Source organism: Bufo bufo, chromosome 2, assembly GCF_905171765.1.
Source record: "Bufo bufo chromosome 2, aBufBuf1.1, whole genome shotgun sequence".
Lineage (NCBI taxonomy): Eukaryota > Metazoa > Chordata > Amphibia > Anura > Bufonidae > Bufo > Bufo bufo.
This window is the reverse complement of record NC_053390.1, coordinates 755,590,440-755,734,618: the sequence shown is the minus strand read 5'-3', so window position 1 is coordinate 755,734,618 and position 144,179 is coordinate 755,590,440. Positions and strand designations below refer to the sequence as shown.

At 44.9% G+C, this 144,179-nt stretch overlaps 1 protein-coding gene and 1 non-coding gene across 3 annotated transcripts; both read left to right on the top strand.

The window, feature by feature from the left end:
• Positions 1–39,975: 39,975 nt before the first annotated feature.
• STIM2 (stromal interaction molecule 2) lies at positions 39,976–127,126 on the top strand. 2 transcript variants are annotated; one of them, XM_040419010.1, is made up of 12 exons: positions 39,976–40,287; positions 71,954–72,084; positions 83,523–83,637; positions 101,557–101,668; positions 105,063–105,178; positions 105,263–105,440; positions 107,204–107,381; positions 108,862–109,029; positions 111,097–111,197; positions 116,389–116,627; positions 122,151–122,352; positions 126,184–127,126. In XM_040419010.1, exons 1-12 carry the CDS (start codon positions 40,074–40,076, stop codon positions 126,656–126,658), a joined length of 2,229 nt encoding a protein of 742 aa, XP_040274944.1. In that variant the 5' UTR covers positions 39,976–40,073; the 3' UTR covers positions 126,659–127,126. The 2 variants fall into 2 exon arrangements, with proteins under 2 accessions (XP_040274944.1, XP_040274943.1); XM_040419009.1 differs by having other exon boundaries at positions 122,151–122,388.
• LOC120992646 lies at positions 68,671–68,761 on the top strand. Its single transcript, XR_005777044.1, has one exon. It is a non-coding gene; the product is annotated as a Z30 small nucleolar RNA (small nucleolar RNA).
• Positions 127,127–144,179: the final 17,053 nt, after the last annotated feature.

Sequence of the window (144,179 nt, the reverse complement as noted above, 5' to 3'; positions counted from 1 at the left end):
GCGATCAGAAACAGCAGAAAGCGCAACAAACCGCAGGTCTGAATTGACCTGCGGTTTGTTGCGATCGCGGACATGGGGGGGTCACGGGACCCCCCCGCGCATTTAGCCGAGGTGCCTGCTCAATGATTTGAGCAGGCACCTTGTTCCGATCACAGCCGGCCGGGCGGCAGTGATCGGAACAACACATGACGTACCGGTACGTCATGTGTCCTTAAGGACTCGGGAAACATGCCGTACCCATACGTCATGTGTCCTTAAGGGGTTAAAGGGAAAAGTACAGTACCACTGGCAAGGGAGGCCCTCTGGGCCCCCCTGGCTTAGGGGCCCGGTCACAACCGCGACCGCTGCGACCCCTATAGTTACGCCAGTGCTTTTGGGTTAACCAATGCTCCAGCGGTTTTTCAACACTTTGTCAATGACATCTTTCATCATCTGGTGGGGAGGTTTGTTGTTGTATATCTGGATGACATACTAATTTATTCTCTATACATAGAGACTCATCAGGATCATATGAGACAGGTGTTACAGACCCTAAGGCTACTTTCACACTTGTGTTTTTCTTTTCCGGCATAGAGTTCCATCACAGGGGCGCTATACCGGAAAAGAACTGATCAGTTTTATCCCCATGCATTCTGAATGGAGAGTAATCCGTTCAGTTTGCATCAGGATGTCTTCAGTTCAGTCGTTTTGACTGATCAGGCAAAAGAGAAAACCGCAGCATGCTACAGTTTTCTCTCCGGCGAAAAAAACTGAAGACTTGCCTTCCCATAGGAATGTATTAGCGCCGGATCCGGAATGCCGGATCCGTCCTGCGCATGCGCAGACCGATGAAAATGTGAAAACATGTACAAGACGGATCCGTCTGTCCGCATGACAAGCGGAGAGACGGATTCGTCCTTGCAATGCATTTGTGAGACGGATCCGCATCCGGATCCGTCTCACAAATGCTTTCATTCAGCGGCAGATCGGCGGATCCGGCGGGCAGTTCCGACGACGGAACTGCCCGCCGGATCACACTGCCGCAAGTGTGAAAGTAGCCTAAGGGAGAATAAGTTGTATGATAAGATAGAAAAGTGTGTATTTGCAGTTCAGGAAGAGCAATTCCTGGGTTACCTGCTCTCATACTCAGGTTGTCGTATGGATCCCGAGAAAGTCTGTGCTGTGTTGGACTGGGATCGACCCGATCTGAAAATCTGAAAGATCTTATGCAGTTTTTGAGGTTCACCAACTACTACCGTAAATTCATCTTTAACTATTCAACTGTGGTTAAACCTTTAACAGACATGACTAGGAAAGGTGCAGATATCGCTGTTTGGTCTGATGCGGCATTACAAGCCTTTTCTGCAGTTAAGGAATGTTTTGCTTCAGCCCCTATTCTGGTAGAACCGGACGTGTCACAGCCATTTATTGTAGAGGTTGACGCGTCTAAGGTAGGGGTGGGAGCAGATTTGTCACAGGGTCCTTCACCTACGGTAGTAAATGGCGCCCATGTGCTTTTTTTCCTCCAGAAAACTCTCAACTTCTGAAAGAAATGATGATGTGGGTAATAGAGAATTGCTGGCCATTAAAGAGGACCTTTCACTTGTATAAACTATGTGAACTGAGTATGCTGCCATATAGAGCGGCGCCCGGGGATCTCACTGCACTTACTATTATCCCCAGGCGCCGCTCCGTTCTCCCGTTATAGGCTCCGGTACCTTTGATCCTTAAGTTATAGTAGGCGGGTCTTCCCTTGTCCTGTGGGCGTCTCCTTCTCCTAGGTTGCAGCGCTGGCCAATCGCAGCGCACAGCTCACAGCCTGGGAGAAAAAAACCTCCCAGGCTGTGAGCTGTGCGCTGCGATTGGCCAGCACTGCAGCCTAGGAGAAGGAGACGCCCACAGGACAAGGGAAGACACCGCCTACTATAACTTAAGGAGCAAAGGTACCGGAGGGCATAACGGGAGAACGGAGCGTCACCCGGGGATAATAGTAAGTGCAGTGAGATCCCCGGGCGCCGCTCTATATGGCAGCATACTCAGTTCACATAGTTTATACAAGTGAAAGGTCCTCTTTAAGTTGGCTTTTGAGGAATGGCGTCATTGGTTGGAAGGAGCAATTCATCCTATTACGGTGATTACTGATCACAAGAATCTGGCTTACCTGGAGTCGGCTAAACGACTGAACCCAAGGCAGGCCAGATGGTTGTTGTTTTTCACCAGATTTAACTTCATTGCCATCTACCACCCTGGGGTTAAGAACTTTGTCACGCAGCTTTCCTGGGGGGGTGGGGGTAATTCTAAAGATCCTAGTCCTATTTTGTTTGAAGGGGTAGTCATATCCACCCTATATCCTGATCTTGAGACAAAGGTGTTAGAGGCCCAGGAGGATGCACCGGACTCTTGTCCTCCAGGGAAATTGTTTGTTCCCTCCGAATTACATCACAAGGTGTTCAAGGAACATCACTGTATGGTGCTTGCTGGACACCCTGGGAGCAGATCCACTGTCGATCTCATCTCTCAAAGATTTTGGTGGCCGGGGTTGCGTAAGTGTGTTGAGGACTATGTGTCACCCTGTTGTTCTTGTGCACATGCTAAGGTTGTAACATCCCAGAGTTATGTTACTAAACTCTTTTACCCCGCTACAACCTGTTAAGTGTATCTGCATTGTCATCCTGTGTAATTTAACATCACATCCTCACTAATGTGCATTAAAGCCCTTGTTAAATGTATTTGCTGTAATTTTCATGTTCACCAGCAGGTGTCAGCAATGTGTCAGCAGGGCCTTAGTAACAGTTTAGCATATCTAGACTGGAATAGTTCATTCCAGTCTAGCTCCCCCCTCTTTGAGGAGGTGTGGAATGTTCCCACATCCTGCCTCATGGGGAGGGAAGGAAGTTCAGTTAGTGTGCCAGCCACCCCGGTAGGAGCTCCCAGTTCTAGGGATCCCAGACCAGAATCTTGTCTCGGCTGAGACCAAAGATCATCATTCCCAGTCTGAGCCCTTCAGCCTCAGCTGGTGGAAAGCAAGCAGCCACCTCCAGAACTCCAGAAAGAGCCATACCCTGTGAGCTAACTGAGTACCGTCCAGATACCAGGAGAAGCCAAATTCCTGGTGACCCGTCCTCCTTGCCTCCCGCTCTTGTCATGGTGGACCATAATTTTGAATTTCAGATCAACAGGATTGTGGACTTCCGAGTTCTCCGTAGATCCCTCCAATATCTCGTCCACTGGAAAGATTACAGACCAGAGGAGAGGATGTGGGTTCCAGAGGCCGATGTTAATGCTAATAGTCTTGTGAAGGCCTTTCACAGAGCTCATCCTGATAAGGTCGGTCCTGGGTGCCCGGAGGTCACCCGTAGAAGAAGGCTACTGTCAAGGTCCCTCCTGTGACAGATGTCAGGAGATCAAGGAGACTAGCGGAACGTGGAGGAATCTAACAGCCTCTTTGATTACTCTTGATTGAGTGTTGTTGTTAATGACCACATCCCATGTTTCAGGTGTAGCTTGGTAGTCCTTACTTCTACCCTATTTAGTCTTACCCCACCCTTCTGACTGTGCGGTAAGATAGCTTAATTTGGTTTTGGAAGAGCTGGTGTGTGTGGTCCTCTCTGGAGTTCCTGCTCGTCCATCTCACTACAGAAGTTCAGTGTCGAGTTCGTTTGTGTTTTGTTTTCCCTTCCTTGTTGGTTGTTACGAGGCCTAAGGGAGACGCTTGTTTCTTCATCTGGGAAGGAATGGGTTGTCTCAGCCCTGCCAATATCCATAAGGCTCTTTAGGGTCTCCAGGGTCCCAGGTTCCAGGGTATGGGCATTCCTACCTTCAAGGGGTGCCCACACGGTTAGGAGTCAGGGCCAGGAGTAGGGTTCTCTAGAAGGGGACCTTTTCCTTTCCCTAGTGTTGAAGCCTAGTGGCTTTCCCTTTCCCTCCTGGTTGTCAGTGTGGGGTTTTCTCCTATACCTCATCCGTGGCACAGGCCCAACCTATGATACCACCACCACCATGTTTCACAGATGGAATGAGGTTTTTATGCTGAAATACACAGTTTTCCTTTCTCCAAACATAACTCTTCTCATTTAAGCTAAAAAGTTCTATTTTTGTCTCATCCATCCACAAAACATTGTTCCAATAGCCTTCTGGCTTGCTCAGGTCATCTTTAGCAAACTGCAAATGGGCAGCAATGTTTTTTTTGGAGAGCAGCTTTCTCCTAGGGAGGGTTATAATGGTCTTGATTTTCTCCATTTGTACATAATCTGACTGACTCTGGATTAGTGGTGTCCCAATTATTTAGAGTTGGTTTTGTAACCTTTTCCGACCCGATGAGCATCAACAACTCATCTTTTGAGATCCTCAGAAATCTCATTTGTTCAGACAAACATGTGTTGTGAATATAAGACTTTAACCCTTTAATGACCTCCACCGTACATGTATGGTGGAAGTCCTGTCCCCAAACATAGCGCCCGCTGCACATGCAGAGACCCGCGGCACATGTATGATCAGCCATAAGGCTGATCGCATATATTTTCCCTTTCAGATGCCGTGGTCAAATGTGACCCTGGCATCTGCGCAGTCCGGAAGCGGAAGTCGCGCACCTCCGCTCCGGTAACAGCATTCCCTGGCAGAGATCGGGGAACCTGTTATTTTGCACTAATAGGCTCAAGCCTCAAGCAGGCTTCAGTGCCGATTAGATGACTATACCAATAGAGGCCACTAGGTGGCAGCATTGTATTGGTATAGTGCAAATTAAATGTTCAATGATGTCTATATAGGTGACTAAATAAAAAAGTAAAAAAAGAAAAAAGTAAAAAAAAAGTTTTAAAAATATATAAAAAAAACTAACAAAAAAGTTTCAATCACCCCCCTTTCCTTAAAATAAAAATACTTAAACAATAAAAAAATAAACATCATGGGCATCGCCGCGTGCAAAAATGCCAATACTATTAAAATATAACAATATTAATGGCATACGGCAAATGGCGTAACAGGAAAAAAAATATGGCAATTTTCCATTTTTTGCAACTTCAACTACCCAATCACTTTTTATAAAAAAAAAATATCAAAAAGTCGCACACACTTCAAGTTGGTATCACTGAAAAGAACAGAACGTCCCGCAAAAAATGAGCCCTCACACAGCCCCGTACACATAACTACAAAAAAGTTATAGGGGTCAGAATATGGTTATAAAAATTATATTTTTTTCCTCAAAGGTTTTAATTTTTTTTTTCAGTATTAAAACGCAAGAAAAATTATACAAGTGTGGTATCATTGTAACCATACTGACCTGGAGAATGAAGATAACAGGTCAATTTTAACGCATAGTGTACAGTGTAAAAAAAAATAAAAAATAAAAACCTATATCAGAATTGCGTTTTTCCCAAATTCTACCACCAATTGGAATTTTTAATCCGCTTCCTACTACATGGTATGCAACCGTAAATAGTGCCATTGGAAAGTACAACTTGTCCCGCAAAAAATAAGCCCTCATAAGGCTATGTGAATGGAAAAAGAAAAAAAGTAAGGACTATGGGAAGGCGGGGAGTGAAAAACAAAATCAGAAAAATGGAAAATCCCAGGGTCCTTAAGGGGTTAATAGATTACTGTTCATTGGATAAAACTGGTCACCTGCTCACCCCTGATTGTCATCCCATTGATTGCATACACCTGACTCTAATTTCCCTTCAAATTATCTGCTAATCCTAAAGGTTTGCATTGGTTTGCTACTCACAGACATGTGATATTGGATCATTTTCCTCAATAAATAAATTACTAAGTCTAATATTTTTTAGTCATTTGTTTGATTTGGTTATTTTTATCTACCTATAGGACTTGTTGCTGATTTCTATAAGCACTGGAACTATGAGGAGTTCCTGCGCTGCTGGAAGATGGCCTTGTCATAAATTAGGTATATCTTCCAGCAGACCATGGACCTCTCACCCTCCCCACTGCTCCATGCTGCTGGCCACTCCCGAGCTACTTGAGAAACCTTGGCGCGGTGCTCGGGCTCAGACATGTCCCCCTAGTAGGTCATGTTGGCCAATCTCTCAATTTTATCATCAGTTTGAGGGCTTAGTAAGACCGCAGAGTGCACCTGTCTTTGCTATTATTATATTGTTATATTGATTATCACATCCACATAATTGTTATCTTGTGTAGGATGTCTATTGTGGTACTTGTGGTTCGCTGCGGGCATCCTCCACTGTATGCATTTTTGCTGGGGATCGTCATTAGCAACGGGCCACAAGTGCAGGATTTGCTCCCCTGTATATATATATGTGCACAACTGCATGTGGGTTTCAGCACTTCCTGCCTGTTTAATACCACGCCATTTCTTTCATTTGTTCCACTCACAGCCTTCCCTGCCTGCTCACACACACACTCTTCCTGGCTGCCTGGTGAATATAGGGTGCTTTCTCCTATAGGAAGGTGTCTGAGCTATAGGTTCTTAGTTTGTTTAATCCAGCAAAGATGCCCTATCGTATTGATCTGACCCGGTCCTCACCTGTCATGACCTGTGCCTGTTCTCTATATTGACCCTGTGCCACCTGCTGTGACCTATTGCCTAATTACCATATTGCACAAACTCTCCCTGTCCTGGCCTCAGCTTGCCCACTGACAACGCTCTTGCCTGTCCCCTTGACACCATCCAGGCGCTGAACAGATACTACTCCTAATAGTCCAGATCCCAGTACGGGAGGTGAAAGGGTGAAATCCAGGCGTCCACCTTGACAACACCCTGAGGAATAGCCCCAAGCCAAAATCCGTTCAGTGGCACAGTGGGTCCACACCTGCAGCAACTTATAATTTATGCAAATTAGGGTACATGCACACGAACGTTGTTTGTTTCAGTGTCCGTACCGTTTTTATTTTGCAGATAGGATGCGGATCCATTCATTTCAATGGTTCAGCAAAAAACGCGGACAGCACACCGTGTGCTGTCCGCATCAGTATGTCCGTTCCGTTGCTCCGCAAAAAAAAAATAGTGCATGTCCTATTTTTTTCTAGTTTGCGGACAAGGATAGGCATTATTACAATGGATCTATACGGAGCGTCATCCGTTTTTTTGCGTGGATCCGCAATTTGTGGATCGCAAAACACATGAGGTCGTGTGCGTGTAGCCTTCAGAGATAACTCATGTCTAATACACTATGCCAAGATTTTCTTTTGTATAATGAGTGAGGAAAATGTTGGAATAAATATACTTTACAGAGAACCTTATGACAATCACACATGATAATATTACATTATTAAGTGAATGTATGTTTAGCCCAAAATTTCTGTTATGGTCATACACCAGAAATGCAGATTCTCTTAGCCGCAATCCCTTAGATGCTGGCTAGACTTGGGGTGTGGAGTTAATGGCCCATTCACACAATGCTTTTTTGGTGCTGTTTTTCACATGGATTCCGCGTCTAAAACAGCCTCTAAAAAGCCTCCCATTCATTTCAATGGGAATTAAAGAAAATGGGTCAGCACTGCCGTTTGCACATGGTGCACGCGATCAGGGAAGGCGTCCCACTAGTATATAGCGAAGAAGGACCGGCACTCACTTTCTTGATGATATGAAGAGACGTTTATTCAACCCATAATAGCATCATCAGTGACTAGTTTCGGCTCAAGCGTGGGCCTTTTTCAAACTTGAGCTGAAACTAGTCACTGATGAGGCTATTATGCCTTGAATAAACGTCTCTTCATATCATCAAGAAAGTGAGTGTCCGTCCTTCTTCACTATATCATTTCAATGGGAGGCAGAACTTGCTTTTTTCCCATGCATGCTCTATCTTTGAATGGAATCCGCCCTGATTCTCCCATTGAAATAAACAGGAAGCTGAAAAAACACACCAAGACCGCACAGAAAATCAGGGCACGCTTTTTCAGCGCGTTTTCAAAATCCGTTATGTAAACATTCCCTAAGGGACCCCCTGTTCTTCACACTTAATCCTTACAAAGAGACAGAGACTTCGCTGCAAGATCGGCAGCAGTAGCACTGATACAGAAGTAGGAACTATAGCACAATGGACGAGAGCCAGGCAGTGGCGTGCCTAGGGTGTTTGGCACCAGGGGCGGGTCATTTCTCTGCCCCCCCCCCCCCAATAACTGACCACATACCTCTTACATCAAGGGACCTTCTCTTTCCTCTTCTCCTCAGTTAGACTACCATGACAAATTCTTTCAGCCGCATCTCGTCTCTACTCAATTTTTCCATCAACCTCCCCATCCTGGTGTCCCCACAGTGTCATCCTGCTGCCACCCCCAATACTGTGCCTGTTGTGCCCCCCAATGCCCCTGGTACTATACTGCTGAAAAAATAGTGACCCTAAGACCTCATGCACACGGCCGTTGTTTTGGTCCGCATGCGGACCCATTCATTTTAATGGGGCCTTCAAAAGATGCGGACAGCACTCTGTGTGCTGTCCGTATCCGTTGCTCCGTTCCGTGGCCCCGCAAAAAAAATATAACATGTTCTATTCTTGTCCGCGCTTTGCGGACAAGAATAGGCAGTTGTATTAAAGGCTGTCCGTGCCGTTCCGCAAATTGCGGAATGCACACCGACGCCATCCATGTCTTGCGGATCCGCGATTTGCGGAACGCAAAACAAACAACGGTCATGTGCATGTAGCCTAATAGACATAATTGGGATCATTTATCAAACTGGTGTAAAGTAGAACTGGATTTCCAAAAGAGCTGTCAAAAATGGAAGGTGGAATCTGATTGGCTGCTATGGGCAACTAAGCCAGTTCTAGTTTACACCAGTTTGATAAATTACCCCAAATGTTCCTATAGTGTCTACAGCAGCTATAATGTCCCATAGAGTGCCCCCAGTAATAATAACACTCTATATTGTGCTCCAGGCAATAATCCCTGTATAGTGTCCCCAAAAATAATAGAATTGCCCCTACAGTGCCTCCCCAATAGCAAGGCTCCCATGCTGCCCCCATATAGCAATTTCCCCCACACAGTAATTTTCCCCACACTGCCCCCATACAGTAATATGCCCCACACTGCCCCCATACAGTAATTTCCCCCACACAGTAATTTCCCCCACACAGTAATTTCCCCCACACAGTAATTTCCCCCACACTGCCCCCACACAGTAATTTCCCCCACACTGCCCCCACATAGTAATTTCCCCCACACTGCCCCCACATAGTAATTTCACCCACACTGCCCCCACATAGTAATTTCACCCACACTGCCCCCATACAGTAGTTTCCCCCACACAGTGATTTTCCCCACACAGTAATTTCCCCCACACTGCCCCATATAGTAATTTGCCCCATACAGTAATTTGCCCCACACTGCCCCCATACAGTAATTTCCCCCACACAGTAATATCCCCCACACTGCCCCCACACAGTAATTTTCCCCACACAGTAATTTCCCCTACACTGCCCCCACATAGTAATTTCACCCACACTGCCCCCACATAGTAATTTCACCCACACTGCCCCCACATAGTAATTTCACCCACACTGCCCCCACATAGTAATTTCACCCACACTGCCCCCACATAGTAATTTCACCCACACTGCCCCCACATAGTAATTTCACCCACACTGCCCCCATACAGTAATTTCACCCACACTCCCCACATACAGTAGTTTCCCTCACACTGCCCCCATACAGTAGTTTCCCTCACACTGCCCCCATACAGTAGTTTCCCCCACACTGCCCCCATACAGTAGTTTCCCCCACACTGCCCCCCCACAGTAATTTCCCCCACACTTCCCCCCACACAGTAGTTTCCCCCACACTGCCCCTACACAGTAATTTACCCCACACAGTAGTGTCCCCCACACGTTCCCCACACAGAAATTTTCCACACACTGCCCCCACACAGTAGTCTCCCCCACACTGCCCCCACACAGTAGTTTCCCCCACACAGTAGTTTCCCCTACACTGCCCTCACACAGTAGTGTCCCCCACACTGCCCCGACACAGTAGTGTCCCCCACACTGCCCCGACACAGTAGTGCCCCCCACACAGTAGTGTCCCCCACACAGTAATTTCCCCCACACAGTCCCCATACAGTAGTGTCCCCCACACTGCCCCCACACAGTAGTGCCCCCCACACAGTAGTTTCCCCCACATTGCCCCTACACAGTAGTTTCCCCCACACAGTAGTTTCCCCCACACAGTAGTCTCCCCCACACTGCCCCCCATACAGTATTTTCCCCCACATTGCCCATATAGTAATTTGCCCCACATAGTCATCCCTCCCATAATTATTGCCCCCACATAGTAATCCCTCTCATAATAATTTGCCCCCACACAGTATCCCACCATATTTCCCCCCCACGTGTTCTCCTGTGTGCACCCCCCTCATGTCCCCCAAAGTTGGCACATAAAATAAAAATAAAAAAGCCTAAAAGCTAAATACTCAACTGCGCTGTGCTTCTGAGTACCGCAACAGGCGCGTGCGATGACGTCATTGCGCTCGCCTGCGCAGGGATTTCACTACCGCATAGGCCTCAGACGAGGCAGAGAACTATGTGCTCTGCTCCCGTGCTCCGTTGCAGTATGTGGGTGTCAGCGCTTCAGCAATGAGCGCTTCCATCTGTATTGATGGAAGCGCACATTGCTTCTGGGCCTGGCAGTGGCACCCCCGTGAGAGCCGGCACCTGGGGCAGACCACCCCCTCCTGGGCACGCCACTGGAGCCATGAGAAGGTATAAAACCACCATCAACAGGCAAGGTGTGGCAGGCCAATTCCATTTTGAATAGGTCACCAGGCTCAACATCATCTTTGGGAACTGAAGCTGCTGGAGGGGAGGTACAGTAACTGACTACCAACTGGACATGGACATCAGCAGTGGTTGTGGCTACTTGTCAGAAAACAATGCTTGAACCAATCAAAATGATTAACAATTTCAAAAATAAGTAACAAACAAGAACAGAGTAGGGGTTCTGGGCCAATAACATCCAGAAATACCGAAACTCACTATTTAGTGAAATGTACAAGGATGTTCAGGCCATACACAAGAAGTCTGTCACTAAGTTTGCTAAACTGCTGACATCTCTAGGTAGGAGCTGAGGAGAGCAGGACAAACATACCTTTTGTGAAGCTTTTTTTGCTTTTCTCATCAGGAGTAGATGGAATATTCTGCAAGATTCTGCTCCTGCAAGTGCCTAGGGCGGGGCTTCACTTTGACTGCTTCACAGCCCCTCCCCTTTGCTCTGAGTGACAGCAGTAGTGTTCTCCTGGTTGGATGAGATAGCTGTCACTCACAGCAGAGCGGAGCTCAATGCAGTTTGCACTTGACAATGAAGCCCTTCTCTGGGCACTTGCATGGGCAGAATCTAGCAGAATAACGCTTCATATTCACACTGCTCTTGATGAGAAAAGCTCCACAAAAGGTATGTTTGTTCTGCTTTACCGACCCTGACCTAGTGCTGTCAACAGTTTAGCATGGTCAAAACTGCTAACAGATTCCCTTTTAAAGAGTGACACAGAGCAGTGCTGGAGGTAGGCTAGGTGAGTAAGTGTGCCGGCTTTGTGCTGTGCCATTGTGCGCCACATATCCGAGTGAATTTAAAGTCTTACAAAAAACATACAAGGGTGTCTTGGTTCCTATTGCCAACAAGTTGATCTGAAATTAGTGAATGGTAAATGTCACTACAAAGTTTCACTTTCTACCACATTGAAAGTGTCGGCCTTTATAATTCAACGTTTTTCCATCATAAAACTATGTTTAGTACCATCTGAGGCTATTTGTAAGAATGGAGGAAATGGTATTATTACAGGAGGTGCCATCTGTCTGTGAGAGCATAATATAAAATGCATCCAGTAGCATAGGGCGAAACGGATTCCATTATCAGTGACAGGATGTATACCTTTGTGCTGAGGTGGCCACCCATCTCTACCACCCTTCAATTACCCTTAGATGTCAATATATTCAATGCTCCAGTATTACAAAAATATTTGTACTGGTCTTGGTGATCCCCAATGGAACGATGGAACGTAGATGTGAACACATCCTTACACTAATAATATATCGACAACACAGAAATCTAGCGTGGTGTTGTAGAAATTTGCTTGCGTTAGATGCACATATCCAAGCTGCGCTAAAAGTGCACCAAAGTACGCCAACCACAAATAATTTCTCCGGTGCTTAAAAGCATGTGTATCAAGCTGTTTTGTGTAAGGAAAGGTAACACTCAACCAGAGTCAGACAAGGTGTTTTATCGTAGAGCTTCTGTTGAGCACTCCTCCTCCTCCTGCCCAGTCTCCTCACTTTTATTTTATAGCCACCAAAGGGGCAACAATAGAAAGGGGCAAGCCCGTCACCCGACCACTTCCTTCATGTACAGTAACAAACATACTGGAAGTGATGATATACAGGAAGATGAGAAACCACCATCACTTCTTAAATACAATACAATAACATAGCCAGCTAACAAAACACATGTATACAATAATCTACCATTACCACTGGAGTGAACTTTATCCAGCCTTACTCAGTGATCAATGCCCAATAAAGTTACTATGATCCTCATGCATGTTTATTTACAGGACAACGTAATTATCTCCAGCGGTTGATCACGTGCACTAGAGACAACAAACGCACGTTCCTTTCATATATTGTTCTCTTAACAAATGCATCCACGCCAAGCCAATAAATCCGCGCCTTGCGCGGGGGCCCTAGCCAGCGTCTATACATTCGCCAAGTAAACACTGCTCCGCCGCACATCTGTCTCCCCCGACCCACAGCCCAGTGCGTAGCACATGGACCATCCGCCAACGGAGACCTCTGAGTCTCCACATCCACAGGAAGATATCCACTCCAATGGTTTACCCTGACACAGAGACATGATGACAATATATTATACTGTATATTAAAAACACATCCTAATAAAATTTCCACAACAGCGGCTGTAATAATTAGAACTGTTACAATATACATGTAACGGACCTCCTGATACCCCGACCGGGTACCTCCGTTGATAAATGCTCCCAGTGCCTCCCGAGGACTCCAAGCACTCCACTCGACACCGATACCACCACAGGAACCATGAACAGGAACAGCTCTTACAAGAGCTAGAAGTAATAGCCAGGGGAGTATATTGGGGGACAGGACCGACTGTCTCTGCCCCCTGTAACTCAGCCTGCCACTGGGGTATGGAGACTGGGCTCCCAATTCCCTGCAGGACCGGTGGAGAGACCGCAGTCCCATCTCCACCCGCACCCTGGGGTTCTTCCCAGAAAAACTCCACAATATCTTCCCAGCTGAAGAGGTCTGGCTCTGGGTCTGTCACTCTGCTCTCCTGCTGAGCCTTCTCACTGGAGTGGAACAGCTGCTGGTATCCCTGTTCCAGCTCCATCTCCCGGGTCACCAGGTGGACCAGGTCCTGCTCAATCTCATGTGTTGTCCCAGTCATACCTGCTCTCCCGCCACTCAAAGAGGTCCCTGAACCGGGCTTGTGTAAGGCTCCCAAACTCCAGCTCTGAAAAAGTCTCCCATAACAAGCCAGGACCATCAAACTCCTCTCCCTCTGGCTTGTCATACTCAGCTGTCCTGGGTAGATACTGTGCCCCATACCACCAGAGCGCCTGGTAGGCATCTTCCAGCCACAGCTCCTGCCATGCTAGGTGTTCCAATTTCTCCCAGGAAGGGCATCCGCAGGGCTACTCGCTTCTGCAACCGCTGGTCTTCCGTGGGGAGTCTCTCGTCCCGCATATACTCCACAATACCCAGTGCCTGGTACCAGATGCCTTTGCGGACTGCATCTCAGTCATCCATGACACCCTCATCGTACTCCACTGCTGTTTCCATTCTGGTGCTGTCAGGGTCGCTGTACTAGGATATGCGTTGCCCTCAAATTGTAAAATCCATGGAATGGTGTCTCCTGTAGCTGTCCTTCTGGCTGTGGGAACGATCCCGCCGCTTGCCACCAATGTAGCGGACTTCCTGCCACCCCCGACCGGGTACCTCCGTTGATAAATGCTCCCAGTGCCTGCTGAGGACTCCAAGCACTCCACTCGACACCGATACCACCACAGGAACCAGGAACAGGAACAGCTCTTACAAGAGCTAGGAGTAATAGCCAGGGGAGTATACAGGTATAGCAATCCCCACACACATGAGACGAGGCTCTATGTTGAGTGTAAAACAGGAACACTTTATTGGGGGCTACCCACCCGTATTTATGCAGGTCCCCATCTGATGCTCTATTGGGTTGAGATCTGGTGACTGTGGGGGCCATTTTAGTACAGTGAACTCATTGTCATGTTCAAGAAACCAATTTGAAATGATTCGAGCTTTGTGACATGGTGCATTATCCTGCTGGAAGTAGCCATCAGAGGATGGATACATGTTCTCATTCTGTTTACGCCAAATTCGGACTCTACCATTTGAATGTCTCAACAGAAATCGAGACTCATCAGACCAGGCAACATTTTTCCAGTCTTCAACAGTCCAATTCTGGTGAGCTCGTGCAAATTGTAGCCTCTTTTTCCTATTTGTAGTGGAGATGAGTGGAACCCGGTGGGGTCTTCTGCTGTTGTAGCCCATCCGCCTCAAGGTTGTGCGTGTTGTGGCTTCACAAATGCTTTGCTGCATACCTCGGTTGTAACGAGTGGTTATTTCAGTCAACGTTGCTCTTCTATCAGCTTGAATCAGTCGGCCCATTCTCCTCTGACCTCTAGAATCCACAAGGCATTTTTGCCCACAGGACTGCCGCATACTGGATGTTTTTCCCTTTTCACACCATTCTTTGTAAACCCTAGAAATGGTTGTGCGTGAAAATCCCAGTAACTGAGCAGATTGTGAAATACTCAGACCGGCCCGTCTGGCACCAACAACCATGCCACGCTCAAAATTGCTTAAATCACCTTTCTTTCCCATTCTGACATTCAGTTTGGAGTTCAGGAGATTGTCTTGACCAGGACAACACCCCTAAATGCATTGAAGCAACTGCCATGTGATTGGTTGACTAGATAATTGCATTAATGAGAAATAGAACAGGTGTTCCTAATAATTCTTTAGGTGAGTGTATTTTGGCCTTCATATTACAGCTAATGATTGCTGTTTGCATATCACACGATATATGGGTCAGAATGCTCCTTTGACTTGTACACTGTCATTCAGTGTCATATGTGGGCTGTAGTCCAGACATTATTTGTTGCAGAAAGCTCTGTGCCTCGAAATCACATACACAGCATGAAACATACATAGCTCAATACATATTTGTCATGCTCTATTTCCCAAGCAGTTTTCTCATTTTCTCTTCTATCAAGATTGCAATTATAAAATATATATTTTTATAAATCATTTATCTTTTTATTGGTTCCATCCATGAATATAGATACATCATAAATACAACTAATAATGATTACCATGTCTTAGGCTACTTTCACACTAGCGTTTTAGTTTCCGGTATTGAGATCCGTCATAGGGGCTCAATACCGGAAAAAAACGCTTCAGTTTTGGCCCCATTCATTGTCAATGGGGACAAAACTGAACTGAACAGAACGGAATGCTCTAAAATGCATTCCGTTCCGTTTAGTTGCGTTTCCGTACCGGAGAGCAAACTGAAACATGTTGTAGTTTTCTTTCCGTCCCGGGATGCGGAGCAAGACTGATCGGGCATGACCCCCAATGCAAGCCAATAGGGACAGATCCGTTTTCTCTGCCACAATAGAAAATGCATCCGTCACCCATGGACTTTCAATGGAGTTCATGACGGATCCGTCTTGGCTATGTTAAAGATAATACAACCGTCACAGTTCATAACGGATGCAGACGGTTGTATTATCAGTAACGAGAGCGTTTTTGCTGAACCCTGCCGGATCCAGTAAAAACGCTAGTGTGAAAGTAGCCTAAGGACGCTGGTTGTTCACAAGACTGCAGAAACGGGCTTCACCTATTGCAGTTACCTTTCCCAAGTACTAACAAAGTCTATTGGTACTCAGATACCCCCCAGGACTTAAAGAAGGACAGAAATGCATAACAATCAGATGGTCTCAAGAAGATGAGGAATGAAGAATATGAAGCATGTAATACTGGCAACTAACAGATATAGAAATAAAGACTCACTGGTAGATTACTAGGACCTGAATGATCCTAACAACAGAGGGAAATGGAAGTCTAGCACTGAAGCAGATGGAAGATGGTAATGGTGTTCAGGTAGAGAGCAGTGTATGACTGAGCAGAAATAAAGACAAATTAGAACTGATTTTGCTCGTCATTATATCCAGCAAGACAAATAAAAACCAGAAAACAGAATCCGCAACCAACACAACTACTAGCGGCAATGAAAGACAGTAGAACCAAAGGTCCCAGGATATACTGATACAAAACCAACTAGAATCAGATACAAGAATCTAGAAACAAATGCAGAGTTCACTATACCTGGCAAAGAAGCACAGAAACTCAGAAGATTTAAAGGAAGGCTAACCAATTAAAAACAAGTCAACAAGTTCATAAAACGAACCAGATTCGGGTATAATGCGGTCACATAGGAATTACCTCAAAGAATGTTATTAAAAAGAGAGGATGGGCTAGCATGCTTATAAGGGTTTCTTTAGTTACTGGGTACTGTTCCCATGAACATCCACTATTAACCCCCTCAGACAGTTTTGGTCTTCCTGACTAATTTTCCAATTCTCACGAGTCACTTTATGTGGCAATAACTTTGGAATGCTTTTTTTGTACTTTATATTAATTTTGGTCAATATGTTTTATGTTTATTTATTTTAAAAAACTACATTTTATGAAAATTTGGAAAAATTTGCAATGTTCAAAATGTTTATTTCTCTGCTTATACCACACAACAAAATTAATAATTCCCACTTACTATATGTCTACTTTATGTTGGAATCCTTTTGTGAACATCATTTCATTTTTTAGGATGTTAGAAGGTTGTTATCACGTCTGATATGGCAGGTAATAGACGTGCAGCGCAGAGGGGAGTACCCTTTCACTAGGAAGAGGGATGAGTAGTGACCCCTAACTCACCTAGCACTGGCACCTGGCTGCCCTGACGTCCCTAGACGGGCTGCTAACCCATACGCTGATCATGTGCCTCGTCCCTGGCTTACCCTGAAATAAGCCCTAGGTAGTGAATAGGGCGGTGGGAGCACTAGTCCTCACCACTGACACCTAGGGTAACAACAGGGAAAGGACAAACAACACAAACACCCCAAACAATCCACAAAGGGAGACAACAAACAGGAGACAACATGCAGGAGACAACATGCAGGAGACAACAAACAGGAGACAACAAACAGGAGACAACAAACAGGAGACAACATACAGGAGACAACATACAGGAGACAACATACAGGAGACAACATACAGGAGACAACATACAGGAGACAACATACAGGAGACAACATACAGGAGACAACAAACAGGAGACAACCGGAGATCTAACAGTACCAGTTCCAACGGCTCCACAGCAACTCCAACTCCACCAGAGGTCAAAATAGAAGATCTGGAATGAAGGTCTATATCTGGCAACAAGGGAAGCAGAAAGGGAGAATATATAGTAGCTGGGAGCGGCTTACAGAGAACAGCTGAAAGGAAAAGCTACAGATTCCTGAATGGGACAAAAAGGATCAGGAAAACCTGGACCGTAATCCATTCCCACCACTAGGTCATGGGGCGATCTCTTGAAACCGAGTAAGAAGCCACTGCTGCGACTTTCTGACCCCAGGCACAACATGGTCAGCGATAGATCGTGACACCCTCGAGACAGTTTTGGAACCACTGTATCAAACAAACAGATTTTGCTTGGGGCTACTCCTAAGGCTTCTTTCACACTAGTGTTAGGCTTGTCCGGCAGGCTGTTCCGACAACGCATCATTTCTGCGTTCAGGAAAAATCACAGTATGTTCTATTTTATGCATCCAGATACAATGCTTTTTTCGCTGATGGTTGCTAGCAGAGTTGGCGAAAGGCAGGTTCGGGGTCTAAGTGAATGATGTAATGGTTTCTGTTCTCACGGAATCCATCACGTAATTCAATGCCGCCATGCCGTCATAATACAAGTGTATGGCCAGCACAACAAAACCCTCGGAGCTGGCCATACACTTGTATTATGCTACATGCCGGCATTGAATTACGTGATGGATTCCGTGAGAACAGAATCCATTACATCATTCACTTAGACCCCAAACCTGAACTCGAACCTGCCAAAAGTTGCTAGTTGCTAGGAAATGTAGATTGTTATTCTTCAGTTTTTTTTCACGCACGTGAAAAACACATCAAAAACTGATTGCATCCGCGCAGAAAAAACTGAAACACTGAACGCAATCGCAGACAAGACTGACTGAAATTGCGTGCAAAACTATCTGTTTTTCCCTGAACAGATCCACACACAATCTGTATCATTCATGTGAAAGAGGCCTGATCGTTTTCTGGCTCACTATGTGTACTGTGCAGGACATGTAATACCGCACTGTACTATAGAGAGCCGCTACTAGACTGCCATTCAGTGAGGTAAAGAGCAGTACAGGACATGTAATACCGCACTGTACTATAGAGAGCCGCTACTAGACATCCATTCAGTGAGGTAAAGAGCAGTACAGGCATGTAATACCGCACTGTACTATAGAGAGCCGTTACTAGACTGCCATTCAGTGAGGTAATGAGCAGTACAGGACATGTAATACCGCACTGTACTATAGAGAGCCGCTACTAGACTGCCATTCAGTGAGGTAAAGAGCAGTACAGGACATGTAATACCGCACTGTACTATAGAGAGCCGCTACTAGACATCCATTCAGTGAGGTAAAGAGCAGTACAGGACATGTAATACCGCACTGTACTATAGAGAGCCGCTACTAGACTGCCATTCAGTGAGGTAAAGAGCAGTACAGGACATGTAATACCGCACTGTACTATAGAGAGCCGCTACTAGACATCCATTCAGTGAGGTAAAGAGCAGTACAGGCATGTAATACCGCACTGTACTATAGAGAGCCGTTACTAGACTGCCATTCAGTGAGGTAATGAGCAGTACAGGACATGTAATACCGCACTGTACTATAGAGAGCCGCTACTAGACTGCCATTCAGTGAGGTAAAGAGCAGTACAGGACATGTAATACCGCACTGTACTATAGAGAGCCGCTACTAGACATCCATTCAGTGAGGTAAAGAGCAGTACAGGACATGTAATACCGCACTGTACTATAGAGAGCCGCTACTAGACTGCCATTCAGTGAGGTAAAGAGCAGTACAGGACATGTAATACCGCACTGTACTATAGAGAGCCGCTACTAGACATCCATTCAGTGAGGTAAAGAGCAGTACAGGCATGTAATACCGCACTGTACTATAGAGAGCCGTTACTAGACTGCCATTCAGTGAGGTAATGAGCAGTACAGGACATGTAATACCGCACTGTACTATAGAGAGCCGCTACTAGACTGCCATTCAGTGAGGTAAAGAGCAGTACAGGACATGTAATACCGCACTGTACTATAGAGAGCCGTTACTAGACTGCCATTCAGTGAGGTAAAGAGCAGTACAGGCATGTAATACCGCACTGTACTATAGAGAGCCGTTACTAGACTGCCATTCAGTGAGGTAATGAGCAGTACAGGACATGTAATACCGCACTGTACTATAGAGAGCCGCTACTAGACTGCCATTCAGTGAGGTAAAGAGCAGTACAGGACATGTAATACCGCACTGTACTATAGAGAGCCGCTACTAGACTGCCATTCAGTGAGGTAATGAGCAGTACAGGACATGTAATACCGCACTGTACTATAGAGAGCCGCTACTAGACATCCATTCAGTGAGGTAAAGAGCAGTACAGGACATGTAATACCGCACTGTACTATAGAGAGCCGCTACTAGACATCCATTCAGTGAGGTAATGAGCAGTACAGGACATGTAATACCGCACTGTACTATAGAGAGCCGCTACTAGACTGCCATTCAGTGCCTACACTTCAATGATGCAGGTCATTTACCAGTGTAATGTCCATGTTAATTAGTCATACAAGCCTTCGATCAGCAGTGTCTATGGCACAGTGGCGGATCCAGAGCCTGGTCTCGGGAGGGGCACTTCCAGATTGTTTTGTTGCGGCGGACAGAAAACAATGTGCTGCTTATAGAACTATTTTATTTAACCTATCGTACAGCGCTAACTTTATTTATAACTGAGGAGGGCTATCAGGGTACATTATACAGGGGTAATATAACTTATATCCCCCCTGTATAATATCCATGATAGCCCTCCTCAGTTATATTACCCCCTGTATAATGTACCCTGATACCCCGGGCCCTCAGTTATATAATATAACTATATCAGGGTACATTAGTATCAGGGTACATTATACAGGGGGTAATATAACCGAGGAGGGGTAGCAGCGTACATACTTTATATGCGTTTACTGTTATATATAACTTATACAGAGGGTCTCAGCCAGGGCAGAGCATAGACAGTTCTTGTAGTTAAGGGAGCAGCTGGGCACGAACACTATCCTGCCGCCGCCGGCAGACCTCACCTTACTAGCAGGCGCGCGGGCCGGCACGCAGCAGCTTCAGGCTCTTCTTTCTTCCAACTCTGGGACGGGGACCACTGCCTCTCCTGGCTGCGTGCGCCTGCCTCCGAGTCCGCCCCCCTATGTGAACTTAGCCGCCCAGCAGGTATTGTAATTGAAAGTACAGCCAGCGCTAAAGGGGAATCAGCCAGCGGGAAACTATATTCTCGGATTCTCGGGGGGGGGGGGGGGATTGCCCCGTTGACCGCCCTGGATCCGCCAATGCTGTGGCATTGTATGTTCTATGGTTTCGGGTTACAATGGCCCAGGACAGATCATGCATGCTGAAAATATTGTAGCCAGACTTGTATATGGGTAAATATCCATTACAGGGCTGGTTGAGCGCCTGTGTGTTGGGTCCACTAAGAGTAAAGTGGAAAAAAAAGAATAAAGTTGTCTCTGTTGGCTAACAGCAAAAATAGACGCGCAAAAACCTGTTTGTCCAGAAGATGATACAAAAAGTATTTCCATTCTAGTTCAGAAACAAAAGTTGTTTGTTCTGTGCCGGTAGCTGCCGACTCCATCACTGCGCTTCATAGCATTGACTTATCAGGTTTCAAAGCACGCAGAGACTGATTCTGCTTTCTAATATTAGGATTAGAAGTTCATTCTGTCCATCTACAAACTCCATTGATAAACGCTGCGCATGCGCTTGTTTCCCATATGCAGTGGTGTTCACAATATGGGCTACTGATGGACAGTACCGAAAATAGTCATAAAGTAGCCAACCCTTTAACCCCTTCAGGCCATTTTCACCTTCCTTACAGAGCAAATCTGACATGTGTCACTTTATGGGGTAATAACTTTGGAACGCTTTTACTTATTCAAGCCATCCTAAAATATCTGTAAAGAATAAATCAAGGCAACTGGACGTACTGTAGATTTCTTGAAAACGTTTCACTCGTTCTTCCAACGAGCTTTCTCAATTCTGAGTGACTGTACAAGAATTCTCTGGGAATAAATATGTAACTGAATCAACATCTGGTAATTATACCCAGCATGGGGTCAGAGGTCATTATACCCAGCATGGGGTCAGAGGTCATTATACCCAGCATGGGGTCAGAGGTCATTATACCCATTTTCTGACAACCATACTTTTTATTTTTCTCTCAACAGAGCTTTATCATTGGTTCTATTTTGTACATATGACTTTTTGATAATTTTTTATTTAGCTTTTTGGGAAACAGGATAAAGACAAGGCAGCAACTCCATTGCTTTTTGAGTTATGTTATTGTGGTGCACACCATGTGGTAAACATTATATGTTATCTTTATTCTGCTGGTCAGTAAGATTACAAAGATACAATTTAATGTTTTTTTGTACGTATTGCCATTTTTACATAAAACATTTTTGAAAAAAGAATCCTGTTTTTTGTCACCATTTTCTGAGAGCCAAATTTTTTACATTTTTTCTGCCGATTGTCTTGTGTGGGAACTCATTTTTTGCAAGATGAATTGAAGTTTTCATTGGTACAATTTTGGGATACATAGTACTTTTTGATTGATTGCCATTGCACTTTTTGTAAGGCAAGGTGACAAAAAATGAGAGTTTTGACACCTTTTTTATATGGTGTTCATCTGATGGGTGTGGCAGTGGAGCTGCAAGAGGGCCATATGAGATCCATTAAAATGGCATATCTCACACAGAGGAAGCTGGGTGAGAAGAAGAAAGGCTGGGAAAATAGGGTTTTCCCTTCTGCACCAGCCAGGCTGATAATGAAGGTAATTAGCAGCCAGCTGAGGAGCTCAGGTAAATGTGGGCTGGGTTCCTCAATCAGGGCTCCCCGTTTGGGGAAGAAGCAGGCTGCACCAAGGACTGTGGGAGCCGGGACACTCTGTCCCTGTGTGGGGTAAGCACTAAGTTGGGTTTTGGGGAGCTGGGAGGTAGACGAAGATCCCGATAGAGAGGGAAATCTACTGTGTAGTCAGTCGCCAGAAGGCCGAGGATTTATGTTTATGGGTTATGTTTTGATGCCTGTAAAAGTGACAATAAAGCTGGTCGTGGCCAGTTTGCACCCAAATCTGCAGTGTTGGAGTGGCTTCTTGAGGTGTGCCAACCATCTAAGCTGAGAAGACGGCGATCCTGGAGAGCTGTGACCCCGAGTTGTCACATGGGGTAGATCATATGATATTTTTATACAGCCAGTTGTTACGGATGCAGCAATATATAATATGTCTACTTTTTTTTTTCTTTTCTACAATCTTGCACAATAAAAGCTTTTTTGACAAAAATTCTGTTTTTGTGTTGCCATATTTTTTACATTTTTCTGCCAATCGTCTTGTGTGGGGGCTAATTTTTTGCAGGATCAGTTGATGTTTTCATTGGTACAATTTTGAGATATATAGTACTTTTTGATCACTCTCGCTGTTATGCTTTTTGTAAGGCAAAGTGACAAAAATGGTTTTGACACAGTTTTTTACAGCATTCATCTGACAGGGTATATCCTGTGATATTTACATAGAACATGTGCTATTTTTATAGTGCCAGTCATTACAGATGCGGCAATATCTAATACATGTATTTTTATATTTTTTATTGCATATGGCTTGATGTGGAGAAAGTGTGTTGTTGTTTTTTTTGCTTGAAACTTTTAATTGTTTATTTAAAAAAAAAAAATAATTTTTGTCCCACTGTGGGCTTAAACTTTTGGGGGTCTGATCCCCTCTACAATGCATTACAATACATCATGTATTGTAATGCATTGCCTGTCAGTGTAATACACTGACAGTGTGCCTATGAGATCCAGCCAGAGGGCAGGCGACAGGCTGCCATACAAGCTAACGGGTCCCCGTCACTGCAGCACGGGGACCCTACGGGGTCAGAAAGGAAGCACCCTCCTTCTGCTAACTCTATGCATGCCATGGTCAGCGTTCACTGCAGCATATGAGACGTTAATGTGCTGGCATCTATGTTTTCACCAATGTCAGCGGAAGCAGCAGGGGTTGGGCTGTCATGAACAGCCTAAATCCTGCCGCTAATCGAGTGGGCCCAGTTTGTGCACCTACCCGATCAGTGCGCCTTACATGTACGGCAGCTGACGCATGGTTTCCAAAATTTTTAATAAATAAAAATCTGAAAAGTGTGGCGTGCCTTTGTATTCAGTCTCCTATACTCTAATACACCTAAACAAATCCATTGCAATTGCCTTCAAAAGTCACCTAATTAGTAAATAGAGTCCACATGTGTGTAATTTATTCTTAGTATCACTATATGTGTTCTGTGAAAGCCTCAAAGGTTGGTAGTGAACATTAGTGATCAAACAGCATCATGAAAACCAAGGAACACAGCAGTCAGGTCAGGGATAAAGTTGTGGAGAAGTGTAAAGCAGGGTAAGGTTATAAAAAAATATCCCCAAGCGCTGAACATCTCACAGAGCACTGTTTAATCCATCTTCTGATGGGAGAATCTGTCCACAGGACAACTATTAGTTGTGTACGCCACAAATCTGGCCTTCATGAAAGAGTGGCCAGAAGAAAGCTATTTTTTGAAAGCAAGCCATAAGAAGTTGCAGTTTGCCACAAGCCATGTGGGGGACATAGCAAACATGTGGAAGAAGGTGCTCTGGTCAGATGAGACCAAAGTTTAACTTTTTGGCCTAAATGCAAAATGCTATGCAGTGGAAAAGTAAGACTGCACATTACCCTGAACACGCCATCCCCAACATGAAACCTTCCCCCTCCAGCAGGACAACGACCCTAAACTTACAGCCAGAACTACAATGGAATGGTTTAGATCAAACCATATTCATGTGGTAGAGTGGCCCAGTCAAAGTCCAGACCTAAATCCCATTGTGTGGCAAGACTTGAAAATTGTTGTTCACAGATGCTCTCCATCCAATCTGAATGATTTTGAGCTATTTTGCAAAGAAGAATGGGCAAACATTTCAGCATCTACATGTGCAAAGCTGGTAGAGACATACCCCAACAGACTTGCAGCTTTAATTGCAGTGAAAGGTGGTCCTACAAAGTACTGACTTGGCTGAATACAAATGCACACCACACTTTCCAGATTTCTTTATTTATTAAACATTTTGAAAACCATGTATCATTTTCTTTTCACTTCACACATACTTGCTACTTTGTGTTAGTCTATCACATAAAATCCCTATAAGGCCTCTTTCACACTTGCGTTGTTGGGATCCGGCATGCACTTCCGTTGCCGGAGGTGCCTGCCGGATCCGTAACAACGCAAGTGTACTGAAAGCATTTGAAGACGGAACCGTCTTCCAAATGCTTTCAGTGTTACTATGGCACCCAGGACGCTATTAAAGTCCTGGTTGCCATAGTAGTAGCGGGGAGCGGGGGAGCGGTATACTTACAGTCCGTGCGGCTCCCCGGGCGCTCCAGAATGACGTCAGAGCGCCCCATGCGCATGGATGACGTGATCCATGTGATCACGTGATCCATGCGCTTGGGGCGCCCTGACGTCACTCTGGAGCGCCCGGGGAGCCGCACGGACGGTAAGTATGCTGCTCCCCTGCTCCCCGCTACACTTACCATGGCTGTCAGGACTTTAGCGTCCCGGTAGCCATGGTAACTATTCAGAAAAAGCTAAACGTCGGGTCCGGCAATGCGCCGAAACGACGTTTAGCTTAAGGCCGGATCCGGATCAATGCCTTTCAATGGGCATTGATCCCGGATCCGGCCTTGCGGCAAGTCTTCAGGATTTTTGGCCGGAGCAAAAAGCGCAGCATGCTGCGGTATTTTCTCCGGCCAAAAAACGTTCCGTACCGGAACTGAAGACATCCTGATGCATCCTGAACGGATTACTCTCCATTCAGAATGCATTAGGATAATCCTGATCAGTATTCTTCCGGCATAGAGTCCCGACGACGGAACTCTATGCCGGAAGACAATAACGCAAGTGTGAAAGAGCCCTAACATACATTTATGTTTGTGAGTGTAACGTGAAATGTGGAAAAGTTCAAGCAGTATGAATACTTATTAAATGCACTGTATCAGTCATAAGATACTGGCGTTAATGTGCACATGACAGATTAGGACTTGCCGTGGTACAATGAATATTCTTGCTAAGTACACCTGAATATGAGATATTTGTCTGACTGGTAGGAGTATGACAGCTGGTGCCTCCATTGATCCAGAGAATGGGGTGCCAAGTCCATGTTGCTAGCGGAGAAGTGATTGGGTAGTTACTCTATCAAAAATTTATGGGAGATACTCAACTGTTTAAGTTTCTCTATTAGACTTTAGAGGGGTTTCTGGTACTTTGGCCTGACCTCAGGATCAATTCTATATTTGGGGTCAAAATTAGGGCAAAATTTTAAACTGACAAAAAAAAGTTGTGTGCCATATCATGATTGCCTGGACATCTGAGCAGAATTCAAAAATTTCCTTGATATTCTCTGTAACCAGGAGCACAGGGCAAATCAAGCCGTGTGAACTGAAACTAAGGCTACTTTCACACTAGCGTTCGGGGTTCCGCTTGTGAGCTCCGTTTGAAGGCTCTCACAAGCGGCCCCGAACGGATCCGTACTGCCCCAATGCATTCTGAGTGGATGCGGATCCGCTCAGAATGCATCAGTTTGGCACCGTTTGTCCTCCGCTCCGCTCAGCAGACGGACACCCGAACGCTGCTTGCAGCGTTTTCGTGTCCGCCTGGCCGTGCGGAGCCAAACGGATCCGTCCAGACTTACAATGCAAGTCAATGGGGACGGATCCGTTTGACATTGACACAATATGGTGCAATTTCAAACGGATCCGTCCCCCATTGACTTTCAATGTAAAGTCAGGATTATACCATCAGATCGGAGTTTTCTCCAATCCGATGGTATATTTTAACTTGAAGCGTCCCCATCACCATGGGAACGCCTCTATGTTAGAATATACCATCGGATTTGAGTTACATCGTGAAACTCAAATCCGACAGTATATTCTAACACAGAGGCGTTCCCATGGTGATGGGGACGCTTCAAGTTAGAATATACTGAGAACTGTGCACATGACTGCCCCCTGCTGCCTGGCAGGTGCTGCCAGGCAGCAGGGGGCAGACCCCCCCCCTCCTGTATTTAACTTATTGGTGGCCAGTGCGGCCCCCCTCCCTCTATATTCATCGGTGGCCAGTGGGGATATTAAATATGAGCAGTGCGGTCTCCCCCTCCCTCCCTCCCCAGTATTAAATATGAGCAGTGCGGTCTCCCCCTCCGGAGCCAGTATTAAATATGAGCAGTGCGGCCTCCCCCTCCCTCTATTCATTGGTGGCCAGTGCGGATTCAAAGTATTGTGATCAGTGCGGCCTCCCATCTCCCCCCCCCCCCCCCATCATTGGTGGCAGCGGAGAGTACCGATCGGAGTCCCAGTTTAAATCGCTGGGGCTCCGATCGGTTACCATGGCAGCCAAGACGCTATTGCAGTCTTGGCTGCCATGGTTACTTAGCAACAAATAGCAGCATTATACTTACCTGAAGAGCTGCGATCTATGTGACCGGCCGGGAGCTCCTCCTACTGGTAAGTGACAGGTCTATAGGCAATGCGCCGCACAGACCTGTCACTTTACCAGTAGGAGGAGCTCCCGGCCGGTCACATAGATCGCAGCTCTTCAGGTAAGTATAATGATTCTATTTGTTGCTAAGTAACCATGGCAGCCAAGACTGCAATAGCGTCTTGGCTGCCATGGTAACCGATCGGAGCCCCAGCGATTTAAACTGGGACTCCGATCGGTACTCTCCGCTGCCACCAATGATGGGGGGGGGGGGGGGGTGGGGGGGAGAGGAGAGGCCGCACTGATCACAATACTTTGAATCCGCACTGGCCACCAATGAATAGAGGGAGGGGGAGGCCGCACTGCTCATATTTAATACTGGGGAGGGAGGGAGGGAGGGGGAGACCGCACTGCTCATATTTAATACTGGGGAGGGAGGGGGAGACCGCACTGCTCATATTTAATACTGGGGAGGGAGGGAGGGGGAGACCGCACTGCTCATATTTAATACTGGGGAGGGAGGGAGGGGGAGACCGCACTGCTCAGTCATATTTAATATCCGCACTGGCCACCGATGAATATAGAGGGAGGGGGGCCGCACTGGTTACAATTAATACTGGGGAGGGAGGGGGGGCCGCACTGGCCACCAATAAGTTAAATACAGGAGGGGGGGGGGGGTCTGCCCCCTGCTGCCTGGCAGCACCTGCCAGGCAGCAGGGGGCAGTCATGTGCACAGTTCTCAGTATATTCTAACTTGAAGCGTCCCCATCACCATGGGAACGCTTCTGTGTTTAGAATATACTGTCGGATCTGAGTTTTCCGAAGTGAAAAATCAGATCTGAAATAAACTGTTATGCAAACGGATCCGTTCTGAACGGATGCAAGCGTTTGCATTATAGGAGCGGATCCGTCTGATGAAACATCAGACGGACCCGCTCGAACGCTAGTGTGAAAGTAGCCTAAAGTGCTTCCTGAAGTGCCATCAATTGGTGGGATCCCATCCTCACCTAGTTCAGTCGCCCCAGGGTCACCAGTTCTCGGGCAGGTTTACTCAGCTTATGGCTTTGATCCAGTGGCTTTTGTCACCTACATGGAGAACCTTTAGGCCCTTGGTGTACGTTGTGGTCTGCCATCATGTGTAGATCAATCCTGCACAATGCCCTTTCTATCACTGATGAGAACGTTTTTCACAGTAGCACTCTTAAAGGGAATCTGTCACTAGTTTTTTGCCACCCTAATCGGGTCAGCATAAACTGGTGACTGATGCCCTCAACAAAACACTGGGTTACTTTCTTTATTGATCCAGCCGTTTTGCTAAAATTTTGTATTGAACGTCTCCGGCACTGGAGCAGCTGAATACACAGTCGATGAGTTCAGATCAAGGCCGGCATTTGTGCTGTGACACTGCACAGAACCAAGACGGGGTGCCAGAACAGCTGATCAGCAGCTTTCTTCTGGCCACTCTTTCATGAAGGCCAGATTTGTGGCGTACACAACAAATAGTTGTCCTGTGGACAGATTCTCCCATCAGAAGATGGATTAAACAGTGCTCTGTGAGATGTTCAGAGCTTAGGGATATTTTTTATAACCTTACCCTGCTTTACACTTCTCCACAACTTTATCCCTGACCTGACTGCTGTGTTCCTTGGTTTTCATGATGCTGTTTGATCGGCTAACGGCAGAATGGGAGTGAATGCTGCTGGTTGTTAATGACAGTGAATACCTGCTCTCAGTGCTCCCTTCCCGCTGCTGAGTTGCCTTCTTGCTGCTAACTCGCAAGCTAGCTGTTGCTTGCTCCACTGGGGGGAATGCTGCTTCCACTAGCAGCCAGGCAGCTCCTGCCCTGCTCTTTTTCTGCCATTATACCCACCCCTAGTGACATCACAGATAAGTCACCTGATGACCTTACTGATCCACCAGTGCCATCATTAGCAAGCAAAGTAGTAGCAGGACAGGAGCCGCCAAGGAGCTCTGACAGGGCCCCCAGCAGTGGAACACAGAAGGAGACAGAGGCCCTATTTCAGAGAGGGCTGAAGCATATGGCAGTGGTGAGCAGGGTATAAAAAGGTGCTAATGTTTGTACAGGAGCCTGGGACATTATATATACTGTTGGGGCAGACAAGACATAAGATGGCAGGAATTTAGCGGCAGCCTGGGTACAGAAGCATGTTGTAGGGACTCTGTGGGAGGGTGGGGGATCAACAGGCATCAGGGTTCTGTGAAGGGTGGTTGGGAGGTGCGAAATAAAAGATGGCAGGGGCTTTGTTAGGGTAAGGGGACAAAGAAGATCTCAGGAGTATTATGGGGTGCAAGGGACAAGGGGATAGAAGATGGAGTGGGTTCTGTGGGAGGCGGAGGCTCAGAAGGTGGGGAGGCAGGGCATGGATGACAAAAGGTAGCAAGTATTCTGTTAATGGAGAGAGGTACAGAAGGTGGTAGGGAAGGATACTGTGGGCTGCAGGGGACAGAATGTGGTAGGGGCTATGTGGAGTCATGGAACAAAGAAAGCGAAAGGGGACCAAAGAGGTAGCGGACACATTAGGTAGAAGGGGTTCTTGATGGGGGTAGTGGCATAAAAGGTGGCACGAGCTCTGTAGGGGAGAGAAAATGGAATGGGAGGTGCCATCTAACTTTCTCAGAGGGCGCCATCTAATCTAAGGCCAGCCCTGGCTCTGATCATGATCCTGCTCTCTCCACCAAAACCAGTCCTGAAGCTGTTCAATACAAGATTTCAGCAAAATGGCTGGGTTATTTAAAGAAAATTACCAGCCAGTATTTTCCTAAGGAGATCTGTCCCTAGTTTATGTTGCCCTTATTTAGGGTAGCAAAAAGCTAGTGGCAAATTCCTGTCACATTGACAAGCAATAACATGTACAGGCTGCATGTGTCACGCTTCCATGTGGGAGGGAAACACCACATTGAGCATAAGAGGGAAGGGGGAAACAGGGAATCAGGCCTGAGAACTAGGTAAGGAAGATGGACACCTCCTAGTAAAACCCTAACCAAAATCCTGACTTGACTACCAGTATGAATAGACCTCAGAGGTAGGTTCATACACAGGAATACCTAAAGACCTATCTTGCCCTATAGGACTGTGGTATGAATGGCAGGGACGAGACTACCTGTTCCGTAATACAAATAATAGGGAAATGCAACACACAGAACCCAAACAAAATACAAAAGGGAAAGGAAAGACTTAACTTCAAAGAAGCAATGGAAGCACCAGGAACTCCCCCGAGATCCACACACCAGCTATCCACAACTGAGACTGAAGCTATAAACCGCACAGCATTGTGGGAGAAGCAACAATAAATAAGGAAAGTTAAATTACCACATTAGCAACACCTGAGGCAAGGGGTGTGGCAATTACCAAAAACAACACAGACGCCTATTGATCCACAAGCAAAACCTGTCAGATCAAACCACGTGTTGCCAGTCTCACCGATCTCCTGCCACCTGTCGCGGGAACGTCCGTGACAGTACCCCCCCCCTTCTACGGGTGTCCTCCGGGCACCCAGGACCGACCTTATCCGGGTGAGACCTGTGAAAAGCTTTCACCAAACGACTGGCATCCACGTCAGATGCCGGTACCCACATTCTCTCCTCTGGTCCATAACCCTTCCAGTGAACAAGATACTGCAGAGATCTATGGAGAACTTGAGAGTCAATTATCTTTGGGGTTTTGAAATTCCAAAGTACCGTCCACCATGACAGGAGCGGATGGAAAGGAAGACGGCTCCAAAGGTTCAACATACTGTGGATATAAAAGGTCTACACACCCCTGTTAAAATGTCAGGTTTCTGTGCTGTAAAAAAATTTGACAAATATAAATAATTTCAGAACTTTTTCCACCTTTAATCTGACCTATAAACTGTACAACTCAATTGAAAAACAAACTGAAATCCTTTAGGTAGAGGGAAGAAAAAAATATAAAAATAAAATAATATGGTTGCATAAGTGTGCACACCCTTAAGATAATACTTTGTTGAAGCACCTTTTGATTTTATTACAGCACTCAGTCTTTTTGGGTATGAGTCTATCAGCATGGCACATTTTGACTTGGCAAGATTTGCCCACTCTTCTTTGCAAAAACACTCCAAATCTGTCAGATTGCGAGGGCATCTCCTGTGCACAGCCCTCTTCAGATCACCCCACAGATTTTCAATTGGATTCAGGTTTGGGCTCTGGCTGGGCCATTCCAAAACTTTAATCTTCTTCTGGTGAAGCCATTCCTTTGTTGATTTGGATGTATGCTTTGGGTCGTTGTCATGCTGAAAGATGAACTTCCTCTTCATGTTCAGCTTTCTAGCAGAAACCTGAAGGTTTTGTGCCAATATTGACTGGTATTTGGAACTGTTCATAATTCCCTCTAGCTTAACTAAGGCCCCAGTTCCAGCTGAAGAAAAGAAAAACAGCCCCAAAGCATGATGCTGCCACCACCATGCTTCACTGTGGGTATGGTGTTCTTTTGGTGATGTGAAGTTGTTTTTGCGCCAAACATATCTTTTGGAATTATGGCCAAAAAGTTCAACCTTGGTTTCATCAGACCATAACACCTTTTCCCACATGCTTCTGGGAGACTTCAGATGTGTTTTTGCTAAATGTTTTTCTTCGTAAGAAAAGGCTTTCGTCTTGCCACTCTACCCCATAGCCCAGACATATGAAGAATACGGGAGATTGTTGTCACATGTACCACACAGCCAGTAATTGCCAGATATTCCTGCAGCTCCTTTAATGTTGCTGTAGGCCTCTTGGTAGCCTCCCAGACCAGTTTTCTTCTCGTCTTTTCATCAATTTTGGAGGGACGTCCAGTTCTTGGTAATGTCACTGTTGTGCCATATTTTCTCCACTTGATGATGATGTCTTCACTGTGTTCCATGGTATATCTAATGCCTTGGAAATTCTTTTGTACTCTTCTCCTGACTGATACCTTTTAACAATGAGATCCCTCTGATGATTTGGAAGCTCTCTGTGGACCATGGCTTTTGCTGTGGGGTGCGACTAAGAAGATTTCAGGAAAGATCAACTAGAGCAGCTGAAGTTTATTTGGGGTTAATCAGAGGCACTTTAAATGATGGCAGGTGTATGCTGACTCCTATTTAACATGATTATGCAACCACATTAGTTTAGTTTTTTTTTGTTTTCTTTCCTCCACCTAAAAGATTTCAGTTTGTTTTTCAATTGAGTGGTACAGTTTATAGGTCACATTAAAGGTGGAAATGAGCATAGGTGATTAAGGTGTTAAATTAATTGTTGGGGGAGGAGCTTTTGTGGGAGTGTGTGTGTATATATAGCCACATAGTATTAGCTTGCCTAATTATAGCTTGCTGTATTTTCAAGTGCTGCTTTTTTATAAGTGCATTGGAGATATTCAGGGGGTAATCTGGAGGTGGATACAATCTAAAAAAGTAAGATTTGTTTGTTCTAAATCTTTCCCTTCTTTAAAATGGCAGACCTGGTTCTGTGCAGGAATTGTTGTGCTTTTATTTCAGGTTCCACTCTTCGGAGGTTTGGATGCTGTCTGATCTGTAGACAGCTCTCCATAATGCAGCAGGAAATTTCATTTTTGAAATCTGAGATTTGTAAATTAACCGTTAAACAAACTCAGGCTGAGAACGTTGCAATGCCACTGCCACAGAGGCCCCCTAGAAATGGAATATGGGTTACTGCAGGTTCTGGTAGACTTAGAGTTGTTGATAGAAGACATGTCCCACAGTCTGTGGCTCTCCATAATTCATTTGCAGTACTTTCAGAGTGCAACAGCAGATGGCTCAAGCACAGTGGGTGAGAAACAATCTGCAGCCAAAGACAAAAAGGAGAAGGTGAGGACTGATAGTAAGCAGCTGTTGGTGGGCGATTCCATCATAAGAGGTGTGAAGTTTGAGGGAAATGGTGTTGTGAGATGTCTCCCTGGGGCTACCGCTAGCAGGGATAGACGACGTATCCTTAATATTGTTAGGCAAGCAAAGCAGGAAAGGGAGGTGGAGGTCATTGTCCATCTTGGGACAAATGATCTGGCTTGCAATGAGGTTTCAAAGGTGAAGGAAGCTTTTCACACACTTGGAAATTATATACGAGAGGTTGCATCAACTGTTTCATTCTCTGCAGTTTTGCCTGTGCATAACCTTAAGCATGACAGAAAGATGCGCATAAAGGAATTCAATGTATGGCTTGGTGAATGGTGTCTGAACCAAGGGTTTGGCTTTGTGTCTCATGTTAGCTCTCGTTGGAATGGAAAAGAACTGTACAAGAAAGATGGTTTGCATCTTTCTCTCAATCGAACGAATGTCCTCAGTGAAAAGTATTTTCTAAGGAGCATTTAAACTAGGAAAGGGCTGGCAAAAGAGTGATAATCCAGCAGTCTGACTGCCCCCCGGAACAATGCCAGAAGATGCCAGTAGCACATAGGTTAAGAAATGACAAGCTCAGATTCTTGTCTACAAATGCTCTCAGTTTGGGGAATAAGATCAATGAACTTGAGGCTATAATGGCATCTGAGAATATAGATTTAGTGGCTGTTACTGAGACGTGGTTCAATGGAAGTAATGACTGGGATATAACAATACCAGGGTTCTCTCTATATAGGAAAGACAGAGAAGGCAAGAAGGGGGAGGGGTGGCCCTGTATGTGAAAGATAGCATAAAATCGAATTTAATACAAGTTAGTGAGAGCAATTTAGAGTCAGTTTGGGTTACCTTGCAGCTTGATAATCATAAGGTAACATAAGGTTATCTCTACAGCAAGTAGTTGAGAAGCCAACCAGGAAGGAGGCCATTTTAGATTTAGTATTCACAAATGGGAATTTGGTATCTGATATTACTGTAGGGAAAAGCTTGGGATCTAGTGATCACCAGTCAGTGTGGTTTACTATAAGTACAGTGACTGATTCACACCACAAAAACAAAAGTTTTAGATTTTAGAAAAACTGACTTTTCTAAAATTGGATTAGTGGTATACGAGTCCCTATCAGATTGGAACAGTTTCAATGGAGTCCAGGAGAAATGGGACTACTTAAAAGTGGCACTATTGAAGGCAACAGAAAATTGCATTAGGCTTGTCAGTAAAAGCAAAAAAAGGAAGAGACCACTGTGGTACTCAGCAGAAGTGGCCAAAATCATTAAAAACAAAAAGATAGCATTTAGTAATTATAAAAAAAAAAACGAGGATGACAGGCAAATTTATAAGATTAGGCAGAGAGAGGCCAAACAAGTTATAAGAGCTTCTAAAGCGCAGGCAGAAGAGAAATTAGCTCAGTCAGGGAAAAAAGGCGATACGACATTCTTCAGATACATAAATGAAAAAAGGAAACTAAAACAAGGAATTACCAAATTAAAAACAAAAGAAGGAAGGTATATGGAAGAAGATAAAGAACTAGCTGACTGCCTCAATGAATACTTCTGTTCAGTTTTTACAAAGAAAAATTAAGGAAATGGACCTCAGTTAGGAAAGAAGACTAACGAATCTTTTGAGGCATGTGTCTTTACAGAGGAAGAGGTTCTAAGTCAGCTGTCTAAAATTAATACAAATAAGTCACAGGGGCCTGATGGGATACACCCAAAGCTATTAAAAGAGCTCAGCGGCGAACTAGCAAAACCATTAACAGATTTATTTAACTAATCACTGGTAACAGGAGTCGTCCCAGAAGATTGGAAATTAGCAAATGTGCACATTCACAAGAAAGGTAGAAGGGAGGAATCGGGCAACTATAGGCCAGTAAGCCTGACATCAATAGTGGGGAAATTAATGGAAACCATACTCAAGGAGAGGATTGTGGAACATCTAAAATCCCATGGATTGAAAGATGAAAAACAGCATGGGTTTACTTCAGGGAAATCATGTCAAACTAATCTTATTGATTTTTTTGATTGGGTGACCAAATGGAAAAGGATTTAGGAAAACTAGAGGAATGGTCAAAAATCTGGCAACTAAAATTTAATGTTGATAAGTGCAAAATAATGCACCTGGGGCGGTCCTAATAAGAGATTGACAGTTATCTCTGTATCAACATTATTACATGGAAGGCGATCATTCACTGAGTGAGAACGCTAACTGACTCATTCATTGGCTATACAGATTAGATTAATGCTGCTGTAACCTGCCACTTTTGGTGGGACTCGCCAAATATCAAATATGTATGGGGGGCCTCCCAAATCACCTTGCCGGGAAGATGTTGGTGAAAGAGGGACTGGCCAGTTGGAGTTCAGATTAGCCTTAAAAAATAAATCTAGCAGTAGATTGTAATACTGCCCCCTATGGGCAAGAATGTAGATATGAATAGGCAGCTGAGTAAATGTTTCTGGTTTTCCTATTTAGGTTGTCTGTGATTTGGGCCTAAGCTTTCCCGAAAAAAAGGAGCTTGTCAACCCTGCTATGGAGGACACCATGATCGGCACTGTTATGGAGGTAATGCGCCAGTCCTTGTTATAGGGGGCACTATCATTAGTACTGTTATGAAAGTATTGTGCCCATTCATGTTTTGGGGGTTAGCATGAAGACAAGAGTTTCACATAACAGTTTTAGTAAAAAGTCTGGTGGGATAAGTTGTGCATGCGCCACAAACTGGAATCTAAGTAGATTTCAGCCATAATTTACGCCAATCTTCTGGGATAAATGAGGGTAGATTCTAGGGATCGACAGATTATTGGAGTTACCGATATTATCGGACGATATTCATGATTTTTTAAGTTATCGGTATCGGCATCTAGCCTTGTCGATTGTCACGGATGGTGTACAGGAAACAAGACAATACAATATAAACAATGACTCACTGGATCCACAACTAAGGAACAAAAGGGAGACCCCTGCATGAGACCTGCCGCTCTCCCTTATTGCTCAGCCTATGCGACCAGCCCAAAGGTGGATGGGCGCATATCCACGTACCTCGACTATCTTACACCTGAAGACCCTACAATAGTGAGGGGATACGACCACCGGCTCCCTACACAGACACGGAGGGAGTCAGGGTCACCTGGATCCAGAAAACAGAAAATCATAAATACATAAACAGCACTTATCTTGCAGACGACTGGGGACTGTGGACTGAGAACTAGGAACAGCATGCACACACACTCCAGGAAGTTGTATAAGCCGCACACTACTGCATTCTGGGGAGGAACTTAAAGGGCAGCAATCAGTCCAACTGCATGACAGCTGAGATAGACTAACGAGATGAGGAACTCAACCAAAACAAAGAAATTCAAGGAGGAGGATCTGAAAGGCTCCTGTCAGAGCTTCTCAGCTGTCTGGCTGTGACATCGATATGCCGATAATGCGTCCAGCACACTATCAGCGGCACAGGGGAGGAGTCACTCTCTCCCTCTTCCCTGTGCCGCGCTGCCAATGAGGAGAGATGGGAGGAGGAGGGGCGGGTGCACTGCGCCACCAATGATAATTAGCGTCTAATACAAATACAGGAGGCGGTGCCCAGCCTACATGACAGGAAGCTGCGATCAGCTCAGGTGCCCCCCTCAGGTGCTGCACCTGAGGGGTTAACTGCTGCCGCTGATAGCCGTCACCCTGCCTCTGACAGGGAGCTGCTATGTGATTCTGCGCTGACACACCCGCCTTCTGTATTAAACGTTAATTATCATTGGTGGCGCAGTGCACCCTCCCCAGTATTAAAAACATGGGTGGCGCAGTGCGCCCATCCCCCTCACCCCCCAGCTACTGAAGCCCTGGCTGCCATGGTAATCTCCCTGCTGCTGTGTGTACTATGCACAGGGCAACAGGGAGAGTTCTATTAGGGTGAATAGGACAAGGGATGAAAAGATCCCAGGATCTAGCCCTGTGTGCGTGCTCAGGGCTGCGTGTCTGTGCGTGTATGCCGATAATTGAACTGTGCATGTGCGGCGAGCCGATCAATCATCACACGGCGCTCCACACGCCGCCCGCACCTGCACGCCGCACAATCACCTCTGCCGCTCGCAGGTTATAGTGTGCTCTCCACGTTGAAGCGCCGCCATTACTGTCCGTGCATCACAGAGCCACAGAGTCCCAGCACTCTCAGCCACAGACAGCAGCTGCTGCCAGCAGTCTCAGCCACCAGTCAGTGCCAGCAGTCTCAGCCACCAGTCAGTGCCAGCACTCTCAGCCACAGACAGCAGCTGCTGCCAGCAGTCTCAGCCACCAGTCAGTGCCAGCAGTCTCAGCCACCAGTCAGTGCCAGCAGTCTCAGCCACCAGTCAGTGCCAGCAGTCTCCGCCACCAGTCAGTGCCACCAGTCAGTGCCAGCCGTCTCAGCCGTCAGTAAGTGCCACCAGTCACAGTGCCAGCCGTCTCAGCCACCAGTCAGTGCCACCAGTCAGTGCCAGCCGTCTCAGCCACCAGTGACAGTGCCAGCCATCTCAGCCACCAGTCGCTGCCAGCAGTGACAGTGCCAGCCATCAGTTGCTGCCAGCAGTCTCAGCACCACCAGTCACAGTGCCAGCCGTCTCAGCCATCAGTCAGTGCCAGCAATCCCTTTGCCATTTAATATAGACTGTTCCTACTAATGTTTATGCACTACTGTTCTAGCGCCTGTTATTGTTACGGGCTTAATGTCTAGTAAACCAGAAGTGTCCCTCTTTGACCGTCCAAAAAGTTGGGAGGCATGCATTTATATTTTTCCCTGATTCTACATTCAGTTCACAGCCGGTGCATCCAACATATGAGGAGTGACACGCTGTGCACACATGGCGGTACATGCAATGTATGAAGCTGGTCATTTTGTGTGTTTTATTATTATTTAGTATCTGTTATACTTTTAATTTGCTGCATTTAATGCGCGTGTCTACAACACATCGCGGCTATTACATTCAGAAAATCCACCTCAATGTCGCCGGTGTGCTGCTCTTAGGTGGCATCTGTTGGGACAAGACTTGGGGAAAGTACAGATCCCAGGGTTTGGGGCCTATGGTCTTCTCAATAAAGCTGAGGGCATGTGATTTCCCCTCCCCACCCCCTCCTTCCCATCCCCCTCCCATCACTGTCTAAATGCTTTGTTGGAAGGTTTTGTGATTGAATAGGGATGCTAGTGTGGCATGCATGGTGATGTATAGGGTAGGTTAGACTGCACCTTACATAACAATGCCATGCAAGTGCTGCCTCACAGTACTAAAGTATGTATGTAATAAAGGTGTTAGCTAGAGCATCGCCCTGCGCTAATATGGGTAAGTACTTCTTCACAATTTGACATATCAGACAATATCTGAAACTACAACTCCCAGAATCCTCCATTCACTTCTATGAGAGTTACAAAACCAGCTGAGTAAGGGCTTGTTCACACGGCCGTTGTGTGCCCGTGGGCATATTGCATTCACTTGAATGGGTCCGCAATCACGGCGATGCGGAACGGAAGCACGGATCGGAACCCTACGGAGTGCTTCCATGGTGTTTCTGTCCGTGCCTCCACAACATGCCAAAAAACTATTACATGATCTATTTTTTGGGCGGTGCAGACGGATCATGGACCCATTCAAGTTGATCCGTCCAGGCCACCGCACGGATGTTGCCCGTGCATTGGGGACTGCAAATTGCGGCCCCCAATGCACGGAACGGCCACACAATGGTGGCTCGGATGTGGACCCAAAGAACGGCCGTGTGCATGAGGCCTTATACCTTATGTCTGGAGGTCTCACAATCACTGATGGAAATCACTGACCAAACACTAATTGTGTAAAGCGGCCTTAGGGTTCTTTCACACTAGCGTTTTTCTTTTCCGGCACTGAGTTCCGTCCTAGGGGCTCTATACCGGAAAAGAACTGATCAGTTTTATCCCCATGCATTCTGAATGGAGAGCAATCCGCCAAAAAAACTGAAGACTTACCTGAATGCCATTTTTTCCCCATAGGAATGTATTGGTGACGGCACGGCATTCAAAATACCGCAATGCCGGATCCGTCCTTCCGGTCTGCGCATGCGCAAACCGAAAAAACATAAATGCCGGATCTGTTTTTCCGGATGACACCGGATCCGGCATTTCAATGCATTTTTCTGACTGATCAGGATCCTAAATGCCATCAGTTGGCATACGTTTTGCCGTCACTCTGCCGCAAGTGTGAAAGCGGCCTTAGTCAGTGATTGGTTGAATTTTGCGGGTTTCGAAGGACCAGGAAGTAGAGGAACAGGATGGGTGATATTTAATGGTAAATACCATTCTGACTCATCCTACAAAAACCTTAACCATTCAAACGGATGGCATAGTGTAAGAAGTTGCCATGATGCCGGAGTTGTCCCTCTTTACGTTCTGTGAAAGTTGGAAGGAATAGGGCACTGTGACTGTTGCCGGAATGATAGCCACTATGACTGGCAGTGGTAATGGGTACTGTTCATGGTATAAGGGGCACTGTGCTGGTCAATTATGGGGGAACTGTCCTAAGGTAGTGGTATTGGGTACTGTTCATGGTATATGGGGTACTGTGCCAGTATATTAAGGGGGCACTGTCCTAAGGTAGTGGTAATGCTCATAGTATATAGGGCACTGTGCCAGTCTATTATGGGGGCACCGTCATAAGGCAGTGGTAATGGGTACTGTTCATGGTATATAGGGCACTTTTATAAGGCAGTAGTGATGTGTACTGTTCATAGTATATAGGGCACTGTGCCAGTCTATTATGGGGGCACTGTCCTAAGGTAGTGGTAATGGGTACTGCTCATGGTATATAGGGCACTGTGCCAGTCTATTATGGGGGCAGTGGTAATGGGTACTGTTCATGGTATATGGGGTACTGTGCCAATATATTAAGGGGGCACTGCTCATGGTATATGGGGCACTGTTATGAGGTACGGCTGCACAGAACTAATCTCCAGAAGTACAGCAGTCCCCCACCCGGCTATTACGCGCAGAGCCCGCCCCGACCTCTCGGACCAGCCCCCCGGCCTCTGCTAACCTCACCCCATCACCCGCCAGCATCCCGGCCCCCCACAGCCCCGCCCCTTTCCGATAGCTCCTCCAACTCCTTTCGGCCAAGCAATCAATAACTTGTCTAGGCCCCGCCCACTCGCGACAATCGCCTCTATAGCTCTTCCTGTTCACCCCGCCCACACACTGCGGTGTCCCCGCCCCTCTTGCTGACGTGTGTGTGGGCGCGTTCCTGTGGGAAAGCCGTGTGTACGAGCGCGGTGGCGGCGGCGGGTGTGAGTGTGTGACTGGTGAGAGGGAAGAAGTTCCCGCTGCCCGAGATGTGATGACCCGAGCGGCGGCTGCAGTCATGAGGAGCTGGGATGTGGCAGGCGGTAGGAAGAAGACGCCTGGGGCGCCCGGGGGTTGGAGTCGGTTCCCCGGTGTGTGCCTGGTGCTGCTCATCGTTGTCTTGCTGCTGCTTCCCCCGGCCTCGGTGTGCACGCTGTGTGAGGCGGACGGAGCGCGGAGGAGGCGGGATACCCCGGAGCTGCTGGCAGGTGAGCGGGTGGTGATGATGCGGAGGTGGTGGGCACACAAGTGACCTGCCCGGGCGACTTCCTCTTCTGTGCGGAGGACGCTTCTACCTGCCCAGGACAGGGGACCAGGAGGTGTAATGCCAGCGGTGCCATCTGTGGGCACAGGCGCCCTGCATCAGTCCTGAACGTGTCTGTAAGGTGTTACTGCTGGCCACTGGCATGGAGGTGGGATGACTGGCACATTGGCATCCCTGGGATGGAGGTGGGATGATGGCTGGCACATTGGCATCCTTGGGATGGAGGTGGGCCGATGGCTGGCACATTGGCATCCCTGGGATGCAGGTGGGCCGATGGCTGGCACATTGGCATCCCTGGGATGCAGGTGGGCCGATGGCTGGCACATTGGCATCCCTGGGATGGAGGTGGGTCGATGGCTGGCACACTGGCATCCCTGGGATGGAGGTGGGCTGATCACTGGCATCCCTGGGATGGAGGTGGGCTGACGGCTGGCACACTGGCATCCTTGGGATGGAGGTGGGCCGACGGCTGGCACACTGGCATCCTTGGGATGGAGGTGGGCCGACGGCTGGCACACTGGCATCCCTGGGATGGAGGTGGGCCGACGGCTGGCACACTGGCATCCCTGGGATGGAGGTGGGCCGACGGCTGGCACACTGGCATCCCTGGGATGGAGGTGGGCCGACGGCTGGCACACTGGCATCCCTGGGATGGAGGTGGGCCGACGGCTGGCACACTGGCATCCCTGGGATGGAGGTGGGCCGACGGCTGGCACACTGGCATCCCTGGGATGGAGGTGGGCCGACGGCTGGCACACTGGCATCCCTGGGATGGAGGTGGGCCGACGGCTGGCACACTGGCATCCCTGGGATGGAGGTGGGCCGACGGCTGGCACACTGGCATCCCTGGGATGGAGGTGGGCCGACGGCTGGCACATTGGCAGAACCAGTCACAGCTTTGGGTTTACTTGGAAGTCTTCTATGCTGTCCTAACACTTCTCAGCCTTTGGCCCGTACTACCCTCACTATTGGCAGGCTGACCATGCACATTGGTTATTGGGGGTCCTATGGGATCTTCCAGCAGTCTATGGGCAGAGATGTGCCCTAATCTGATGCCACCCCACTCCTATGTGTGGCTTATGGGGCCTGGGTGACTCTTGGGCAAGGACTAGGGACAATGAGGTCCTGCTTGTGGTTTTTAACTTCTATGATGCTGTTAATGATATGTGAGTTCCTTTTTGAGGGGTCCTCACTCCAAGAATGAGCACCCAATGGCATGTTTGCATACCTCAGACCTAGAATGGACACTGAATTGCATCTGATGACCTCCAGGTCCTAGAGTGGACATCTGAAGGTACGTGACTACTATGTATACAGGTCCTACAGTGGACCCCAGCTGTATTCTAAACCTTATGTACCCAAAATGGAGTAGAAACTGAAACCCAAGAGAATATGATCCATTTTGGTCATCTTGCATACACAGGAGCTAGATTGGATACTTGAGGGCATCTAGCTGCCATGTAACTAGGACCTAGTTTTGATACTTGAGGATATCTAGCTGCCATGTAACTAGGACCTAGTTTTGATACTTGAGGGTATCTAGCTGCCATGAACTAGGACCTAGTTTTGATACTTGAGAGCATCTAGCTGCTATATAACCACCTCCTAGAATGGACAACTGAGCGGTAGGACTTAGAGGCTACCTAATGCTATGCACACGACCTTGAATAGATGCCTGAGGGTATCTAGCCCCATGCACGTGATTTAGGTATCTGATCTCCACATACACAGGACCAGCTGGGCACTAGATCTGTGTATGTGTGGTTCTCTCCTCTGATGGTGCAGTGAATAACCCTCAGCAGATCCATGCCCACACGGTGGTCCTCAAGACTCCAGTAAATCATCCAGTTGTTTTTCTTCTCCTCACTGAGGCGTCCTTCTTTATTTTTACTGATGCGCCAGGGGTGCACTATAAGCAGTACGGTGCTATGTTTGGGTTGGTGTAATGGAATCTCCTCCACAGATCGGATTTTAATGCTCTCCTCCTTTGGTGGTCTCCTGATTCATCCGGGAGTAGTTAGCTGTGAGGGCAGCTTGGTTCTCCCTGCCTCTGCTGTGGTTCCTGATGGAGGTGGTACATGTGGCACCATGAGTGTTTTTGTTATGTTTTTTCTTCCTGGGAACCTCTTGCTGGAGAAATGGGATCTTCCCTGTATTTTTTTTTTTTCCCCTTGATGATGGAGCGATGCGGTGGCTTTATTACGCTGCATCTTGGTATTGGCCTGTCTGTGGGGGACTCTGCATGGAGGAAATAAGCAGCATTGCGGTATTCAGCAAATAACTGCTGCACATACTGACGGCTGGCAGAGCGGCAGATGTGAGGGAGGGCTTCCTGCCACTGGAGGGGTCCTCCCGGCCTCCCTGTGTGCAGGATTCCTTCTTGGAAGGCAACCCCTTTGTCATCTGCTGTAATTGTCAGCATCCTCCTGGTGGAATGAGGAAGCGGCAGGCGGAGAGCCATAAGCAAATGATTAGGTTTCACAAGTGCTGTGTGCACGCAGCCAGCCGCCCGGCTGCATCGCTCTGTGGGAAAGCGTCTTTATGTGCAGTCTATTTGCTTACAGTCACTGCAAGCTGTTGTTTCCCTTTGCTGTTATGTAAAGAAGACTCCCGCTCTTACACGGCATCGGGATATTTTAGGAGATTATTTTTCTATTTCTCGCTGTCCACCTCATTTGCTCTTATTTTTTATTTTCATCCCCTCCATTTCTCTGCTGTCGACAGAAACGAGTGACCTCCTAGACAATTCAAACATCAGCCATGTTCACCTTTTGAATACCAATGTGTAAAAATGCCTCTCATACACAGTTGCTGTACTCCAGAGCTGCATTCTCAATTCTGCAGGCTTCAGAGCCGAAGTCAGCCAGGGATCTGTGCTCAGTGTCTGCATAGAGCTTGGTGATATGGAAAGTGTCATCTCTACGTCGGGCACTGTGCAGGAGCCTGATGTAAGGTCATGCCCCTCAGTATTGTTCACACTGTGCAGTTGGGGGGTGGCGAGAGGTAAGGGAAGACAGATACTGATCCTGTGTTTTTTTTGTTTTTTTTTCTTGTTTGTTTTTAGTTCCGGGTACCGTTTTGGAAAGAGGAAAGTAGCATAGTCTTAAAGGGGTATTCTGGAATTTTAATAATGATGGCTTATCCTCAGGATAGACCTTCAGTATCTGATTGGTGGGGGTCTGACACCCCACTGGTCCACTGTTCTGTGTAGAAAGTCGGTGCCGGAACTGCACAACGTCTACCGCTGAGTGTTGGATGTGTGGCAACTGCAGCGCTGCTCCTATTGAAGTGAATGGCAGCCATGCTGTTACTGGAACGGCTGATCGGTGTGGGTGCCGGGATCGGTCAGGTATTGTCTAGCCTAACTGTAGGCCATCAATATAAAAATCCTAGAATAGACCCATTGGAGGTGACCATACACCCTAGATTGCAGTCGGTAGAACACTTGCACACGGCCACCGCTATCACCAACTCGCCATACACATACGCACTCAGATGGTGGCTTATCTCCTGTAAGAACACAGAGGACGGTTTGTGGAAACACCGCAACCCTGTTTCTTCTTTTCTCCATCAACCACTCTTGTAATCCAGGGTTCAGCTACCTCCAGCACTCCAGCTGTTGTCGGACTACAAGTTCCAGCATGTACACTGCCTTGGCTCTACTCGGAATACCTAAAGAGTGAGTGGAGCATGCTGGGCATTGTAGTTTGATAACAGGTGGAGTACTGTAAGATGTTGACCCTTGATGTGTGTGATTGTACTATGGTCTCCAGCAAATACCGATATCCACCTCCGCCAATTAGGGTTGTTGGCAGGATAGGTACGAGGACAGAGTCTCCACCTTTAGGTGCAGTCTCTGGGCTAAGGGACCATCTTCGGAATAATGTATTGGGAAACTTTAGGTTTATTTTTTAATTAGATGAATTAAAGTGTGTGTTTTTACTTTTTGCTGGACTTACCGTAGTTTGATTGGCTTCGGTTTCTAGTTTCAACCAGCAGAATTGTGAATGCAGCTCTGGACTACAATATACGCTGTAACTCCAGATAGGAAGAAGTAGTCATTTACGAAGTTACTCAACTTTTTGTGCATTTTATAACCTTTTAGAGGGGTTGTCAGGGTCTCAAATGTAGATCATCAATATGTGATAGATGGGAGATTTCGGGCATCTCCACCAATGAGCTTTCGTGCCATGATGCTGCTGCCTTCTTAGTACACCAAGCATAGCGCCTTATAGTGGCTTTACTTGGTATTGCAGCTCAGTTCCTTCCACTTAAATGGCCATATGAAAGGCCTAGAAATAGGCAGTAGCGTGCTGTGGCCTCTTCAAACAGCTGGTAGTCAGAGATTGACCTTTCCTGAGGATACGTCATCTTACCATCCCTTTAAGTAACTACACTGTAGTTACTTGCCTGCAGGGCATGGAAGTTAAGTTGTTTTGTAGGGTTTTGGTCATCAACACACTGAATGTGCATAAGGAGAGGGTCACTGAGACCTGGCCCTGTTATGATGTGCAGATGTCTTAGGGTAGGTTTACCTCTGTGGCACAAACTCCTGTAAGGTCAGACTACCAGTGTCTATTTTTTCTGGAATAGCCGGACACTGTCACACACGTAGTGACTATAACTGAATCCATTGGCTTTCCATCATAAATGCCGGCTTTTGGAGGGACTAATACCGCTGCACCACTGTATTTGTCTGGCTGAGTGTCACGAACCAGTGGTTGTGAACCCACTGTGCCACGTGTCCTACCTCCTCTAAGGACGCTGTCTAAGTGAACCCATCGATCTTCACAGTACCCCTGATGGTTGGGATAGACTTTCCCGAGGGGAACACCAGGTTGCTACATCTTGAGGATAGGCACACAAGGCATCTTGTCAAGGCGGACCAGGAGGTACCTGAGAAAAGGTACCAGAGGTGTAGGATAGAAGGATGAGGCAGAGGCGTATTTAGACAGGCAAAGGGTCAGGGCCGGCAGCACAGGTCAGGCAATCCGGGTCGGCAGCAGGAGAGTCAAGGCAAGCAGGTAGGGATATAACGGGTAGCTGAGTCCAGGTATGCAGATACGAGACAGGAACCTTAGCAGGCCACAAGGACCCTGACACTGAGGCATCTGGGAAGGGGACTGAGCCACTTATATATGTGCAGGAGTGCTAGGATAGGTCAACAAGGTCACATGACCTAACCCATAAAGCCCAGGAAGTGGCGCTCGCCGGCCCTTAAGGATGTGCTGCAGGGAACAAGCGGAAAGCATGCTGTGGCCAGGGCTGAGAGCAAACTGGAGCGAATTCTAGAACACCACCACCCACACAGACGGAGCCCAGGACTGCAGCGGTGAATGGGAAGCATCGGCTGCAGATCACCGCTGAACACAGCGCCCGGGACCCCGATGGTAAGCAGGGGAACATCGGCTCACAGCAGCCGCTGTTACACCGAGAGTCGGCTTTTACTTCGGAAAGCCATTGCATCCCACCATAGTCGAGGTGGATGAGGCGGGATCCAGATATGCAGACTACAGTAAACCGCCTGCTGGTGCTTGTGGTGCAGATGTGAACCTACCCTTAGCTTACCAGTAGCAGTGACTTGTGCCTACACATCTGTGAGCCGTCTGCTTGTCCTGTCATTACAGAGGTTATGTATGTACTAAGTAATGACATGTTTTTGTCCTCTCTGCTGCTTGTGTTGGTCCTGTGTGAGGGTGACCTTAGAAAGTAGTTCATGAGCTGTGCATTGTTCCACCCTCCTGTGCAGGTGTTTATGGGACTTCTAGGCAAAGTGTCTGAACAGATGATGAAAAGACACCCTAAGAATATAGGAAATGAAACGTTTTGTCCATTGATTGGGGTAAAGGCTTGAGAAACCAAAAGCAACTCGTGGACCGCTTGTAGCAGTGGATTTTGGTGGTGTCTGCAGACAGACTGTTTGGAGCTGCCAGACGTTCCCTTGATGTGTGCCTGCCCCCAAGTGTCATTAGATTGTCATCTCAGAGATCTATGGTCTGTGACAGCTTATACTTCACACACACACAGAGCCCAAGAAGGGGACATACATCAGATCTGCGTTTATCTGAAATGACATTTATGTAGCGCACGGATTTAGTCAATTCAAGAGTTATTCTATCTTGCTGCTTGATTGGCTCAGAAGGCGACTAGTGGTCCCAGAGGTGAGATCTGGACCTATCAGACAGGTATGGCATGCCCTGTGGATGTGCTATAAATGTGTAAAGAGGAACCCCTGTCCATATAACCTATTAGAGATGCCCTTGTTGAGCCAGAATGGAGGGCTGCTCTGTACCAAAGGCTTCCATTCTGGAGGGCTTGGGTTGTCCATGTGTCACAAGAACTACCATACCTCAGACAATACGAGCAGTCCTACCTCCACTACTGACCTGAGCGGGTTACACAATATACTTAGGGTTGACACAATGTTGGGGCTTTGTTTTTCCCCTTCCTTTATTGATATGTAACTGTTATGTATATTTGTACTGTAAGATCGATCACTTTAAGGGCCTTTTAGCCCTAGACAAGTGGTGGTCACATCCTAGCTTGTATTGTTAGGCAATGCCTTTGATGCTGTATACCTAAATTTGATTGTGATGTGATACACGCTATATTACGCTTTATACTATGTGATGATCTTTGTTTATTTGATCAATAAAAAGAGATTTCAAACATGTGTCACAAGAACGGCCTCTCAACTACACATGTTTCTCTGCAGGTCATGGCTTTCCCTGGCAAAATCAGCTTTTAGACAGGAGTGGGTCTCTTTTAAAATGGTAATACCCCTTTTAATATAGACATTTGATTCGGGCACCTTGCTTTTTTAATTCTTTCCTCTTTGACTCTTCTTATTGATGGTCCACTGAAAAGTCCTCAAACTGGTTCCGGAAGTCTAAGGTATACTGGCCAACTGACCATGAGCCTGACCAGTGACGTGAGTGCTTGGTAAGTTTTGAACCCCTCTAACCCACGTATTTCATATTGATCTTAGTGGCTCATCGTATATGTAAGTTACCAGCAGAGATTAAAGTACTAGACATTGATTCTCCTGATAGTAGCTGGGGTGGTTTACCAGAGGACTATGTTAGTGGGTTTTCAGTACCAGGTATCAGTCTCTGAGCAGGGCACATTCCTCCCTGGGTACTAAGAACATCACAAACTTTAGAATTAATAGTTCCTAAGTTGACTCCATTTCAGCTGGGGCACAAGGAGACCTGTTTTGTGACATCAAGTCTCAGAAAAGTTGAGTGACCAAAAACTCATGTGACTGTATTGGGAACCACCATGATTGGTCATGGTTTGCAATTCATATGCACACATCTACTGAATAGTAAGATTTATTTATTTTTCACACTTATTGATGTTTTTGTTGTAATTTTTACGGTTAAAAGGATATTTAATGACCGTAAATCAAATGCACAGTGCAAATTAAATAGGGAAATTGCTATTGGCAAGCTTGCATTAACCTATTATGGTCCTTTTTACTAGATCTAAAAAAAACGAGGGGGGAATATCTCAGAATTGCAGTGCTGTGCGTATGCACCAGACAGCAGCAGACGGAGCCTAGAGCCCAGCCATAGGGCCTCCAAGTGCTGCTGTATGGCCTTCACACACCTCTCTAACCCAGTAGGACACCCTACCAAATGTCTGTACAGAGGTACTCTCCCCAGAAACAATTTTTTTTTAGGGATGGGTGGGGGGGAAAGAGACTCTTATCTATGGATCCTGAACTCCAGGATGTGGAGGTCATATGGTTACTCTGAACAGCGGTACGGCCTCAGTGCACATGGCTCTCCTACCATTCTATCGGAGGTCGGCAACCTCTGGCATCTTTCTCGGATGGATTTTTCCTTTAAATTTTAAGTTTTAAGGAGCACCTGTCAGCAGCCGTGTGTTTGGTTGCTCTGGGCAGTAAGGACAATTTTATTTATTTATTTTTTAAAATATGGAGAAACCTCTCTAGAAGACTACCTCCTTATCCAGACCAGATTTCTTGTGACACATATTTATTTCCACCTGTATTATGTATAGTAGGTCACCGTCCTAGCAGACCACTTTTCAGTGCAATTTTAGTCACTTGTCTGAGAACTTTCACTGTATCTCCCTCAATATTTTGCTGAGTGGGATATTGGCGTAGAAGGGATAAGCGAAGATTTCTTAAAATTAAGCGGGGGCAATGTAAAATTTAATAAACCCCAAACCTTATTCACCTTTAAAATGTGTCAGGAAGCTGTCCCATTGCCTGCCCCCCCTTCTGGGCCTGTAATAATGATCATGCATATCAGTTGAGCTCTACAGCCAGTGACATGACCACTGCAGCGCATTGTGGATTGGAGAAGCAGCACAGGACCTCTGGGACTTTATAGCGATAAGTAATGGGTTTTTTAAAAATTTAATTTTGAGATTTTAATAACTCTTGGGTAACCTCTTTGAAGAACACCCCCCCCTTCCCAGTGTGGCCAGACCTGAAGAGTGAATCATACTTGCATGACCCCAGACACTTGGGTCTAGCTCCTTTGCTTCTGCTGCAGCTCTCAGGTCAAGATCCAGTTTGACACAGGTCATGTGAGGCGTGGGAGACACGTCACCGCTGTAGTGGCAATGTGATGACATGGGGGTACCTGAGAGCTGCAGTAGCCTGAGTGGGTGGTGGGTAGGGGAGTTGATGGTACAACTGAGCCGGAACCCAGCGTTGAGGAGCAAGTAAGTGAATTCCACCACAGGTCTATCTATGCCAGGGCCTGAGAGTGAACAATCCATTGCTATCCATTTTACCCAAGTACTCAAATTTTAGACCAGGTTGTTAAATTTTCTCAGACTTGGCAAAAACTGTCAGGAATGTGAGCATATGTAGTGATACTCCATGTTCTTCAGTCTGGTGGTCAAAAAGTGAAGACATTGCTAGGAAACCTAATTAGCTGCATACATGGCTATGGATACCTTCTGCACAATCTGATATGTTGGCCGTTTATTTGCTTCCTGGGGCATTTTTACTTTGGCTGCACGACTATGTTCTGAGCAGGGAGGGGTCTTCTGGTTACAGCAAGTTAGCCCTAATCCCTTGTTTGGACCCTCAGTGATCACAATAAGTGGGGTCCGTTTTTACAGTGAACGGAGCGGGAGTAGGGCATGTGCAATGCTGCTCCTCTCATACTCTACTGCTGGAGATGGATGGTATCTAGGCCTATAAAGATGAATGGTGTGTTAGAACACATGTTCAGGGACCTCTTCATTCAGATGGGGGGAAACGGGACCCCTTGGTTTTGTGATTTTTGGGGAGGGTCCCAGCAGTCCGATCTAACCGTTATTCCTCACTGTGGATAGGGGTACCTTGTTCTTACTGGGATGGCAGAGGGAACGTTCAACTACAGCATCGACAATTACTGAAGTAAACTTGGAAGTGGCTCCTTGTTCTCTTCCTTTCAATAGTGTTACTCCTTCAGGAAGGGGAGGCCATGTCCTGCTTCTCTGAGTCACCCAGCCTTCAGAAGCTTGGACCCCTGACAAGAAAGGGGACGCTTATTTTTCTGATAGCATCACTTGTCTGGAGCCAGATGGATACGGTTTGGTCAATTGCAGTAAAATACATTAAAACTTGTCAGTGTGGAAAATAATGTAGGAGGGCCTGGTTTCTGTTCTGTAATCTTTCCTATTATGATGTGTCCCTGGCGGTTGGCTGTTTTTATGGCCTCTAGGCTCTCGCTGTAATTTACATGTAATACATAGTTTTACTAGGGAAGGTCACGGGGTATCCATTACACCTAAAAAAAATAAAAATAAATTGGTACCATCTCACCATGATGAGCAGCCCTCCTTTGGTGGACTGATCTTGTTGCATGGCGCCCCCATCCAGATCTGTGGCTCCATTGCAGAGTCAGCTGTATTCTGATATGTAAATAAGATTTGGTGCAACGAGGTTGGCACCCTTGCATCATGTTGCACCAAGAACGCTGCCCTTTATTGTGGATAGAACCCCCCCCAACTAATGACTGACAAAAAAAGGGCTAAAGAATTATCTATATTCACTCAACGAGTTGGAGATTCAGGTACCACATTTAATAAAGCAAAAGGAGATCCAGCACCAGAGGGTCTTTTCTTGATAAAAATATAAATCAATCTGCATTATTGATCATTCCATTAAAATTCCACCTAGGTGGTAGGTTTTTCTGTCTGGACGTTTTGTAATGGATGATAAATAAAACTGATATTTTTTTATTTCCCCTTTTACGCTACTTTCACACTTGCGTTTTGGACGGATCCGTCATGGATCTGCAAAAACGAAGCCATTACAATAATGCGACCAACTGCATCTGTCATGAACGGATCATTTTGTATTATCTGTAACATGGCCAAGACGGATCCATCATGAACACCATTTAAGGTCAATGGTGGATGTATCCGTTTGGCTCAGTTTCGTCAGATGGACACCAAGATGCTGCAGGCAGCGTTGTGGTGTTCGCCTCCAAAGCGGAATGGAGACTGATCGGAGGCAAACTGATGCATTCTGAGCGGATCATTTTCCATTCAGAATGCATTAAGGGCAAAACTGATCCGTTTTGGACTGCTTGTGAGAGCCCTGAATGGATCTCTCAAACGGAAAGCCAAAACGCGAGTGTAAAATTAGCCTTACTTGGGAATCGCACATGCAGTTTTTGAACCCAAGCCAGAAAAGAGGATTCAGCAAGAAGATAGACTATAGAAGTCCTTCCCATTCCTTTTGAATCCACTACTGGCTTTGATTTGGAAAACTGCATGTGTGATTGCTGCCTAAAGACGTCTTCATCTGTAGCAGAGCCGAGCCGCCCTCTTGACAGTCTGTTTCCTACTTGCAGACTATTGACGGCTATAAAGAGTTACCTTTATAAGTTTTATGGTTTCTGAATTGGGTTGTGTACTAACCTGCCGACTGGTGGGACCCATGTTGATGATTATACTTACCTGATGTAAGGTATGCTGGGTCCCGGCTCGTTCACTCCCCGGCCTCCTCTACTTGTCTTGGCTTCCTCCATATAAACTTTCTGTTTTGATGCTGCTGCAGCCAATCCCTGGCCACTGCTCCCCTTACGTCATGTCAAATGGTGAGGTGACCCAGGGGAGCAGATCATTGAAGTCACACGCTGCACCGTTCCTGTCTTTTATTGAGCACGTTGAGTGCTGGAAAAAAGGAAGGAACCGATGATCTGTCGGGGAAGGGTGTTTGTAGAAATGCTCATGTCTGATAATCTGCCAGTGTAAAAGCTGTCGGCAATCGCCCAAAGAACAAGCTCCTTCATCCGGTGCTTGTGGTGTTCGGGCGGCACCGAAATCGTTGTTCCTGCAGCAGATCATGGCGTTCAATCTGCTGCAGGAACAATGACTTTCTATGGGGACATGTGGTCACTGTATCGTTCGCTCGTCCCCGTACAGTGGAGATGATTGCTACATGGAAATGCTGCTCTCATCTCTGCTGATATGACATATCATCGGTTTGTGTAAAAGGTCCTTAATGACTTTTTGAATTTGATAACATATGCATCCCATTAGCTGTAGTCACATACACTAATTATTTATAGAGCAAATTTGAGGGGGAATTTTGGCCCAACCTCAGTTTAACTTCTTGGATGCCTCGCATGCACATGTCTCTTCAGGTCATGCTCACATCGATAGGGTTAAATGGGTGGTCCAGCCATTAATACTCATGACTTATCTTTAGGATTGGCAGGTTTCTGGCACCCCAGCCAATCGGCTGTGCGACGAGGAGGCAGCGCTGCATGCGAGCACTGCACCCTGGTCCTCACACTGCGGCTGGTCTCCAGTGGAGCGACTGCATGGTGTCATTGCAAGCACTTGCTCCATTCACTTGACTGGAGGGGGTACTTGTATTACACGGCACTTCTGAGGCGAAGTGCAGCATATTGAAGAGGAAGCAGCGCTCGCATGGAGCACCGCTGATCAGCAGGGGTGCCAGTGTCAGACCCCCACTGATTTTTAGATATTTATGACCTATCCTGACAATAGGTCAAAAATATTAATGGCTGGGCAACCCCTTTAAGGTCAGGACCCTGACTTGGCCACTCTAAAACACAAATGATCTTTTTCAACCAGTCTTTACTTGATTTATTGTGTGTCTTGGATCATTGTCTTGAGCTCATCTCGTCTTCAGCTTGAGGTCATGGACTGCTGCCCTTATGTTCTCCTGTAAAGTGTTTTGATGTACCTTGCAGTTCATTGATCCCTCAGTCATCATGAAGAGTCTAGGCCTTGAAGCATCAGAGCAGCCCCAGACCATGATGCTACTTCCACTATGCTTCACAGTTGGGATGAGGTTTTGTTGTTAACCCCTTTCCGACCAGTGCCATAATAGTATGACGCTGGCCGGGTCTTTAAATATGGCGCCCTCTCCTGATCGGCGCGGGGGCCATAGCCGCAGGTGGCTGCCTGCTTCTAGCAGACACCAGTGGCTCATGTCCGCAACTGGCAGTAATGCCGATCGTGGACATTTAACCCCTCAGATGCCATGGTCAATCCTGACCACGGCATCTGAACGTGTGAAACACCGGAAGCGCGTGCTTCGGGTGAAGCTCCGGTTCCCCCGTGTGGCGATCGGAGGAGCTGAAGCTTGTGTGCAGCAGCCCCTGTCTTTGTGAATGACAGGAGGCTGCTGCATAGTATTTCCTATGGAGCCCTTGCCTGTAATAGGGCTCCATAGGAGAGTAGTAAAATCATCATAGATTCCAATGCTAGTGCGTTGGAGTCTATGATAATGGCAATTAGATGATTGTATGTTATAGTTCCCTATGGGAACGGTAAAGTTTGAAAAAATAAACAAAATATAAAAATTCCAATCACCCCCTTATTCCCAAAATAAAAGAACAAAAAAAATTAAAATACACATTATGGGTGTCGCGATGTGCGAAAACGCCCATAGTATCAAAATATATTCCCCATACGGCAAAATGGAAAAAGCGTCCAAATGGCCGATTTTGCCGTTTTTGGTCGCTTCATTCAACAGCATTGGCTTCATTCATGTCCTTGCATGAACGTCTTTCTTGGTCACTGTTTTCCTTATAGTGGACACATCAACTGATGGGTTTTGCAGTTGACTCTACAAACTGCAAAACCGGTGTAGTTCGCTGGGGACCTTCAAGAAATAGTAGCAACAGTCCTGAAATTTCTCCAGTGGCAGATAATTTCTCTTTGATGTCCATCCAGGTCTTAAGCAATGCTTTTGTAGACTTTTCCAGCTTCATGTATCTCTGACACATCTTCTTAGGTCTTCTGAAAGTTGTTGGCATTTGAACATGGTTCACACCAGCCAGTCGTCTTTGAGAAGAACCGATTTGTCAGTAGCCAGGGTTTGTGCGTCTTTATTTATTGGGCAAAGCACCTATGAAACCTATACTTCAAAAGACGTTTTGCCAACTGGCTCTTGGAGAAGTCATTATCGCGGAGGATCATTAATCCCCACCCCTCCAACGAGTTTCTGTGGATGTTTACTCAACATGTTCAATAGAAGACATGACCGGTACAATTACTTGTGCGTTGTTAGTTTAGTCAGATTGTGTTTCTCTAGAATTGGGACTTTGATAACAGAGTACGTTTTATTGGTAATCTATACAAATATCTTGGGTATTACAGAGGTTCACTTACTTTTTCTCGCATCTGTACAGAAGACTGTTACCTTTCACTGAAAGTAAACATCTTTATGGTGAAAGCTGAGGACAAAGTATAGTAGAACGCTGCAGGACTCCTTCCTTGGATGATGAAGCATTATTTGCAGCAAGTCTAAAACCACTAATAGTTGAGAGAAAGGACTTCATACATTAAGGTGCACTACGTGAGACTGTCCCCTGTAATGAATATGCAATTACGCTGCAATAATCCATAGTGTTTTTCCTAATTGATCTCTTGGTTCTTCTCCAAGAATTACAAATTTGAAGTCTTGTCGTTTGCCAAAAGAACGTCTGCCCCTTGAGAAGATTTGTGAAAAGTCATGGGAAAGTTGTAATTACCACAGTCATGAAAGTTGGGAAAACACAAAATAAGTTTTATGGTTTTTGGATGACTGGAAACGTATTAAGGCAGGAAGTCCCAAGCTCTGGGCCCAGTCTGACTAGTAGAGCTTGACATTTCTTGGAGACAACTATGTTTAGATATTGATAGTGGCCCCCTATAAGCCAGATTTTTCAGTGATTTAGCTCTTCCCGATCCTGGCTGCTAACCCTCCCAGTGCTACAGTCAAGTCTATGCCTGTGTCCCAGGGTTGTTATAGTCGGTGGTATGCTCTAATGGGAACATGTGTAAATTGCTATTTACTAGCTTATATGTAAGTATTTATCTAAAAAAAATAATAAGACATAAACCCTATTTTTAAACATTTGGGAGCTCTATCACCCCTGTAACTGGGTTTTATTATGTCTGCCCCAGTTCCAAGAGAAATCGACAATAAAAAATAAATATATAATGTTATAATGCCCCCTTATAGGTGGCACAAAGAGTAAAAGTAAAAAAGGACAAAATGAAAGAAAAAAAAAAAACACCACAGCTTATAGCCCTGTCCTGGTGATCATAACTTATTGATGCCCCAATACAAAATTGATAGTTACGGAACAAGAAAAAAAAAGTATGTATAATTTTTGCACTATGTAAAACGTGCTGAAACCTGACTACTTCTGTGTTTTGATTTATTATTTTTTTTAAAACATTTGCGCAGGTCTAAAAAAACTAAAATACAAATGACAAACCCTCATGTATGACCGAAAAAGGTGTAAAAAATATTTACATAACTGAATGGGATAAAGTTCTGGTTTGACTGCAGCGCTGGATCGGTAAGGGACTAAATCACTGGAACATCTGGCATAAATTGGTACCCTTTCAATATCTAAACACACAATGGAAAATGCATGTGGTTAGTAATGGGTTAAATTAATAAGTGCCAACATCTATGTACCACAAAATGCTATTTATTAAAACTACAACTTGTCCAAATTCTGTGTGTTTTTAAGGAAGGCCTGTACATTTTTGATGATTCTGGATCATCTTTTCTTTGGATTTGCATCTGTGGCTGGAAAATATATTTCCAGGAGGAATAACTTTGGAGTGACACTCAACCCAGGTATGTCCGGAGTGGTGAGCCGTCAAGGGTTTAGTCCAGTACTGGTGCTTATATAGGGTGTCATTGTATTGCCATTCACAATCATACAGGGAAATGCCAGGGCTCCCCGTGGTCCTATAGAAATAAGGCATCCCATATGAAGTGAGGGGCCCAAAGTGTCCGATACATATAGCAGAAGTAAATAGACACCTGCTTAGCACGGGCATCCGAATGCGCACCCAGAACCATTCTGCCGCTGTGAGCCCTATATATGGACACCTCTACAATGCTCTGCTATTGTCATAGCTTTTCTAGTGTTGGCCTGGGCTCATCAGGGACTCTGATTATGTAAGTGCATGGGTGTAAGGTACAGCAGAATTCGGTGGAAATGGAATCAGGAAAAGCTTTTGCAAACTGCTTTTTGTATCCTGGCCCACACGCCGTCTTTATTTTAAGAGTAGACGTCCTGTGCTTCCTCTGTACTGGCCAGCGTGCAAGAAACAAACTGAGGCTCCATTCATGCCGCAGCCTTCTCCTCCGGATCTCTGTTACCTGGTTTCTAGGTCAGAAATGGTGAGGGTGGCATCCAGCTGGCAGCACAAGAGCCTGTGAAGGTACCCTGTGTTGGAGCAGTGAGGGTGGGATGAAGAGTTAAAAGAGATTATTAGCAATCGCCCTCCCTTCCTTAGAAGAATGTCTTGGCAAAGCCACTTCCTTCAGACCCCACCATTTGTTCTTCTTGACAGCTGACTTTTACTTAGCCGCCAATGCTTGCTTACAGTTTCTGATCCAGATAAAGCCCAGGAAGATTATCAGCGATGGCGAGACCCCGCCAATTGTGGGCGAAGTCATGTGACTGGACTTAGGAGACCATGGACACTGTGCCGTGTGCAACCACCATTAGGAATCTGTACATTGACTTTCTCCACGTCCACAACTGCAGCCCCTTATTTCTCCTATCAAGGACTGGATTGTCATACAGATAGTATTACAAACTGGAAGCGTGCCCTGCACCCCTGCCTGCCAAAAAAAATGTAAAAATACGTCGACTGGGCTGGATGAATCCCAGGAGCCAGGCAGCCAATCCGTCTTCTGCAGGTTTAGGAGTGTCGGGTGCTTGATAAAGTGTTCTTCTCACTCCAGTATGATTGCATTGATAACTGTAGATGTATAGATTGGAATAAATAATGAATATCCTCCTCCTTTCACATGTAACACGTGGCACTAATATGTCCTATACTGCTGGGCACCGGCAATAGAGCGGTGGATGAAATCACACTAATTCTTCTGCCCTGCCTGCTTGTATGGCCGCCCAGGGATAACCCTCATCTTCTGTGTACATGGCTCTCGTTGACAAGTGCCTGCTCCAAGACTTCGTGCTTATGACTTAGTACTTGGCACGATGAGTCCTGGTGTGTGTTGTGTTGTGTGTTTTTATTTATTAAATTTTTTTTTTGGCCTGATGTTGATGTTATCTGACAGTATTTAGTTACTTTTTTGACACTATGATGCAATCCAAGATGTTTTGTTTATTTCGATATTGGGAAAAGTTGATGACATTGCTGGAAATATATGAAAGTTGTTATCCAAGACTTAAAAAGACCCGGTGATAGGACACTGCTGCAGCCAGTAATTGGCTGCAGTAGTCACGTGGCGTCTGACAAGAGGATGATGATGCCAAAGCATCATTGAGCAATAGAGGTGGGACCCAGGTAAATATGGAGCGCACATCCTAGGAAAAATGGCCGTAAAATCTGAAGAGTTTTCACTTTGTATTTTAGCTGTAGATACGAGACACGTGTGTGTTTGGTTACATTCTGCAGAAAGGCTTGTGATGAGTAAGCGCTGTCAGGGAACGCTTGCCATCTGCTTGTCCCATTAAGACTGACTATTGGCACAGCACGTTTCTGAAGGTTTCATATCCTATTGCAGTTGGTAGAAGCTGAAGCTGCTCCTCACATTGTTCTTTCCTCTCCTCAGGCATAGCTATGGAGAACTATGATTGAATACGTCTTTGATATTTGCACCTACATATTCTTTCATTTACAGTAACTTCTTAATGCTCCTTCTGGTAAAACCACCTACCTGATCAGGTCAGTAGTAGGGTTTAGGTGATGTCACTATGGATAATATATCTCCATCCAGTTCTGTATCCCAGAGATGTATGATACGGGGCAGTATGGAGAACATTTCCACACCACGAGCATTGACACTGCATGAACTGTGGCTGGAGCGGTCGCCTGCTTCTGATAAAGATAATATATATATATATATATATATATATATATATATATATATATATATATATATATAGCCCATTTACATGGATTTGACCTTTCTTGTCTTCTAAATCCTGAATAGAATTAGGTTACTTTTGTCAAGCTGTGTTCACACAGAGGACTTCTGCTAGATATTTTTTATTTTTCAATACTTGATGATCTTACTTGAGTCACTGCTCTGACAACATTAAAAGAGATGCTTTAGAGCAACCACGTGGACCTAGTGTCTGGAGATGACTTATCTGAGGGAGACATGCTCTGTTAGGAGGTGCACATATGATACATGTTTTAGGCTGGAATACCCCTTAAAAGCTCATGCACACACCAATGTTATGGCTGTTTTCTATAGGTTGATTTATCCAAGAAAAATCTGAGGCATGCTCCGTTGAATGCCAAAAGTATGGATGTATCCTCTGTTTGGTCAAGTTCGCATTGCAGCATTTTGGTCACTATTTGTAAGCAAAGACCTGGACCAGGTCCCAAACCTGGAAAGTTCAGGTCTTTCCATATGTTCCACTTCTTCTTCTTTTTGGCTGGCAAAATGCAGACTGTGGCGAAGCTGCCAACGAGACATTGCGTAAAGGAGAGACTAGCTTGGCAGAGGTTGTAGGCTCCATGCAGTGCTATGTAGACTCCAGTTTGGTAAATCTAGTCATCCTCGTCTGTAGTGAGGTCAGTAAACTGGGATGGTAAGCTCTGGATCTTATTTGGCTTAGACGGCTATGTACAGAGAGCACAGGCAGAATGCAGTTGTGATTGACACTTACGCGGGTGAAATCTCTCTGGATAAACGGTTCTAATCTCATTTGAAGAAGACATACAATTTTTGTCTTCAATCACTCAGTGTAATTACAGCAATTTGTCTGTCCTCCTCCACCTCTTCAAGCATGCATGCACCGAGATGGCCGCAGAAACAGAAGTAGGGCGTCCTCCATACAGCCCCGGATAGGCTTCAAGGCTGTGTCTGAACATGAATGAGAAGAAGTGATGCTTCATACTAGTTCCAGGATTATAGAATTTATGAAGGGTATGAACTGCAGGTTTTGATCTTCACCAGTCACTGGAAGCCGTGAAAAGTAATAGAATCAACAGTGATGATAAATGATGGTCAAAATGTGTATGGTGGCCTCCTGACGGTGCCCCAATCGGACACATTGGATTCAGTTGCCTGATCCTTTTTAGTGTGGAAAAAAGTTGCTGCCAGCGGTGACTGAAAGCAACTTTCTCCCCATTCGCTGGATATGCATGCTCGGCCAGGCATGCATATGTGGGGGAAGATTGAGAAAGTTGGGGGTTGGCCGATTGAGCGTCTGGCTGACAGCTATGTATATGGCCAGCTTAAAGGGGTTGTCAACTTATATCCTATCCACAGGATAGTTTAAATGTCTGATCAGCAGAGGACCAAACAGTGGGGTTTCCGCCAATCTCGATCAAGAGCTTGAGCTCCCCTTTTTGAATGGAGTGGCAGACATGCATGTGGCGTCCTGCCGCTCCATTCAGCTCTACGGGGCTGCCAGAGATATCTGAACTATTGTATATAACGATCTCCATAAAGCTGAATGGAACAGTGGACACTCATGCATGACCACCACTCCATTCAAACAGAGAGCATTGGCCCACATTCTCGTCATACTGCATGGGGACACCACTGCTGAGGACCATTGTCGGCCAAACCTGCAGTTTTGACCGGGTGGCTGACAGTCTAATATGTATGGAGAGCCTCTGACTCTTTACCTGACAGATGATGTTGGGGGAGAGAAAGATTAGGCTCCTTGAATCTCAATGCCTGATCCTTTTGGGGAGTAACTTGCTGTTAGACACATCTAAGGGTACATTCACATGACGGTGTGGGTAGGCCCCCAGTGTGGTAGGTAGGCCCATCTCATTTACAATCTTCTACGCCTGGTTTAGGAGTAGAAAATGGTCTACATGTAAGACTGCTAGGAAGCGGCAGTGGATCTGCCGAAGTTATGTATGAAGTTATAGATCATTCTGCTCTATAACCTTCTGCCTGCAGGTTGCATTGTGTTTCAAGGTGACTGGTTCCCTTTAAAATTTAGCAAGATGCTCCTGCCAGATATATGGGAACTGAGCCTTAGGCCCCTTGCGGACGAGTGTGTCCGGATGCGTTTCGAATGCATTCAGTGAAAACTGTGCGATTTCGTAAGCAAGTCCGTTCAGGTTGGTTTGCGATTGCGTTCAGTTGTTATCGCGCGGGTGCAATGCGGTTTAATGTGTTTTACCCACGCGTGCTAAAAAACGGAATGTTTACAAACAACATCTCTTAGCAACCATCCGTGAAAAAAACGCATCACATCCGCACTTGCTTGCGGATGTGATGAGATTTTCACACAGCTTCATTCACTTCTATGGGGCCCCGGTTGCGTGAACTGAATATAGAACATGCTGCGATTTTCACGCAACGCACAAGTGATGCGTGAAAACCAAAGCTCATGTACACAGCCCCATTGAAATGAATGGGTCTGGATTCCGTGCGGGCGCAATGCGTTCGCATTACACATTGTACCCGTGCAGAATACTCGCTCGTGTGAAAGGGGCCTTAGAAGAGCATATTGCCCTTTAAACACAACATAAAGCAACTGTAGCGCCTTATGTCGGTGCCCTGGTGTTGTGTGGTTGCTGCAGCTTTTGGTTTTACCACTGCTAAACCTTGAAGCTATGCAGTAATTGCACTAGGGGCGTCTATGTACGTTAGATGGCTGTTGGCAGAGTGGTTGTTTGGCCGACTGCGATCCTTCCTGACCCCCGAAGTGAGCATGCATTTGTTCTGAATTCGTAGAGCTGTATGGCTTTTCACACTAGCGTTTCTATTTTCCGGTATTGAGATCTGTCATAGGTTCTCAATACAGGAAAAAAAGGCTTCTGTTCTGTCCCCTTTCATTGTCAATGGGGACAAAACGTAACAGAACTGAATGCTCCAAAATGCATTCCGTTCTCATACCGGAGAGCAAACGGCATCATGCTGCGGTTTGCTTTCCGTCCTGGGATGTGGAGCATGACCCACAATGCAAGTCAATGGGGACGGATCCATTTTCTCTGACACAATCAAACGGGTCCGTCCTCCATTGACTTTCACTGGAGTTCATGACGGATCCGTCTTGGCTATGTTAAAGATAATACAACCGGATCCGTTCATAACAGATGCAGACGGTTGTATTATCAGTAACGGAAGCGTTTTTGCTGAACCCTGCCAGATCCAGCAAAAATGCCAATGTGTGAAAGTAGCTGAAGGGCTCTTTCACACGAGCGAATGCTGTGCGGGTAATCCGCTGCGTGAAAGAGAGCAGAGCCCCGCTCCGGACAGCAGAGACACGAAGCGTTAATATGACTGATAATGCTCCATGTCTCTCTGATCTTTTTACTACGAAATCACGGTGACAATTTTCTCACTGGGATTTTGTAGTAAAAAGATCAGAGAGGCACAGAGCATTATCCGTCATGTTACTGCTCCGTGTCTCTGCTGTCCGGGGCAGGGCAGTGGATTACCAGAACTGGATCCTCTCATGTGAAAGAGCCCTCTGGGTCCTTATTGAGAGAGGTTTGAATGAATGATCGTTCTTGTGATCATTCGTTCAAACCCCTTCCTATACAGTTACAATGTTGGCAGCACATCCCTTGTTTACATGGGAGATGAGTTGGGAGGCTCCTTACATGTTGGGTCTCATGCACACGACTGTGTCCATATTGTTGTCTGTAAAAGCCAGACACTTTCCGTGTTTTTCGCAGTCCAATTAATAGGAATGACTATTTTTGTCTGCAAAACAGCAGTAGGACATGTTGAGTAATTTGCGGAATGGACATGGATGTGGACAGCACACGTTTGGCATCCTTTTTCTAGTCACCCCTACAAATGAATGTGTGCAGTCTGCAAATGCAAAAACGTGGATCGGACACGGATGCAAAGTACGGCCTTAGGGCTCATGCACATGACCGTAATATGGATCCGCGTCCAATCCACATTTTTCCCATATCTCACACACTCTCATCTCTGTAATGTCATCTATCTGTGGTCCGTTTGGCTGTTCCTCAAATTATCCAATTAGTCTGTTTTTGAACAAGAATAAAAAAATATATTATAAAGGGGACTGAGAAAAGTGCGGATTGCGCACAGCCGGTATCTGTATGGTCGTCCGGTCCTAGCAGGTTCGGCTGACATTTATCTTATGGGTACGGTCAGCTTACATCATTGGAAAAGCACATAAGGCAAAATCTGTGGAGGTTAATGATGAAGGGACTCTAGCCATTGGCCAAAGAGGGTGCTCGGAAATGCTTCAGTACTCGTGGTCTGGAGATATGGACCTGGATGTTGTGTTCAGCATCCTGTGCCTACACTTTGAACACAGTATGGTGCTTGTGCCAAGTAGAATGACACCTTGTCAGAATGACCAGATGTTGTTTCATTTACACACGGCCCACATAAGGGTTTGACACATCCAGTTTTCTGGAAGTGTCTCCCGGGTGAGAGCGGGGTGTCCTTCAGTTTTGAATCCCTGGTGACAGAATCTTTAAGAGGTCTCCTCCTAGCCAGGCAATGCTCTGTATATAAACTCAACACATGGGTGCACCTGCTGGGCATCTGCTATGTTTCCTTCAACCTAATAGGGTGCCTTCCTGTCTTCACTTGTCTGTCTTCTGGGTGTGTAATAGGTCTACTGAAGCTGACTGATGCTCACATAGACTCTATACTCATGGTGGACTAATATGTGCCCATAGAGAGGCTGACGTGTACAGATGTACAAGTATCTCACAAAACTGAGTACACCCCTTACACTTATGTAAATATTTTATTCTATCTTTCCATGGGACAACACTGAAGATCTGACACTTTGATACCATGTGAAGTAGTCAGTGTACGGCTTGTGTACAGTGTAAATGTGGTGTGCCCTCAAAATAACTCAACACACAGCCATTAATGTCTAAAAGTGAGTACACCCCTAAGTGAAAGTGGCCAAATTGTGCCCAATTAGCCATTTTCTCTCCCTGGTGTCATGTGACTCTTTAGTGTTACAAGGTCTCAGGTGTGGATGGTGAGCAGGTGGGTTAGATTTGGTGTTATTGCTCTCACAATCTCTTACTGGTCTCTGGAAGTTCACCATGGCTCCTCATGGCAAAGAACTCTCTGAGGATCTCAGAAAAAGAACTGTTGCTCTGCATAAAGATGGCCTAGGCCAGGGATCAGCAACCTTCGGCACTCCAGCTGTTGTGAAACTACAATTCCCAGCATGCTCCATTCATTTCTATGTGAGTTTTTAGAAGAACAGAGCAAGTATGCATGATGGGAGTTGTAGTTTCACAACAGCTGGAGTGCCAGAGGTTGCCTACCCCTGGCCTAGGCTAAAAGAAGATCGCCAACATCCTGAAACTGAGCTGCAGCACGGTGGCCAAGACCATACAGCGGTTTAACAAGAACACTCAGAACAGGCCTCATCATGGTCGACCAGAGAAGTTGAGCGCACGTGCTCAGCATCATATCCAGAGGTTGTCTTTTCAAAATAGACGTATGAGTGCTGGCAGCATTGCTGCAGGGGTTAAAGGATGTGGGGTCAGCCTGTCAGTGCTCAGTCCATAAGCCGCACACTGCATCAAATTGGTCGTCAGAGAAGGCAGCCTCTTCTAAAGATGATGCACAAGAAAGTCTGCAAACAGTTTTCTGAAGACGAGCAGACTAAGGACATGGATGACTGGAACCATGTCCTGTGGTCTGATGGGACAAAGATAAACTTATTTGGTTCAGATGGTGTCAAGCGTGTGTGGCGGCAACCATCTGATTAGTACAAAGACAAATGTGTCCTGCCTACAGTCATGGTGGTGGGAGTGTCATGGCTTGGGGCTACATGAGCGCTGCTGGCTGTGGGGAGCTACAGTTCATTGAGGGAACCATGAATGCCGACATGTACTGTGACATACTGAAGCAGAGCATCATCCCCCTCCCTTTGGAAACTGGGCGCAGTAGTCCAGCATGATAACGACCCCAAACACACCTTTAAGGTGACCACTGCTTTGCTAAAGAAACTGAGGGTAAAGGTGCTGGACTGGCCAAGCATGTCTCCAGACCTAAGCCCTATTGATCTGTGGGGCATCCTCAAACAGAAGGTGGAGGAGCGCAAGGTCTCGAACATCCACCAGTCCTGTGATGTCATCTTGGAGGAGTGGAAGAGGATTCAAGTGGTAACCTGTGAGGCTCTAGTGAACTCCATGTCTAAGAGATTTAAGGCAGTGCTGGAAAATAATTGTGGCCACACAAAATATTGTCACTTTAAATACAATTTGGTCATTTTCACTTAGGGGTGCACTCACTGTTGTTGCCAGCGGTTTAGACATTAAAGGGTTTCTGTCACCCTGCAAAACTCTTTTTTTTTTTTTGGATAGTTAGATTCCTCATAGTGCGATATAGGAGAATATAATGCTCTTACTTACTTTCATGCGGCCGATTCATTATAAAACGAACTTTTATAATATGTAAATGAGGGCTCTACCCGCAAGTAGGGCGTCTACTTGCTGGTAGCTGCTGCAGAAATCCGCCCCCTCGCCGTGTTGATTGACAGGGCCAGCCGTGATCTCCTCCTCCGGCTGGCCCTGTCAGTAATTCAAAAATCGCGCGCCTCGCGTCATTCGGCGCAGGCGCTCTGAGATGAGGAGGCTCGTCTCCTCAGCACTCCCTCAGTGCGCCTGCGCCGATGACATCACTGAAAGAGAAGACGTCATCGGCGCAGGCGCACTGAGGGAGTGCTGAGGAGACGAGCCTCCTCATCTCAGAGCGCCTGCGCCGAATGACGCGAGGCGCGCGATTTTTGAATTACTGACAGGGCCGGCCGGAGGAGGAGATCCCGGCTGGCCCTGTCAATCAACACGGCGAGGGGGCGGTTTTCTGCTGCGGCTACCAGCAAGTAGACGCCCTACTTGCTGGTAGAGCCCTCATTTACATATTATAAAAGTTCGTTTTATAAAGAATCGGCCGCATGAAAGGAAGTAAGAGCATTATATTCTGCTATATCTCACTATGAGGAATCTAACTATCCAAAAAAAAAAAGAGTTTTGCGGGGTGACAGAAACCCTTTAATGGCTGTGTGTTGAGTTATTATTATTATTAGAGGGCACACCACATTTACACGGTTCTACAAGCCGTACACTGACTACTTCACATTGTATCAAAGTGTCAGATCTTCAGTGTTGTTCCATGGAAAGAGAGAATAAAATATTTACAAAACAATGTGAGGGGTGTACTCACTTTTGTGAGATACTGTTCAGTTCCTCTGCAGCGCCGCCTCAGGAGCAACAAAGCATTGCATAGATTGTCATCGAAATGAGTGGGTTGTTTGTGTGATGCATGGATAGGCCGGGTCCTCCAGAGTTGCTTTTTGTAAGTTCTCGGTTCGTTCCTGGTAATTTCTGAAGGTCTCGAATGAGGGCTCCCCCTCTAATTTATGGGTTTTTGGAGTGAGATGAGAGGTCTCTTCCCCCTCGGCAGGTTCCCTTAAGACTATACACGATGAGTGGGTTACATTTTTATGGGAACTCTCAATATTTTTGGTTTTATTAGGACTTTTTCTTCTCTTCTGAGATATACCGTTTGAGTTCGAAGAATCTTTTCTTACAATAATTATATATTTTTTTTTTTACAAGCCTGCTTTGACATAGCTGGATTTCCTTTCATGGCTTTGGAGACCTCTGCTGCTTGGCACTGGAGCTGTGTGTTGTCTCAGCACCATGTCCCTCATTATGTGGAATAATGTGTTCATTATGTACGGGTTTATAGCAGGAGAGAGTCCTTTCACATCTAGTGGTTGTGGCTAATGTGTTGAATGCACTCTTATCTGAGGCTTTAAATATGTATTCGACGCGGCAGAAAATTCCCAAATCAACGCGTGCAAATCTTGTGGCATCATACCCAAGAGCACTGGAAGCTGAAATCTCTGCCAAAAGGTGCTTCAACGAAGTCCAAAATAAGGCTGGGTTCACACGAGCGTGTCCGGATTAGTTCCGGATGCGTCCCGGTGTGTTGCGGCAAACCCGCGCGAGTAGGAATGCAATTGCAGTCAGTTTTGACTGCGATTGCGTTCCGATGTTCAGTTTTTATCGGGCGTGTGCAATGTGTTTTGCACGCGCGTGATAAAAAACCGACTGTGGTACCCAGACCCGAACTTCTTCACAGAAGTTCAGGTTTGGGTTCGGTGTTGTGTAGATGTTATTATTTTCCCTTATAACATGGTTATAAGGGAAAATAATAGCATTCTGAAAACAGAATGCTTAGTAGGTGATCAGTTGAGGGTTAAAAAAAATTAAAAAAATTAACTCACCTTCTCCTGTTGTTCGCGTAGTTCTCCCGGTCTTTAGTTCTTTAAAAGATAAACTATGGGCTAAAGGACCCTTTGGTGACGTCAGATCACATGGTCCATCACCGCGGTGATGGACCATGTGATTGGAGCATGTGATCTTACGTCCCCAAAGGTCCTTTAGCCCATAGTTCATCTTTTGAGAAGTAAAGAAGAGACCGGGACTTACGCGAACAAACGGAGAAGGTGAGTTAATTTTTTTTATTTTTTTTTAACCCTCAACTGATCACTTACTATGCATTCTGTTTTCAGAATGCTATTATTTTCCCTTATAACCATGTTATAAGGGAAAATAATACAGTGAATAGACTGTCACCTAGCAACCATGCGTGAAAATCGCACAGCATCCGCACTTGCTTGCGGATGCTTGCGATTTTCACGCAACCCCATTCACTTCTATGGGGCCTGCGTTGCGTGAAAAACGCAGAATATAGAGCATGCTGCGATTTTCACGCAACGCACAAGTGACGCGTGAAAATCACTGCTCATCTGAACAGCCCCATAGAAATGAATGGGTCAGGATTCAGTGCGGGTGCAATACGTTCACCTACCGCATTGCACCCGCGCGGAATACTCGCCCGTGTGAACGCAGCCTAAGGGTCCATTCACACGTCCTTGTGTGTTTTGCCAATCCGTAAAACACTGACATTGGCGATGTGCGTTCCGCATTATGCGGACCGCACATCGCCGGCACTTAATAGAAAATGCCTATTGTCCGCAATTGCAGACAAGAATAGGACATGTTCTATTTTTTTTTCAGGATCGGAAGTGCGGAACGAAATTGTGGATGTGTGAATGGACCCTAAAGGGTCTTAATACTTGTGTCAAAGTGAGAATTAGGTTTTTCTGTTTCATTAAATTAGCAAAGATTTCTAACATTTTGTTTTCACTATCATTTAGGGGGTATTGAGTGCAGAATAATGGGGGGGGGGGCGCAGGAACTTCTTTTATTTTAGCGCAAAGCAGTAACCTAAAATGTGAAAAAAAAAGTGAAAGGGTCATTTAGGAAGTGGATGAGATGAAATAACCCAGGGTAAGCAGACCCCCTGACATTGTTGGGATGTTCCCACAGCACATTGCACTTGCACTATTTTGTAATGTGACCTTTCTGAATGTCAGATTAGGGAGAGTAGCATCGCCTTACTGTAAAGGTTTGATCTCATTGCAAATTTCATACATTACTCAAGTCAATTGCTTTCTTGGGTATTTTATTTTTATTTTTTTATTTTTTTTATTTGATTTTTCTGCTATAGGCTCTACTTTTACCTGGCTTTTTTTTTTTTTCTTCTCCTCCCCCTGATTCTCCCGTTTAATCTTTCAAGGGGGTTTCCCACTAGTTGTGGCATGTAGATAGAAAATGCCATAAAATTGGGATAGATGGTGGTCCCTAAAGTGAAGGTGCCGCGGTTCTCTCACAGTGTCTTTTCCTTTTTCTTAGATGTGCCCAACTTCACTGAAGTGAAGTCAGCCCATTGATGATATTGGATGGACCGAGGTCTCGCTCCAGTGAACAGACTGCTAGACATGCCAGTGGGCAGACTTTGAGAGGGGCACATCATTGGACTGAGGGAAGCAGAATGGTTGTTTTGACGAATTGCCTGCCATCTAGGCTGTTCTAACCTAGGAGGTGTTGGTAGCAGTGGATATGTGAGGGCATACACACAACAGACTCGGGCAGACCACCAATAGAGAGGATTGTTTCATCCACTGATGAGCACCTCCCACAGTCTTGATGTCCACCATTATGAAACGGCTTGCTCCATCATTACACACACCCCTGTCTCTGCCTGGAACATTTCCAGGCACTTTGCAGAAAGAAATTTGGTGTCACAGCGTTCAAGCCATGTTGTGTCATTGACTGCCAGCCACCATCACCTTCATTTGCAGTGGTGTCTTGAACAAGCAGTGTGGACTGCTGTGGATATGAACTGTATCATCCAGGTTTTGTTTGGGGTCCAACGATGGTTGGGCTTGAATATGGAGGGCTCATGGTGAGCACTTCAGACCTGCCTTTGCTATGGAGCTACACTTTGCCCCAACTGCTGGTGTAATGGTCTGGGGACCCATTCCATCTGACAGTCACCCCTAGTAGTGATACGAAGGACACTAACCGCTCCGTGATATGTGTAGACATCCTACAGCCACATGTGTTGCCTCTCATTGCAGGGCTTCCAAATGGCTTTTATCAGCAGGATAATGCTCGCCCCCAAACAAGGTTTCCAGAATGTCTCCGCCAGAGACCCTTCTTTTGTGCTTTCTAGTCACCAGATTTATCGCCAGGCGAGCATTTATGAGAAAAGCTGGGATGGCAGCTTACGAGCGTGCAGGATCTACACGCCCAACCATCTCATCCTGTATCCAGGCTAGAGGTGCCCAAGAGGTCCTAGAGCCTCATTTCAATTGTACATCCCCCCCCCCAATAAATCTATCCTTTCACTCTAATATTGTAATCATATGTATATCATCATTACATTCACACATAGAACGCTTCATTCAATTCCGACAACTTCTTGCTGTTTTTTTTTTTTTTTTGGTCAGATGTTTTTTGTACATGAAGCAAGTTTGTGGGTTTTCTGACATTTAGCAATGCACATTTTATGAAGTTGTATTCCTTGTTTGTTTTCAGCTGTGATGAGTAAGAGAGTATGACCCGGTATTGCAAGAGTTAATTTTGCATTGACCAGGAAATGATCACCTAATCTTCTCTCTGAGCTGAGACTAATGGGACATAAGTTCGACAGATAGTCATGTAGTGATGGAGAGAAATCATCGCTGGGATGTGCACCGATACGGAGACCTGAACGATTTCTTACTTATCGCAAAAAATTGTATTGACTGAAAGCGGTTGCACAATCTCACACTTTGGCATATCGTTAGGATATGCCACCAGTATCCGATAGAGGTGGGATCTGCACCCCTCTCTAGAACAGGGCCCCCAAAGTGAATAAGTGCGCCCTGTGCATGTGCAGCGTGCTCTCCATTCACTTCTATAGGAGTTCCGAGCCAGTATGCCCTATTTCCAGAACTACCATAGAAGTGAACGGACAGCGCACCGTGCAAGCGTGTCTACCTCTCCATTCACCTGTATAAGAGTTCTGGAAATAGCCGAGCCATTGCTTGGCTATCTTTAGCACTCCCATAGAAGTAAATGGAGGGTGGCCACACTTGCACGGTGCGCCCTATTCTAGAGATAGGTGCGGGTCCCAGAGGTGGGATGGTGCTCGATGATGCATCGGTCTCGTCTACATTCATTCCGCCTATTGCTTGGCTTACTTTTTGTCAGAATTGTTCTCCACAGTGCTTTGGCACATGGTGCTAATTCCCAGGCCATGACCTATTTCCCACAAAGCCATGTCCCCTTGTTGAGGCCAGACACTGAATGCTGGTGCGTATTCATCAGTAAATCTGCCCCGTTGTTTTTTGATCTGACACAACAATGCCAAAGGGGATCTCCACCTGAATGTTGCTGGACGTATGTGAAAGCACCCTAAGAAGCATCACTTCTAGGAGAAAACTGGGCTCCAGACAGGACATCTGATAGACTGTCCGGCAGTTCTTCTAGTTGTCGGACTGTAAGCTCATTATACTTTGTGACTGGTTTCTTGTGACACATAATCCCATGTTTCTCAAAACTGTCTGGGAATAGCAGTTTCAGAGAATCTTGGCAGGACCGATAAGATAACATGCGAGCATACTTCATCTTTCGAGTGTACCTAGCTGCTAATGGGCTGGGAATCCAAGCACCTGGAGCCAGCGTGGAAATGTATTATCGCATTAAGTTTTCTTCCAGATGACCTTTTTTTTGCTGACTTTCATAACACTAACTTAATCTCATAAGCACTATTGGGACCTAGGGTCCTTTCACAGGGGCAGTTTTATTTTTCCTGGCCTCTTGTTTAGCTCTGTTTACATGGAACTCGGCGGTGTACCATAAGTGTCCGAGCGATGATTAATACTAGCACATATACTTTAATTATTGGTGACAGCTGTGTGCCACCACCAGCTTATGTTCATTTTTCAGGGGTTCATTGGCTTGCTTACACGAGAAGATAATCAGGCGACGAACATTCTCGCCCAGTCTTTGGCCTTTGTAAGTTCCCCCCTCTACACAGCTGAGGTGAGGATTCCTACTAGGTCTCGAGAAGTAGCAGTCTATATCTTGACTTCCTGTGATGTGGAGTCTCCTGATGGAGCTTGATGTAGGCACCCAGGAGTATTAGGTGGGTTGTCCCATGACAGGAACTTATCCCCAATCCACAGGATAAGGAATGAGTGTCTGGTGGGTGGTCATGGTCTCCCGCCTATCGCCAAATCGGGGCTTGTGTACCCAGTTTGAATGAAGCGGCAGGGACCAATGTGTCTGCCACTACAACTCTGTGGTTACCAGAGATGTTGGAGCAATAGCACACACCTTTTTAAGAACTCGTGTAAGGATCCTGTAGTATAGAAGCACTGACTGTACAGCTTTATCAGAAGGTTTAGAACCCAATGACAAGGCATTGTCATGGGTGGGGTCTCCCTCAAGCTATCTTGAAGGGATGACACCTCAATGCACCATGTTCCTTGGTCCCCAGTCTACGTTCTTGACTCCTTTTTGGAGTGAAAATGGGTCTCTGTATAATTTCTGTGATCTTTTGAGATTTTGGCTATGAATGGGGTGAAGAATACTCTGTATTAATATCATTAGTACTCATGGAGGTTAGATCAGGTTATGTCGTCCCATCACCCCCCATGTATCTACATGCTTCACGTTCTGCTGGTTGGCAGTAACAGGAGATGTTTCTGGATCAGTTAGTTCTTTGTTGCCTGTCTAGGTCACCGTATATACTTCCCAGCACGGAAGTGACTTTTGACAGATTTGCTATTGTATGTAATAAGACATTTAATACTTCACTAGATGGTTCAAGATCTGTGAATGTGAAATGCGTTTTTTTTTTTTTTGTTTAACTCATTGCAGCGACCATATAAATTAGATTTCTTAAAAATCTCCCAACATGCAGTGCTTATCTACATAACATGTTTAATCACTTTCTAGGAGAACCTCATTTCTTGTACCGACTTTGTCTTTACAGTTTTTTCTCATTCATCCATTCTGTTTCAAAGGGGTTTGCCTACCAGTAAATATTAGATTTATTGCACAGGGCATGTACAATTAACAGTACTTGCTGTTTATATACATATGTGCATGCCCACCTGTGGGGGAGAAGGAGGCTGATTGAGGAAGTTACTGGGGACTATAGTTACTACTGCCAGGGGCTTACCGATACTGACTGGGAATCTATTGAGGACTATACTTACAGCTGCCAGAGGGGGAAGGAGGCTTACCCAGTTGTGTACAGCTGCCAGAGGGTGAAGGAGATAGCTGGTGATGCAAGGGCTGTTGAGAATTGTATGCAGAAAATGGGTCATATGACATGGACCTGCAGCCATTCTACAATAGCACAAGTTAGTAGTTGTGCTGAGTGACACTGAAGCAAGTAAAACATGAAAAATGCATACTTTTGGGTTGAAAAAGTGCAACTAGTTTAAAATTGTCTATTGAGACTTGTATGAATTTTGGAAAAACCCTTTTACGTGATGTATGGTGACCACGCAGTTTACTATTCTTCTCAACAATGAGCCAACTAGACTTTTATTTAAAAGGGTGTCCCAGTCATGGCAAGTGCTGGAACATCAATACAAAATGCCGTCCCTTGCGAACCTGTGGGTGTCTGACTGGGACCGTCGTTGAAGAAAACCAAGGGTTTGGGGGGGGGGGTGATATAATAAACCAGGAATGGGGGCATTATTCCATAAGTCGACATATGATGCATTGCTTTTTGAAATCTTGAATGCTGCCCTTTGCTTTTGCTCAGCAGTATAAAAGATTTAGTAGTAGTCTTCATCCGTCTCACTTTCTCCTTACAGATCCACTTATTTCCCTGAGTCCACCGTGTCTTACAGAAGAGGACCGCTCTAGCTTGGAAGCCATCAGAACAATTCATAAACAAATGGATGATGACAACGATGGCGGCATTGAAGTTGAGGAAAGTGTTGAGGTGAGCCTTAGTGATGTCTTTACTGCTCTGCTACTATACTGGATTCAACAGTTCTCATATCTTTAAGATGCTATTTAATCTGTGACGTAGGGACATAGGTTTCATTAGCTTAGTGATTGCCGTTCATTGGGCTAATATACATTGTAATGGTTTTTGGCTGTTGCCTTGTAAATGCGAGATGTCAAACAGTCTGGAGTGTGATACATTATGAAATCGTATGAATTGGGAAATATATGGGGAGATTTGTAGTTAAATGGGTTGCCTGGTTTCAAAAAATGAAATAAAAAAAAATGTATGGCAATAAAGGGTTGATCTTACGGGCAGCATGTGTCTCCTTTCCACAGGATAGGTCATGAATGTTGGATCAGAAAGGGGTTTGACTGCAGTCCCAAGAACAGGGTTCCTCAAGTCTGTCTGAATACTGTAAACGGTGCCCAGTCAGTCCTATAGAAGTGACTGTAGAAGTGGAGCGACATGTGCGCTACTGCTCCATTCAGACTGGAGACTTTAGGATCTCCTGTGGATAGGTGATACATGCGGTTTGTGAGATAACACAAGTTCACTCAACACTAGTTATCGAAGAATCCCATAATGGATTCCGCTACCACGGACCATAACTGAATTCTTCGATAACCCCAACTTTGGACGCCAAACTTAAAACACAAGTTCACTCAACACTAGAGAGACCCCTTTTAAGGAGTTCTACGGATGGCCTGTTATATAAGCCCTCATCTTTTAGCCAGAAAGGAGAGCAAGAGTGTCTTGTCCTCTGAAGGTCTCATAATGCCCACATCCTACAGGCTTTGGTTGCGAGCAGAACACTGTATGACTGCGGCCTTTGGCTGCAGAGGTATTGAACTTTTACTGCTGAATGGTTCTCAGCAGCAGGACTTCCTGTGGTCAGCTTATTTATGGGTGGATTCTTCTAACAAGGGTTTGTCCAAAGGGGGTAAACCCTACAAGTCTGCTTACTGAATTTTTGTGGGGAATTCCTTTAGTAGCCTCCTCGACATGAAATACACAATAATGTCGCTTCATTTAGCAGTTTTAGAGGGGTTGTGCCAAGTTTATAAATTATCCTCTATCCAAAGGATAGGGGTAACTAGCTGATTGTGGAGGGTAGGGGTAACTAGCTGATTGTGGAGGGTCTGGCCCCTAAGATCCTGAGAACGAGGGTCACGTTCCCTCCATTCATCCTCTATGGGAGTGCTCCCATAGGAAATGAATGAAGGGCACCGTGCATGCACGATCTGCCGCTCCATCAGAGCAGGGGAAGGATCCTGTACTTCTCGGGATTGATAGGGGTCTGTGCATTCGGACCCCCAGCGATCAGGATAAGGATAACTTATAAACTTGGCACAACCCCTTCAATTGTGGAGCTCATTGGGACTTGTGGAAATCTACATGTAATCTTGTCTGACCGAAATGTCCAAATATGTTGAGGGCTGCCCCTTTTTTAAAGGGGTTGTGTCATTCAGTGAATGGCATTTATTATGTAGAGAAAGTTAATACAAGGCATTTACTAATGTATTGTCCATATTGCTTACTTTGCTGGCTGGACTAATTTTTTTCATAACATTATACACATCTCGTATCCATGGTTACAACCACCCTGCAATCCAGCATTGGTGGCCGTGCTTACATACTATAGGAAAAAGCACACGGGACCATAGGAGCGCACATAGGCCAGCGCTTATTCCTATAGTGCGCAAGCACTGCCACCGCTGCTGGATTGCAGGGTGGTCGTAACCATGGAAACGAACAGTGCATAATGTGATGGAAAAATGAGTCTAGAACTAATAGCAGCATGGCTGCACAACAATTCACATACATACAATAGAACTGAGAAATGGGGATCATTCTAGATTAAAGTGGTATTATACCTACTATAAATGAAAAAAATAGAAGCTCTTTGCGCACATTTTTGATCAAACATGTTGGGCCCATCTACCAGGCGTCAAGGTGGCTTCCGCAGATGGGTCCGTTCACACGTCCTTATGTGTTTTGCGGACCGCACATCACTCTCTTAGAAAATGCATTTTCTTGTCTAATTGCGGACAAGAATAGGACATGTTTTATTTTTTTGCTGATCCGGAAGTACGGACCCGCATTGAAAATAAATGGGTCTGCACCTGTTCCACAAAATTGCGGAACAGATGCGGAACCATTTTGCGGAAGTGTGAATGGACCCTTAAACTAATATACCGCCTCTCTTGGACTTGCCTAAGCCTCCATTTTCAGGGCAGTGTAGGAACCAGCTACATTTATACTCTGCTCAGAAGCCCCAGGCAGATGGGCGTTGCTCAGTCTAAAGCGAGGCGCTACCCTCAATATATACTACAAGAAAATTTGGACTAGCACATTCATGGTCACAGGTGCATATCCATAAAGCAAGCATTGATGTCTGGTAGATGGGCCCGACACACGTTTGATCAAAAATGTGCGCTAAGAGCTTCTATTTTTTCATTTATAGTAGGTATAATACCACTTTAATTTAGAATGATCCCCATTTCTCAGTTCTATTGTTTGCATGTGAAATGTTGCGCAGCCATGTTTTTATTAGTTCTCTGTATGCTTGCTCTATGGATATGCTCCTGTGAGCGTGATTGTTCTAGTCTACATTTTCTTGTAGGAAAAATGAGTCTAGCCAGAAAAGTAGGCAATATGGACAATCGCAATCCATTAGTAAGTGCCTCGTGTTAACGTGATCTACATGATAAATGCCATTTACTGAAGTGAGACGGCCCCTTTAAGTGTGTGTTTGCTTCCCTTCTGTCTTTACCTTTTCTTGACGCTACAGTCTATTAAGATGTTAGAATTTGCCTTCCTTTCTGTAATATTCATCATATACCACAAGCCCATTACACATCAGGGCTCCAGAATGAAAACCCAGCTAACGTACAGAAACCGATTGACGCGGGGGGCGCGCTTGCTTGCGGGAGCTTACAAAATGTGTGGCGGTAAGCAGCTCTCTGCAGGCAGTGACAGGTAAAATGAAAATTCTTCTCAGATTACTGCTGTGTGCGCTGCCAAGTCTACAATATGTTTGTGCTTAAGCCTCGCAAATGAGCTTATGGTTTTAAATTCTTGGGTTATCGAGTTTATTATTAAAGGTGAAGCACTTATTAATAAAATCAATGCACGATCTGAGAGATGGACCGGTCGTCCGGAGATGGCTCATTGAGTGTTGTAGGCATGTTCTGTCCCTGTGCAGAGGCCGTTGTAAAGGGAATGGGAGATGGTGAACTATGACCTTCCTCTATTGTCGGTGGATCCTGTGTCACTTGTCATTGTAACCCTGTCTGAGATGATAATGAGATGACTGCTGAGAAGTGATCTCCACAGAACAGGAAGTGTCAGCTTATTATAAGACTAAAGCCCCTTTCACCAATGCAGGATAACCCAGAAATGTACCGGAGTTTACCCCGAGGAGATGTATGTGTGAATGCGGACATCCGCAATATCTGTCCCGGACTTTATCCCCTAGTGTTCTGGGTAGTTTCAGCTCATGTGTGAACACAGCAGTAATCGTAGTGGGCACTGCACCTGAAAGTGAACACCCCCGGCATGGAACATCTCGGGGGCAGATCGCCACATGTGTGAAAGGGCTAATCCAGTCAATCTCCGGACCCAATATCCCGGAGATTTTGGAAAAACCCCATCAATATGAAAAGTGCAGGGTTATAGGACTGTTAATATAATATAGCAGAGGCGAGAATGTTTGGCATAAACACATGGTGCATTCCCTAGAAGTGTGATTTGATTGTTAGCTGTTGGTCAACCTCCAGGGTAACCCTTCTGCTTGACTTCATGATAGCTGTTGACCACTTCCGTCTGGAGCACAGGTCCTATTTTTGCTTATGCAAATAAAGTACAGATAAAGTGCATAATAATAAAATCCACCCGAATACAGATTTACCTATATGTAAAGTCTCCCTCGCTGAAATAGTCGGCCCTTTAAGAAGCCTCTTCAGACACTCCATGAAAGTTGATGACGTTTCTTGGAGTATTTGGAAGGGTAATGTTTCGGCTGCTTTAAGATCTGGATTCTGCCTGTTCCAAATATCACATTTTTGACTACCACAGCCAGGCTTTACTCTACGGCATTCACGGCTGGGATCACTATACCAGTCCTATATGCCGAACAGAGGAGGACGGGGTTATGGAAACCTCTGGTCCATGCAGTTGCCTTGGGTTAGGTCGTTGCACTAACTATGCTAAGATTGACCCTAGATTTTCTGGGTGTTTAAGCCCTTATGCACACGACCGTTGTTCTGGTCCGCATCTGAGCCGCAGTTTTTGCGGCTCTGGTGCGGACCCATTTACTTCAATGGGGGCCGCAAAAGATGCGGACAGCACTCGGCGTGCTGTCCGCATCCGTTGCTCCATTCTGCGGCCCCGCCAAAAATAAATAACATGTCCTATTCTTGTCCATTTTGCGGACAAGAATAGGCATTTCTACAATGGGCCGCCTGTTCCGTTCCGCAAATTGCGGAAGGCACACGGTGGGCTTCCGTGTTTTTGCGGATCCGCAATTTGCAGACTGCAAAAAGAGGGACGGTCATGTGCATGAGGCCTAATATTAATGATCTATCCTCGTCCATATCTGGTGGGGGTCTGACTCCCGGTGCTGATCAGCTGTTTGAAAAGGCCGTGGATCTCCTTTGAGCGCCCCAGCACCATGCATAGTATAGTGGCTGTGCTTGGTATTGCAGCTCAGGCCTGTTCAATTGAATGGGACTGAACTGCACGAGCCATGTTACTGATGAACGTGATGTCACAGGCCTAGGAGGAGACAGCGGCTCTCTACTTTTCAAACAGCTGATTGGTGGAAGTGCAGGAGTCGGACCCCCACTGATCAGATACTGATGACCTATCCTGTGGATAAGTCATCAATATCAAACACCTAGAAACCCCTTTTAAATTTCCATAATTTTGTATATTCAGTAAAGCAATGGAAATCTTGTAACTGAATTCTGGAATTGGCAATACACCTTCAGCTGCTGTCGGGCTAAAGATTATTTGGCGGACCATACAGAAGCACATTCATTTTGACAGGGCATGCATGTGTTTTGAATTGGGACAGGAGACACCTGGTGGCAGTAGCTGGTCTCCAATGAAAACTAAAAGGATCGGGCATGTAAGATTCAACATGCATGATCTGTCAGAGCAGAATTGGGACACCCTCATGCACATGAAATGCATTAATCCAATGTATATGTGCACCTTTCTGCTCTCTCTACACACTTCGTTAAAACTGAGGATAAGGGCTTGTTCACACGAACGTGCCGTATTTTGCGGATCTGCGAAGCACTGTTTCCGCCCGTGTGACTTCTGCAATTTGAGGAATGGAATGCCCTTTATAGAAATGCCTATTCTTGTCGGACAAGAATAGGACATATAATTTTTGCTGGGCCACAGAGCGGAGCAGCGGATGTGGACGGCACACCAATGAAGTGAATGGGTCCGCACCCGGGCTGCAAAAAATGCGGCTCGGATGTGGATCCTAACCACGGCCGTGTTAACAAGCCGCAAGTCAGATTTCCTTCAAGCAATATGGCTGTTACCCCCTGCTGATCACCATATCCATTTGCATAGAGAATTGCCAAAATATATTTTGGAAGAATTTTTTTAACTCCTCCGAGACTCTCCACTGGCTTGTAACCCAGCTTTCTTTTACCTGCTTAGCTAATCGTATGTAGGCAGTCTAAGAAAGTTTGGGGACAGTCTGCCCTTTGCTGGTCCCTGTCTTGACTACGCATGGACCAGCGTGTGGCACAGTTGGCAGATTTTTCAGCTCTAATGAGAACTCCCTTTATATGGACCTTTCTGATGCCAGGAATCTGTGACCTATATCACTCACCTCTTTAGTGCGGTGTGTAATGTGACAGAATGTAGCAGCTTCCCCGGTCTTCTATGATTCATCCACTTCTCTGGGAGTCACAAATGGTTGGCAGGATTTTTGACATTCTATGGTTGAGCCTGGGCACGTGTAACGGGCACTGCCTGCGTCACTTTCTTCTCGAAGGCCTGGTTCTATGGTTGACATTGCGGTGTTCATTTCTCATTCACGGACTCAAATCTTTTAGGCTAATTCTTCAGGTTGCTTGTCCTGTTTTCCTCCACGTTCCCGTGCACTACACATGAATCATAGGTGGTGACGTCATGTGCTGTGAAGGCGTCTGACTCATTACAGCCTGCTTATTGTCAGCACCTATATATTCCCGCAGACTGCATCATACAAATGACCACACTCCTAATAAATAACTTGTGGAAACCAGTTTGCCTAATCATATGCCCTAAAACCACTAGAAGGACATTCCAAAAATAATCAGTTATAATCTGCTATTAGGGGGCATCGGTCAGCAGATTTGTACCTATGACCCCATGTGCGCTTGGCAGCTGAAGGCATCCGTGTTGGTCCCATGTTCATATGTGCCCGCATTGCGGAGAAAAATGTTGTGTTAATATATGCAAATGAGCCTCTAGTGATGTCACAGCCCAAAAAAACCCTCACCCCGCGCGGTCTCCGCCATTGTCCTGTGAGCTGCGCATAGGGAGAGACGTGACAAGCGCTCATCTTCTAGGGACAGTGTTGCTGAAAACGATTAATAGAGGAATATTGGAGAGTGCACTCTGTGAATATAGGGGACGATTTAGGAAAACTGGCTTAGTTGCCCATAGCAACACAATCAGATTCTACCCTTCATCTTTCAGTGCTGGAGGAATCTGGTTGCTATGGGCAATTAAGCCAGTTCTACTTTACACTAGCCTTGATAAATCTCCCCATTAGAGTTTAAAACAATACCTCATTCTGATGGAAGTGTCTTTTTAACATACAATTTGGTAGGCCCGCGCAAAGTAGGGGACCAGACTATGCTGCCATTGGCAGAATTAGGGTTGTAACAATTCAAGGATTTGAACTTTTACTCAAACATAACAAGTTCTTCCACTGTTTAAAGGCTATGTACACCTTTTGGGGGTAACTTTTTTTTATTTTATTATTATTGTACTAATTTTGAGCTAAAAATCATTTTTTTAATTGGTCTTTATTAAAACAATATGGAGTCCTTTTTCTGTACAGAGCTGAGATGCTGTAGTAGCACCCTTTTGGATTTTGCCTTTTCAGTCAGACGAGAAGCAGACAGACTCTTTTATCTCTGCTCTCTGACCTCCTAAACACTCATTATAGCTCAGTTCTTATCTTACTGATAAGAATGGGGCTTAAATAAGTGTTTATGACCTCCCAGTAGTTTAAAAAAAATAGATGAAAAACCGCAGCACTCCCAGTCTTGAATCCAATTTTGTGTTTAATATTTTTTTCGGTGTTAATAAACACAAAATTGGATTCAAGACTGGGAGTGCTGCGGTTTTTCATCTATTTTTTGGGCTACCAAGGGGGCCCTCAGGTTGGGGCCTGGCACTGCGAGCACCGCCACAATTTTACACAGAAATCGACTAACAGGTGGTGCTGTCCTGTCTTCACTTTGACGACTCAGTAGTAGTAGTAGAGATGAGGTTCATTAGAAAACCAGCACAAAGTGAAAGTACCAGTCACACAGCTAGAAAAACAGTTAACCCTTTGTGACAGAACGGCTCAATATTTTTAATAAAGGCCATTCTTGGCCCAAAAAATTTTTTTCAATTGAATACAATGCAATAATAAAAAAATATTACCCCCCTAAGGTGTATATAGCCTTTTAAACAGTGGAAGAACTTCATATGTTTGAGTATTTTTGAGACCGTTTTCGGAGTAGACCGAAGTAAGCAGTGGCCACACGTGTGCAATCGTATTAGGTTTCCCCTTGTGTTGTATACTTGCACTTCTTCCCATTATATATTGGCACAATTGGCACCTAGTCGTCTGTTAACGTCACAGCAGAGGAAAATATGTTTCCAGATGCAACGTGCATCCAATCGCTCTATATAATATATATATTCCCTGTTCACACAATTCAGTAATTTTAGCCAACACCAATCTTCGAGGACTGTTCAGTGTATTCTCTCCTGGCCGCCAGCATTTTGGGGTTTCATACGGAGGGACAGTATGGACCCCATGACGTCCTGCGGGGGCTGTTTTCACCCAGATGTAGTACAGCCGTGGGATGTATGTGGCAGTAGGAGGTCACTTCAGAATTTCCAGTAGCTGAAGAAAAAACTCTATCTGTGTGCATTCACAGTGTACAGTAGGAGGAAGCGGGTGGATGTCAATGTTTCCGTCTCCTGCCTTCACATAGTAGTGACATGATACAGAGCCGGCCCGCAGATGTCACAGGGTTTCCTGTTTTTACTGCTGAACGGCTCTTTATTAGTCTCCTACATGGTTTCCATTAGTGCTATTGATTTGTTATGTGGCTGGCCAGAATCCATTGATAATCATTAATCTGCCTCTACTGTATTTCAATTAATTTTCCAGGTCTAGAAGCTGTAATACATACAGTAGATATATTGTGTGTGTGTGTGTATATATACATATACATTATTATATTATATATTAATCTATATCATGTCTATTGATCATAGAGTCCAGCTAGAAAATATAAAAAATGCACATAGAAAACCAACTGACTTGAGGGGCTAATCTAATAAAACGATACTGCTATACTGCACCAGTATTGGTCGTAGTGTTAACACTTCTACCAAATGTGTATTGCATTAAGGACAGTAAAGTTCCTTTTAATCCACACAACTGTGTCGGCTGCTTCTCCTGGACCGACGGCGGCTCCTCTCACCCAAATATACTTCATCATATGTGTACAGTACAGCAGACCCGCAGTCATATAGCAGCTCAAGGCATGATAAATCACTGTGTTGCAGTGAGTTGAGGGTCAGAGGAGCCACCGTCTGTCTAGGACATGCGGCCGGCACACGGGGTGGGTTTACCTGATCCTACACGGCCGTGTGCATGCGTCCTAATCCTGAAAATCTGATCATCTTTTTCCGGCGCTTCACTGCAGTAAATGACCCAAAGCAGGAGGCAGACGCAAACCTAATTAAAGAGGTTTTCCAATTAAATACTGGTGACTTTTATACAGAGGTATAACATTTGTATTCGCATGAACATTTAAAGGGGTTCTCAGGTATTTTTACATTGATAGCCTATCCTTGGGATAGATCATCAATGTGCGATCGATGGGTGTCCGAGACTCGTCACCCATGCCAATCAGCTGGTTGAGGAAGCTGTGGCGCTCATCAGGACTCCGGTGACAGTCTCCTCACGACTTACCAAGCACAGTGCTGTCCATTAGTATTGCAGCTCTGCCCCATTCACTTGAACGTGACGTCATGTGGCCTAAGCTCTCGTGGAGTGCTGCAGCCTCTTTATACAGCTGATGGGCCGGAGTCCAAACCCAGCTGATCTGATATTGATGACCTATCCTGAAGATATGCCATCAATACCAAAATCCCAGAAAACCCCATTTAATTTGGACTACTTCAATAATTTTTATTTAATTTTTTTCATAACTGTCTGATGGCCCGGAAAATTAGACAATCTGGCCACTGTTGAGCCTATTTGTAGTTCCAGTTTTAATAGAAACCAACCTGGTCGAAGATTATGGGAAGTCCTATTACTCGAGTATCCAGCGATCAGCTATTGGTGGGGAAGACATACCTGTCTATATACTGCCACTGCTGGGGAAATGTAGAGTTAAATGCTGACCATGTGATGCGTGGTTGTGCCAGACAGAACTTCTCTTGTGTGGGGGTTTTCCGTTCTACTCAGTGTGGGATCCTTCCTCTATGTTGTCCATATGCCTTGATAGGGCAGAAGCACATAGTGTATGGTCATCCATCCTCTGCTGAAGCCTACCCGAGAGACGGTTGTCATTTTCCTTACAGGATATCTCTGATGCCTCTATGTGCAGAAGTATTTCCTGTACAGGTTCCTGGGATGCCTGTGAGAACCTGGAGGCTTCAGATGACCTTTAGAGGACTTCAGTGGAGCTTGTTGGAAATTCAATATTTGTTTTCTCTGAAAATCCACTGAAAATTGTGTTTTTGTTCTTGTTCATCCTATGTGTGCTTGATTTCTATTAAGTTTTCATTAGTCATTTTTGTGGGCAGCAAAAGACTTTAAAGGAGTTTTCTGGAAGTTCAGTATTGATGGCCGAGCCTAAGGATAGACCGTCAGTATCTGGGGGGTCCAGCACCCCACATTGGCACCAGTATTACACCTCTCTGTCCATTGGTAACTGCAACACTGACCTCATTTAATGGGGCAAATGGCCTTAAAGCCCTGACGTAGCAGTCAAGTTGGAAATAGGAGCATCTTAAAAGGTCTTCAGGTTTATCCCATATGCAGTTTGTGTGAAGATTGTACTGTGCTTCTTGCTCTTCATGAAAATGGCTGAATTGAACTCAAGCATATAGCAGCATATGATGAATATGAGCAATTAGCTTGTAGTTTTCTGCAGTTCAGTTTATTTTCTCATGTTCTTGTGTTTTTTCATCTTCTCGCTCCACCTCCCTCCTCTTCAAGGAAGACCGCCAGGGCCACCCAGTCAGGTGTACTGCAATATAAATGATTATGTGGATCAGACCATCATGTCCTCTTCTGGGTCGTGTGCACCTCGTGGTAGGACAGAACAGAGCCGACAACTTTACCTTATTAGGTCACATTCATTTGGGGCAGATTTGTGTATTTTCACTGGACATCCTCCTGGTTGAATAGTTGGATGGATTGTGCAGTTATTGACAATTGGAAGACTCTCAAAGTAAATGTGTTGTCAGAAAATGGCCTATTGTTTGTGCCAATTTCTTCTTAACTATCCTTATCCCTCTAGTTTTTCTGACTGCTGACACTCTGTAGCGATCTCCTCTCAGCAGTCATCTTATTGTCATCACAGGCCAGAGTACTACGAAAGATAACACATACTGTATTTATACATAAGACAAGACCCTCTGTTCATAGGTGATGGTAACAGCTCACCTTCTCCTCCTCCCTGCACAATGAGCTTTGCACAGGTTGTATGCCTGACATTCTCCAATCTGTGGGTTCCTCTGGTCCATGTGGTTGCTATAAAGCATATTTTTGAATGCTTCGGCCAGATGGCCTCTCTAGAATTATGAACAGAAAACCAAATAAAATCTACAATCGTAAAATAAAAACTGACTTGGGGAGGATAGTGAGTTTGCATCTAGAAACTACAGGTGATGTGTACGTTTTTTAGACACTTGGCTCTTATTATAACCCAATGGGGAGGTTCTTTCACGATTCAGATCCCATGTTTGAGGGATCAGTCACAGCTTCACGATTTTTTTTATCAACGCAGGCTTGCCACGAATTGTAAAACTTTACAGAGGTGCGGCTACGTGTAATAGTTGTCTGACTACTTTTGTGATTTGTTGCATTGTCTTTTTTTAGTTTACTAGCTGTGTCATCTTCTATTTTGGCTGACCACGCATCTATTGTCCTGTTTTTTGTTTTTTTTCTTCAGTTCCTACGTGAAGACATGAACTATAAGGACGCTTCTCACAAACACAACCACTTGCACAGAGAGGACAAACACATCACAGTGGAGGACCTGTGGAAGAGGTGGAAAACATCTGAAGGTGATGCATGAAACAGAACACCAATTCTTTACATTTATACGTTTAAGGCCTCTTTCACGTGGCAAGATGGTCAGTGGTTCAACTGTGAAGATATCTGTGAAGAATCAGTTTGGTCCGTTGGCCGGTTTTTTGCCCTTAGTGTGTCATCCGCATTTCACGTACACTGCTAGACTGAAAATTAATTTTCAGGTAGCAACAATCTGTGAAAACATGATTGACATCCTTGTTGTGTCCATGGTCTTCACAGATCCATAGACTGTAATGTGCCTAAGGGATCTGTGATCACCGACCAGAAAAGGCGCTCGTGTGAGAGCTGCTTCCTCTTCAGTTACTTGCGCGTTGTCTAGCTTGTGGATGGGACATGCAGTTGTAGTTGCACTGTGACAACGGTGTGCCGGTAATTTTGAAGCTAGCCTCCTGATGTTCTGATACCAGATGTTGGATGTAGGTCAGTGGGAAATATGAAACACAAGACGCACAAGTGTTTTTGTTTTTCTGGCTTTTCAAAAAGGCAGCATGATGTAGCTCTTTCAACACTTAATGGGTTTCTTTTCATCTCTGGGTTATGGTCTGGACTCAACATACTGGAAATGGCAGGAGATGCCTGTTCTGCCACCCATGGCTTGCTTTCTTTGCATGTTTCTCTAGTAATAGTGACATCATATTCATCGATCACATGGTCTAGGCACAGCAAGTAAATGCGGTCGAGCTGCGATACCAAGCACAGACTCTATACAAGGTATGGCGCTGTGCTTGGTAAGCTGCCAGGAGGCCACGGCGCTCACGTCGATAATCCCAAACAGTGTTCGTGCAGGCAGGAAGGAGAGGACAATAGTGTTTTGAAGGAACACTGTTTGGGGGCTGTGTTGCTACAGAAGGGGAAATACTTCTGATGGCTTTAGGCCCTCATTGGGCTACAGCCATGATTTTGATCATAGCTGTAATCCAATCTAAGATTGCAGCACAAGCTACAATATGTGTTAAGTTACACTCCTTAGAAATGTGTGAAGTGAGAGCTGCAATGCCTGCAGTTTTCACTCCCAATGTGGATTATAAAGGCTGTTTCTCTTAATGTAGCTCAGCCTGTAACTGCAGTCTGTCTTGTTTAACAGCTTAGATTGTCTGCTTTCAAACAAGACCAGCATCACATCTGGTACAAAGCTTGAGATATGAAGCACAGCCCTCTCACCCCTTCAGCTGGAGGATGAGGGGGAAGTGCTGACAGGCTGCACAGTAGAGAGACTGTTTCTCCCTGTGGGAGGGTAACATGGGCTTATATCCAGAAAACAAGTGAGAAGACGAGCGCTTGTTCATCTAGTCACTCCTCTGCACCTAATTAGGCTTTTTATTGCTGCCATGACCCAGATGTTTACCAGCGTCCAGATCATGTCGTCAAATTGTGCCAAACATTTGTAACCCACACGCAAAAATCTATGAAGTTCCCATTTTACACAGTTCCCATTCTGTCCATACTAGACCTATAGCATAAAGCATGCAGACCAATTCTCTAACCCCTTACTCTCTGCACTAATAGTGATGACCATCGCTGTATATTTCACTGATGGAGAAGGTGTCTTCTCATATACCATAGTGTTCAATAATTTTTACAAAGCAAACAGGCTCCTGCACACGGTTCAGGTCCTGAAGACTAAAATTTGTCACCAAGGGGTTAAAATATTTAGTTTTTATCCAATTTTGATGACTCCTAAAGAGCACCTATGCCCACCGGCTCATCATTGTTCTTAAAAATATAGCTAATAGAGAAATGCATGTGTTTTTTATTACATATTTTACAAGGGGTGGGGGCAGGGCAAAGGAACATTGCTTTACATAGTCCCTGAAACCACTGCTCCACAGTGACTGGTGTGGACTCCACTAAGGAAAACTCCATTATTAATGAGGTAAGATATAGTTGTGGTTAGAAGTATTCGGTCTATAGGAGATTAGTAATTGAAGTATTTGAAAACTGGCTATATACTACTGCTAAATTGTACAGTGCCTTGCAAAGTTATTTCCACACCTCTTGTTCCAGTTTTTTGCATTACACCCTAGAATTAAAATTGTGGTTTGTAGCACCGGATTTACACACACAAAAAATATTTTTTTTACTGTTACACAAACAATAATTAAGACAAAAAAGGACAGACTTCTCCAACTCAATGTTAGGTTGTGTTGGTCTACAGCATCTTCAAGTCATGATACATATCCTCAGTTTGTGTGCGGTTTGGGCCGTGCCTAGGCCTTTCCAAGACTATTAAGGGAAGATTTTTCATAGACCAGCATTTTATGCCGATCTTTGAAATCTCTTGCGCTTGCTGGAGCATGCACCTAATTTGACTAGGCACAGGCCTGCTCATAAATAAGGTGCATCCTCCAGCAGTCTCTGTGACATAACAAAATCTACGGGAGCTGACGTAGATTTATGTTAGTTTCTGCCAGAAAACTGGCGCAAATGAAGATAAGTGTCGGGCCAACTCCCCTCCGTCCCCCACCCCTTGTCGCAAGTGCCATTTAAAAAGTCAGACAGTTTTTTTTGTAACTTTTTTTACTCCAGATAAGTGGCACAGGAAGATCATGTATCTCCCACTTAAAGGGGTTGTCCCACAAAAAATATTCTACAGATTTCAAAACGGCACCTGTATCTGAATACTTTTTGTAATTGCATGTACAATGTATAGCCAGGGCGTTATTTGATAAAATGTATCTGTATGGCGCCACCTGCTCTTTGTTCTTTTTCTTATTTCTTTGTCCGGCTCACTAAGGTGGCCGCACATGCTCAGTTTTTTCCTTCAACTGCCTCCTGAGCTGTGATAGGGAGAGCCGAGACACGCCTCCTGAGCTGTGATAGGGAGAGAGCTGCGGCAGAAAAGACACGCCTCCTCCACAAGGTTGTCTCTGACCTGTCTGGAGAGTCCTGTGTCTTCATTAGTAGTGTTGGTTTAGTAGTGTTGCAGAGTCGAGGACCTTTCAGAGCAGGTGTAACATAGAAACATAGAATGTGTCGGCAGATAAGAACCATTTGGCCCATCTAGTCTGCCCAATATACTGAGTACTATGGATAGCCCCTGGCCCTATCTTATATGAAGGATGGCCTTATGCCTATCCCATGCATGCTTAAACCCCTTCACTGTATTTGCAGCTACCACTTCTGCAGGAAGGCTATTCCATGCATCCACTACTCTCTCAGTAAAGTAATACTTCCTTATATTACTTTTAAACCTTTGCCCCTCTAATTTAAAACTGTGTCCTCTTGTGGTAGTTTTTCTTCTTTTAAATATGCTCTCTTCCTTTACCGAGTTGATTCCCTTTATGTATATAAAAGTTTCTATCATATCCCCTCTGTCTCATCTTTCTTCCAAGCTATACATGTTAAGGTCCTTTAATCTTTCCTGGTAAGTTTTATCCTGCAATCCATGTACTAGTTTAGTAGCTCTTCTCTGAACTCTCTCTAGAGTATCTATATCCTTCTGGAGATATGGCCTAGTGTAGTTATATTCAAATCATGTGACAGAGGGGGGCCATATTCTACAAATGTGACTTCCCTCCACCGTAACAATCTGGACTGTTTTGTTAGGTCTATTACATGTACAGCTGTATATGAACCTTTGGCCGTGTAGTATTTAGTACGGTGAAGATTTGCACGTAAGATCTCCTCAGAGTACACTTTTACTAATAAGAATAGTCTTTGGGTTAGAGCTTTAGTACACCATTGATTTTGCGTTTTGCTGTGTAACCTGCGGTTATATATTGATCTGTTTCCAGTTATACGGCCTCCCATGAAAAATCTGGTTACGTTCAGGAACTCCAGAACCATTTAATACATCTTCAGTATCTGCTCTGCTGTAAGCTTTTATAAGGAGTTAACACTTCACTACAGATGTCGTATGTCCGTTTGTCCGTTCCGCAAAAAAAAAAAATAGAACATGTCCTACTATTGTCCACATTACAGACAAGTATAAGACTGTTCTATTAGGGGCCAGCTGTTCCATTCCGCAAAATACGCGTGCCAGTTTTGATCTGCCGTTTTTTGTTTCCCCATGTATTGGGGTAAGATGTGCCTTATTTATTAATGGGCAGATGCCTCTTAATAAATCGGGCTCCTCTCTTGGCCCTCCATGTGCCAGAAGCTCGACTCTATGCCAGCCATGGGCTGGCCTAGACTTGAGTTTAGCATACATTAGTTTAGCGCACAAGTTATAGTAAATCCGGTTGGCTGTGATAGACTCCGCCCCTCCCGCTCCCCTTCGGACCACTTTAGAAAACTGTCGAGAACCTGAAAAAACTCAATTATAGCACTAATCTGAAGTGTGCCATATTTTTTTATGCTGTAATAGTGGTGTAAAGACCATGATAAATTTCTCTCGCTATCCTTAAGATACAGTCATGTGAAAAAATTAGGACACCCTTTGAAAGCATGTGGTTTTTTTGTAACATTTTTAATAAATGGTTATTTCATCTCCGTTTCAACAATACAGAGAGATTAAAGTAATCCAACTAAACAAAGAAAACTGAAGAAAAGTCTTTTCAAGATCTTCTGTAAATGTCATTCTACAAAAATGCCTATTCTAACTGAGGAAAAAGATAGGACACCCTCACATGTATTCCCTCTTAAATTGGCTCAGATCTCACACAGGTATATCACACCAGGTGCACATAATTAGTAGATCGTTACTCTGCATGTTGAATGAGGCTTGCCCTATTTAAACCTCAGACATTTAGTTTGGTGTGCTCCTGACTGTTGAAGTGAGAGTGAGCACCATGGTGAGAGCAAAAGAGCTGTCAGAGGACTTCAGAAAAAAGATTGTAGCAGCCTATGAGTCTGGGAAGGGATTTAAAAAGATCTCAAAAGATTTTGAAATCAGCCATTCCACTGTCCGGAAGATAGTCTACAAGTGGAGGGCTTTCAAAACAACTGCCAACATGCCCAGGACTGGTCGCCCCAGCAAGTTCACCCCAAGAGCAGACCGCAAGATGCTAAAAGAGGTCTCCAAAACCCTAAAGTGTCATCTCGAGAACTACAGCAGGCTCTGGCTACTGTTGATGTAGAAGTACATGCCTCTACAATCAGAAAGAGACTGTACAAGTTTAACTTGCATGGGAGGTGTGCAAGGAGGAAACCTTTGCTTTCCAAGAGAAACATCGAGGCCAGACTGACAGTTGCCAGAGATAAAGTTGACAAAGACCAGGACTTCTGGAATAATGTTCTTTGGACAGATGAGTCCAAAATTGAATTATTTGGACACAACAGCAGAGGACATGTTTGGCGTAAACCAAACACAGCATTCCAAGAAAAGAACCTCATACCAACTGTGAAGCATGGAGGTGGAAGTGTCATGGTTTGGGGCTGCTTTGCTGCAGCAGGACCTGGTCAGCTCACCATCATAGAATCCACGATGAATTCTACTGTGTATCAGAAGGTGCTTGAAGAACATGTGAGACCATCAGTTAGAAATTAAAGCTGAAGCGGAACTGGACCATGCAACATGACAATGACTCAAAACATACTAGTAAATCAACCAAAGATTGGCTGAAAAAGAAGAAATGGAGAGTCCTAGAATGGCCAAGTCAAAGTCCAGATTTGAATCCCATTGAGATGCTGTGGGGTGACTTGAAAAGGGCTGTACGTGCAAGAAACCCCTCAAACATCTCACAGCTGAAAAGTTCTGCATTGAGGAGTGGGGTAAAATTTCCTCAGACCGATGTCGAAGACTGGTAGATGGCTACAAGAACCGTCTCACTGCAGTTATTTCAGCCAAAGGAGGTAACACTCGCTATTAGGGGCAAGGGTTTGTCCTATCTTTTTCCTCAGTTAGAATAGGCATTTTTGTAGAATGACATTTACAGAAGATCTTGAAAAGACTTTTCTTCAGTTTTCTTTGTTTAGTCGGATTACTTTAATCTCTCTGTATTGTTGAAACGGAGATGAAATAACCATTTATTAAAAATGTTACAAAAAACCACATGCTTTCAAAGGGTGTCCTAATTTTTTCACATGACTGTATCTATATATTATCCCAAGGCCCTTGAAATCCCCTTTAAATGTAAGAGAAATCCGTAATAAATGATTGCTTTCTAACCAGTCATACCCATGTGATTGAGTTGTCCAAAGGGCATCTGTCAGCAGATTTGTCCCTATGACCCTGGCTGACCTGTTACATGTGCACTTGGCACCTGAAGAAATCTGTGTTGGTCCCATGTTCACATGCGTCCGCATTGCGGAGAAAAATGATGGTTTAATATATGCAAATGAGCCTCTAGGAGCAACGGGGGCGTTGTCAATGCACTTAAAGGCTCAGCTCTCTCTCCATCTGCCGCGCCCTCTGCACTGACAGGGCCAGGCATGATGATGGTTTCGCCTGGCCCTGGAGATTGCTGAGCCTCTAGGTGTAATGGCAACGCCCCCCTTGCACCTAGAGGCTCATTTTGCCTGTATTGAGACATCATGTTTCTCAGCAATGCGGGCACATACCAACATGGGACCAACACATTTCTTTTTCCTTTTTAGCTCAGCCTCATTCCTAGGAAATGACGGTCTCTGATAATGGCCATCACAATTATTTCCAGTAGACAGTAAAGTAGTTGGGAATACTTTATTGTATTTATGTGGGCAGTGTTTTTTTGTTGGGTTAGTAGTCCAGCACTTTAACGTGGCTCTGTGGCTTCTACATATAGGGGTCAAATGATGAGGAGACTGTCTGCAACCATCAATATTCCCTTCTATCATCTACTCAAGTTATTGGCATGCTCCTCATGTGTGACGGGCGGCAGCCCAATCCTAACCAGGCTGTCTGACCATGTTCCATTTTGTGCACACGCAGACACATGCTCTATAGTAAAAAGAAAAAAATTATTTTTTAAGATTTTTCAAAAACTAAAATATAACTTCTTTTTATCTTACACAGAGATATCAAGAGACTTAGGTCATAGGTCATCCGTATCTGTTCGGTGGAGGTCCGACACCCGCAACCCCCGCCGATTGGCTGTTCGATAAAGTAGTGGCCCAGCGGCCTTCTCAGTTTTTCCTAGACCAGTGATGTCGCTGTCTTCGGTCACATGACCTAGGTGCAGCTCAGCCTTATAGAAGTTATTGAGGCTGAGTGCGATACCAAGCACAGCCACTATGCAATGTACGGCGCTGTGCTTGGTGAGAACGGAGAAGGCTGCAGCTCTACTTCGTGCTCGAGTGCCTGCTCAAATGGATGATCCTCTGGCGTCTTGGCTGTGGGACCCCCACCAATCAGATACTGCTGACCTATCCCGAGGATAGGTCATCAGTATTAAAGTCTTGGAAAACCCTTTTAAGACTAAGTACATAGATAAGATATATTTGGTGTCGGCACAAACATAACCATGTTTACAATGAAGATGTAAGGGAACATCCACATGTCGTGTGTTCACTGCAGATTTATCTGAAGTTCACCCAAAATGCACTTTTTTTGCAGTGGACATTACTGCAAGAGTCGCAGCGGATCTTCCACCTCTGTATTGCAAAGGTTGAAAGCTGCCGGTAAATTGACATGTTATGGACTGAAAACCTGCAGCGCAAGTCGGTTTATACTGCAGGTTTTTTCCTTAATCATGTGGATGAGATTTCTGAAATATTATCCACTTTGCTAGTTCTGTATATGGTGTCCCAGTAAATTCTGGTGCTAAGAATCTGTAGCATTTATCCCACATTTGGCCATGCACTAACATTTTTTATGTTTGGTGTAGAAAATAAACTGGTGGCATCCAATTTATTTATTTTTCATCTTTCCCGTAATAAAAATTAATAAACTTTAATGTACAGCATTTGTGCAGTGTAGCACCGAAATACAAGAATTAAACTGGAAATCTAACCTTGAGCTGTATGGGGGCACAGGCAAGCAGCGCTGGGATAATGTAATCCCGCCTTGGAGCTGTTCTATATTAAAAACCGGAGGACATACGAGGCGGCCCGAGAGGTGAGCTACCAAGAGGCCAGGGACGGGAGCTACTGCGCATGCGTTCACTCCTGGAAAGGCCAGAATTCTTTGCACAAGCGTGACCACCGCTGCTGTGCAGGAGTGGACGTGACCCCCTAGAGATGAGCAGTCTTAAGGGTTTTTTATTTATTTAACACTAAAAACAGGAGGCATTATTTCTACAGAGACTTGCATAACTACACTGCTCAAAAAAATAAAGGGAACACAAAAATAACACATCCTAGATCTGAGTTAATTAAATATTCTTCTGAAATACTTTGTTCTTTACATAGTTGAATGTGCTGACAACAAAATCACACAAAAATAAAAAAATGGAAATCAAATTTTTCAACCCATGGAGGTCTGGATTTGGAGTCACCCTCAAAATTAAAGTGGAAAAACACACTACAGGCTGATCCAACTTTGATGTAATGTCCTTAAAACAAGTCAAAATGAGGCTCAGTAGTGTGTGTGGCCTCCACGTGCCTGTATGACCTCCCTACAACGCCTGTGCATGCTCCTGATGAGGTGGCGGACGGTCTCCTGAGGGATCTCCTCCCAGACCTGGACTAAAGCATCTGCCAACTCCTGGACAGTCTGTGGTGCAACGTGACGTTGGTGGATAGAGCGAGACATGATGTCCCAGATGTGCTCAATTGGATTCAGGTCTGGGGAATGGGCAGGCCAGTCCATAGCATCAATGCCTTCATCTTGCAGGAACTGCTGACACACTCCAGCCACATGAGGTCTAGCATTGTCTTGCATTAGGAGGACCCAGGGCCAACCGCACCAGCATATGGTCTCACAAGGGGTCTGAGGATCTCATCTCGGTACCTAATGGCAGTCAGGCTACCTCTGGCGAGCACATGGAGGGCTGTGCGGCCCTCCAAAGAAATGCCACCCCACACCATTACTGACCCAATGCCAAAACGGTAATGCTGGCATTGCTGGAGGATGTTGCAATCAGCAGAACGTTCTCCACGGCGTCTCAAGACTCTGTCACGTCTGTCACATGTGCTCAGTGTGAACCTGCTTTCATCTGTGAAGAGCACAGGGCGCCAGTGGCGAATTTGCCAATCTTGGTGTTCTCTGGCAAATGCCAAATGTCCTGCACGGTGTTGGGCTGTAAGCACAACCCCCACCTGTGGACGTCGGGCCCTCATATCACCCTCAAGGAGTCTGTTTCTGACCGTTTGAGCAGACACATGCACATTTGTGGCCTGCTGGAGGTCATTTTGCAGGGCTCTGGCAGTGCTCCTCCTGTTCCTCCTTGCACAAAGGCGGAGGTAGCGGTCCTGCTGCTTTGTTGCCCCCCTACGGCCTCCTCCACGTCTCCTGATGTACTGGCCTGTCTCCTGGTAGCGCCTCCATGCTCTGGACACTACGCTGACAGACACAGCAAACCTTCTTGCCACAGCTCGCATTGATGTGCCATCCTGGATAAGCTGCACTACCTGAGCCACTTGTGTGGGTTGTAGACTCCGTCTCATGCTACCACTAGAGTGAAAGCACCGCCAGCATTCAAAAGTGACCAAAACATCAGCCAGGAAGCATAGGAACTGAGAAGTGGTCTGTGATCACCACCTGCAGAACCATTCCTTTATTGGGGGTGTCTTGCTAATTGCCTATAATTTCCACCTGTTGTCTATCCCATTTGCACAACAGCATGTGAAATTGATTGTCACTCAGTGTTGCTTCCTAAGTGGACAGTTTGATTTCACAGAAGTGTGATTGACTTGGAGTTACATTGTGTTGTTTAAGTGTTCCCTTTATTTTTTTGAGCAGTGTATTTTACTCAACTTGGATATCAATTATTGAGGGGAGACAACCCCTTTAAGCCAAAGAATTCATAAATTAGTGTTGGGTCAGCAGGGACTAAAGAATTTTAGCTTATATAGAACTAAAAATGAAATCTCCAAATATGACTCTCCTTATGTAAGCTTCCTATTTAGCAGTAATCCTGGTATAGCTCATCCCAGGAACTGATTAAAATCCTGATTGTGTGTTTTGGACTGGCCCCAAGTGAACACCAGAGCTTGGTCCTTAAACTTGCAGGACACAGGTATACTAGCTTGACTGACTTGTAGTAATAAACTTTCCGCATCTTGATTTTCTGTACACCCTGTGCTCTCCGTGCCTTTTTTGCATTGTACTGGCAGCATAAGAGGAACTTTGTACTTGTAGAAAGTATATTCACCCAAGTATTTACTCCCTTATTCTTCACAATTTCTCTTGCTATACAGGCTTAAAACAAGTTATCCATTTACTAGTTAGTTTATTAAGGCTACTTACTTATAACATGGTGCGAAACATTGTGCTGGTCCCCATACAGTGTAATGCCTGGCAATGTACTGTATATGGAGAAATCTGATTTGCCTAATTCAGGTTAATCTATTACATCAGTCTGCCTGTACCTTGGGTGTCCCAGTCGTAATGATGACCTATCTCAGGATCTTTTCATGGTGTGGTGCTCTCTTGGGTTGTCCAACTCCATACTGGAAGTCCACACTCTAAAGCAAGGGGGGTTGGGGCACCTGCACACAACCCCCCCTTGCTTTAGAGGGATCCAAACCTTGACTTCGACTCCTGTTGGTTAGCTAAGGTAGAAACCAGAAGCAAGACGGGCTTTCCCTAAGCTTCGGAGAACCCGAATCGGCCATCCCTGGACCTTACTAGGCCTTCTAGCTCTGAAGGTTTCAAGGGATCTTCTCCTTTAGGGGAGGGCTTACAATAGACTGCATCCTGGTGCTCATTTTTGTATTGTACATTGCAGTTTTTTAAGTTGCACTTAAATGAAAGTACCTACTTGGGATTTCAATGAAATAAAAGACTTTACACCTGTGCAACTCTTCAACAGAGCCAGCATCCAATAGCAGTTCACCTACTGTTTTTGTCTTAATGGTCCAGTTTACGAAAACTCCAGTAAAATGTCTTTTGGTCATAATAATCTGGTCACTAAATGTATTAAAGGGGTTGTTTGAGATTTTGCTATTAATGGCCTATCCTCGGGATAAGTCATCAATATCTGATTGGTAGGGGTCTGACTCCTAGCAACCCCATTAATCAGCTGTGTGAAGAGGCCACAGGGCTTCTGTGAGTGCTGCGACCTTCTCACAGCTTACCAAGTACAGTCCTATACTCTATAATGTTTCTGCTTGGTATTGCATCTCCGCCCCATTCACTTGAATGGTACTGAGCATGGTAGGCCATGTGACGAGACATCACTGGCCTTGGAAGAGACCGCAATGTTCACCAGAACACTGCAGCCTCTTCAAACAGCTGATCAGTGGAGGTGCCTGGAGTCCGACCCCCTCCAATCAGATATTGATGACCTATCTTGTGGATAGACCATCAATATCAAAATTTTGGACAACCCCTTTAAGCAAAGAGACGCTGAGTAATTGGACAACTTAGAGTGTCAGAATTTCAGTAAAGATCTGAGACGAGCCCTGTTTCTATATCCTGTTAGGTCATAAGAGTATCATAGAGGGGCTCTCCTAGTGCCAGTTTACAGAGCTGCTACAAACTATGGCTCCCACTGTGGAGGAAACATCAAGACCATGTATTTTATTACCCATTTCAATGGGTATCATGTAATACCATATTTCTCTAAGAGTGGGCACTGCAAAAAAAGTGTGCAGCCACCTGGAGGTACCTCTACCAAGAAGCTGCCAGACCTGCAGGAATCAGATGGAACAACCCCTTTTAGATGAAGGTTCTCCAACTTCACTGAACATCAGTGGTTGCACTGACTTTGGCAGCGTTACCTGCCACAAAGCTGTTCCTATACTCTTATTAAACAGACTTGTCACGTGTAAACTTCATTATGTATTGAAGCTCAGTATTAGTCACTAATAACCTTATAATGGTTTATTTGCTTTTAGTCCTCTTCCACGAAAGCTGAAGTTTTTGTTTAGTTCACCAGAAATGATTATTCCAGAATGTCACCATAAAACCTTGGCTGGATCTCACACTTTGTAACTCGCCGTGCCTCTGCGGTGTAGCCCACGCTCCAATAAACAACGGATTACACTACTCTAGTAAAGAATCGGAGAATGAAGTCCAAGATGAAAGGAAATCCACACTTACCAAGTAGACCCGAGCGAAAGCACAGCTTGTGAGTGCGATCCACAAAAATGTTCTAAATATTAATCTGGATAAATACCGTACAATGAGTGATTGTAGTGATTATTCAGCGGCTAAATCTGGGCAAGCTATGGCTTGTGTTACTGTGGATTACGCTCCACGCCAAAAACAAAGGGAAAAAAAAAATAGGTTTTGCGACCAGAATATTATGAAGGACTTTCCTTCTTCTCTTAATCTGCGGTCATAAGGAATTGCGACTTCTGTAGTGTCTGAGCTGGTAGTGATGTAAGAGTGTTATGGTGTGTGTGACCATAGTCCAGTAGACCAAAGGTATTGTGCTCCAATGTATGTCCATAGCTCGCTAGATAGGTGGAAGTATTCATCACGGTTTATGCCATGGCACCAACATTTACAACTGATCTGGTTTTGCCAAGTGGTTTTCAGATGAAAGACATTCTATGTTCTTCACCTGTACAAAGGACAAAACTAAAATTCAGGGGAGCGTCCAGGCGCTGAGCCTCTTCATACCGTACACTGTATAGCAGCCCACGCGCATTCACTTGCATGAGACTGAGTTGCAGGAAGACTACGTTACCGAGGGATTTATTTCTCTTGTTTGTATAGCACCAACCTATTCCATAGCGCTTTATAGACCTTATTACTTGCTGTCCCCAGTGGGGAGATCAGAGTACCTGATGAAACCCATGCAAACATGGGGAGCATACAACTCCATGCAGATGTTGCCTTTAGGCTACTTTCACATTTTGCGTTGTTGTTGTTTCCTTTTAATCCTCCTGCATTCTGAACCGAGAGAGATCCGTTCAGGATGCATCATGATGTCTTCCATTTCAGCAGCATTCAGTCTTTTGACCGGACACAATCTCTGCAAGCTGCGGTTTTCTGTCTGGTCATAAAAACGGATCAGTCACCCATTGACTTTCAATGTATTTAGTGACTGATCCGTTTTGATTTCACGCAATCACATCCTAATGGAATGGATGCATCTGATGTGCTAAATCAAAACAGATCCGTTTTATTCCGGCATTGAGATCCTCTGCCGGATCTCAATACCGGAATTTAACAATGCAAGTGTGAAAGTAGCCTTAGTCGCATTTGAACCCAAGACCCCAGTGACATCACAGGCCAAGCAGGAGACCCAAGCTGTGCGGCCCCCCTTTAACAGCTGACGAGTGGGGGTGATGACTGATCAAATATTAGTTTGGTGACCTATCCTGAAGAAGGTCATTAAAGGGAACCTGTAATCAACTTTATGCTGCCCATACTAACGGCAGCATAAAGTAGAGACAGGTGAGTTGATTTCAGCGGTCTGTCATTGAAAAGTAAGTGATTGCCGAGAACCAACATCACAATCATTCCAGACTGGGCCTGGAAAAGAGTCCCGGCCACCTGAGAAGAGTCCTGGTTATTCATGAATTCCTGCTCTCCTGCCCACCTGCTGATGACTGAGGCTTCTACTTAGTTTTCTCCCTTTCTCTCTAGGAGAGAACTGCCAATCATCATCAGATGGGCGGGAGAGCAGGAGATTAGGAATAACCAGGACTCTTCTCAGGTAGATTGGACTCTTTTCCAGGCTCGGGCTGCAATGATTATGATGCTGGTTCTCAGCAACCTCTTACTTCTAGCTCCTGAGTGACACACCGCTGACATCAGCATTTCTGTTACTACTTTGTTGCCCTCAGTACGGTCAGCATAAAGTTGATGACAGGTTCTCTTTAATATTTAAGTCTTGGGCGACCCCTTTACTTCACCTATAGTAATCGGTGGAACAAAAAAACTGTTGGTTTTTACAAACCTAAATTTACTCTGCCACTAAGTGCAGCAGTCTGCATTATGAATATATATCCTTGTCCAGACCGATGTAAAGAACGAGTGCTAGGATAGATTAACTTTAAGAGGCTGGACACCCCCTTTAATGCTTTATGTAATATTGATGGCCTATCACAAGGCTAGATTAGATAGACAACCCCTTTAAAGGGCTTCTGTCACCCCCCAAAAGTCATTTTTGGGCTAATTAAAATCCTTAGTGCGATTTATTCAATATATAGTGCTCTTACCTTTTTCTGTTTAGGCTCTTTTAAAAACCGCACTTTTATAATCTATTAATTACCTCGCTACCAGCAAGTAGGGCGGTTACTTGCTGGTAGCCGCCTCCTCCTGTTGATTGACAGGGCCAGCGAGCGCTCTCCTCCTACGGCTGGCCCTGTCTGCAATTCAAATACCATGCCTGCGCCTTACGTGACTTCATTCGCGCAGGCGCACTGAGAGAAGGACGCTCGCTTCCTCAGTGCGCCTGCGCAGATGACGTCACCTCTAAACCCGAACGAGAAGACGTCATCGGCGCACTGAGGAAGTGCTGAGGAAGCGAGCGTCTTCTCTCAGAGCGCCTGCGCCGAATGAAGACACGTAAGGGCAGGCGCCGGATTTGAATTGCAGACGGGGCCAGCCGGAGGAGGAGGAGCGCTCGCTGGCCCTGTCAATCAACAGGAGGAGGGTTTTTTTTTTTTTTTTTAAGGGAGGATGCAGCGGCTACCAGCATGTAACCGCCCTACTTGCTGGTAGCGAGGTAATTAATATATTATAAAAGGTGCGGTTTTTAAAGAACCTAAACAGAAAAGAGGTAAGAGCACTATATATTGAATAATCACACTAGGATTTTAATTAGCCCAAAAATGAAAAATTGACTTTTGGGGGGTGACAGAAGCCCTTTAATGCTTTATATTTATAACAATTTGGAAAACAGAATAGCTTGAATCCATGTGAAGTAAGACTCCAGGACTAATCACCGAGGTAGACAATTTCATTGAATAACAGGAGAAACTTATTCCTTATATGGTCCCAATGTGAGAGTCATGAGCTTCACTTATACTTTTTACATTCCTGATGGGAGAGGTGGTACGGATTTTAACTCCTACGAGTCGTGTCACTCTCTGAGGGCTTCAGCCGCTAGTAAATGAGTGACTTTAGAGAGATCTGCATCCACACGGCTTCGTGGTCCACAGCTTCCATCTTATTCCTCGCAGACTGAAAAATATTTTGATAGAATGAGAATGACCAAAATAGAGAGAGTTAATTAACAGAGGCAGGTCCAGTTTAAAAAGTCATCTGCTATACATGTCCTTACAGTATTCTCCGGAGCTGCACTCATACTTCTGCTGATTGCAGTTGACTGACAACACATCTCAACACCAGCTGAAGTTGTGTTTTATATAACAGAACCGGGAGCATTGTACACAGTGCCTGGTGTAATGAGAACACGCTGCAGGCGAATTACCGCATGCAAAAACTGCTATGTTAATGTACACATAGGGCCAGTATGACGTTTTATGTCAATTCTATATGTAAACTATAAAATGTTTAAAGGATCATAGTTCTGCCAAAGCTTTTCATATGCCATAGAGAGATCAAAAATTTGGATCAGTGGGTTTGAGTGCTGAGACCCCCATTGATGACTAGAACGAGGAAAGAGAAGTGCACGCATAGCGCACTCATTCTTACTGTAGAGGATGGAATGGAGACGGGCCCATGACTTCGAGTGATCGAGAGAGAGAGAATGATATGCGAGTGGTTCTTCCTTGTTCTATGCAATCCATGGGGGTCTCAGCGATCATACCCCCACTGATCAAAACTTTTGATAGGTCTCTATGACCGATGTCTATTACTAAACTAACTCAGTGGCCCTCTAAGCATTCATTTTGTTGGTAAAATCTGTGTGGGTTCTAGGCCTGGGGCATTTACAATATCTTGAGATTGATGATGTCTGATCCAGTGAAGGTCTGACTTCTAAGGCCTTCACTTATCACAAGAACATGGCACCAATATTACTCTGCTTGAATGATGAGACCACTGGAAAGATGGCAGACACCTGTTTATCTCTCGCAGTCCCATAGAGTTTGAAAGAGCCACAGGCACGACTCGACCAGCACTCCTTTCAAACTGGAATACAGGACGCCTGTCCTCGTGATCGGGGTGGGTCACCACTGATCAGGCACTTATCTTCTAACCTGTGTATATATGATAAGGTAACATTCTGGACATCCCCTTTAATGTTCCCCCCTCCCACCTGATCACTGATCAAAGCAATCAGAGGATGAACGTGAACATCAGAGGATCCCATTGAATATCAGCAAGATTTAGTGTTTTACAGTATTGTCTGAAAATACTAATTATCTTTCACCGTGTATGACACGTACAACATGACGGACGTTTATCTTTTTCTGACACTAGTTGTTTTTTTGTTTTTTTTTTAATCAGCTCATCATCTTGTCAAAACCTATGACAATTGATAATGTTTTATCACAATGGCTCAATAAAATTTAAGAACTGATGTTTTTGAGGATAATCTGATAATTTCATAGAAAGCAATAGGAGGCAGCGATTAGACTGAACATGAACTTCATGGTAAAATGGCTAAAAGAGCTGACGGTGTGGTTTTCTCCTCGTTTAGTGAAATATGAGAATATGTAACGTCACTGAGGCGTGCAAACAAGCCAGAGCTGGAAATGTGAACCTTGCCATCCTTTATTCTTCTATAGGTTGAGTTTATCTTCTGGGTGGTGGGTTATACACCCGCGTTACTGAGTAAATAGCTGCATTGTAACGTGTGGGATGAAGGAAGGAGAGGAGGGAGCAGGATGGTGAGAAATGATGACTGTGTAAAAATTTAATGGGTCAATAAATATATACTGGTCTGGTGAGGTGCAAAACTTTGGTTGTCTCGTGAGAGTGGCATTAGTGTAGTGGTGGATTATATGAGGCAGCAGATCTTGGCTTGTGTGTAAACGCGGGTAAATGAGCACGTATAAAGAAGTGGGCGACTGGATCACAGCGTCTCCAAAACAGCAAGTGTCGTGGCTAGTACCTACTAAGTGGTCCAAGGAAGGATGGCTAGTGCACCAACGTTATGGGCATCAAGGTCCATTGATGCATGCTGGGAATAGAAGGCCAGTACATTGGGTCCAATCTCACACCAGAGCTACTGTAACCAAGATTGCTAAAAGTTACTGCTGGCTATGATTGAAAGATGTCAGAACAGAAGTCTAGCCCATGGAGGCCACAGCTTGTAACTTCAGAACCTAAAGCCAGATACTACCGAACATCTTCAAAGATCTTTGGAGTGCATGCTTTAAGTCAGGGCTAGTTGGTGGCACTAGAGTGACCTACCTAATATTAGGAAAGTGGTTTTAAAGTGGATTCTTCAAGATTTTTTTTAAATTTGGCAGGGAGCAGGAATCTGTTTTTTAAAAAAAAACAAAAAAAAAACCCCTCCTTTCCTGTGTCTCTGGTCCCATCGTTCCATTCCCCACTGGGCCTGTAGTGATGTCACTTTCACTGACCACTGAAGCCAGCCATACACTGGCCTCAGTGGTCACGTGCATGAGTGGCACATGACTGCTGAGGCCAGTGATTGGTTGCAGTGGTTTCTTGAATTATGGGCAGTGTGTGACCACTGCAGGGCCGGCGGGGGCCAGAGCAGCAAGATATTTTGATGTCCTTTAATAGAGATGAATGAATCGATTCTAACAAATCGATTTGTCTCCTCAGCAGAACTTTTTTACATGTTAAAGGCTGTCCTCACAGGTGTAGAGGCGCCCACTTACTGCAAGATTAACGGCTTCAGCGTAGTGACTGCACAGGCGCCATGCCGGTGTAGACACTGCTTCCACGCATAGCCTATATCCTTGTTCTGCTAATCCTAGCAGTTCCGCAGGCAGGAAATTGGCAGGGCCCACTTGGAAAGCAAAACCTATCCCAGTCTACACAGATCAGCCACAGCATTCTCCAAGTGTCATGTATTGTGCAGTAACTACTGGACTCTCTCTTGACATCAGGATATTTTGTGCTTCGTATTAATGAATTGTCTTTCTTGCAGTTCATAACTGGACAGAAGAAGAGACTTTACAGTGGTTGTTTGAGTTTGTGGAGCTCCCGCAGTATGAGAAGACTTTCCGGGAAAACTCTGTCAAGGGAACAACTCTGCCAAGGTAAGAGTCGTCATGAAGTGTCTGTGAGAGAAACGACATAAGATTTATCAAAACTGGTGCAAGGGGAAAGTAGTGCACCGTCCATAGCAACCAATCGGGACACTGCTTTTATTTTCCAAAAGGCCTCTGAAATTTGAGCACTGCATTCTGATTGGTTGCTGTGGGGAACCTCTCCACTACTAGAACTAGTTTTACTCAAATGGGTTCTCTGGGCTGCATATATTGATGACCTATCCACAGGACAACCTCAGATCGGTGGGGGTCTGAAACCCCTCACCCCCACAGATCAGCTATTCCAGGAAGCCATGCTGCTGGAAACTATACAGTACAAAGCTGTTAGCAGATGACGCCATACACTGTGTAGTGGCCGAGCTTCAGCATGCTGGCGCTGGAAACTACACAATGTGCGGAGCCTTCTGCTTCGACGCTGTATAGTTTCTGGGGCCTTGGCTAGCCAAAACAGCCGATCTGTGGGGGTGTTAAGCACTTCAGATATTGATAATTATTTACCATCCTGAAGATAGATCAATATCAGTGAGGACCTTGGTGTGAAACCCCACACCTCTACAGGTCAGTATTTTTGGGCAGTAATGGAGCCACAAACTATACAGTGTATGGAGCGGAAGCGCTGGCGTACTGCTCCCATTTGCTTTAATGGGAGCCGAGCTGCAGTACCCCACTATGGCCACTACAGTTTGTATGTTGCTGTCGTCTTACAGCTTTTTACATTGTATAATTTCCGGCCCTGTGGCTGCTCTGCCTGTGCAGGTGTCGGGCCCCTACAAGTCTGGTATTAATAACCTATCCTGAGGATAGCTCATCAGTATCTGTAGCCTGGAGAACCCCTTAAACCTTTTTGCGTACAATAAGCCCTTAGTATTAATTTGAGTATTACCAGCACAATTATTTTTGACAGTAGCGTATTAGGCTACTTTCACATCTGCATTTCTCCTTTCCAGTATTGAGATCGGTCATAGGATCTCAATACTGGAGGAAAAAAGCTTACATTTTGTCCCTATTCATTGTCAATGGGGACAGAACTGATCGGAGTGCACCACAATGCATTCCGTTCCATTTGGTTGCTTTCCCATGTCGGACAGAAAACTGTTGTAAGCAGTGTCTTTATGTCCGGCATGGGATGCGGAGCAAGATGGATCTGGTATGAAAACGTAAGTCAATGGATTCATCCCCCATTGACTTACAATGGTTTTTAGTGATGGATCTGTCATGGCCATTTTAGAGAGAATACAACCGGATCCAGATGCAGACGGTTGTATTATGATGGAAGCCTTTTTGCTGAACCCATGACCAGTCCAGCAAAAATGAAGATGTGAAAGTAACCTTACATATTTCGGGTTTTTCCTCTTCATTCTGTAGCATGTAAAATGGTGTCCTCAGCAACCAATGAACATGACCAAAGATTTCTGCTAGAGCGCAAGGAAAATCTAGGGCTTGAGTTATCCGTAACGTAAGAGGAACACTGGCCTTGTTGCCGATAACAGTCAATTAGTGGACAACTTTATTTTCTTAAGCTGCTATTTAAAAATGAAACCTGCATTGTGATTGGTTATTGTGGGCTGTTTTTTCTCTTTACGTGTTCTTGCATGAGGCCTAAAATATTGTTATTTCACTATTCCAGTGGTGTGCTGCCACCAACAGATGTAGACCTGCTGAGGCAGTGAAGCCTTATCCTGACTTTGTCCGGGGCACTGGCTGTCCTTGGTGTGAGGCTGGATATTGGTTCTCTTAAGTACAAAGTCGGCACAAATAACTGGTTAAAAAGCCAGCTTTATGAATATGTTCCAGGTACTGATGGGTGACTAGTGGGGAGATGTCATAAGACAGTGGGAGACCATGCTGTGGTAACATGGGGCTGTATAGTGACTAGAAGTCTGGTTTACCATTTAGGGCTTTTTGCAAAAGTTGGTTGACAATCCCCGTACGGTCACCATATTTTCACCTAGTTGATGCATCTAAGAAACCTGACTAAGAACAGAAGAGGACAACACTTCATGGCCAAAAATTATGTAGACTCCATTTGCACAAATTGGTACTGTGGTGAGGCAGATGCCTCTTTATAAATTAGGTGCATCTCTGCCCCTCTGTGTGCCAGAAACTGAAGTCTACACCAGCTAAGGACTGGTGTAGACTACAGTTCTAACTTGAGCCAGTTTCTGGAGAAAGTTGTAGTAAATCTGGTGGTTCGCATGAAGCCCTTCACGCTAAGCCCTGCCACTTTTCCAAAAGCTCAAGAAGCTCAACAAGTCTCAAATTATTGGGCAAATATGGCATGTGTCATAATTTTGCGACTTCTTTTTTTACCGCTTTAGTAAATGTACCGTACCCTCTTCCTTTGCTGCCTTAACAGCCGTCAACTCTGAGATGGAGCTTCACTAGAGGTTAAAACAACTTCTGAGACTAGGAATCTTCTCCATACATCTGAATGAGGTTGTTTCTGCAGCAAGCTCATGTGGTGTGTGACCTCATCCTCGTCTTCATCCTTACATTTTGCAGCTCTCTTTAGATCAGTCAGAATCACAAGATATTTTATGTGCAGTCATCATAGATGGATGCTGAGTGTTCTGCTTCTTCAGGTGATCTGCCTGCCTGATCCCCGAGTAGTCACAGGGAGAACGCTCCCCGTGTACTTCCCTTCTTATAGAACACTGACATATTCTGCAGCGTCTTACAGACATCATCTCTCGCTGTCCCCAATAAGGCTCACAATCTAAGTTGCTTATCAGTATGTCTTTGGAGTATGGAAGGGAACCCACTTAAACATGAGCATAACATACAAACTCCATGCAGATGTTGTCCTTGGTCGTATTTGAACCTAGGACCAAGACACCAGTGCTAACCACTGAGCCACCGTGCTTTCCATCCCATAATGCTGTGGGATGCTCCCACACTCCAGCTGTGGTAAAACTACGACTCTCAAGATGTACAATTACTTGGCTGTTCTCAGAACTCCATAGAAATGAATGGAGCATGCTGGGGCTTGTAGTTAATCCACAGCGGGCGTGACTGAGGTTAGCCATCACTGTCTAATGCATCTGCTTCTGACAGTAAGCTACATACGAGGTCTCTGCAGCACATTGCACTTTTAGGGTATGACGCTCTGCGGCGCCCTCTGCTTTTACAATGTCACTTTATGCACTCTGTGCCTGACGGGAATGGTCTGAGACCACCTGTGCCGGCAGACCTGGAACTTGATGCAGACTGTGACAGAATCTAACCTCATGTATTTACCACTAGGTGAAGGTCAGGTTTTCTAAGGCCTGTAAAAATCGTTGAAGTACTGAACTGGGCAGCCGGAGGAATGGTGGGAAGCATTACTAGTAATCATCTTGTTCTTTTCAATGTGTTTTTTTTTTCCTTTTTGTTTTGCGAACAGAATAGCTGTGAATGAGCCGGCATTTATGATCTCACAACTGAAGATCACCGATCGGAGCCACAGACAAAAACTTCACCTGAAGGCGTTGGATGTTGTCCTGTTTGGACCATTAACACGTGAGCGCATGGGTTCTGCTGACAATAATTGGGTAGTGAGCCTTTCTTTGTGCTTTTTGACTTATGGAAACCATTGCTTTTCAGGCCCCCCTCATAACTGGGTGAAGGATTTTGTCCTGACCGTTTCTATAGTCATTGGTGTTGGTGGGTGCTGGTTTGCCTACACGCAGAACAAGACCTCAAAGGAACATATAGCTCAGATGATGAAAGATTTGGAGGGGCTACAGAAGGCTGAGCTGAGTCTTCTTGAGCTGCAGGAAAGGTAACAGAATGGATAACATCACCAGCGGCTGCAAAGAAAGCAACTTGTGTCTTGGTGTCCTCTAAGCTTCTGCTTTGCATGTGACGGGTTGGAAACGGAAATAGTTTAAAAAAAATAGATCTATTCTGTCCTAATGCAAATGTTTAGCACTGCAGCTTTTGGATGCTGTACATAGACTTGCAAATTCAATACATAAAATTTAGCTTCTGTATACCACGTCCCAAAATGGGTCCCAATGTAGCTGCTGGCTGTGGCTTCTTAGTAGTTTTTATTTTAATTTTATTTTTCATGACCTTTTTTTTAGCTCATGTGACTGCACTGATGTCTCTGTTATAAGATTGTACTTATTTTCTTATGTTTGGTCTTTTACCAGCATATCTTACCTTATTTTAAACTCTAAGGGAAATTGGTATTAACAAATGTGACTATTATCACCATAAATAGATTGCTAATTCCATTATTGGGATGGAAATTTTATTAATACATTCTCAACCCAAAGAGTTTTCTGAGCTTATAAAAATAAAGTACCTATGTGTTTGAATATGCACTAGGTCATGTCACCATAGGCCAGAAGTAGATTATTATTATTATTATTATTATTCATAAATTATTATTTTATTATATTTTTTTTATTCTTTCCCATTTGTGCTGCTGTACCTTTGTTTTGGTGCTGCCAGGGTTTGCAGTGGGCTGGATTGTCAATGTGAAGGACTGTATTTCCCATAATAACTCTCCCTTCTGTTAGGCATAGCCTTCATATCCCTTGACTGCACTTTGTAGTGCTCTTGTTATTCCCTGTCACCTCTGCTGTTCTGTTGCTCAATCTGCTGCCCAGCATGTCAAACTTGATTCCTCCAGAGATAGAGGGAGCGGGAATAGCAGGGACCAGTAGCGATATGAAACCTCTTGTGTGATTTCCCTGTACATCAGAGGGGAGATAAATATGTTGCCAAAGTATAAGAGGTCATAGAAGCAGGAGATCAAATTTGGTCATATATGCAACATTTACACTATGAATTCTGCAACACACAGTGGAGGGAGAAACGTCTTTAGTCCTGCATAGTCTGCAAGCAAGTGTAGACTGCAAGAAGTCTATATACTGCATGGTGTAGATGTCGAATTACAGTAGGTGGCACTGCAGTCTTATTACATGCAGCATTGGTCTCTTGCAGGCCAGGGACCTCAGAGTTACTCCCAGTCTAGGAGGTGTGTATTGCCTGTTTCAATAATGATTCTACCCTAGCATTAACAAGCTGCCATAAAAACAACTGCCTTTTCAATAGAAGCTACTTTATGCCTGGGGAATCTGCATCTGACTGTGTGTGTGTGTAAAAAAAAAAAAATATATATATATATATATATATATATATATATATATATATATATATATATATATATATAATAAAAATAGTTTCCCTTGCCACGATCAGCTTTAGTCTACTAGAGCAAGAGCTGTTTGTGAGTGACTGCTGTGGTCCATAGGGTGGTGTCCTGAGCAGGGACCTTCTCTGACATTTCAACGGCCTAGACATGTTCACAGGAGCATTGTTTTGAAGACAACTATTTTATAATCCGGATACTGATTTCCATGAGCTTAATTCTATTCTGTGCATATTTACCAAAAATCTTTTCTATTCTTTATAGTATGCATAGCAAAATAAGTTTGCCTAATGAGTGGTTTGGTAGGTTGTTGTATTTTTGTCTTCTGTCTGTCCTTGCTATTTTTATTGCTGTATTAATTTTACATTTTATTCTCTTTTAAGGTTGGAAAAAGCCCAAGAGGAGAACAGGACTGTTGCTGTAGAAAAACAAAATCTGGAGCGCAAGTTAATGGACGAAATCTGTGATGCAAAGCGGGAAGCTCATCGCCTCCGAGAACTGAGGGAAGGAGCAGAATGTGAACTCAGTAGACTGAAGTATGCAGAGGAGGAACTAGTTCAGGTACATGCTGTATGAATAGGTCACGGTGTCCCTCACATCCAGCCACTACTTCTGTGCTCTTGTTCTCAGTGTCAGTGGGATTCTATGGTGGGAAAACCTTTTAACTGGCACATCGACAAACAGGAGGCATCACACAATCATCAGGCATGACTTGATCCAATTTTTGAGTTTTAATGTGGCTAAAAAACTTTGCTTCCAATCTGGTTTTTATGCCCCTCCCACAGGCCACAGATTGGAGCTAGGTGCTTGAAAGTTTGATCATCTGCAGATCTTGGTGACACCTGCTACTTCCTCGATTTGCATAACCTTACAGCTTGTCCATCTCGGTGTTGCAATTTCAATGTTGAGTGTAGATGGATAATATAAGGGTACTTTCACACTAGCGACAGGGGACTCCACCCGGCGGAACAGCCTGTCGGATTTTTCCTGCCGCCCGTTCACGTGTGCCCCGGGACTGCCGCTCTGTCCCTATTGACTATAATGGGGGCAGAGTTCTGACGGCAGCCCACGCCGAGAGGCCACCTCTTCTGTCGGAACTCCGCCCCCCACCCCCATTATAGTCAATGGGGACCGAGCGGCAGTCAGGGGCCACACGTGAACGGGCGGCAGGGAAGATCCGACAGGTTGTTCACCCGCCGGAACAGCCTGCTGCAGTCCCCTGTCGCTAGTGTGAAACTAGCCTAAATTTGATAGATTTTTTTATGGCATTTCAGAGGAGGATGCGATTTGAACCCCAATATCATAAAGAAGAGTGTAAAGCACCTAAACACCCCGGCAATTATCATTATCAGTGTTCTATTACTTGCAGCAGACAAGTGGTTGCACTGCACTCTTTATAGAAACTTGTGTGCACTGCGATAGGATTCTCCAGCCCTCCATTTTCTAGAAGGAAACCGCGGCACTCCCAGTATCGTGCAAAAAAGGTGTCACACGAAAATTTGTATTTTAATCGATCGTGCTTCATCCTTTTAAAGAGCATACAGTCCGCTTCATCCCACCACATGCCAGACCCTCATTCCAGATATTACTTTAAGTTCCTGCTAAACCAAACGTTGAGATTCCTGGACTATACTTGTCTTTGCTCTTTGATGGAAGAAGCAATGACTGACTGAAATACAAATTTTCGTGTGACCAATTAACGTCTGAAACCTTTTTTGCATGATTCTTGAAGTGGCGCAGTTTCCTTCTTGAATACTTTATTTACAACAGTCGCCAGAGGTGGAAATCCCAGAGCAGCGTCAAGTCTTTGGTTTCTCTTTGTTTTTTTGTAAAATGTCGTAGGTCCCCACCATTGTCCTCCCAACAGCTTATTCTAGCTGCATTTCCGCTTTAATAGGGAGTTGCCAAATCTCCTCTAAGCTGGGATCTGGGTAGGAAAAGTAAAGAGCCCTTATTTCTGATGCACGCTGGATACGTGTAAAAGACCACAACAAGAAAGGAGTGATCTTTTTGTACAAGACAGATATGTTCTTGTTTGCAGGTTCGCATGGCGCTGAAAAAGGCAGAAAAGGAGTTTGAACTTCGGAGTAACTGGTCTGTCCCCGATACGCTCCAGAAATGGCTTCAATTAACGCATGAGGTGGAAGTACAGTACTACAACATCAAGAAACAGAATGCAGAAATGCAGCTCGCAATAGCTAAAGAGGAGGTAATAAACAGAGTAAACCTGTCCCATATGTATATGATGCTTTATGTATACATGCCTCCAACAGAATATACGGCAATCGCACTGTAAGTTGAGCTCGGTGGGGGGGGAGTTTGTGTATGCAGCATTTATGAAATGTTAACATTTGTTTTTTTAAACCTAAAACTTGTGTATAAAAAAAACTCTACTCCACTTGTGTAAACATGTAAAAATTGCACAAGTGACCCCCAAAAAGTCACAAAGCACATATTTTGTGACCTTTTAGCCAGAATTCTGGAGTGCAGGGGGTACTAAATCCCCAAACTGCATTCTGCTGCTTCTGTTCCATGACAAGCAATCGTGGGAGCTTCAGCTTACACATTTAAGGGAGGTGAGAGGCACCCAAATGTAACGTCAAACCGTTCACCTCAGCGTGGTCTGCGTGCTAGATGCCCTGCAAGGATAAGTACCGGACTACACCACCAGGCAGAGGCGTCATCGTCTTGCATAGACGAAGGACCAGTGGGCCTCAGTGCTGTTCACTGATGAGTCGATTCATGCTGACCAGAAATGATAGCCACCAACGATGTTCGAGATGTCAAGGGGAGCGCTATGCGTCATCCACTGTTACCTTTGGTGGTGGTGTTACAGTGTGGGCAGGTGTCTAGTCAATACAGAACTGCCCTACACTATGTGAATGGTCCAGTGACAAGCCCATACTACTTGAAGATCATCATTAATCCAGTCGTCGTGTCTCTGCATGAACAACGCAGGACTAATTTCATCTTCATGGGCAACATCGTGGTTGCATCATTAGGGAGCGGCTGCTGGAGACTGGGGGACCTCAAATGGAGTGGCATGCACTTTCTCCAGACATGAATCTTATTGAGAACTTATGGGATCAGCTTAGTCGCAATGTAGAGGCTCATAACTCTGTACCCCAGAACCTCAATTACCTGAGGGCCGCCCTTAAAGAAGATTGGGATACCATACCTCAGCAGACAATAAGTTGGCTTGTGAACAGCATGAGACGTTGTTGTCAATCTTTAACTGATGCTCAAGGCCACATGATAAGTTATTGAGATATTGACATTTTTGTAAGGGTTATACCCACCACTGGTGTTGGCTTTTGTTTCAATGAATTGTTTGAGATGAGAAAATCACCATTGCGGCTTCTACTTAAATGCTCTACTTTTATGATATAATATCACTGTAGTGTGAACCTATTTTTCCATAAATTTCACCTGAAAGCCAAATATCCCTAACTTTTTGATTTCCAAAGAGGGGAGATGAAAAGGCGGGGCAGAGACAGGTGTACAGTGGAAATTTGGTCAATACAATTTACTTGTTACTGATTGTCTTTCTCCTGAGAGAGACCAGGACCCATTTACATGGGCAGTTATTGTGGACGAATGTATGAATGCTTGTTACAAATAATCCGTCTGTAACTGTGCCACTGATCAACCAACAAGAGAAATAACTTGTTAGTCAGGTAATGAAATGGTTTATGCACCATTTAATTTGTCGGCAGCTCATTGCCCTTTGTAGACAGGGATGTGCTGCTAACAATGAAACTGGGGGAAAAAAACAATCCTAGTAATGATCATTCATCCTCATACAGGAGGGACGATTACTGCACCAACATGCAGCTGAGCAAGCTGGCATTGATTGGAAACAAATTGTTCCCGATTGTTGCCTCTTTATTGGCTCATGTAAATGTCCCTTAGGGTACATTCACACGTCTGCAAATTGCGGATCCGCAAAACACTTGACACCAGCCATGTGCGTTCCGCAGACCGCACATGGATGACACTGTAATAGGAATACCTTTTCTTGTCTGTGCCTGCAGACAAGAATAGGACATGTTCTATTTTTTTGCGGGGCCGCGGAACGGAAGTGCGGATTGAAAATTGCGGGACTCCTTTTGTGGACGTGTGAATGGACCCTTACACTAAGTTTTTTTTGTTTGTTTTTTTTAAACATTTTAGACTGTGTCTTTCCTACTTACATGGTGTTGTTTCATAGCTGCTTCATGGTTGACCTGAATAACCCATCTAATAGTGTCCTTCTTATCTGTAATTTATGTTCTAGGCAGAAAAAATCAAGAAGAAAAGGAGCACCGTATTTGGAACCTTACATGTTGCACACAGCTCTTCGCTAGATGAGGTGGACCATAAAATTCTTGAAGCAAAGTAAGTTGACTCGCCGTGGCAGTTAATATGATTCACTATCTTGGTTACTTTTGACCATTGCATTAAAGGCTAGGGATGCCCATGGACTTCTTTATTTGATTGTTAATTTGCCTCCTAAATGCGAAATTAAGCAACGTTTTATGTTTCAATGGGGTATTTATTGAAAGATTTATGCAAGAAAAATCATGTCTATACATATTAGGCAACTTTTTAAATGGTCTTCATTAAACCTTTCCCACCACTTTGCTGCTGTAGAGTCTGTGCAGCTCCTTCACATAGCTGTGTGCGCTGCTTCTGTCTGCTCAGGGCTGACATTGACCATCTGCGCTTTCTTCTCTACCCCTCAGAGAAGCCGTGTTAGTCATATCAGCAGGAGTGGGTGGATGTTCTATTTGAGAGGGAAGGTGAGCACACGGTCAGTCAGAGGAGAGATCACACAGGCACCCTTGCCTGTCAAGGAGAGAACTTGTGGGAGTAACTGTAAGCAGTGCCTTTGTCCACACAAGAGCTTCCTCTGAGTTGTCTGAGATTTTGATGGCTTATCCTCATTATAGGTCATCAGTACCTGGTTGGCGGGGTGGGTCTGACTGCTAGGTCCCCTGCCAATCATCTGTATGAAGCACAGCGCCGTACGTTGTATTGCAGCTCAGGCCCATTTACTTGATTGGGACTGACCTGCCCCTAGGACTTGTAACCAATGAAAGTGATGTCACTGTCCTAGCGGCACCTGCGGGCTTACTGTGCTAAAGCCGAGCCTCTGCCCTTGCTCTGTAATCGGAGCAGTGACACGGGCAAGAATTTGACAGGGCCAGGCTACATGCCCACCCCTGTCATTCTAGCAACAGGTGGGCACTTCTCCTGTGAGGACAGCCCTCCACAGTTGAAGAATCCATGATGATGAGACAAATCGATTCATTAGAATAAATTTGCTTATCTTTAGTCTCAATATGAACCGCTAAGTTTTAAAGCCTATCAGCTGTGCTGTGTATTGCCAATATAGACCAGTGATTTGTAAAGTGGTAGGACTATGTTCTCATCACGGGCATCTTTCCCCCAGCAGCTGCCTGACACTTTTACAGCTTAGTCTGCTTTACACAAAAATTCCTAGGTCCTTTTCCATGTCAGTGTAAGGCTACATGCACACGACCGTATGTGTTTTGCGGTCCGCAAATTGCGGATCTGCAAAAAAAGGATGACGTTCCGTATGGCATCCGTTTTTTTGCAGATCCGTTGTAATGCCTATCCTTGTCCGCAAACTAGAAAAAAAATAGGACATGCACTATTTCTTTTGCGGAGCAACATAACGGACATACTGATGCGGACAGCACACGGTGTGCTGTCCGCATTTTTAGCGGACCCATTGAAATGAGTAGTTCCGCATCCTATCCGCAAAAAAAACTGATCGGACACAGAAACAAAATACGGTCGTGTGCATGAGGCCTTACTCATTGTTTTATCATTTAGTATGTACGGGTGACTTGCATTATTCCTTCCCATGTGCATAACTTTACATTTGTCAGTGTTAAACCTCATCTGCCACTTATCTGCCCAAGCCTCCAGTCTATCCAGATCCCTCTGTAGTAGTATACTGTCCTCTTCAGTGTTAATTACTTTACACAGTTTAGTGTCATCTGCGAAAATTGATACTTTACTATGCAAGCCTTCTACAAGATCATTAATAAATATATTGAAGAGAATAGGGCCCAATACTGACCCCTGAGGTACCCCACTGGTGTCAGTGACCCAATCTGAGTGTTTTCCTGTTAATAACCACCCTCTGTTTTCTATCATTGAGCCAGTTACTTACCCACTTACAGACGTTTTCTCCGAGTCCGAGCATTCTCATTTTATATACTAACCTTTTATGAGGTACAGTGTCAAATGCTTTGGAGAAGTCCAGATACACGACATCCATTGATTCACCGATGTCAAGTCTAGAACTTACCTCTTAATAGAAACTGATTAAATTAGTTTGGCATGACCGATCCCTCATGAAGCCATGCTGATATGGCGTTATTTGCTTATTTTCCTTTAGGTACTCCAAGAGAGCATCTCTTAGAAAACCCTGAAACAGTTTAACCACGACAAATGTTAAACTTACCGGCCTATAGCTTTTGGGCTCTGTTTTTGGACCCTTTTTGAATATTGGCACCACATTTGCCATGCGCCAATCCTGTGGGACATTCCCTGTCAGTATAGAGTCTGCAAATATCAGAAATAAGGGTCTGGCTATGACATTACTTAATTCCCTTAGGATACGGGGGTGTATGCCATTTGGTCCTGGTGATTTGTCTATTTTAATCTTTTTAAGACGCCGCTGTACTTTTTCCTCGGTCAGACAGGACACTTTTCTTGGGGAATTAATGTTTACATTCAGCATTTCATCTGACAGTTTATTTTCTTCAGTGAATACAGCGGAGAAAAAAAAATATTTAACAGCTTTGCTTTCTCTTCCTCGTCGCTCTCTGCTACTCCCCCTCATTACTCTTTAAAGGGCCGACACCTTCAGATTTATACTTTTTTACCATTTATATAATTGAAAAACATTTTAGGGTTAGTTTTGCTCTTTCGCAATTAATTTCTCGGTCTCTAGTTTGGCTTCTTTTATTTGTTTTTTACATATTCTATTTTTTTTCCTTTTAATTTTTCAGTACTTCCTCACTACGCTCCTGTTTTAGTGATTTAAATGCTTTCTTTTTGTCATTTATTGCTTTCTTTACAGTTCTATTTATCCACATTGTTTTTTTTTTTTCCTTAACCCTTTATTACCATAAGGTATGTACCTCTCACAATTAGATTTTAGGATGTTTTTAAAAATATCCCATTTTGTCGCTGTATTTTCATTTTTGAGGACTTTGTCCCAGTTAGTTAGGCCTTTGGCCTCTCTTAGTTGGCTAAATTTAGCTTTTTTGAAGTTTGGTATTTTTGTTCCTCCCTGAAGAAACACTCTTTTAAATGATAATTGGAAGGTTATTACTTTATGGTCACTATTTCCCAGGTGTCCCCCGACCTGCACATCTGTTGTTCTGTCTATTGGTTAATACTAAGTTCAGTATGGCCGTCCCTCTAGTCGGGTCCTGAACCAGTTGGGAAAGGTAATTGTCTTTGGTTATTGCCAAGAACCTGTTTCCTTTATGGGATGTACAGCTTTCAGTTTCCCAGTCTATATCTGGGTAGTTGAAGTCCCCCATAATAACCACCTCATTATGATTTGCCGCCTTGTCCATCTCGTTTAGTAGCAGATTTTCTATGGACTCTGGTATATTAGGTGGTTTATAATAAACTCCTATTAGTATTTTTTTGTTTTTACCTCCATGTATTTCTACCCACAGTGACTCCACATGTTCATGTCCCTCACTTATATCTTCTCGGACTGTGGGCTTTAGACAGGACTTTACATAAAGGCAGACCCCTTCCCCTCTCGGGTTTTTGCGATCCTATGTAAACAGACTGTAACCTTGTACATTAACCGCCCAGTCATAACCTATCATCCAGCCATGTCTCAGTTATTCCCACTATGTCATAGTCCTCCTCACACATCACTAATTCCAGTTCCCCAGTTTTATTAGTCAGGCTTTTGGCATTAGAATACATACATTTAAGAGGTTTATGTATATGTTGTACCCTACACCTTTTCCTTTTGAGCTGTTCTAGTTCCTCCCCCAGTCTTATTACCATGCCCCCGGTCTCTATCTGCAATATCTTCCCGTCCTTAACGTGATTACCCCCACTCCTGTCACTAGTTTAAACACTCCTCCAACCTTCTAGCCATCTTCTCCCCAGCACAGCTGCCCCTTCCCCATTGAGGTGCAGCCCGTCCCTACGATAGAGCATGTAGCTGACAGAGAAGTTGGCCCAGTTCTCAGGAACCCAAACCCCCTCCTTCCTACACAGTTCTTGAGCCACTTGTTAACCTCCCTAATCTCCTGTTGCCTTTCTTGTGTGGCGCCCGTGGTACAGGTAGTATTTCAGGAAATACTATCTTTTGAGGTCCTTGCCCTAAGGTTTTGACCTAAATCCCTAAAATTATTTTTAAGGACGCTCCACCTACCTCTAACTTTTGTCATTTGTTCCGATATGGACCATGACTGCTGGATCTTCTCCAGCCTCTCCCAGTAATCTGTCACCCCGATCCGCGATGTGTCGAACTCGAGCGCCAGGAAGACAACACACCGTTCAACAATCCCGGTCTTTGTGACCGATTGCCCTCTCTGTACCCCTAATAATTGAGTCTCCCACTACCAGCACCTGTCTGGCCTGTCCTGCTCTCCTGGTCCCCTGCATACTGGAGCTGACATTCCCCTGACTGGCAGAGGAAGTGTCCGGCTGCAGCAGTGCTCTATGAATTGACATCCCCCCTCATCTGCCAACCGTGAAAACTTGTTGGGGTGTGTCAGATCAGGGCTATCCTCCCTGGCACTCTTCCCTCTCCCCCTCTTTCTAACGGTTATCCAGCTAGCTCCCTCACTTTCCTGAGCCTCCTCGTTACCACCCTCCCCCACATCTACCCCATAGAGTGCTTGCTCAGTGAGCAGCAAACTCTTTTTCAAATTGTCAACGCTTCTCAGTGTTAAAACTCCCCCGGTTAGATACTCTATGTGCGATTCCAAACGGTAATTTGCTCACATTAGACAAGCTGTTCTAGGACTGCATACATTAGACAAGATGTGCACTGGACTGCGCTGTCAATAATGGAACACATACTAAATGGAGATTACGCAAGAAAAAATAAACATACAATATAGTGCAGCGATAAGAATCTAACTTACTGTAGTCCCCTCCTAAAGTCCCTGAATCTCAAGTCACGTAATCTAAAGTCAGACACTTAATACAAACACACTTCAACTCAAACACGCGAAAGCTCTCAAACTCGCGTTATTTGCCTGCTTGTATAAGTGCAGCTCTCGAACCAGCCTGCTTTTCTTTTCTCTGGGTTCAAAGTTGGAGGAACTTCTGTAGTAAAGCTGAATTTGCCCTTTTTTAATGTAACTTTTTTATTTATCCTGGTAATTCTGGGAGCGGAGATAATGTGAGTTTACCCGAAGATCACACGTGGTAGTACTCTGACAAACTATGCCTCATTTAAATCAGTACATATTTTATATTTATTGCTGTACCATAGTAAAAGGTATGATTAGTGTCACTTCAGTAGAAGTCCTGATGCATTGACATTTGCATGTTTATTCCACAGGAAAGCACTTTCAGAGTTAACCACGTGTCTGCGAGAGCGACTGTATCGCTGGCAACAGATTGAGAAAATATGTAGTTTTCAGATCGTGCACAATTCTGGTCTGCCAAACCTGACATCGACGCTTTACTCAGACCACAGTTGGGTGGTTATGCCCAGAGTCTCCATTCCTCCTTACCCGATAGCTGGTGGGGTGGATGACCTGGATGAAGATACACCTCCAATCATTTCCCAGTTCCATGGTATGTAAGTTCTCTGTCTATAAGCAATACGCTCTCCTCATCTTGAGATAGTCATTTAAAAAAAAAAAAACGCACCAAGAAGGAGTTGATTGAATTGAACAAAACTTTGAGTGTGAATGTAATGATCGATCCAAAGCCGCTTCGTAAAAAAATTCATTATAATACTGTATGGAGATTCATCTCCATACAGTATTAGAATGTACGGACTCCGATGAGTCGAAGTTAGTTATTTACAAAGGATCTCTGTACAGCATTAGAACACATTTTTTTTATCGAAGTGACTTTGGATGTAGCATCTGAAGTCTCTTCGCCCATCTCGAATTACAATATTAGAGCAAAAGGCTAAATTTATTGGGAAAAACTGGACAATAGAAAGGCGGCTCTAGGATCCTGTTGGCCACCTCTAGTCTGGATACAGGATGAGATATGGTTAGGCGTGGAGGCATATAAGTTTTGTGTGGTATCCTGTGGCACATTTGCTCAGATATTGCAGCTGGGCCGGTAGATCCTGCACACTGGTAGGTTGATGAAGCTGACATCCCAGCTGGTTCCATAAATGCTTGATTGGCGATACATCTGGTGATCGGACATCATACGAAGTTCTGAAATCTGGTGGAGGCATTGCTAAGAAACCCTTGCTGGGTGTTGGTGAGCATTATCCTGCTGTTGGAAGCCCTGCTATGTAAGAAAGCACATGGTGCCGCAAGATGTCCTGTACATATCGCTGACCTGTTCGTATCACTGCTAGGGGTGACCGATTTGTCATAAGTGGCTCCTCAGATCATCACACCAGCAACTGTGTCGCTCCACAGGAAAAGCAGGACTGAAGCGAATACCACAGGGCCTACAGACTGGACCCTGTTTGCCTTGTGTGCGTGCCACCACTGCTCATAGCTAGGTCAGAACGACCTAAATGGTGGGCAATTCATCTATCCAACTTTCAGTCCAGTAATACACCCCCTCTCAAAACCAAATGTAAAATGTCTTTGAATGCGTTGTAAAATAATGTCCATTAGTCACCAATCTCTCACCAAGAGGTACACTACCCAAAAGAAGCCTCAGAGTTGTTTTTTTTTTTTATATTTTATATAGAGCAGTGGGAAGACCTCTTGTGGAAAGACCCAGTATCTAATCAGACTACATCTGTAATAATTTACATATCTGCCTGAGGCATAACTGCATTTTGAAATTTGCAGCAATCTGACATTACTATCTGGGTGCGTTATTTTTTTGTTAGTTTTTCTTTAAGAGGCCTCTACTCTGCACTCATTACCTGTAATAATTGCACCTGTTTGAACTCGTTACCTGTATAAAAGAGACCTGTCCCCACACTCAATCACTCCAACCTCTCAACCATGGCCAAGACTAAAGAGCTGTCTAAGGACACCAGGGAAAAAATTGTAGACCTGCACGAGGCTGGGATGGGCTACAGGACAATAAGCAAGCAGCTTAGTGAGAAGGCAACGCTTATTAGAAAATGGAAGAAACACACGAGAACTGTCATTCTTCCTTGGTCTGGGGCTCGCCTTGTGTGGTAAGGAGGCGAGATTATAATTATTATTTTTATTTATTTTTTTAGCTAAAAATACATGGATTAAACAAAACAAATGTCCCAAAGGCTGCCATAGCATTTAAAAACAGTTTTTGAGATTTTTAGAAACTTGACCCAGAGCAGGGGGCTGTCTTAAATAAAGGTAAAACCCCTTACACACTTTCATATGTCTCACTGCTCTGTTCCCTGCTGGCACTGCAGCACTGACGACCCTTCCATAGGTCATGTGATCGCTGCTGCCAGTCAATTGACCTCAGGGGTCATACATGACCGCTGAGGCCTATGTTTTGCACCCTTCACCCCGATGATGGAAGTGTCCAGCGCTTGTGCGGATACAGCAGTTTACTCCTTGTAACTGCCAATGCACTGAAGCTTTCAACACCACTGGAGAAGAGGATGCAGCAAGGGAGGCAGTCATATGGGCAAATCACATGACTGGCGCAATCTGGAGCGCCTTGGACATGGTGGCTGTCACATGCACTGTTGACTCGGGGTCCAGTCGTATCATGGGTGGCTGGGGGCTTCGGCGTGTCTTCTGGGGTTAAGGATTGACCACCTTTTAGCACTTCACATGCCAGTACTCAGCAGCTTATGACATTTATTACATTTTAGCAGAAAGTGGTCAACCCCTTTTAAAGGGGTTGTCCAAGTTATGAAAAAAATATTATAGCACTGTAAATCTGATGGGCAGCAATGTAAGGGTAAGCTAAGGGTACTTTCACACTTGCGGCAGAGAGGATTCCGGCAGGCAGTTCCGGTACGGAATTGCCTTCCGGATCCGTCAAAACGTATGCAAACTGATGGCATTTGTCAAACAGTGCAAGATCCTGATCAGTATGACAAATGCATTGAAATGCCGGATCAGTATCTCCGGTGTCATCCGAAAAAACTGATCCGACATTTATTTATTCCTCCCCCCCCCCTAGGACGGAACTCAATGCCGGAAAATAACGCTATTGTGAAAGTACCCTAAGCAAGTTTTAGGTAAAAAAATAATTCTCTTTCCTCATTTGCCTGGTTCTCTTCTGGCCCTTTGTTTGTTTACCTGCAATAACAATCTCTGCCCCTCCTCCTGCTCTGCAAAGGGAGTGAATACAAGAGCTGCCCTGAGTGACATGTCGTCTGCCTGCTGGGATACTCGGCAGCATGTTGTATGTGTAGGACTACAAGTCCCAGCTGTACAATGACATTGCTGATACACACAGATCTTCCTCCCTACCTGTTCTTGTGCAGAACTCCTAGTCTGTCAGCTCCTGTGCCCAGCATTTGTGCCCTCACTGCCTGCAGCCACTTGGTAAAGCCTTCAGCCCGGAGTCTGTGCTCCTGAAGGGGTTTATCTTTCCTGAAGTATCCAGTGGGAGGGAGACACAGGGCAGAAGGCAGTGAAGGGGGGTGTGGCCAGCACTGTGACGTCACAAAACATCATCTGAGCAGGGAGAGAAGCTGAGCTTACAGGTCATGTGACCGTCAGTGAAATCTGAGAAAGGAGCAACTACAGATGCAGTAAGTGCATGGTAAAGCTGTTACATTTGGTTAGTTAGGAACATACAAAGAACAAGAAAATAACTGACAACTCCTTTAAATAGACTTACCTGTAGAAATCTATGTGTGGGTTGTATATTTATTATAAATGTGATCGCAGATTTTTCTTTAAAGGGGTTCTCTGGGGTCTCCTATATTGATGACCTATCCTCCAGGATAGGTCATCAATATCAAATCGGCAAAGGTCCGACACCCAGCACCCCCTCCGATCAGCTGTATGAGGAGACGGACGCGCTCGCAGCTACTTGTGTGGATGTAATTTACCACATTTTATAACTGCTCCCTGCAAGGATCATTTCACTTATTTGTATGTATATTGTATGCGTGGCCTCCCTTCTACTAGAAGATGAGTATCATATAATTTCTGTGACTAACCTGCTTCTGACAAACATCAGAGCCTTTCATTATTGGATATCCTCAGTAGTGCAGCCTCAGTCTTTCTGCCTGCTGCATTAATGAGACCAGTCGTATTTTTTATATAGAAATATTTTTGGGTAGGTCTCTGTAAGACCCAAAAATGCCCCCAGTTCTATGTAGGCGTTATGTCTCTGCTCATTCTAATATTCCCCAAACCTGCAATATATAAGCCACAGTCTCCTGAGAAATGCTTGGAAGTCACGTACACTAAGGGAGGTGCGGGGTGTGGAACTGCTGCCTGTAGACTGAGGGATTATTAATGTACACGCCAACATACGTGAACACAAGATTTGGCAGTGACCATATGTCTGCTTAAGGATTGTTTTGTCCTTTTTTTTTTTTTAAATGAGATCTCTCAAATGTTTACCAAGGGTTTCACCTCTCCTGTCAAGGCTGATTTAGTAAATGCTTACATTGCCCCATAAAATAATAAATCTGGAGCATCTTCTCTTATATACCTGCATTGTGCCTTCCCTCTGTTATTCCTCCTGTAAATGCTGTGCTGCCTTGTCAGGGAGGCATGATCCTATGCGCCAACAGTGTCTGCACTGATGGTCTCCCCTACAACATCTGTGTTCAGTCGACTGCCATGGGGAATACTAAAACCCAGTTGTGAATGTGCTCATATATTTCTAGGAGGAATAAAAGTTCTGTACAAAACCACATAAAAAATGCTGGCATTTAATTGGTAATTAAATATTGACATTGCTATTACTGTACACTTGTCCACTCCGCAGACACATCCTTTTTAACAAATATGAACTCCGGTAAAGTTCTGACAGGGAGAAGTTGAGCAACTTTGCTCATCAGTCTCTAGAGCATATATTTTGTGTTGTGCCATTCCTCTATTATTTCTGCTAGAAGTCTATCAATAAAGGTCCACCTGGGTGTTACCAGTAGGGGGTGTGTCCCTGCACACTGACATTTATCCAGTCACTTCTACCCATGTCTGGACACACACTACAACTGGTAACCCATCTGGACCTTCATTGCAAACTGCTAGCAATTCATTCATAACTTTTAGCCGGAACAAAACAGCGCAACATTAAGAATCGATACTCCAGAATGGTTCTTACAAGGTTCCCAGGTTTTAGGACCCCCCCCCCCCCCCCCCACCGATCTGATAAGCTGTTCGAGAAGGCACCGGCACACGCAGTAGCGTCGCAGCCTTTTCTTGGCTTCTCCTACTCCAGTGACATCAGGTTCATCAGTCATGTTGCCTAGGTGCAGCTCGGCCCCATTGAAGTGAATGGTGGTGCTACTGCAAGCGAGTGGTGCTACTGCAAGCGCCGTTGCCTTCTCAAACAGCTGATCGTGGGGATCCCAGGCGTCTAACCCCCACCGATTAGATACTGATGACCTATCTAGCGTGTAGTTCATTGGTATAAAAGTCTCGGAAAACCTCCTTTTACATGAATTCCCCCACCCCTTGGGGCACTACTGTAGTCTATAGTCCTCTCTAACTGGACTTTTCAAATATCTACTCCTCTCCTTATTGCTGACTGTCCATATCTTAGTGATGGGGAGCAGGTTTAAAGGTTATTTACCATTGAACCTTGATTAGTTTTGGAACAGTCATTGCATTTCTTCTTTACATGTAGTTGATTTTACTCTATGCGTTCACAGGAGAGAGGTGCTAGGACGCTCGCCACCAATGAATCTGCTGATTTCTACTACAGTTATGGAGGCTAGCCTGTAATACAGATACGCACTGTTTAACTTGTTTAGAGGCCCCCCTAGTGTCCGCACAAGCAAACTGCATGGAAGAAATTTAGGGCACACAATCTGCAGCCTGAAAATCTATTGGAACCTGTCCAATAATGATTTAGTTATTAATATGAGCAGCGTTTCGTACGGAGAAAATGTCTCCCTCTCTTTAGAGTTATCAGGGTCTAACTTTCCAGTAAACAGCTTCCTGGGTGTTTTTATCCTATGACCTAATGCTGTGTATTGAAAGGATTTATTTTTTTCCCTCTTTCTGTGTGATTAAAATTCCCTTCCTGTCTCTGTAGGTTCCATTCTGAAAACTCATGGAACATTGGCACGCAGCAGCAGCATGTGTCGCCCTCGACGTAATGTAATTCCACCTTCCCCCCAGTCTCAACACGTCCTGCAGTCACCTGATCCCGACATTCTGTCGGTATCGAGCTGTCCTGCCCTGTACCGCACCGAGGAGGAAGAGGATGCAATCTACTTCATTGCAGAAAAGCAGTGGTATGAGAAATTAAGTCACGCTAATATGCCTAAAAGGTAGATGGTTTACCGAAATACCAAAGCGCCTATTTCTAGTCTCTAGCACCTCTAATCTACCTGGAATTCACATCGACACAGAAGCAAGTACAAATCCTAGAGCCTTGTGCCGTCATCACCGGGATGATCTGCGCCAGAGCACCCGCTGTAATGTTAGGCAAGGTTACTTTCACATCCGCGCTTTTGCTCTCCGGATTTGAGATCCGGCATGGGATGTCAAAACCCCACAAAACGCTTCCGTTATTATAATACGACCGGCTGCATCCGTTCAGAACAGATCCGGTTGTAATAAATCAAAAATTAAGAAACCGGATCCGGCACTAAAACGATTGTGAGTCAGTGGGTGCGGGATCCATTTTCTTTGTGTTCGAAAAAACAGATCCGGCACATTGACTTACATGGTTTTTGGTACCAGATCCGGCTTCTTCAGTTTTCATGCGCACAGAAAATATCTGCTTGCGGCGATTTTGTGTCAGACATGGGAACGGGAATTCGTTCTGGTGCACTCTGTTCTGGTTTGCTCAGTTTTTGTCCCCATTGACCATGAATGGGGACAGAACTGAAGCGTTGGGCTGCGGTTTTTGCGATCTTAAAACCGGAAAGGAAAACGCAGATGTGAAAGTAGCCTAACCTAAGCAATGACCACAATTTGTTTTCAATTATTTTTTTTTATTTTTTTATTCATACTGTTGCTTGCTTTTGTGTGGATTCTTATTGCTAATTTCTATACCTGCTTTTAGTTTTTTTTCCCATTACCTGGATATTTGCGCAGAGCTCACAGTCTGGGAGTTTTTTTTCTCCCAGGCTGTGAGCTCTGCGCTGTGATTGGCCAGCGCTACAGTCTAGGAGAAGGAGACTCCCAGGAGAACAAGGGCAGACTCCGCCTACTATATAATCAAGTCCCCGAACATACCGGAGGGCATGGCAGGAGAACGGAGCGGCGCCCAGGGATAATAAGTGCAGTGAGATCCCTGGGCGCCGCTGTACAGATCATGACACTTAGTTCACAATGTCAGGATCGGTGAAATGTCCTCCTTAATGTAGGCCTGATATAACAAAACAATAACAAACACAGGTGCACTCTGCAGTATTACTAAATCCTCAAACTGTTTTTAAAATTGAGAGATTAGTCAACATGTCCTACGGTGTAGAACATGTCTAAGCCCGGACACCGCGACAAGGTTTCTCAAGTAGCCTGGGACCCTACACTCTCCTACCTGAGCCATATGGGCGATACCAGGAGCCAGTGGGCAAATTACAGGAGCATAAGGCCGACTCACAAACAACTCACCAGTTACCTCCAGCATGTGGCCATGCTTGCAATGGGAGGAGGGAGGAGTCTGTGAGTCCCACTCAAGACTGGCTGATATGGCCCAGGCCTCACAGGTGCACCTAAATGTGGCCTGTAGATGGAAAACAGGCACATTTAAATTGGAGTTTATACACCTCCAGGAATCTATATATACAAACTAAAAAGACAGGTTGGCATTAGCAGGAGGTGCTCAAACCCACATGCAGTTGTGCATATATATAGGGGAGCAGATCCTGCACTTGTGGCCCGTTGCTAATGGCGATCCCCAGTAAAAATCCTCCCTCCTCCCATTGCAAGCATGGCCACATGCTGGAGGTAACTGGTGAGTTGTTTGTGAGTCGGCCTTATGCTCCTGTAATTTGCCCACTGGCTCCTGGTATCGCCCATATGGCTCAGGTAGGAGAGTGTAGGGTCCCGGGCTACTTGAGAAACCTTGTCGCGGTGTCCGGGCTTAGACATGTTCTACACCGTAGGACATGTTGACTAATCTCTCAATTTTAAAAACAGTTTGAGGATTTAGTAATACTGCAGAGTGCACCTGTGTTTGTTATTGTTTTGTTATATTGTTATATTAATTATTACATCCGCACTTGTTACCTTGTGTAGGATGTCTATTGTGGTACTTGTGGTTCGCTGCGGGCATCCTCCATTGTATGCATTTTGCTGGGGATTGCCATTAGCAACGGGCCACAAGTGCAGGATTTGCTCCCCTATATATATGCACAACTGCATGTGGGTTTGAAGCACCTCCTGCTAATGCCAACCTGTCTTCTTAGTTTGTTAATGTAGGCCTGGCCCATTTAAGGGTTTTATTAGCCAACTGGAAAGAAAGGGTCTATTTTTTTTTTTTTTGTCCATAGGCTTCGCCTGGTATTGTAAGGGGATGACCTGCAATACCTGGGAAAGCCTATGAAGATGTGAGGCACTGTTTCTATGGAGGCAAAAGTAATCCCTCTTTTCTGAGAACAGACAACCGTTTTAACCAAACCCTTTCTACTATATCTAACTTCCTTTCTCACCTTTTTTCTTTTTAATATGGAATCTGTAACTTGGTTGTATACTAACAGCAATACTTGTGTGCCATGTATTCAGCAACCATTTGAGCATAGTGTAGATCAGGGATCAGCAACCCTCTGCACTCCAGCTGCTTTGAGACTACAACTCCCAGCATGCAAACATGTTTGGCTGTTCTCACAACTCCTATAGAAATTAATAGAGCCTTCTGTGAGTTCCAGAACATCTGGATTGCCGGAGGTTGCTGATCCCTGGTATAGATTTTATTACTCGGGTCTAGGCACCAACATCATCAATCAGACCTTCCAGACTAGTTTTGGTAGTTGCACTGAGGTCGTATACTCGTATAATCCTCAATGGTGACCAACCCCCCTCAATGCATGGGCCCCCTCATATACATTATACTTAAACCTGCTCCCCGACACCTGCGTCGCTCTGGATCCCTGCACGGCCGCTTCTGCATCTCCCCGTCACTCGGATTAAAACCCCTGGATGGGGGTCGATAGATAATAGGACACCACGGGGACAAGCCTCACTAGCCCCACCCACGATTCTAGGGATGCTCGTCCCCGCTACGGCCTGCTATTGGCTGCTCCGGCCCCCCCTGCGGCTGTGCAGGGACCCGGTGCCGAGGAGCAGGTAAGTATAATGTATACGAGGGGGGGGCTGGATTTGGGAGGGGGGGTCATTATAGTGGTTGGATAACCCTTTAAAGGGTATTTCCATGTTATGGTAGATTAAGATATTCCATTAAAGGGGTTATCCAATAGTATAAAAAGCTCCCCCATATGCCTGGGCCCCTCACGTTGAAATTACTTACCCCGCTTCCTGCGCTGCTCCTGGTCCCCACACTGCCGCTGATGCTTTTCCTGGTGCACGGATGAAAACATCCAGTGTTGCGGGGGAGCAGCCAATGGCGGGCAGGGAAGAGACGAGCCTCCCTAGTGGCACCAGCGATGCTAGGGAGGCTCGTACCCCGCCTGCCATTGGCTGCTCCCCCTGACACCGGGGGGTGTTTCATCCGTGCACAGGGAGAAGTGGCGGTGTGGGGAGCGGGGTAAGTAATTTCAATGTGAGCCGCCTGGGCATATGGGGGAGCTTATTATACTCTTGGATAACCCCTTTAATTTATGATTAAGTGGAGCCCAAATGAAGCGAGCACTGTTATAGCGCTGTGTTTTTGTCTCCACACAGCGGGCCCAGTTAAAGGATTGCAGATGCCGGCAGGTCTCTGAACAATAGTTTGGCCAGGAGTACCGTTACGTAGGGCCTGGTTAGCAGGGGATGCAGCACTATACCTCCATTCTCTGATCAAGTGGCAGTCTCAGAGATCAAACCCCAGTGAGATACCAACACTAAGATTCATAGTTTGGATAGTGTTTTGGGTTCATCTCTACAACATTTTTGAATTTATTTAGAAATTTTATTAATTCTGTTTTCTAAACTTTTTATTTCCTTTGTGTCATCAGGGAAGCTCAAGATACAGGTTCAGAATGTGATTCTTTAAACTCTTCAATTGGAAGAAGACAGTCACCACCTTCAAGTCTGGAGGTTCAGCAGCAGCCCATACGGAAGATCTTAAAAGAGGAAACCTCATGTGAGGAGTCTCTATCTACAGACTCTCCTGTAACCACAGATGTTTCTAAAACCTCCTCCCCTGACACCACAGGGTTAACAGAAAGCCAAAGCATGGTCTTTAGTCCAGCCAGTAAGGTATACAATGGTATTTTGGAGAAGTCTTGCAGCTTACACCAACTCTCCAGTGTTTTACCTGTCTCTAAGGCACCCCATCCTTCCTTCCCTTCGTCTCCAAATGACAGCAAGCCAGTTCAAGAAGTCCATGGGATTCCCGTACTAAAGACCACACCCCATGACCTATCTCAGAATGGCGAGAAAAAAAAGCAATCAAAAATTAAAGTCCTGCTGAAGAAAATCTCAAAGTAAACGACTTTGAAGGGATTAAAGACAATGGATGAAGCGTCTTAACGTTTTGAGAATGTAACTCCTTGTGGAGTTTTTCAAGACTGAATGTTCTGGGTGTGATGCTCCGAGGTTCGTCTTAAAATTTTACCGACTGTGAAGGTCATGCCAACTCTTATCACTGAAGTTCAACGGAAAGTGGATCTGTTTACAGTCCCTTTTTGTCTATTTATTTCTGCTCTTAAGTTTTTAGTTCTGAATTTGTAAGAGGCCACTAGTTTGGACTTCCCAGCTCCGACGGACTACTCAAGCCTATGTTGGGGAGTGCCCGATCTCATGTTTACTGGAGCATCTTCTTATCTTTCCACAGAGCTATGACATTTTACATTATGGACGAAGTAATTAATTGCACTACAGTGGAGGTTGTTTTTTCCAGATTGGAAAAAAAATCAAGGAAATTTGCAAGTGAAATAGTGAAAAGATTTGTAAAATGGCAGATAAGAGGGTCTGTTTTCACTTTTAAATCAACCGGGTTTTTAAGTAGAGCCTAGAGTTTCTAATTGGCAAGATTTCCAGGAGAAGACACTCATACATTTTTGTATGGGGGAGGTCTAGATTCACCTATTCTTACTGTTACAGGTTGACGTCCTGCTGTAAAGAGTGTTTATTTCTCTAGGGCTTTCACTGTGATTTCACAGAGCTGTATGATATATGTAGATATTATATAACAAGAGGGTGCCCTCTTGATCTTTTATGCAAGCGATGATCGGGGATCGTTACGGGAGTTAATGCACTTAGATTGGTGCTTTAAGTGCTATTAACCAATAAGCCGAGGATTGTTTACAGGCAAAGGGTGACTGGATTTGCTGTACTTTCTACTGTGTTGAAGTTTGAGGGATTACTGTATTTTGGGCTTACCCACTGACCACATTTAGCATGCAGATGTGCAAACAACACGTAACGTTTATGGTTCCTCGTGTTCGAGTGTTACCGACTCACATGCATTTTCATAGCTCCAAACTGACACCATGGGTATTGCTAAAATGTACTGTTTGCCATAAACCTCTCGCACTGCCCAGGCGACTAATAACTGCAGTGGGGGCCCTTATCGCTCTAACGCGCATTTTCGTTTCTCTGCTACAAGAGATTTGTACATGTTGTACCATACACAATGCCACTTTTAAACTAATAATACTTTTGCTACTACAGACACCTATGTCTACCCCCTTTTTGCCAATACTTTGACATGTTTTTCTCTTGTTTTTGCCTGTTTCAAATCTTAATCACTAGATCTGTTACATTTCAAAATGTACAATTTTCCAATAAACTAATTTATTTGATTTCTGGAAGGGAGTTTGATTCATGGCAAGTGCCTAGTAACTGGTATATAAGTGGGTAGCATCAGGCTGCTTGGGCACCATACAGTAATACAGCATGGATCCTTTACGTGGCCTGATGTGGTAAAATGGGTCAGTAGGCGCTCGTTTAAACATCCTTTACATAGGGCGATGAAAACTGGATTGGGGAGGAAGGATTGTTACTATGCCGGCAGCACATCCCCTGTTCAAATGGGGAGGTGTGCCTCCAACCAGAGAGACTTTTGCCACTCATTGCTGTCCTGCACTTGTATTTGCTATTCACAACAATAGCAAATACAGATGGGGCCTGGCAATTACCATTAATCCCATGGCCAAACTCCATCATGTAAGGCACCCTTAAAGGGGTATTTCCATCTCAGACAATGGGGGAATATCACCAGGATATGCCCCCCCCCCCCCATTGCCTTATAGGTGCGGTTCCCACCTCTGGGACCCACACATATATATCGAGCGGACCCCTGTGGGTCGTGTAGGGCACATTCACAGCCACCCTCAATTCACTTCTATGGGGCCAGCGAAAATAGCAGAGCGCTGGCTTGGCTATTTCCATCAGCCCCATAGAAATGAATGGGAGTGGTGGCCACACAATTGTGGTGCGCTCCCATTCAATCCTATGGGGAGAGCGTTTGGCGGTGGACAGAACTTGGAAAACCCTGGGTCCTCCAGCAGCCACCTTCCCTGCTCTGTTCTCAGTGTAGGTGTGGGTCCCTAGCGATATGCCACCATTATCTGAAATGGGAATACTCCTTTAAGGCCTCCTGCACACAACTGTATCCACAAATCTGCAAAATACGGATGCCGTCCTTGTGCATCCAGCAGGACCCACTGTCAAAAAGCCTATTCTTGTCTGCAAAATGGACAGGAATAGGACAGGTTGTATAATCTTCATCCTGGCCACATGGATGCGGACAGTATATGGATGGCGCCCGTGTGCTGTCCACTTTTTTTGCTGGGTCAGTGTGTGATCCGCAAAAAATGCCGATCGGACACGGACCAAAAATACAGTCGTGTGCGTGATGCCTAAAGATCAGCTGACAAACGAGTGTTGCTTGTTTGTCGGCTGAGAGGTGAGTTGTTTAGATGGGCCAATAATTAGCCGAAGAAATGTTCCTACTAACGTTAGTTTCTGGTCATCAGCCCAGTGTAAAAGGCCCTCAAGTTGTAGGCATTATAAGTAGTGTTGAGCGAACTTTTGTTTTAAGTTCGGCGTCTAAAGTTCAGGTTCGGGTTATCGAAGAATCGCGTTATGGATTCCGCTACCACGGACCATAACTTATGGTTGGTGGTAGCGGAATCCATAACTCTATTCTTCGATAACCCGAACTTTAGACGCCAAACTTAAAGCACAAGTTCGCTCAACACTAATTATAATCACAGGACATGTGCTTTAATTGTTCTTTATTGGTCTTTAATGCCCCTGTGTCCAGGGCAAATCATTTCAAGTTTACTGTCGTGGTATAAACCAATGGCATTGGCTCAGAAGACATCATAATAGGTGGTATTCTTGAAGAGTCCATTAGTGGATAGTAAGTAAACTGTTAAAATAACCAGAAAATGTACACACATTGAGCCAAGCCAAGTTCTGAAGACCTGAAAAGAGAGTGGCTAGGTCATTAAAGTTGAAAAAATGACTATTAAATGGTGGACAATAAGAAATTAAAATTGGTGCCAAATATTTGGATTGTACTATTAGTAAACTTCTCAAGGACTGCTGTCAATCAACTTCCTCAATTATTAGGAGCACTGATGATCTGTTGTTCATTCAATGTTTGCTAATCATGGTCAGCTATTCAGGATGTCATCAGGTCGTGGCTTCCCGAACTTTCATTTGCAATCTGTAGTTATGTACAGATCTGTCCACCCTTTTCCAAAAACTTAGTTAAAGGCTATGTACACCTTTTTTGGGGCAATTTTTTTACAATTCTTGCATTGTGCTAATTTTGAGCTAAAGATATATTTTTTTTCAATTGATCATTAAACATTTGGAGCCCTTTTTCTCTGTACAGGGCTGAGTTTATCTAGTAGCAGGATCAGAATTTTCCCTTTGTTCCTCCAGGCTGCTCACCTGACTGGTTCCATCTCTGACGATATAAACACTCATTATAACTCTGTTCTTATCTTAATGATAAAAATGGGGCTTAACTAAAGGTTTTACCTTTTAGTAATTTAGAGCTAGAGGTAAGTACTATTCACACACCTAGAAAACGTTAACCCTTTGTGAAAATGGCTCAATATTTTTCAAGGGGTTATCCCATGAGTAATGTAAAAAAATGAAAATCAGACATCATATAGCACATCACAATCTTTCTAATAACGCTAGAACCAGCTCTGTGCCTCACATGGATCCAGAAATCTCCACAATCATTTGTTCTGCTACAGATTGTCTTTTCTGCTCTAGCTTAGGACACATGTCTTTTCTGCTGGAGCTCTCTCCCTATCACAGCTCAGGAGGCGTGTCCATGCGCTCCCTATCACAGCTCAGGAGGCGTGTCCATGCGCTCCCTATCACAGCTCAGGAGGCGTGTCCATGCGCTCCCTATCACAGCTCAGGAGGCGTGTCCATGCGCTCCCTATCACAGCTCAGGAGGCGTGTCCATGCGCTCCCTATCACAGCTCAGGAGGCGTGTCCATGCGCTCCCTATCACAGCTCAGGAGGCGTGTCCATGCGCTCCCTATCACAGCTCAGGAGGCGTGTCCATGCGCTCCCTATCACAGCTCAGGAGGCGTGTCCATGCGCTCCCTATCACAGCTCAGGAGGCGTGTCCATGCGCTCCCTATCACAGCTCAGGAGGCGTGTCCATGCGCTCCCTATCACAGCACAGGAGGCAGTTGAAGGATGAAACTGAGCATGTGCGACCTTCTCGGAACAGGACAAAGAAATAAGAAAAAGAACAAACCAGGGCTGTGGAGTCGAGGAGTCTGAGTCGGGGGAAATTTTGGGTACCTGGAGTCGGAGTCGGCAAACAATGCACAGACTCCGACTCCTACTAAATTTAGATTGGAATAAAAAAAAAAAAAAGCAAGTTTAAATCTCCCAATTCACAAAAAGTTATAATTAATGACTTCTCTACTGTAAGAATAAAGACCAATGCATGCAGTGCCTCATGTAACCGCAAAACGAACACGTTAAGTAACCGTGAAGAAGCATGCTTTCATGTGCTTCACTATATGGCACGCAACGCACAATTAGGAGCTGCAATACTTATACTTTCCATAGTGTTGGGTTCTGCTTTTACAGGGAACGCAGCGTCCATGTGTAACCTAGCCTCTCACTGATAAGGGATTAAATAATAATGTTTTTTGCAGGACTAGAGAGTGAGACACTTGTATAAGTGAAGGGAATGGAGGGCCAATAGTTCAAGACTGAAGCTGTAAACCATTGAAAAAACTGCTGTCATTTAGCTAAGGCTATAAAAACTTGTAAACTCCGATTGTTAGCTTAAACTTTAAACATGACTATGGGATTCTCCTAGGAAAATCATGTTTTAGAATAAATGCCCCTTCCTGGATCCTCCCACCGCCCGATCTTCAGCAGCAGATCAGCACACAAAGGAGAAAGCAGCAGCCCAACTACCTCTCTGCTAGAAGAGCTTAGAAGAACTTGTGTTTGTCTTTTGCTTAAACTGTGCAATACAGTAGACTGTTGGCTTCCCAGCCAGTAGTCCTGTGGTAGGTTGCGTTTCTTTCCCTCAAGGAATGTATAAAATACATTTGCATATTAATACAGAGGAGTCAGAGTCGGAAGTACATAAAACTGAGGAGTCTGAGTCGAACATTTATCTACCGACTCCACAGCCCTGGAACAAACGGCACATGGCGCTGTACAGATACATTTTATTGAATACCAGCTATACAAAATTTTTAATTACATGCGTTTACAAAAGTATTCAGGTGCTGGTTTGAAAACTGTAGAATATTTTTTGCAGAACAACCCCTTTAATAAAGACCAATTGAAGATTTTTTATTTTTTATTTTTTTGCTCAAAATGACTAAAATGCAATAATAATAGAAAAAAATTGCCCCTGAAGATGTGCATAGCCTTTCAAGAACTCCACTATAAATTCAATATAATATTTCTGTATGTTTGCAAAACCCTCAACAGGGCGCAGTTCACATCACGACCGCTAGGTGGCCACATGTTAGACACAGAGGATTGCAAAACCATGTTTCTTTTTCAAAGCTCGTCATCTCATGCCGCTCAGGATATGTGAAGCCAAGAGGAACGGAAGGAAGGACACGTTTGTAACGACATGTAAATCAGGTCTGTCACCGTAATGTGCTGCCCTACTTAACCCCTTAGTGACCACGCACATTTTATTTTTTTTTTTAAATCGCATTCAAAGAGCTAGAACTTTTAGTTTTTTTTCATCCATGTACCTGTATGAGGTCTTATTTTTTGCTGGACAAGTTATAGTTTTTAATGCACCATTTTGGGTACATGTAATGATTTGATTACAGCCAGCTGTTGAGCTAAAACACCCTTTTTTTTTTTTACGTCGGTAAAAAGGTGTAGTAGTGGTCACTAAGGGGTTAAGTTATGAGCCTACTGTATTCACGAGGGGCATTTCTACACTGCTTCTTCACTAGTCTGACATGCAGCTGCCAATGACTGCTGAGGATAGGGGGCTCACCAAACTATACTGCCCGACCCCATTGACTATAATGGGATCTGAAAGCCAGCATTTTGCCAGAAAGCATCTGGATTCCATCCTAGAAAATGGGGTCTGGCGATGAACGGCAATATCTGGCTAGGCTGGATCCAGTGAATTCCAGCAGGAAAAGTATGCTGCATCTGTTAAACACAAATGTGAACCTACCCCTGAAAGCCTGGCCACTGTATCTTTTTTGCTGCACTTGTACTGGGAACAGCCCATAAAGGCAGCTAGTTATTAAACTGTCGGCACTGATGTTGATAGTTTTAACCTCTTCTTGTCCTTCGCCATATGTATGCAGTGCATTGGAAAGAGCGTTAATGACCTTCCCCATAATAGTACAGCGCAGCGATCAGGAGGGCACAGAGGCTGTGCGTGCCTGATCAGGATAGGGGTCTGGCTGTTACTGCTGGCATTGGCGCTTCACAGACCGAGGCAACTCCATCTCTAACTTCATCAGTTCCCCGCAATGTGATTGCGGGGTGCCGATGGATGCCATGGCAGGCCGGGCCTGCCAGCTACAGAGGCTTACGGGGTAAAGCCCCTAGGCTGGGTCTCCAAGGCAACTGGCAGTGTAATACTGACAATTAAAATGCAATACAATACAGAATGGGTTGCATTATAAGTGTTCCGACCATCAGAAGTTGAAGTCCCATAGTGGGACAAAAATAAAAAGTTTTTAATAAAACAAAATAAAAAAATAAAAAGTTTTCTCCATTCAATATGTTTACTATTGTAAAAAGTAGACATATTGGGTATCACAGTGTCCATAACGATTGGCTGTATACGAATATCATCATGATCTACCCTGTCAGAACGCTGGGGAAAAAAAAACGCAAAATATTTTTGGGTCGCCCATTAAGGCAAAAAAGTTGTATGTACCCTAAAATGCAACCAATGAAAACGTCAACTCCTCCTGCAAAAAAACAAGCCCTCGCGCAAGACCGTAGCCAGAAAAATAATAAACATTTATGGCTGTCAGAAAATTCTAACATAAAAACATACCGTATATATATTTTTTTCCCAATGAAAACATGAACTTATCCTGCAAAAGTGAGCCCTCACACAAGACGATCACCAGAAAAAAATAAAATAGTGCGCTCAGAAATCCATTGTTTTTCCCCAAAATTTTTTTTTTTGTGTAAATGTAAAAAAACGTAAACCATTATCTCTGTGATCTTACTGACCAGCAGAATTTTCCAGCACGCTGCAGTAACCAAACCCAAAGAGTAAAGCCTAATTTATGGTCGTGGGCTGTACGTTTTCTACACGGATAGCACACGTCCCGATTCATTCTAATGTGTGTTTTTTTGGGTCAGTGTTTTTAGCACGGATCCATCACGTCCATTATACTCTATGGGTCCGTGAAAACCACGGATGCCATCCGTGTTTCACGGATCATTAGAAAGATGCTTTTGAAAAAAAAATTCAGCTGTTCAGTGTCAGTGAAACACGGATGCAACACGGACAGCAAAAATAGGACACATGGACCCAACATGTGCAGCTTCACGGATGCATCACTGACCACCTGCTCACGGATTTGTGAATGAGGCATAATGGTGGAATTGCTGCCTTTTTCCTGCTTTCCAAAATGCAAAATAAGTGATCAAAAAATGTCCCCCTGATAATGGTAATTCATCCCACAAAATATAAGCGCTCACACAACTGCATTGAGAGAAAAATAAAAAAAAACATAGAAAATAGCTGTACTGGTCCCCCAGAGACTTGTGAAAACATGGCGCCTGTAAACCAATTGGTGGTGGTCTTTCCTTTCTGAACCCGGCTGTGTACCCAAACGGCAGTTTACATCCACATTTAGGGCATTTCCATACCCAGTAGAATCTGCCTAACAATTTAAGGGGTGTGGTGACACAAGCTGGGCACTGAAATGCCATATCTGTGGAAAATTTTCATTTTGCCTCGTCCCCTGCTCATTTATTTATGCAAAATGCCTGTGGTGTAAAAATGCTCACTCCACCATTTGACAAATAACTTGATTGGTGCCATTGTACTATTACAGTCACATCAAAGCTAATCCGGCCGACTGTATCAGCAGAGAACAGCCTGCAGAAGTTCTCCAGATCTGGCATGGCTGGATAGCGCTGCATGCCACAAGAAGCAGTTTTTGACCAAATACCAGCATTTATGCTGCTGAGCAGGCGTTTTCCATGCGGTCCGACAGTGAGCGGCACTATCCGGCTATGCTGGATCCAGAGAACTGGAACAGTCTGTCGTGAGTGTGGAACAAGCCTTAGATGATATCAACCTGTTCCTGACTGCCTTGTGTGTGTGTGTGTGTATATATATATATGTTGGTGGTTGGGACTTTAAATATGGCACCTGCAGAGGGCATTCTAGCTGGCAGGTGTCTGCTGTCTTAAACAGCAGGAAACTGGGGCTAATGTCCACGAATGGCAGTAATGCTGATCATGTACTTTTAACACTTTAAATTGAGCGCGCACTTCCAGGTGTGTTCTGGCATCCCCCAGCAGAGATCAGGGAAGATGAAGAGTGTGTGCAGCAGCACCTGTCCTGAGTGACGGAAGGTTGCCACCCATTAGTTCCAATAGAGAGCCTGCCTGTGGCAGGGCTCCATAGGAATTTAAAGGGGGTTCTCTGGGCTTTTTCTATTGATAGAAGCCAAAAAAATGATGGGTTGCTCAACCAGGGGTAAAAAAAAAATGGATAGGTGCACTGCATTAGCTCTTGCAGTGCATTAGATTCAATTGTATTGCCATCCTGAGGACAGCAATATAGTTATATCTAACAGGCAGGCAGGACATTCGGTGCCTGGGAAAAAACATCAGGGGCCCAGGCCTCGAATGTCTTGACATAGCAACGCCCCTGTCCGTAGGATAGATCATCAGGATCAGATTGACAGAGGTCTGACTACCTGCACCCCCACAGTTCAGCTGTTTCTTTTTATCAGCTCCAGCACCAAAAGTACACGTCCATATCCAATGATGAGTGGACTGAGCTGGTTACGGCAGCGCTGCTCCCATTCCCTTTGACTCCTAACTAGAGATGAGGCATGTTTAGAAAAATTTCATTCAGCAGCCGAAGTTCGACAAGAAATTAGATTTGTTCCGAATTAATTCATAAATATGGTATACCCAGGCCAATCTGCCTAATAATATTCTTCTGTGAAGGCTTTGACGTTAAACTGCGGGGAGAACGTAGGAGACTGCAGAACTGCAGAACTACAGACTCTGCTACATTTTATCACCGTATATATAACTATGCAGTGCACCAATATTCAAGTAGTGGCCCTATGACAGAGTGGGGAGGGTGGCAGCAGCAGCAGTGTCAGTAACCCTGTCAATAGTGGCCCCATGACAGAGTGGGGAGTGTGACAGTGGTGGCCCCATGACATAGTGGGGAGGGTGGTGGCAGTAACCATGATAATAGTGGCCCCATGACAGAGTGGGGAGTGTGACAGTGGTGGCCCCATGACAGAGTGGGGAGGGGAGACCGCAGCAGTGGCAATAAAAGTGATAATAGTCGCCCCATGACAGAGTGGGGCATGGTGGCAGTGGCATAAGGCACAAGATGGTGGCAGATCACAGAAGTAGCAGAACACAACAACAGCAGTGTGATAGCAAGGCCCAGTGGTATGCATATCAGTAGGCCAAGAAGCCCCTTTGTGTAGGAATGGCTATAAAGGCAGCAGGTGGATGGCAGCATCAGAATGGTGGCAGCAGCACGTGGCCACAAGTAACAGCCCATTTTGAACAATATTCCAGTGTACCAGCACACTATAGTATGATCATTAGTGGCAGAATGATCAATTATGTTGCATCAGGCACTGATGTCTGGAAATCCTGGTTGATCCATGCCCGATTCATCTTTATGAAGGTTATTCTCTCAGTATTTTGGGAGGAAAGGCAAGTTCTCTTAGGGGTAACTATGCCTCCCGCCACACTGAACACCCGCTCTGATACCACACTACTGGTTGGGCAGCAAAGCTTGTCCAGGGCAAACTTGGCCAGTTGCGGCCACAAGTCTAGTTTGCATGCAGTAGTCCAGGGGATTTTGGATCATGGGTGACAGGGTACAGTCCAAGTATGCCACCCTCTGCTGGATGAGATTCTGCTGCATGTCCCACTGCTGCTGCTGCTGAGTGGTTGCTTCAGAAGGTGGCTGAAGAAAACTGCTCATCATAGATTCCAGACTTAAGTTGCTGCTTAAGGAGCTGCTCCTCCATTTTTTGTTCACTTTGTCCCCCCAAAAAATTTAATAAGAGTGATCAAAAACATACCCCCAAAATGGTTCTAATAAAAACTACAGTTCACATAGGAAAAAACAAGCCCTTATACAGCTCTGTAGATGTAAATATGAAAAAGTTATGCGTGTCAGAAAATGATAAAGAATTGGATTTTTTTCAGGTTTTTTTTTAAGTAGGAAAAAAATACAAATTTAGTATGCCCGCAATCGAATTGACCGCAGAATAAGAACATCATGTAATTTTTAGTGCACTGTGAGTTTTTTTAATTTTATTTCACTCCGCAACGAATTGTTTTCCTGTTTTCCAATACAAGACGTGGTAAATTGAATGGTTTTATTAAACAATAAGCCCTCATATGGCAATATGAACGGAAAATTTAAAGTTATGACTCTTGGAATCTTTCGAGAAAAAACGAAAATGGTCCCATTTTTTAAAAGGGTTAATACTGATGACCTATCCTGAGGATAGGTCATGAATAGTGTTGAGCGAATCAAACTTAACGAAGTGGAATTCGATCCAAATTTCATAAACAATTAGATTCTCCACAAATCAGAATTTCCTTGCACTTCGTGGTATGAATAATTTTTTTCCTAAAATGGCAGCTACATGTGTTACAAAGTGAAAGTAAGAAGCCCGGGAACGCGATATCATATGACCCATAATGCCGTCAGCAGGTAGCTATCCCCGTGATGTCACAGCCCTATAATAGCCTCATCCAGCACGGTCGCCGCTATTTCACTGTGAACTGAGCATAGGGAGAGACGTGGAAAGAACTAGGGACAGTGACATAGGAAGAGTGCAGAGACAATTTGTAGGCGATCCCTAGTCTAATAATTGGTATTATTAGGTACCTGTTCCAGCATTAGTATACACCTTGGACTGTAGTTAATATACTTGTGATCCAGTTATATGGTCCTGTTTGTTCCTGTGTATTTTATCCGCTGTTCCTTTATGTAAAGATTTTGATATGTATTAATAAAGATAATATTTTATTGTGCACATTTAATAGGTTAATAAAGGCAGCAGCAAGCAGTCACCACGGAGTGGTGGGAGTGAAATGCCATACTCGGTTGTGGGGGTAAAACACCAGTGTGGGAATTTTTTATCAAGTCGCTGGAGGTATGCAGGATATGTGGGCAGAAGGTGAAGAGTGGTCAGGGTGCAAATGTTGGCACGATGGCCCTGTGTCAACACATGGAGTGTCACTATAAAGTGGCGTGGGAAAATCGTGCAAGTCATTTAGTCTTAGCCAAGGTGGAGAGTCCCAAGCTGTCATTACTTCTCTAACAAAAGCTGTACCAGCCCTGTACAAGTATGCTGAGCAGAAGGTGGACCAGGTGATGGCAATATAACACCAGGGAGGAACTGCTCCACGTCATCAACCAAGAAATCGAATCCTGGCTGTTCCTTGCCAACTGGAGATAGGAACCATGGTCACTGATAACGGGAGGAACATTCTGTCTGTGCTGTGTCAGGGAGGCCTGACCCATGTGCCCTGCATGATGCACATCTTCAATTTCATTGTCACACGGTTCTTGAAGTTTTCCATCCGGTTCTGGAAGTCTTCCACCTAACTGCAAGATGTCTTTAAAATGTCAAGGAAACTGTGCATGCGCTTTAACCACTTCATATGCGATGTTTCTATACGTTGGAACTCCGCGCTCCACATGTTGGACTGACTGTATGAGCAGAGGAATCCTGTGACCGATTTCTTGATGATGCAGACATATAAGACCACTCCCCGCTGTAACTTTGACGTTAGACAATGGCAGCTCATGCGTGAAGCCTTCCTTTTGCTCAGGAGGAGGCCACTTTATTTGTCAGTCGCCAGGATTACTGGATGAATTATGTAATTCCACTCCTTCACGTCCTGGAGGAGATGCTGATAAATCTAACTGGCGAGAGGACAGAAGACGTGGCGTCTGCATCTCATGGCCGCCTAAACCCTGTGGCACAGGAGGAGGATGAGGACAAGGAGCATGACATAAACGTTTAGAAATTCTATACAGAATTAGGTGGTTTATCTTCCCAATTGACAGGAGAGAAGCAGGAGGAGCTAGAGGGCGAAGACAGCATAGATGACCCCGACAGACCGTGACAGTAGAGAATGAGGTAGGGAGTCCCTCCAAGTCCATTGCACAAATGGGCAGAAGCATGCTGGGTTGCGTTCGTAGTGACAGCTGCATTATCACCATTCTGCAGAGGGATGACTACTGACTCTCCATAATGTTAAACCCTTGCTACCAGTCCTAAATAGTTGCCTTTTTTACACTTCTGAGGGGGATGAGAAACTAAAATACTATTGAAACATCCTTTGTAGTCGGTTGGTGGCTTCCTATGTGCGCCATTGCCCATCCTCACAAAGATCTAACCGGGGAAACCTTCTGAGCTTACGCTCCACTGCCATGACTGCTGGAGGGGGGTGGGGGGACAGGAGCAGCACCAGCCCCATCAGCAGCAACTTAAGTCTTGAGTCTCTGATGAGCAGTTTCTCCAATCGTCTACTGAAGAAACCACCCAGCAGTAGCAGAACATGGAGCACAACCTGAACCAGCAGGTGGTAGCATACTTGGACTGCACCCTGTCACCACAGATCCAAGATCCCCTGGACTACTGGGCAGCCATACTTAAATTGTGGCCGCAGCTGGCTGAGTTTGCCCTGGGCAAGCTTTCCTGCCCGGACGGTAGTGTGACATCAGAGTGGTTGATTAGTGCAGTGGGTGGCATAGTTACCCCAAAGAGAACTCGCCTTTCAATACAAAGTATTGAGAGACTAACCTTTATAAAGATGAATCAGGCCTGGATCAACCAGGATTTCTAGACACCAGTGCCTGATGCAATAGACTAGATCATTTTGGCAGTAATGATCTGACTGTAGTGTGCTACAACACCGGAAATTTGTGACAAATGGCCCATTACTTATGGCCACGTGCTGCTGCCACCAGTCTAATTCTACATGCCTACTACCTCTACTGCCATCTGCTCCTACTGTGATCTGCCACCATCTGTGATCTGTTGTTTCTGCCATTGCTGTTGCTCCCCCCCCCCCCCCCCCACTCTGTTCTGCGGCCACTATTGTGACTCTTCATGCTGTTTCCACCCTCCACAGTCTGTTCCGGGGTCACTATTATGCTGTTGCCACCCTCACCACCCTGTTACGGGTCCACTATTTACTTATTTATTTATTTAATGCACTTATATTGCGCTGCTATATTACTCAGTGCTTTTCCTCAGCATCATGCTGTCCCCAATAGGGCTCACAATCTAAGTTTGTCTTTGGAGTGTGGGAGGAAACCGGAGTACCCGGGAAAACCCACGCAAACAGGGGGAGAACATACAAACTCCATGCAGATGTTGTCCTTGGTTAGATTAAAACCTAGGACCCCTAAGGCACCAGTGCTAACAATTGAGCCACCATGGAGCCCCTCAATATTGTGACTCTTCATGCTGTTGCCACCCTCACCAGTTTGTTACGGGGACACTAGTGTCCCTGTTTGGCCATGTTTACATCACTGTTTATTTTTCTGTTCTGATCCATCAAAAGAACAGAAAAATAACAAAAAAAAAGGGGTTCAAAAAACAGAAGACATGCAAATATTTTTATCACATGTTATCTCTATTTTGGACCCAGTCCTGTTTTTGCCTTACCAATAATGATCAAATACTGATGCAAAAAACTGACCAAATACTGACAGTGTGATAGAGGCCATTAACGTCCTGCATGCAGGACTTCTTTTCCATCTGAATAAAACCGATTTCAGATGCAAGTAGCCAAAACTCATGCAAATTGAGTATTAGGCCTATATCACATGGTCAGTATTTTACATCCGGATTTGATCATGATTTGGAAGCCATAAGCAGGAGTGGGTCCAAAACACAGAACAGATAAAAATATTTTTTTCATATATTATCTCTGTTTTGGACGCACTCCTGTTTTAGCCTTACCAATGCTGATCAAATACTGATGCAAAAAACTGACCAAATACTGACTGTGTGATAGAGGCCATTAAAGTCCTGCATGCAGGACTTCTTTTCAATCTGAACAAATCTGATTTCAGATGCAAATGGCCAAAACTCATGAAAATTGAGCATAAGGCCTCTATCACACGGTCAGTATTTTACCAAGCAGAGGAATGTGCTTTTGAAGTTGTTCCGCAAAGCACCCTCTTGGAATTACAGACTCGTTCTTGTTGCAGGGGACCTGTTCGGGTGCCCTGAGCGTAGTGGTCCCAGGCTTTCATCTCTCAGATGCCATGGTAACAACTAACCATATCATCTGAGGGGTTTAAAGTCTGTGTCTGTGATTGGTATTATTGCCAGTCACGGACAATGCCTCAGAGAGTCTTCTCTGTAAAACAACAGGCACATGATGATTACAATGCCGGCTCAGCTTCTGAGCGGGAGCCATCTTTAAAGACCCGACTACTGCTTTACATGTATGGCGGAGGTCAGGAAAGGGTTAATTCTAAAAAGCATAACAAGTCTGATAGTGAAGTGTGTTTTTGAACAGGCTATTTAACACTGTGTTAACTCATAGCGCTATATATATACAGTACAGACCAAAAGTTTGGACACACCTTCTCATTCAAAGAGTTTTCTTTATTTTCATGACTATGGAAATTGTAGATTCACACTGAAGGCATCAAAACTATGAATTAACACATGTGGAATTATATACATAACAAACAAGTGTGAAACAACTGAAAATATGTCAAATTCTAGGTTCTTCAAAGTAGCCACCTTTTGCTTTGATTACTGCTTTGCACACTCTTGGCATTCTCTTGATGAGCTTCAAGAGGTAGTCCCCTGAAATGGTTTTCACTTCACAGGTGTGCCCTCTCAGGTTTAATAAGTGTGATTTCTTGCCTTATAAATGGGGTTGGGACCATCAGTTGCGTTGAGGAGAAGTCAGGTGGATACACAGCTGATAGTCCTACTGAATAGACTGTTAGAATTTTTATTATGGCAAGAAAAAAGCAGCTAAGTAAAGAAAAACAAGTGGCCATCATTACTTTAAGAAATGAAGGTCGGTCAGTCAGCCGAAAAATTGGGAAAACTTTGAAAGTAAAGGCTATTTGACCATGAAGGAGAGTGATGGGGTGCTGCGCCAGATGACCTGGCCTCCACAGTCACCGGACCTGAACCCAATCGAGATGGTTTGGGGTGAACTGGACCGCATAGTGAAGGCAAAAGGGCCAACAAGTGCTAAGCATTTCTGGGAAGTCCTTCAAGACTGTTGGAAGACCATTTCAGGTGACTACCTCTTGAAGCTCATCAAGAGAATGCCAAGAGTGTGAAAAGCAGTAATCAAAGCAAAAGGTGGCTACTTTGAAGAACCTAGAATATGACATATTTTCTGTTGTTTCACACTTGTGTGTTATGTATATAATTCCACATGTGTTAATTCATAGTTTTGATGCCTTCATAGTCATGAAAATAAATAAAACTCTTTGAATGAGAAGGTGTGTCCAAACTTTTGGTCTGTACTGTATATATATATATATATATATATATATATATATATATACACATATACATACATATACATACAGACAAACACACAGACAAAAGTGTTGGTACCCTTCTGTTAAAGAAAGAAAAACCTACCATGGTCACTGTAATAACTCAAAACTGACAAAAGTAAGGCTACTTTCACACTAGCGGCAGCCTTCTCCGGCAGGCTGTTCCGGCGGGGGAACAGCCTGCCGGATCCGTGCTGCCGCTAGTGCACCATGCCACCGGAAGTCCGCTCCGGCCCGATTCACTATAATGGGGCAGGCCGGAGGTTCGGCCATAGCACGGCAAACATGCCAGGAGGGGGAAGGGGGGGGGAATTAAACTACGACATATTGTAATTTTAATTAGGCTGCCTCTCGGCATGTTTTCGTGCTGTGGCCAGACCTCCGGCCTGCCCCATTATAGTGAATGGGGCGGGAGCAGACTTCTGGCGGCATGGTGGACTAGCGGTAGCACGGATCTGGCAGGCTGTTCCCCCGCCGGAACAGCCTGCCGGAGAAGGCTGCCGCTAGTGTGAAAGTAGCCTAATACTAAATAAACATTTTCTGAAAATCAACTAATGATAATCAGACATTGCTTTTGAATTGTGGTTTAACAGAATAATACAAAATAATGAAACTGGCCTGGACAAAAATGATGCTACCCTTAACTTATTAATTTGTTGCACAACCTTTTGAGGCAATCACTGCAATCAAGTGATTTCTGTAACTCCCAATCAAACCTTTGCATCTGTCCAGTGATATTTTGACCCACTCCTCGTGAGCAAACTGCTCCAGCTGTCTCAGATTTGAAGTGTGCCTTCTCCAGACTGCATGTTTCAGCTTCTTCTACAGATGTTCAATAGTATTTAGGTCAGGACTCATAGAAAGCCACTTCAGAATAGTCCAATACTTTGCTCTTAGACATTCTTGGATGTTTTTAGCTTTCTTTCACTGGACAGCACATTTTGCTTCAGAATGCCTTGATAGGCTTGAGATTTCAATGTACCCTGCACAGATTCAAGACACCATGTGCCAGATGCAGCATCAGCCCTAAAACATAACTGAGTCTCCTCCATATTTCCCAGAAGATGCAATGTTCTTTTCTTTGTATCCTTCATGTTTGTGAAGATAGGGCTGACGTGATTTGTCAAAAAGCTCCAGTTTTGTCTCATCCGTCCAAAGGACATTCTCAGAAGCTTTGTGGCTTGTCAATATGCATTTTGGCAAATTCCAGTCTCGGTTTTTATGATTTGCTCAGTCACAATCATTCCATAACCCCGCCCACCATCTCCTTGCTTGGCACATGCCCAGTTCCGTAGTTGAGGCAGATGCCGTTAGTTGGAGACGAGGAATGAAGGTGCAGGCAGTGTTCGCCACTGCATATGCGCAAGACATGTGAAAGATGATGCAAGGAGATGGTGGGCGGGGTTATAGTGTGATTGTGATTAAGTGGCCGGTGGGCGGACACAGTGTAGCAGGGGCGTCATATCTGAGTGAGGAGGAGGCGTGCTGGGGCTCCTTTAAGAGAAAATAACGCCCCTCTGGGCACCTTACTAGCTGATTTAACCACCTCAGCCCCTATGGCTTAAACACCCTGAAAGACCAGGCCACTTTTTACACTTCTGACCTACACTACTTTCACCGTTTATTGCTCGGTCATGCAACTTACCACCCAAATGAATTTTACCTCCTTTTCTTCTCACTAATAGAGCTTTCATTTGGTGGTATTTCATTGCTGCTGACATTTTTACTTTTTTTGTTATTAATCGAAATTTAACGATTTTTTTGCAA

What these genes read in the sequence shown, in the direction of transcription:
- STIM2 (XM_040419009.1), top strand. Translation starts at nt 40,074, where the DNA reads ATGACCCGAGCGGCGGCTGCAGTCATGAGGAGCTGGGATGTGGCAGGC. An exon ending in CAGAGGAGGAACTAGTTCAG is followed by an intron (nt 107,382 to 108,861) that starts GTACATGCTGTA and finishes TCTTGTTTGCAG; the next exon opens with GTTCGCATGGCGCTGAAAAA. An exon ending in TCGCAATAGCTAAAGAGGAG is followed by an intron (nt 109,030 to 111,096) that starts GTAATAAACAGA and finishes TTTATGTTCTAG; the next exon opens with GCAGAAAAAATCAAGAAGAA.